This window comes from Ictalurus furcatus, chromosome 17 (genome assembly GCF_023375685.1).
Source record: "Ictalurus furcatus strain D&B chromosome 17, Billie_1.0, whole genome shotgun sequence".
NCBI classification, from domain to species: Eukaryota; Metazoa; Chordata; class Actinopteri; order Siluriformes; family Ictaluridae; genus Ictalurus; species Ictalurus furcatus.
Window position 1 is genome coordinate 3,548,405 of NC_071271.1, and position 143,419 is coordinate 3,691,823.

General features: G+C 41.2%; 11 protein-coding genes and 1 pseudogene across 14 annotated transcripts; 4 read left to right on the plus strand and 8 right to left on the minus strand.

The window, feature by feature from the left end:
- Positions 1-13,398: 13,398 nt before the first annotated feature.
- On the minus strand, positions 13,399-21,706 carry LOC128621772 (galactose-3-O-sulfotransferase 2-like). The gene is made up of 4 exons (XM_053647731.1): positions 21,399-21,706; positions 18,400-18,501; positions 16,066-16,351; positions 13,399-15,180 (listed from the first exon to the last, which is right to left on the minus strand). The coding sequence occupies exons 1-4, from the start codon at positions 21,470-21,472 to the stop codon at positions 14,191-14,193; spliced, it is 1,452 nt and encodes a 483-aa protein (XP_053503706.1). The 5' UTR covers positions 21,473-21,706; the 3' UTR covers positions 13,399-14,190.
- A 7,044-nt stretch (positions 21,707-28,750) lies between these two features.
- On the plus strand, positions 28,751-30,079 carry LOC128621305 (sphingosine-1-phosphate phosphatase 2-like). Its single transcript, XM_053646974.1, has 2 exons — positions 28,751-29,010; positions 29,459-30,079. Exons 1-2 carry the CDS (start codon positions 28,807-28,809, stop codon positions 29,645-29,647), a joined length of 393 nt encoding a protein of 130 aa, XP_053502949.1. The 5' UTR covers positions 28,751-28,806; the 3' UTR covers positions 29,648-30,079.
- Positions 30,080-36,578: 6,499 nt separating this feature from the next.
- Positions 36,579-46,086, minus strand: LOC128621684 (galactose-3-O-sulfotransferase 2-like). Its single transcript, XM_053647636.1, has 4 exons — positions 46,007-46,086; positions 43,277-43,378; positions 38,459-38,744; positions 36,579-37,568 (listed from the first exon to the last, which is right to left on the minus strand). Exons 1-4 carry the CDS (start codon positions 46,078-46,080, stop codon positions 36,579-36,581), a joined length of 1,452 nt encoding a protein of 483 aa, XP_053503611.1. The 5' UTR covers positions 46,081-46,086.
- Positions 46,087-51,465: 5,379 nt separating this feature from the next.
- On the plus strand, positions 51,466-53,859 carry LOC128621306 (sphingosine-1-phosphate phosphatase 2-like; annotated as a pseudogene).
- A 13,745-nt stretch (positions 53,860-67,604) lies between these two features.
- Positions 67,605-73,976, plus strand: LOC128621685 (sphingosine-1-phosphate phosphatase 2-like). Its single transcript, XM_053647638.1, has 5 exons — positions 67,605-68,110; positions 68,555-68,713; positions 70,911-71,084; positions 72,700-72,789; positions 73,563-73,976. Exons 1-5 carry the CDS (start codon positions 67,907-67,909, stop codon positions 73,974-73,976), a joined length of 1,041 nt encoding a protein of 346 aa, XP_053503613.1. The 5' UTR covers positions 67,605-67,906.
- Positions 73,977-81,787: 7,811 nt separating this feature from the next.
- Positions 81,788-95,893, minus strand: farsb (phenylalanyl-tRNA synthetase subunit beta). The gene is made up of 17 exons (XM_053646508.1): positions 95,754-95,893; positions 94,907-94,962; positions 94,577-94,731; positions 93,880-93,952; positions 93,628-93,743; positions 93,319-93,469; positions 93,071-93,179; positions 85,529-85,599; positions 85,272-85,333; positions 84,686-84,737; positions 84,533-84,594; positions 83,360-83,567; positions 83,142-83,222; positions 82,762-82,854; positions 82,483-82,600; positions 82,221-82,373; positions 81,788-82,126 (listed from the first exon to the last, which is right to left on the minus strand). Exons 1-17 carry the CDS (start codon positions 95,809-95,811, stop codon positions 81,975-81,977), a joined length of 1,770 nt encoding a protein of 589 aa, XP_053502483.1. The 5' UTR covers positions 95,812-95,893; the 3' UTR covers positions 81,788-81,974.
- Positions 95,894-96,312: 419 nt separating this feature from the next.
- Positions 96,313-104,702, minus strand: usp16 (ubiquitin specific peptidase 16). 2 transcript variants are annotated; one of them, XM_053646507.1, is made up of 17 exons: positions 104,535-104,702; positions 103,950-104,055; positions 103,687-103,862; positions 103,291-103,394; positions 102,253-102,368; positions 101,356-101,549; positions 101,172-101,267; positions 99,868-99,998; positions 99,675-99,762; positions 99,204-99,282; positions 98,943-99,088; positions 98,642-98,812; positions 97,930-98,518; positions 97,701-97,795; positions 97,457-97,543; positions 97,183-97,330; positions 96,313-97,035 (listed from the first exon to the last, which is right to left on the minus strand). In XM_053646507.1, the coding sequence occupies exons 2-17, from the start codon at positions 104,014-104,016 to the stop codon at positions 96,914-96,916; spliced, it is 2,409 nt and encodes an 802-aa protein (XP_053502482.1). In that variant the 5' UTR covers positions 104,017-104,055; positions 104,535-104,702; the 3' UTR covers positions 96,313-96,913. The 2 variants fall into 2 exon arrangements, with proteins under 2 accessions (XP_053502482.1, XP_053502481.1); XM_053646506.1 differs by having other exon boundaries at positions 101,356-101,552.
- On the plus strand, positions 99,536-108,306 carry rwdd2b (RWD domain containing 2B). Of its 3 annotated transcripts, none has more exons than XM_053646512.1 (5): positions 99,536-100,003; positions 105,835-106,073; positions 106,559-106,626; positions 106,909-107,280; positions 107,510-108,306. In XM_053646512.1, the coding sequence occupies exons 2-5, from the start codon at positions 105,882-105,884 to the stop codon at positions 107,742-107,744; spliced, it is 867 nt and encodes a 288-aa protein (XP_053502487.1). In that variant the 5' UTR covers positions 99,536-100,003; positions 105,835-105,881; the 3' UTR covers positions 107,745-108,306. The 3 variants fall into 3 exon arrangements, with proteins under 3 accessions (XP_053502487.1, XP_053502489.1, XP_053502488.1); XM_053646514.1 differs by having other exon boundaries at positions 106,924-107,280; XM_053646513.1 differs by lacking the exon at positions 99,536-100,003 and adding an exon at positions 105,284-105,720.
- A 1,561-nt stretch (positions 108,307-109,867) lies between these two features.
- On the minus strand, positions 109,868-126,546 carry grik1b (glutamate receptor, ionotropic, kainate 1b). Its single transcript, XM_053646515.1, has 16 exons — positions 126,162-126,546; positions 122,486-122,653; positions 121,946-122,203; positions 119,329-119,510; positions 119,140-119,193; positions 118,724-118,897; positions 118,360-118,503; positions 118,063-118,170; positions 116,860-116,895; positions 115,884-115,994; positions 114,083-114,286; positions 113,030-113,253; positions 112,571-112,689; positions 112,180-112,397; positions 111,863-112,088; positions 109,868-111,159 (listed from the first exon to the last, which is right to left on the minus strand). The coding sequence occupies exons 1-16, from the start codon at positions 126,250-126,252 to the stop codon at positions 110,870-110,872; spliced, it is 2,607 nt and encodes an 868-aa protein (XP_053502490.1). The 5' UTR covers positions 126,253-126,546; the 3' UTR covers positions 109,868-110,869.
- A 1,235-nt stretch (positions 126,547-127,781) lies between these two features.
- Positions 127,782-130,405, minus strand: LOC128621039 (claudin-8-like). Its single transcript, XM_053646509.1, has one exon. It carries the CDS (start codon positions 129,164-129,166, stop codon positions 128,126-128,128), a length of 1,041 nt encoding a protein of 346 aa, XP_053502484.1. The 5' UTR covers positions 129,167-130,405; the 3' UTR covers positions 127,782-128,125.
- On the minus strand, positions 130,405-133,862 carry LOC128621040 (claudin-8-like). The gene has a single exon (XM_053646511.1). The coding sequence runs from the start codon at positions 133,279-133,281 to the stop codon at positions 132,385-132,387; it is 897 nt and encodes a 298-aa protein (XP_053502486.1). The 5' UTR covers positions 133,282-133,862; the 3' UTR covers positions 130,405-132,384.
- Positions 133,863-136,138: 2,276 nt separating this feature from the next.
- On the minus strand, positions 136,139-137,642 carry cldn8.2 (claudin 8.2). Its single transcript, XM_053647788.1, has one exon. The coding sequence runs from the start codon at positions 137,416-137,418 to the stop codon at positions 136,525-136,527; it is 894 nt and encodes a 297-aa protein (XP_053503763.1). The 5' UTR covers positions 137,419-137,642; the 3' UTR covers positions 136,139-136,524.
- Positions 137,643-143,419: the final 5,777 nt, after the last annotated feature.

Consider the following 143,419-nt stretch of genomic DNA (forward strand, 5'->3'; position numbering starts at 1 on the left):
CTATGGCAGGAAACACTCGTTTAACTATGGCATAAACACTTGTTTAACTCTAGCATGAAGCACTCGTTTAACTAAGGCATGAAACACTCATTTAACTATGGCATAAACACTCGTTTAACAAAGGCATGAAACACTCGTTTAACTCTGGCAAGAAACACTCGTTTAACTATGGCATGAAACACTCGTTTAACTATGGCATGAAACACTCGTTTAATTAAATAACCAGTCACAAAATAACCAGTCACAATTACCTTAATTGCTGACAGCTGGTTACACTTCAAAGCACGCCCTCGCACCTCCGCCAATAACTGAACAGGGCAGGGACAGAAAAGAAACCAAAATAAGTGCACATGTCCAATGTAAACAAAGTCTTGGCGTCCATGCGCACTTCAAGCACGTGCACGCGCTCTCCAGCTGACTGTGCACGTCTTCTCTGCAGTGCCATCTGCCGGTGAGATCGTGACAATTAGCACAAATATAATATATAATATATATAAATAAAATTGGTTTCACTCTGCCCACGTTTTACATTCTTTTGAATGTCCATGGAATTAAATGAAATATCAGATACCGTGAGTGAACCTTCTGCAATCATTTACACATTTGAATGGCCGTGTAATACGAAGCAATGTGATAACATGAAATAAAAAATGACCTTATATAGTCACGGGCGTTGTCTTGACTCAGGACAGCTGGCATTTGCTGCTGTTGTCATGCAACTGTTTGATGCTTCACCTTCGAGCATTCGCTGAGAGTAGGGTAACGGTCAAGAGGCAGGAATTTGGCCAAAAGTTACTGCAAGACTTTTATAATCGACCAATCGGTGTGTGAGAAGGCGGGAATTACAGTGAGAGGTTAAAGCAATGCAAACATGTGCACACATAATGCAGTATTACACCATAAGCACATCATAATGAAACTAAAGCAGAATCCCAGACATTTTCTCAAATTTAGAAATCCTGCTTTTTTTAAGGTCTGAAAAAGAAGACATAAAAGTTTTATGTCGACAGATTTATCCTTCATTATATTTAAATAAAGCATTGGTACAATCACCTGTACAGCACATTTTCCTTCTTGGCTGTTAAATGTGAGTGACATCACTTCCAAATACAAACACACCCCATGGTATACTCCCACCACCAACAGTGAGTGTGTGCAGTGGTAATACTACTAACCTATTCTTCTTCTTCTTATTATTATTATTATTATTATTACCTCAGTAACAGGGAGAGGTACAGTGAAGGCAATCAGATATAAACGCTTCAAGTCGCCACCTACAGGCGGGAAAAGGAAACTACTGTATCATTTAACGTGGGGAAAAGGTCCATGTAACAGATCGGTGTGTAAGAATCCAGAATCAGCAGAGGGAAATACATCAGCGATATCACTCACACACCCAGCGTCATCTGTACTGTAATTAATGTCACGTGACCCGCTGATGACGTGCGCGTAGTTTATTTACAGCCGGAAAGCTGTTAATATTAGATGAGAAGAGCGGAGAGCTACATGCAGGTCTTCGCTAATGATACACAGCAAATTGAGTAGAGTTAAATTTTTGGTGTTGATGAACAGAGAGTCAATCTATCTCTACTTGTAATTGATCTAACTCTGTATGTTGTCTAATCTGTTAGATTTCACACTGTACCATGAAAGAGTTCGTGTCAAAATGGAGTGTTATAACTGTTTCTAGAAATCAAATCTGATAGTGTCACCGCTATGGTGGAACGCACCATTAAGAGTGACTGACCTAGATCAGACTGGTCGCTGATTCATCCATCCTTTTGGCGGGAGATAGGTTAACGGACCCCTCCCTTAACTCTAGTGGACACCACAGCAGATGGAAGGAAGGATATTTTGTGGAAGAAGACTTTACATATTGTGTTGTGTAATGATCGGCTATGAGGATGTCATGTGGGGTCAAGGGGCGTGGTTGCCGCCCTTCTCGCTCTCTCTCTCTCTCTGTGACCTTGACATTGTGCTGCTGACACGCGGTCTCATGTAAGGTACCATTTTTGGGATGTTTTACTCAGTTAAATCCTCTTCTAATGACTGACCTGTAACCATGCGTAAACCTATGGTATCCTTTGTGTAATAAACGAAGAACAGCACTTTCACTCTGTGTCCGGCTGAGTTATATTAACTTTCCTGAGCAACCCGTGAGGATCTAGCGGGATCCTTACAGTTGGTAAGTAACAGTTTATTAGATGACTGTTGGATTTCCATGTATCTCAGGAATCTAAGATTATGCCTGTCAGATCGTCTGTCATGCCTTCCAGCCTGTTTTACCATTAACTTCTATTAACTTTTAGTTCTGTGCTTAGAAAGTGTGGTTTACCGCAGAGTTCAGGTGCCTGGAGAGTCCGAATGAACACACACACTGACACATATGAATGTTCACAGAAACTTCCGGTTTATTCATTCAAAACAGAAGTATTTATACACATTGTACACATTGATAACAGCAGTGCGTGGACGGTTTCTACTGGTCCAGGTGTCAGACAGATTTAAACAAAACACACAGCACATAGTCATAATACAAAATAAGTCCTGTGTCATGTTGACACGGAAATACATAATAATATAATCAAGGATAGCAGTTGATCAGCTTATTTAAAGAGGTAATTAAATGATTACATTCATCATAGGTATTTGATAGCAGTTCATAATATAAGAGGGTACATGATATAAGAGAATTTCCTTTCAATGACCAAATGCATGCTATTGTTATGTACAGATGAAAATACATATTTAGACTTTGGTATGATGTTTATAGACACTGCAAGAAAGAGCAACAGTAAAGCTAGAGCCGACAAACTAACGTTACCTAATGTTAACGTTACGTAACGTTATCATTAGCTCCTAATTAAGTGTCTGGCAAGCTAACGTTAGCTAGAGTTTGTTTCTTCTACTTTCATACGGTTTCTGATTACTGGCGTGAACTAAATGGAAATCTCGTTGAGTTTGCAAAGTTTGCCCATGTCAATTATGTGATGTTACATCAGTTATCTTAACAGTCTTTTGAATAAGAGAACAGCTAAAATTAGCTAGCTAATTAGCTAAAGTTAGACAAGAACCTGCCCCCATGTGTTAGCTGCATGGAAGCAAAGATCCTGATATGTGAACTGGGCATAAACTTAAATTCAGATGATCAGACATGTGTGGGTAGTTAATTTGAAGTTAGGAAAGTAAATTTGAAGGACTCATTCACAAAGAGGTTTTTCATGCATACTAAAGGCATTTTCACACGGGAAGCCACACCACTAGTATTCAGTTCATTTTCAGTCTGAAGCGGGCAGGTCGGTGGCGGTAACGTTACGGCAGTCTCGAGAGAGTTGGCGCTAGTGCACAAAGAGCACGTCTCCGAAATGAACAATGTTAAACTATAGAGGTGCAGGAATTACAGCCAAACCAACTGACAAATGAATGCAATTGTCCTCAAATGATCAATTTTCGTCTCACTTTTCATAAGCAAGCAATAATCTACCCAACAGACAGAAAATGTGCTAAATTTGCTGACGTGTTTATTGCATGTTTTGACATGAATTTTCATCACGCAATGCACTTTTGTGTAACAATGTCTTGTTTTAGAGAGGTGTTATAACTTTGGCTCCTATTTGGACTGTGTTGGCCTGGCTTGATTAACAAATAGTTATTCTATATCCTTTTACAGGAAATGTTGGTGAAAGTGGAGATAGGAGGAGCGCAGAAATATATTAAAGTTCCACAGACTGATGAAGTCTTTCAATTTGAGAAGTTCCTTCAAGAAGGTTTGTAGTTTATTTATGGGAATATTTTTGCATTTAATGCTGTTATCACTGTAGTTGAACATGCAATATTACAGATTCTCTAAATAAAGAATTTGCAAGTGCTATAGTGTTAGCATATGAATTACAAAAATGGTTCTGTCAGCAAACAAAAATCGTCTCCATGCCTATTTAATATTGTATTATCGCAATGTACTGTACTTTTTATTCTCCTAGTAACAGATAAGTTTAGTCTGCAGCCAGACAGTTTCAGTGAGGGCCAGCTCTCAGTCACTGATGTGTCAGGAACAGAGGTGGATGGAGATGTCTTTGATGAACTTGTCAAATCAGGTGTCTTGACCTTCAAGCTCCCTTTACCAGTAATGGATAAGGATTTGAAGGCATGGGAAAAGGCAGGGGTTTGATGAGGTATCACAGGCAGTGTAAACTAAGAGGCATATAGTGTGTTGTCTAAAATATCTTTTTGAGGGACCTCAAACTATTATCACTTGCTATACTATTGATCATTATGTTAAGTACATCTTATTCGTATATGGAAAGTACTTAATGAAGATAATATACTTTATATTTTTTTATGTAACCATTCAAGTATTTGTTGAAATGCTTTTGTTACTGATAAATACATGTACCTTTAACTTGATTTTGTAGATCTGGATGTTCAGCTAGTCTCAGATCAAGCATCCTCCTCTGTACTGACTCCACTATCCCCAGCTTCATCCCATTCATCAGATTCCACAATTGTCCTTGAGTCCACAAGAAAGAGGAGGAACCCAACAGGGTTAATGGACCGGAATGAAGCAAGACAGGTAAGCTTTGAATAAATACATTTAAAATCCTCAATTACATAATTGTTTATTATTGATACTTATCTGTAGAAGTGTTTTGTAAATGTATTCTCGGCATAAAGGAAAGGCATTAAAAATCCTCTTAAATTTCCATGAGCATGTCATAACAATGCAAGATGTTTTGGCAGAAAGTTGATTGTGTTCTAAGGGCCAATCCAAAGGGTGAGGAAATCTTCAAGGAGTATGAAAAGACCAAAACACTAACAGATGCCACACGTAAACAGATGGTGAACGTCCTGGTTGCAGACATGTTAGAGCTACATGGGTAAGAATTGGAGGTCACTTCCCTTCCTTTGTCATCAGAACAGATTCATGTGGCGCAGCTAAAGAATGCTATTCTGTGTTGGTGGAAAAGGGGCATTTATCCTTTAACTTCTTGAAAAACATATACGCTTGCAAAATAAACTAATTTATTTTGAAAGGAGGATTCCATCGTCAAGTGTGAGGACCAATTATGCACTGGGAATTGTGACACTTTTTCCATACCTCCAAGATCCTTTCTCCAAACATGGATATGCAAGTTCTTGTATTCTGTCTGAAAACCCAAACCAGTGTGTGTTTTTATATATTTTTTTCCTTTTATAGTTTTAAAGTTAAAATGATCTTGTTTTAGATGAGTGTTTATAGGTTGCTCAGGTTTGTATTTTCCTCTTGTTTTTGTAATGTTATATAGTCATTGTGTCAACTTATTGTGTTGAGTAATTCATTCTTGAAGCCAAGCACGAGATGCCTCTGTTTGGGTTTTTTCTTAAACAGGAACACTACTATGATCCTGAGGGTAATACTGGCTTCATTGCATGGAGGATCGAGACAGTTCAACGTAACACCTGTGCTAGCTCCCGGTGTCATTCCAAGACTGTTCTTCAGGATGGTCCAAAAACCAGACGAGAATCTCTGTTAACCTGTCAACAGCTATTTGGTGAGGAGTGCAGAGAGGCGATATCTACAATACGATATTCCACTGATGAATCTGTGGTCAAAGAGAAGATGAGAGCGACTTTCCAGTATCGACAGAAGATGGTCGGTGAGGATGCATCATCTCCAGTCCTGGATTTGTTCCCTCGTTTCCTTGATGTATCTGGATTGGCAAGAAAATCTTTAGCTTTGGAAGTAGTTTTGAAAAGGAAATGACCTTCTCTGTAGTTATTAAATGAGTTCACTGGTACAGTAGAGAAAGGAGTTGTTCAATGATCACCAAAACAACAACAGGCCAGTCCAAACTGAGAAATTCAACGTTCTAATCTTTTATATCCCAAATGTATGCATAAATAACACAGCAGATCTTAATTTTTAGTATTTGACCTTTCACCCATTTATGTCCGTTATGTTTAAACCAGTATAAACCTTGTTTATAGATCGACCAGGATTTCTCCATGATGTTTGGTGACGAAGTGTTTCAGAAGTTCCTGGTAAAGTGGTCAACATTCTTCAAGCCAAAAATCATTGCAGACTGCAAGACTCTTAAGAATATGGGCGAGCTGCTGTCGGGAACTGAACCTAAATCTGAAGACTACAATGGTCAGTATATACTGTTTTGTATTTTAAAAATATTTCAGTCTTTAAAAAAATTATTAAAGAGAGATCATTTAAGTCTTTTGTGATGTCTTTAGGATGAGACAGTGATATGTCCTCAATCCTTTTGCTGCTGCATCTGCTCCCTCTAACCTCAAGAGGCCAGAAAAAAACATCCAAGATCAGTTCAGCTCAAGCAACCAGCCATCTTGTGAGATATCTTAAGGTATGCAAAAGTTAATATTTAAACATCAGATCTTAATTTTAGGAACTCTTGAGGTGTAGATTTTTTGGGATTCTGAGACCTGCATCTAATTTTGCTTACTGCACCTGCAAACAAGATGTGACGGTGCTAGTGATAATGTAAAAAAACATGCAAAGAGTTTTATTTTCATATTTATTTTATGTCCCTTTGCTGACCTACCGGGAGGAGCCAGTGTGACTACCTTCATTGAGCATGCTGACAAAAGACAACCATTCCTCCTCTGCATTGGTGAGTGAAAGAAGGATATCCAAAAGTTCCACGTATTTATCAACCAAAAACCGATCCCATGTAAGGCGCACACATCAGTGGCAGCTTTTGATGTACTGTTGAAAGCTCACTATGTCTTCAGTTTCTCATATGATGAAGCTCTTTGTGATTTCTACACATTTATCCAAACCACTATCTATAACATCGATGTCGGAAGAGCAAAGGAGAGCCCGCGTGTTAAAGAACTTTGAGCACGATTGCTGCAGCGAGATTAACAGCTTTGAAGATGTTCACATGTTTTGTATGTAAAGCGCACCTCAGAACTTGTTTGGTTCTTTGTCTACATTTAAAATTTCAACATGGTTGATATCCTAGCAAAAAGTTACATTTAAAATGTGGAGAGCCAGGTTGCCCGTTCTCATTTTGTATTTATAGTGGCTTCCGGAAACACCTCGTCAAGGTACATAGTCACACTATGGATCAAGAGATTGATACTAATCAGGATCTTTCCACTCAGGGAGAATATGAGGCGGAATGTTCAAATGATCACCCAAATTCTGTTGCCATTTTACATACTTCAAAGTTCTGTTGTTACAAGTCAGCTTCAATGTGTGGATTGTTGCTCATTTGCAAGCATGAGGTCTTTGTGAAAGTGCTGTCCAAACAATTGTTTGTTCAATGGAAGAAGTTGTTAATGATGTTAAAATCCAAGCACGAGATGCAGTTCTTAAAACTGTTACTCCTGAAAGTACAAGTTCAGACACTTGTAGAAGAATAGAACACGGTTTTGATCAATTAGGTCATCCTTTTTCAGCATTAAACACAGAGTCAAGGAGGCATAAATATTATGATGAGAAATGGGAAATAGTTGAACCTAAAGAATGTGTTCTTGGGGTGAGAATGGATTTGCGCAGAGATAGAACTACAAGCAGGTTCCCGTAACGGACAAGTGCATGTATGTACCCATTCTGGGTACACTGAAATCCATATTCAAAAACAGTCAAGTTAGAGAGAGCTTTTTAAAGGACAAACAGAGTGGAATTGGAGTTTACAAAGACATTAATGATGGGTCGTATTTCCAAAACCATGCACTGTTCTCGCAGCAAAAGCACGCTTTACAGATTCTACTCTATTACGACAATTTTGAAACTGCTAACCCTCTAGGTTCCAAGAGGGGGATCCACAAACTTGGTTATATCTACTTTACTCTAAAAAAAATCTTCCACCCAAGTGTAACTGGGTACTGATGTACTGATTAATGTACATCTTGCAGCTCTATTCTACACAGAAGATCTTAAGACATATGGTGTTGATGTGATACTAAAGCCCCTTATTGATGACCTGAAAATCTCAGAAACCGAAGGCATACAGCTTCCTTGTTTTGAACAACCATTGTTTGGCTCAGTAATTTAAGTAACAGGAGATAATTTGGCTTTAAATAGCTTGCTGGGATTTGTGGAATCTTTCAGTACAAACAGTTTTGTTTAATTAGTAAGGAAGAAGTTCAATCTATATTTTCTGATGATCATTCTGGGTTAATTTTCCGTTCCAAAGAGATTCATACTGAACATTGTGAAGCACTAAATGAAAATCCTGAACTGTGGTCAATATATATCGTGTCAAAAAGTCATGTGTGCTCAATTCATTACAGTATTTCCATTGCACTGATAATTATGCTGTTGACATCATATATTCAATTCAATTTTTATTTGTATAGCGCTTTTTACAATAGACATTGTCTCAAAGCAGCTTTACAGAAATATCAACATGGTATACAGATATTAAAGGTGCGAATTTATCCCAACTGAGCAAGCCACTGAGTGGCGACGGTGGCAAGGAAAAACTCCCTAAGATGTTTTAAGAGGAAGAAACCTTGAGAGGAACCCGACTCAGAAGGGAACCCATCCTCATCTGGGTAACAACAGATAGTGTGAAAAAGTTCATTATGGATTTATATGAAGTCTGTATGGCCTTAGGAGCAGCCGTAGTCCCAGCAGTCTGGAATTAAAGAAGATTTGAGCTCCATCCAGAGGCAGAAAGGATCTGGATCTCTAGTATCTCCATAAATTCGTGTGGGGCTCGGCGAAAGGAGAGAGGGAGAAAAAAGATAATTATGACTGCGAAGTAGTAGAACAGAATCTAGTCAGGGTAGGCTTGAGTAAACAAATACGTTTTAAGCCTAGACTTAAACACTGAGACTGTGTCTGAGTCCCGAACACTAATAGGAAGACTGTTCCATAACTGTGGGGCTCTATAAGAGAAAGCTCTTCCCCCTGCTGTAGCCTTCACTATTCGAGGTACCGTCAAATAGCCTGCATCTTTTGATCTAAGTAGGCGTGGCGGATTATATAAAACCAAAAGGTCGCTTAGATATTGTGGCGCGAGACCATTTAGTGCTTTATAGGTTAATAAAAGTATTTTATAGTTAATGCGAGAATATGATATGATCTGAATATGATATATGATCTGCTAGAGGGTGTGGTACAGTATTAACTTAAGCTGGTTTTTGAATACCTTGATAAACAGGACTATGTCTATTTGAACACATTGTCAAACAGGATACAGAGCTTTAATTATGGTTACACAGACCACAAAAACAAACCAAGTGGGTTGAAAATCGATGACAAGATCAAACACCTGGGTTTGAATGCCATACAGTCATGGTGTCTTCTGTGCAACACTCCACTGATATTTGGTGATGTCATTGAAAGGAATAAGAATCACTGGCACTTTCTCCTGCTTTTGATACAGTTTGTCAATATAGTGTTCTCCTACACCACAACTGATGGGATGATAAGTTACTTAAAACATCCAATCTGTGATCACCATACTCTATTCAAAGAATTGTTTCCTGACAAGAGGTTGATTCCCAAGCACCACTTGATGATACACTATCCGAGATGCATAAAAAAATTGGCCCTCTTATCCATAGGTGGTGCATGCGATTTGAAGCTAAGCACCATATTTTCAAAAGATGTGGCAAAAATTTCAAAAATCTCATTAAATCATTAGTAAAGCAACATCAACGTCAACTGGCATTTAACTATGAAAATGATTGTTTTAGAAGGTTTGAATTTGGTCCTACAACATCAAAAACCATCTGTAACTTGCAAGGTGGGGAAGAACTCAGTCAGACATTATATTTAGAAGCCTGTTTGAGTGTTACAAGTACAAAGTGGGTCAGACATTATGGTACTGAGTATCAGGTTGGTTTGTTCATATGCACTGGATGTACCTATGATCTCCCTGTGTTCAAAAAGATCTGTGAGATAATAATATATGAAGAGAGTGCTTTCATAATTTCCTGTAATGTAAAAACGACGTACTATGATGACCACTTCAATGCATACTGTATAGCAGATGACCAAATGGATGAGTTTTCTGTCATCTCTGTGAACGAACTGACACATTTTAGGCCATTTGACCAGCAGTGCTCTAATGAGAATAATCAAAGAGTGTACATAGTGCCCAATTGTTATATTTAGAAAGACTTGACCTGAGGGCTCAGTAATGTTAACGCCCTTGAAAAAAATAAAACTATTATAAAGCAATCAACTTTTTTTTTTCTTCTTTGTTTGCCTTTTAGATTTGTAATCATTTAAATGTAATTTTAATTGTGAAGTAGCATATTAACACTTTATAGTGTTAGAGGCAACTCATTTTATAGTATGCAATTAACACTATGAGAGTTATTGAATTACTCCTATGAGAATTAATTTCTAACACTACACACTGATGTTGAGAAACTAACACTTGCGTAGTGTTAAATTTCAACTATACAAAGAGTTGATGTGAACTCTATTAAAGTGTTAAAATGCCAACACTTTAAAAAGGGTTAAAATGACACTGTGGAGTGTGGACCCCTCCGGACACTTTAAAAGTGTTGAAATTAACTCCAATAGAGTTGACTTGTTTCTGTGGATTTTGCCGTGTATGAAGCAAAATTAAATATGAATAGTGACGTCACACAGACCGGCACATGAGGAGGATGTAGAATACAGGTGCTCTTCTTCCTTCCCTCCTTCCTCTTATTATGATGATGATGATGATTATTATTTTGTTGTTTATTTATTTAAATTTCAGAATTTCAGTTGTGGTCTTGATTTTTAGTCTATTTTGTAAACAAAATAAAATCTAACTAATTGTTTCTATCAAACAGTCTTAACTGGGAGAAACTCATAAAGCAAAGTCACCCTAATGTGCTTATGATAATAACAGCAGCTCACAAAATCCTTTATTTCATACCAGCCACAGGCGAATCATCTTATTAAAGAGCAATGAAACAGTACAAACCTCACTTACAGTTTTCAAATGAGGCAGGCTGTTTACACATGCCAACCTAATCAGAGGATCATTCATTTATTTATCTTAATATAAAATAATCAAACACAGACGTTTGGAGAAATTTTCCAGGATGCAATTCACATTGTGGCCACCAGATGTCCACATAGTTTACATAGTTTTGTCATTATTTATTAGGTCTAAAGTAAAGCGATTAAACTTGTGACTTTTTTCTTTCTTTTGTGTTTGTTCGTTCGTTAGTTCGTTTGTGGTGGTGTGTGACTTATGGTGTGAATTCTTTCATATGAGGTACAAATAAACCAACAGAGCTCGAACATAATTTCTTGATCAAACTGTTCCTTTAGAGTCTATTATTATTATTATTATTATTATTATTATTATTATTATTATTATATCTATTAATTAATAAATTTTGATTTATTAATAATAATCCGTTCAAAATTTCTTCCAAATACATTTTTTAAAAATAGCATAATAAATATTCACAAAATTATAAGTGAGATGTACTTTCATGCACTTTCATGCACTTTCATGCAGATCATGCAGATGCACTTTCTAACTACCTTGCTAAATTATTTATTTATTTATTTTATAGGATGACATGGAACAAATAGTTGGGCCTGGCGTCCAATCAGGGTTTACCTCATTAGCAAAATAGCAAAGACATCTGGAAACTGGGAAGCTACCATGGAGTCCTTAAGCGGGAGTCTTTTATCTTTTAAAAGAGACCTGTCTGAGAGAGTGTGTTTCACTCTGTACCGCGTGTGATGGAGTGGGAGAGGGTGGAGGAGGACAGGAGGAAGGTGCAGGAGGAAGGTGGAGGAGGGCGAGTGACCAGTGATAGTGTGGGTGAGAGGTGTTTTTTTTTATACACAGTCTGTACATACCACCGCCTCCATCACACCTTCATACTGATACAGTACCACTTTTTATTCTTAAACCTCCCAAAATACAGATTAGATCCAGAAGGTTCAGTAACCACAACACTGACACTTACTCACATCTAAAATTCCCTGTATCAGCGTCAGGTCCAGGTTTCTTCTTATTGGCATTATGCACCGATTCACATTCCTTTTGTAGTGTGGTGGTTAGAGAGTGCCGATACTACAGCACCTGCTGGTCCAGGTTCTGATCCTCCCTTTGGCAGGTTTAAGAATAAATTGTGCTGTTGTATTGTGAAGTGTTTCATGAAGTGTAAAAAACACACACAGTTGTTGCTTTTGTCCTTCACTGGTGTACTGGTTAGTGTTCATCCCAGTGGTGAGGTTCCAGAAGTCATGGGTTCTCTTCTGCCTTTTGGCTGATTTAAGATTGCTGTGGGCTCATTTAAGTGGTTTATAACAACAAAAGTCTGACACACACCAGTTGTGTCTGTCTGTCTGTGGTGTAGTGGTTAGAGTTTATGTCAGTGATTGTGCTGGGGTTCCAGAAGGTGCTGCTTCTGTTCTTCGTTTTGGCTAATGTAAGACAAAAATTTGTGTCCGCATGATGTGGTTTATGGTGACAAAAGTCCAACACACACTTGTTGTGTCTGTCCTGCAGTGGTGTAGCGGTTTGATGGTGTGCTAGTGGTGGGGCTCCAGAAGGTGTGGGTTCTCTTCTGCCTTTTGGCTGGTTTCAGACTAAAAATTGCTGCAGCCTCATGAAGTGATTTATAATGATAAAAGTCCAACACGCAGTGGTTGCTTCTACCTGTCTGTGATGTAGCGGTTATAGTTCATGTTTGTTTGATGGTTGTTGTTTGTGCAAGTTCTAACCCACCTTTTGGAGGGTCTAAGTATAAAAAGTGGTGCTGAAGCAGTATGAAGGTGTGATGGAGGCAGGTGTGTGAGAGAGACTCCAAAAAGATTTCATGCGGTATTAGATGCATATTTCTGTTAGTCTGCATGCGATAGATTATTAGTGCATGAGCTAGAACATCTACACAATTAAGTTTAGTGTCAGCACAAATCTTATTAAGCTTAGCCTTAAGAGTACTATTCATCCTTTCCATCATTCTTTGTGATTGTGGGTGATAAACTCATCCCAGTCTCTGCTTTATCCTCAGCTGTTGTAACACTGTTTTCATTGTTCTCTGGACAAATGCTGATCCATTGTCAGAACTTACCTGTGATGGTAAAAAAAAAAAGACGGTGTGTGTGTGTTAGTGAAGAGCTGCAGTGGCTGAGCTGCATTACTGGAAGATTTACCTTACAACGTTTAGTCGCCATTTTATCGTTTTTCAACTCTCTGCGAGCTTTGCTTTTTTGCAAGCTTGGAGTTTTGTGGGCGTGGCTAAATGCAAATCAGCTGTGCCATGAATGTGCTTGTTCATTTATGACTGATTGGCGTTTATCAGTGTTCACACATAAGAATGAAAATAATTGTCGACAAAACTTCTGTAAATTTGGTGTGAATTTTTTTTTTGCCGTGCGAAACCATTTACACAGAACTTAACTAAAAGATGGATAAATGAAGTCCTGTATATTTTGCCCATCATTATTACGAACATAATGGATATTAAACTAAATTTTAAAGAGAACAATAGAACAGGACACTGAGTGTTAATGGGAAGAAATTTTAAAGCACTGTAGTGTTGAGTACAAATGATTTATTATTAATGCGTAAATAAATTCTACATAAGTGACACTTACCACAGCCCCGCCCCCAAAGGCTATATCAGAATTTTTTTTAGTCCAGTTTACAAACTTGAATTTCATATCAGCTATGTTTATAAACCTTACATTTCTCTTTCAAGAGAAAACTGAATCTTGTTAGAAAAATCTGCATTTAAATTGTGACATTTAGCCTGAATCATCTCATTCAGAGGATATACACCCGTATTTACCATCTCACAGTAACAATAATCTTATTTCTTATACTTGTATACCAGTTTTTAAGATTTGAAAAAAACATTAATGACATTCAGTCAGTATCTTTACAGAATTAGGGCCAGTTTACATAATAATAATAAGAAGAAGAAGCAGAAGAAGAAGAAGAAGAAGAAGAAGAAGAATAGTCGAAACTTAGCCTGGACTGCTTAGTTTTCAGAAAAACAGTGAAATATTTACAAATATTCCCCCTAGCTAACAAATTCATCATGATTTTAAGACCCGAGATGATCTAGCAAAGTGCAAAGATAATCACAAGTAAAAGAACAAACAGTTGATCGGTTTTGTGTAAATTGCATTTGACATTCATTTGTATTTTTTTCCTGACTGCTGGATATGAACAAATTGAGATCTACTCCACAGCATAGGCTAAGGCACATTTAGCTTATTTCGCTGTTTAATGTCAGGTTGAGGTTCATTTGTCTTTAGGTTTTGTGTTGCTTTGCTTCAGCTGAGTTAGCATTATCTTTAACATCCATATTGTCTTTGGCTAATATAGGCATATTAGCTTGTACAGTTGAGTTGCGATTCTCAGTGACAGGCGCACTGGTGCTGTTCCTCTGAGCATTTATAATGTGTTTGCCAGGGGTGGGGCGCTTTTTTCCTTCATCCTTTTGAGCAGCGATATCAGGGAACTGTTTAACGTACAAAGCCCCGGTGTACTGCAGTTCGGGTATGATGAGCCTCTGACAAAAACGGTGTGTGTCATTGTCCAATCCCGGGCGAATGTTATATCCCTGGATAACCGCTTGGCCGTACTGGAATGGCTTCAATGACGAATCAAGTACGTGAGCTGGATCCACAGCCCCACCCCCTGAAAGGCAGGTTTTCTCCAGTACTGCCCTTCTGGCTCTGAGAAGCTCCACTTCCTCTTGGAGCTTAGTGCGCCCTAGCGATGTATCTATCCGCCTCCAGAAGCTTGCGTTAAAGTGTTGGTAGAGTCGCCAATCCAACGAATTCCACTTCTTCACCTGCTCGGTCATTTCCACGCTCAGCGATTTGTGGGTTTTCTCGCTTCGGCTGTTCAGGCGGAATGACACGATGTCGTCCAGGGTCCAGCAGAGGGCGTGTCTGAGCAACACCATAGACTCGTCAAAGTACTCTGAGATCAGGATGAGGTGGAATTCACTCTCCACGGCGGAAATCAGAGCCACGGCTCGTTCGTCCAGTTCCACTTTGCTGGACGGTGCCGAGTTGTTGAAGCCGAAGTCGAAGGTCAGGATGTTACGAGCGTAATTGTTACCAGGCACAGTATCGCTGTAAGAACGGCTTTTGTCGAGCAGAAAGTCCTCGAGGGTCTTGAAGTTACTGAACACTGGGAGTGATTTGTAGTATGTGAAGAGAGACTCCATCATGGACACTGGATTGCGCAGGATGGAGAAATAAAACGTGTCCAAGGGCATGACCTTTCTCACCTGAGAGACAGATATTTATACGTTTAATATATTACACACTATTTGTCACTAATATTAGTCCAAAAACATGATGGATTTCTGAAGGAAATAAATCACATTTTTGATAAATGATGAAATATAAAGATTGTGGTCATGCCTGGGCCCCACTAGTGCATACAGGGGTGGAATTTGGGGCAGATTTGTGTCTCCTGTGACAAGATTAAAAAAAAAAAACACACAATCTTGTGGTCATTTGTGAAACACCGATATTTTTGGACACAAAATTGTAGTGTAGATAAACCAGGGAAAGACGATAATGTAACTTCCTGTTATTTTCAATAGATATATGATACATGTGTGACCTTGCTAGTTGTGGAGAACCCAATACATTACGTACTGCTAAATTGGCTGTAATACTAACTAGCTAACACAAAGTCCTTCTGCTTGGTGGCCAACTTGGTAATTCTCCAGGGCAGTAATTTCCAGTCAGCCTCCTTTCCACTTGAATAAGGAGAGACCAATAGACCAGAACTAGACCAGAATCTGACAGGTCTGGCGATTGGCTCTTTTTACTGAAGGGCGGGACTTGTGTAATATGCTGCCATGTTGAATGTTACGTATTGCCCCGTTCATATTTTAAGCAGTAGGCAGGATCTACTCAAAATGTCTCAGACTAACATTAGCTAGCTAGCTTGCCACTTGTATTGTGATTAGTCGCACATGTAGTCCCTCAAAACGAATGACTTCTGGTGTGTGTTTGGGTTTGTTTTTTTTCAGAAGCACTGAAAAGGCAACATAATCCCGGTTCAACCCAGTTCAGGCTTGATAATTAGCTCATGGGTTCAATCAAGTGAAAAGACCAAATAATTTTAAAACACTCCCTCGTTTTTAAAAAAACTTTCTGACCTCAAGCCCTTGGAAGCGCATGTGGTTGCACATGATGTGGAACTCTGTCACTCGGCGAGACTTCATGCCCTTGACAAAGTGCGACATGAAGAAGTGCGGGTAGGAGAACTGGTAGATGTTCTCCGGCAGCGCGAAGGTCAAGTTGTGGGTATCACCATAGCGATACAGGATGTTGAGGATGGTGCTGCTGGCCGTCTTGTGCGTTTTCAGGAAGAAAACATGGTTCTTGGGTTGACACGTGGCGTTTCTGTCACTAGTCAAAAAGCTCGATGTTTGTTTGTTGTTCCTGAGGGAAAGAAAGATTCTTTAAGAAGGAAGGATAAATAAATACTTAGGGTTTTTTTTCAAAATCCAGCCAAATTTGATCAAATCTACTAATTTACAGATCCATCTATAACTAAGAACCCAATAGATACAGTGACTTGCATAATTATTGACCCCCCACCCCCTGACCTTTTCCACAGTTTGTAGTGGAGTTGGGAATTAATCTACTTTGCAAAATAATTTTTTGTGAGAAGTCACAATGGAGTCAAGCACCACATGAGATTGGATGAAGCTAAAAAAGCAACAGGTAACACTAGCATTAGCAGTTTCTTTCAGAATGCAGAACTAATTCTCAGATAATCCCTAGACAAAACAAAAGCATTGAAGAAATGTTTGAAATTGTTGAGACAACCTAGGACACATTAGTGCACATTAAACAAATTAACTGAACTGAATCATATTGAGCTGAATCGAATCGTATGGGACCAAATTGAACCATATCGTTGCTGAATCAAATCGCATCAGTGCTGAATCAAATATTATAATATATATAATCAAACAATCATTTTGAGCCAAATCAAATGTATTGAGCCAAATCGAAGTGTATTGAGCCAAATCGAATGGTATTGGTGCTGAAAGGAATCGTATTGGTTCTTAATCGAATCGTATTGGTGCTGAAAGGAATTGTATTGGTTCTTAATCAAATCGTATTGGTTCTTAATCGAATCGTATTGGTGCTGAATGGAATCGTATTGTTTCTTAATTGAATCGTATTGGTGCTGAATGGAATCTTATTCATGCTGAAAGGAATCGTATTGTTCTTACTCGAATCGTATTGGTGCTGAATGGAATCGAATTGGTTCTAATCGAATCGTATTGGTGCTGAATGGAATTATATTGGTTCTTAATCGAATCGTATTGGTGCTGAATGGAATCGTATTGGTTCTTAATCGAATCGTATTGGTGCTGAATGGAATTGTACTGGTGCTGAAAGGAATCTTATTGGTTCTTAATCGAATTGTATTGGTTCTTAATCAAATCGTTTTAGTGCTGAATGGAATCGTATTGGTTCTTAATCGAATCATATTGGTGCTGAATGGAATTGTATTGGTGCTGAAAGGAATCGTGTTGGTTCTAAATCGAATTGTATTGGTTCTAATCGAATTGTATTGGTATTGAATGGAATCGTATTGGTTCTTAATCGAATCGTATTGGTGCTAAATGGAATCGTATTGGTTCTTAATCGAATCGTATTGGTATTGAATGGAATCGTATTGGTTCTTAATCTAATCGTATTGGTGCTGAATGGAATTGTATTGGTGCTGAATGGAATCGTATTGGTGCTGAATCCATCATTAGCTCACAAGTATTACACCTGTGTAATGACAATGAATATAGGTGTAGTAACATGTGTGTACATTTTTGGCTATATTTTTGAGGGCCAAATGTAATAACTAATATAGAGAAATGTGATGACAACCGATTTGGTACATTTCACATGTTTGTGTGTGTCTCACACTGTGTCTTGCCCCGAGTGCTCAATATCATGAGCATAATTTAAGGTGGAGAGGGGCGGGTATACCCACCACGTTTTGAAACCGATCGCGGCAGAGATGCATCTATAGTTGTTTTGTTTTTTATGCAAGGAAGAAGCGAAATTGACAAAATTGTTAGAAATACAGCTCTGTGTTCAGTTCAGTGGTGTTGTTATCACTGTGTCGAAAACAGAAATAAAACAATAAATAAATAATGGTCCTGCATATCGGTTATCGGCCGCATAAACACGCAGACAATTGGTATCGGTAATAAAAAAGATCAACATCGGTCAATCTCTAGTTGAGATGTACAGGGGGACGAATACTTATGCAAGGATTAGTGTGTGAAAGAAGCATCAGCTCATTCCCAAGCCTTTAGTGTGCTTCCTGTGGTTTCTGTCATATTTCACAAGCATTAAATATGAACAATCAAAAGTGATTCCAAGATGATAAATGACTAAAACCATCATATTAGTATTACATTAGTAATTAAATGCATTACAGATGTTTAGTGTACTATAATATTAGAACTCACCAAAACTGATGAAACGCACTCAGTAACTGCAACGCCACAAACAGGATGGTCAAAAACATCAACACATGCCATAGAAACCTGCAAAACACTGCCCTTCCACACCTATAATTAACACACACACACACAAACACCCACACACACAGTCTAATTAATAAGAATAGTTAATTAATAATTAATAATAATTTTCTATAACTAATTTCTTCAACACCAAAAAAAAATTGTGAAGTAATCATACTTGAATGTATTTGGACTTTTTCACAAAGACCACACCAGTCTCGTTGCATAGAGTCTTCAGGCCGTTGTCTCGTGTTCTTAGTTGTCTTTTAACTATGTACAAAGTGTTCCCTAATACTGTGCATTTAACCACTACACTGCAAAATCCTCAGTGTTGAATTAACACCTATTCCCACCATCTCTGTGCATCATCCTGTGGTCAAAAAAGGAGGACCCCTGCACCACAATGCACCCCTGGACCTATAAACATAGAGCATGTCGCTGCATCCAGTGATGCAAGTTATGTCTTTACTATGCAAAGCAGAAGCCATACATAAACACTGTTCATGATATGGGGGTGTGTCAGTGCCCATGGTATGGGGGTGTGTCAGTGTCCATGGCATGGGGGTGTGTCAGTGTCCATGGGATGTGGGTGTGTCAGTGTCCAAGGTATGGGGGTGTGTCAGTGTCCATGGCATGGGGGTGTGTCAGTGGATCGGGGGTGTGTCAGTGTCCATGATACGGGGGTGTGTCATCGCCCATTATATGGGGGTGTGTCAGTTTCCATGGCATGGGGGTGTGTCAGTGTCCATGGCATGGGGGTGTGTCAGTGTCCATGATATGGGGGTGTGTCAGTTTCCATGACATGGGGGTCTGTCAGTGTCCATGATATGAGGGTGTGTCAGTGCCCATGGTATGGGGGTGTGTCAGTGCCCATGGTATGGGGGTGTTTCAGTGTCCATAATATGGGGGCGTGTCAGCGCCCACGGCATGGGGGCGTGTCAGCACCCATGGTATGGGGGCGTGTCAGCGCCCATAGTATGGGGGTGTGTCGATGTCCATAATATGGGGGTGTGTCAGCGCCCATGGTATGGGGGCGTGTCAGCGCCCATGGTATGGGGGTGTGTCAGTGCCCATGGCATGGGGGTGTGTCAGTGTCCATGATATGGGGGTGTGTCAGCGCCCATGGTATGGGGGTGTGTCAGTGCCCATGGCATAGGTAAGTTGCACATCTGTGAGGGCAGCATTAATGTAGAAAGATATCTACACATTTTGGAGCAACATATACTGCCATCCAGAGCAGGACAACGCTGAACCACATTCTGCCCGGATTACAAGCGCTTGGTTGCATAAGCAGAGAGTGCGGGTGTGAGCATGGCCTTCCATGCTCGCAACCGCAAAAGCGCAAAATAAAGCACCGAAGACCACGTACATGCAGTCGCGCAGCTGAAAAATGCATAACGGATGAATGGGGAAATTTCCGCTGGCTAAACTTAACCTAGTGGTGTCTTCACTCAGCGCCAAACGCTTAATAAGTGTTATAAAAAGAAAAGCTGATGTCACACAGTGCCATAACATGTAAACACGCTTCGAGGCAGTTTGACTCCCACTCGCAAACGTCGTGCTCTTGTACGCTTCTACCTGTGCAAGAAGAGGTAGAGCTCATAACGAATATTAAAGACAGAAATATCCTGATACACCTCAGAAGTATTTGGATACGTGTTCGTCTCATAAGTATTGTGTGCTGTGATATTCAAGACAACAATATTCCGCTTCATGCCAACTGACTAACATCCGAAATTAATCGACACCTTCTGACTGATCAGAATCGTTCAGCAGCGCTGTGGAGTAAACATGTAGAAAACAGAAAGTCCAAAAGGAGAAACAGCTATTTAAAAAAACAAAAAAAACCAAAAAAAAAACAAACAAAAAAAAACAAACAAAAAAAACAAACAAACAAAAAAAAACAGCTTTAAATTCAATTTAATTTAATACTGAATTTTCAGACTTATCCTCATCATAACTAACATAATGTGCATAAATTCAGCCGTATGTCACCTACCTGATCTGAATCTATACCACAGGCACACAAGATGGAAAGTGTGTAAATATTGTCTTAATAAAATCAAACTGGAGTAAATATCCTCATGAGAGCCCTGTTTCCTCACACCACCTCTCCTCTATTCAATACTAAAGTTATAACATTATTTACAATTTATTACATAGCTACATTTATAGTTATTAGTAGCCTATACATAATTTATCAATCCGAATCAATCATAATTTGGGTCCTAAAAGGATGTAATATCCATAAAAAGCATCAATCATATTCATGGAAATTATATTTTACAACAATCCGATCAAAATCTTTCAAAAAAAATTGTCCATAATTTAACCTATAATATTAATACTAAAATAAATAACAATAATAACAACAACAACAAAATGTTTTCAATTATTCAGCCCTGGGAATTTTACTTCAACTGTATTATTATTATTATTATTAGTAGTAGTAGTAGTAGTAGTAGTAGTAGTGGTAGTAGTAAATCTTATGACAGTAAAGATTAATATGTTATACTTCTACAGTTTGGTGAGTGGAAAGTTCAGGAATAAAAAGCTCTAATGGCTTGGAGAAATTAATATTTACCTTTTTTAAAAATATTTAAAGTACTTTTACTCTGGAAGTGGTGGCAGAAAGTTTGAGAAGCCCTGCTTTGGAGGCGAAAGTTTAAGTTGATGAGCTTCAGCTGACATTAAGGAATCCGTGTTTTGGGAAGTGGAGCTGAAATTTCAGAACCCTTTAAATAAAAAGCCTTCTTATTTATTAACTGAAATATTAACACACATCCTATAGCAGTTTATGAGTGATCTAATCTCCAGCTAGAAGCTCAGGGGTAAAATAATAATAATAATAATAAAATAATGGAAAATAAAATAAAATAAAATAAAAAACGGTCAGGGAGAATAAAGTATTCCGCATTAATGAACTTGAAGCAGGGACTCACGCGCTCCACGGAGGGATGGATCCCCGGAAAAACGCGCTTCTTTCCCGGAGCGCGCGCTTCAGCTGCGTGAACATGGTGCCACACCCGGGGGTAACCTGGCCTGGGCATTAGGGGCTGTAGCCCTGAATAATTCTCCACTTGGAGCAGTTTGTCACTACGTAACTGAATTGAAAGAAGACGGTTATTTTATATCTTCAGTGGAAAGAGACGAGACCAATCAGACAGGTTTTACAGGAAAATAGGTGGAAATACTCGCGTCTTATTGGCTGACAATCTCTCAGTTCTGCCAAACGCGAGCTCACAGTCAGTGTAAATGTTTGTCTTTGGGAAAAGAAATATTTTTGATTAATATTAGATTACAATTTAAGCTTTGAAGCTTTTTTTTCCTCAAGTGAAAAGCCAGTTCATCAGCCGGGATTGTGGGATGTGCGTGCGGGAAAGTTCCCAATGTGCCTATTCATAGAAAGCTATTTATGAATAAAAGGCTATACACTGTAAAACCTAATGTTGTCTTTACTTAAACAATCAAGTAATCTTGAATAAACATTACTTAACATTTTGCATTTTGGACTCATAACTCAACAATATAAGTTAGTTTAACTTATTTACCTACAAAATACATAAACTTTAAATTTCAAGTGTTATGAACTCAAAATCATGATTCATTAAAATAGCTCACGCTGATCTTCCTTTGATGTGATTGGCCATGCAAGGAGTACCGCCTGGCAACAAGAGAACTAATGCATTGATTACAAAAGGCGGTCCTCTTTGTCTCCTCTGTTGATTGCTGCTGAGACCGGTTTCAGTGTGACGTTAAAGAAGGGAGTTCCTTTTCAAAGTGAACATCGACGTTGTCTTTGGCATAACACTATGGAAGCGCCTCTCGCACGCAACAGGCATCTGAAACTTGTGTAAAGTCCTGCCCATTTATAGGCCTACCATAAATAAGCAAGTTGGGTTTTAGAGCCTCGCGGATCTGGGCCGGACGCTGCCGAGGCAGATAGCCGTTTCAGGTCCGGAGGATCTCTTATGGATCCATAAGAGGAGCCGGAGACGAGCGCTGCTCTATCTCTTGCTCTGTCTTCCGGTCCAGCTCTCCACTGGATTTTGGAGCTTGCGTCGCGACTCCTCCTTCCGCTATAGAAAGCCAAAAAGTGGGCGGAGAAAAAGAAAGAAAAACACACACAAAAATAATAGTAATAATTCCTCTCTGACTCCGAGGAGCCAGAAGGATGTGCTAAAAACTGAGACCAGTATATAAAGAGCTGCTTGAAGTGATTACTAAGGCTGGATGAGCCTTTTTCTCCCCAGTGAAAGTAAATCGCTCACACTGCAGAAAACTCCCCTTTCTTCCAGAAGTGCGTGACAAAATATCAGGCTTCTGGGGGAAAACCATGCATAAACCGTATTTATAACCCCACGATGTTGGATTATTCGGCCATTGTGGGGAATGAACGGCATGGCTATTTAGCTATGCTGAAGGTGGAGGAGGTGCTTGCGAGCTACCTCTCTCCATCGATGGCAGGTAATTAGAGGGGCCGGCTTTGCCATCCAAGCCACCTTGTAAGGCCACCGTGGCATTGGTGGGCAAGGCCTATGTAGTAGTAGTCTTGCTTGTGGGTCACTGCAGACAATGACACTGTTGCAGGCCTACCAAGCAGACCTGCTGAGTGAGCTCGACATATGGCGGCATTCAGCCAGTTCCTTCCCCGTTGTGTCGAGGTCACCCGGGAATCCATGAGTGGGAGACACAGAAGGCGAGTATGGCAGCCCTCCAACCCCCGCAGACAGCCAGGGGAACCGGGCAGCCACAGTCGCGGCCTGCTACTAGGCCTGATCTGAAAATGATCATAAAGGCCAAGCAGGCAAAGAAGAGTGGTCCTGAGGGGCCGTGGAGGGACGTATCAGGGGACATGAGGTTGTTAGGGCAGTTAGCCCCCAGTGCTACTGTAGGGCCTCCCCTAGCCAAGGCTGTCCCAAGTTTTCAGTGTTCTCTGGTCAGCGAGCTGTCACAGGGCAACAAAAATCTGATGCATTCACTCCAACAGAATGTGGAATAGTTAACGTCACTAAAAGACCATCTGGCAGCGTGGAAACTACTGCCAAATGTGCCTCCATGGGTTCTGTCTACCGTAGAAAAGGGTTACCGGGTCCAGCTTAGAGCTCGACCCACTCAGATCAGAGGTGTGCTCACCACAGTAGTCAGCACAGACCAGAGCCCAACGTTAGCGCAGGAAGTAAGATCCCTCTTGGACAAAGGGGCCATAGAACATGTACCCTGTTCCTCGAGGGAGGGAAGTTTTTACAGCTGTTATTTCCTGGTCCGCAAAAAATAGAGGATTATTCTGCCAATTTTAGATCTGCGTCATCTGAACTGTACTCTTCGGACATACAGGTTCAAGATGCCGACGCCCAAACTTATCTTTCCACAGATTCAGTCTGAGGACTGGTCTCTGACAATAGAAATAAAAGGTGCATATTTCCACATAGAAATATCGCTAGCTTTATGCCCTCGCACCTTCACAAAGTGCATGGATGTCACTCTGTCTCCATTGTCACTCCACATCATCCATGTACTAAACTACCTGGACGACTGGTTAATTCTAGCATGATCCAGGGAACTGGCGGTTCAACATTGAGATGTTGTTCTCGCCCACATGAAGAGCTTGGGGCTCAGGTTGAACCTCAGAAAAGTATGCTTTGCCCAGTGCAGTGGACAACTTTTCTAGGGGTTATAAGGATTCTACTATGATGAGGGCGTTTCTATCCCTAACATGCGTAGGGTCAATCCTATCAACACTGAGCAAGATAAAGCTGGATCTTGGGAGACTATTGGTGCTTATGGGCCTATTGCACAGGAGACCGTTCAGTGGTGGCTGAGAAGTTGGGGGTTTTCTACAAGTACGAAACCTCTGAGAGTAATTAGTGTCACGCGGCGATGCATGCGTGCTCTGAGAATTTGAGTGTCCCCAGTTTCTAGCCTTGGGTCACACTCTCGGGGTGTCTCCTTAGCGCAAGACACCTCCCAGACACCTCCCTCATGGGCTGGAGCACGGTCTTAGACAGCTGTCCAGCTCATGGTCTCTGGAGTGGCCCTCATCTGGAGCAGCATCTAAATTGCCTAGAAATGTGGGCCTTATATCTAGCACTGAAATTCCTTCTTCCTCAATTGAGAGGTCACCATGTGTTTACAGACAACACAGCTGTGGTCTCATATATTGACCACCAGGGAGGATTATGTCTGTGCCCCCTGTTCAGGCAGGCGCAACTAATAGTCCTCTGGGCAGAGGGGAGTGCAATGTACATTCTGGGTAACCGGAATGTGGGGGCAGACATCCTGTTGAGGTGGCAGCTGAGGCCCAGGGATTGGTGGCTCCATCCACAAGTGGTGGAGTCCATATGGTGGAGGTTTGGCCAAGCAGGACTGCACGTGTTCGCCTCCGAGGAGACAGCACACTGCCCGCTGTGGTTCGCCCTCACTCCTCCTGCACAATTTGGGCTGGACGCCATGGTGCACATGTGGCCAAGGTCACATCTGTATGCTTTTCCCCCAATCGTTCTGCTCCCACAAGTTCTAGCGAGGGTTCGCCAAGACAGTCTACATCTGCTGCTAGTAGTACCTTATTGGCCAGCTCAAATATGGTTCTCAGAGATAATATCCCTGCTAGATGGCACTCCTTGGGAGATTCCCATCCACAGGGATCCACTGTAGACCCAGTGAACTGCGCAATAGCTACAGTCTTGGAGTTCTTACAAGAACGTTTCTCAGTGGGGTGGGCTCCTTCTACAATCAGAGTTTACGTGGCTGCCATTTTGGCCAACCACGCCCCTGTTGATGGAGCCTCTGTGGGGCAGCATCCTCTAACTTCGAGGTTCATGCGTGGTGTCAGGCGGCTGAGGCCCATCTGCAGGCCACGCACACCTTCCTGGGACCTTTCTGTGGTCCTGGAAGGTCTGTCAGGGGCCCCACTTGAGCCCTTAGAGTCAGCCTCTGAGAAGCTTCTGACTCTAAAGGTAGCTCTTCTGCTGGCCCTGATATCTCTCAAGCGAGTAGGAGATCTACAAGCTCTCTCTGTTGCCCCTTCCAGCCTTGACTTTGACCCTGGATTAGCCAAGGCCTTCCTGTATCTTATGCCAAATTATATTCTGAAAGTGCCTACAGTGCATCCGGAAAGTATTCACAGCGCTTCACTTTTTCCACATTTTGTTATGTTACAGCCTTATTCCAAAACTGATTAAATTCATTATTTTCCTCAAAATTCTACAAACAATACCCCATAATGACAATGTAAAAGAAGTGTGTTTGAAATCTTTGCAAATTTATTAAAAATAAAAAACAAAGAAAGCACATGTACATAAGTATTCACAGCCTTTGCTCAATGCTTTGTTGAAGCACCTTTGGCACCAATTACAGCCTCAAGTCTTTGAGTCTTTGAGTATGATGCTACAAGCTTGGCACACCTATTTTTGGGCAGTTTCTCCCATTCTTCTTTACAGGACCTCTCAAGCTCCATCAGGTTGGATGGGGAGCGTCGGTGCACAGCCATTTTCAGATCTCTCCAGAGATGTTCAATCGGGTTCAAGTCTGGGCTCTGGCTGGGCCACTCAAGGACATTCACAGAGTTGTCCTGTATCCACTCCTTTGTTATCTTGGCTGTGTGCTTAGGGTCGTTGTCCTGTTGGAAGATGAACCTTTGCCCCAGTCTGAGGTCCAGAGCGCTCTGGAGCAGGTTTTCATCAAGGATGTCTCTGTACATTGCTGCATTCATCTTTCCCTCAATCCTGACTAGTCTCCCAGTTCCTGCTGCTGAGGAACATGCCCACAGCATGATGCTGCAACCACCATGCTTCACTGTAGGGATGGTATTTGCCAGGTGATGACTGGTGCATGGTTTCCTCCAGACATGATGCTTGCCATTCAGGCCAAAGAGTTCAATCTTGGTCTTGGACTTGGTCTGAGAGTCCTTAAGGTGCCTTTTGGCAAACTCCAGGCGGGCTGTCATGTGCCTTTTACTGAGGAGTGTCTTCACTCTGGCCACTCTACCATACAGGCCTCATTAGTGGAGTGCTGCAGAGATAGATGTTCTTCTGGAAGGTTCTCCTCTCTCCACAGAGACACGCTGGAGCTCTGTGAGAGTGACCATCGGGTTTTTGGTCACCTCCCTGTCTAAGGCCCTTCTTCCCCGATCGCGCAGTTTGTGCCCCATTTTAAGAAAGTAAACTTATTATGTTGATATAAAATTATTTTGTGTGATTTTTTTGTGAAATGTTTGTTGAATTCCTAATGGTGCATTTTATAATAAAGGACAATACAGCCATAATTACAAATGTTTCCCGTCGAACTTTGCTAACGTAGCCATTAATTAACAATATTTTTAACAATGGTTTTGTGATAGTATGATAACTGAGATATCAAATGATTATTTATGTGATTTGAAATATCTAATCATATAAGTTAATAAACTTAATCGTAGTTTAATCGTGTATTTCTGTGAGAAACAACATGGCAGCTAATGCTGAGACCTATAAGCCTAGTATTTTTCCCGGTCAAACTTTGCCAATGTCGCCATTAATTAACGACATTTTCATGATTTTGTGAAGGTATGATTGAGAAATAAACTTATTTCATATTTTGACTTGTGAGCCACAAACATTTCGTAAAGTATTAATCATAGGTTAATCACGTGTTTTGAGAAAGAACATGGCAGCTATAGCTGAGAACAATTAGTGATGTTTTATAGCCGATGAAATCAGTCTATCTTCACACTCGTCACCAGTAATTAGCTATCTAGCTATTTAATAGCTAAATTTAGTTGATCTACCTTGCAGCATGTTTGTCACTTTTTAAAGCCAGATACCTTTATTTGCTGGTTTAGGCATATTTTAAATAAAGTTGTTTAATTATAATTAATTATAATGTAATTTTCTTTATTATTTTTTAGCTCTGATTTTGTTAACATTTTAATATTTTCAATTGTTTTTATATTACAGGTGATATGAGACAAGAACATGTGGAAATGTAAACATTGCATTTTTAACTCTGAGGAAAGAGGGGAACTTCTCGAACATTATCGTTTGAAACATGGTGGTGTCAACATTTAATGTATTTCTTTTTTTCATATCAGTAATCTACTATGGATAATTTGATAATCTTAATTTAAATCAGCATTTACATATATTCTCATAGAAATGCTGCAAACATATTGATAGTGAGTGGTTGTGGCATTAATGGAATTAATGGAACAGTAGTCTGAGCATTTGTCAGAGAATCATGTTGATTTTATAGCAATAGTTCACCCAACAATGAAAATTTGCTGAGCATGTACTCCGCCTCAGGCCAGCCAAATTATAGAGGAGTTTGTTTCTTCACAGGAACAGATTTGGAGAAATTTAGCATTACATCACTAAAATGAGAGTTCAACCAGCTGATAAAAAAATCGCAACAATCCACAAGTAATCCACACGAATCCATCAAGGCATTTTAACTTTAAACCACTGCCATTATAATGCTATAACGATTATAATGCTTTCTCCAGCAGAAAAAGTCCATCCCCTGTTGTTCTCTCGCATCAAAATCCATATGCAAATCTCACATTTTAGCTGGATGCAACAGTTTGAAGTTAAAATGTCACAAGACGTTAATTGATGGACTGGAGTCATGTGGATTACTTGTGGATTGTTGTGATGTTTTTATAAGCTGTTTGGACTGATGTCACCCATTTATTGCAGGGGATCCATTGGTAAGCAAGTAAAATTTTTCCAAATCTGTTCACATGAAGAAACAAACTTATCTATACTTTGAATGGCCTGAGAGTCAGTGTATTTTCATTTTGGGTGAACTATTCTTTTAATTATAGAAACATGGCCATTTTTTTTGTACAAGTCTTCAAATTAATAAACTTTATTTATACTGCATCCTTTTAAAAGTGTATACCAAGTGCTTTGCAGGGCGGATATATATTTTCATAAATTCACGTGCATACTTGTCAATATAATTTTGATTTGTACTAAATTTGGTAGTATGTACTTTAAGAGGAAGAAACCTTGAGAGGAACCAGACTCAGAAGGGAACCCATACTCATCTGGGTAACAACAGATAATGTGAAAAAGTTCATTATTGACTTATATGAAGTCTGTATGGCCTTAGGAGCGGCCTTAGGAGCAGCCGTAGTCCCAGCAGTCTGGAATTGGAGAAGATATGAGCTCCATCCAGAGGCAGAAAGGATCTGGATCTCTAGTATCTCCATAAAATAGTGTGTGGCTCGGCAGAAGGAGAGAGGGAGAGAAAAGATTATTAGGACTGGGAATTAGTATAATAGAAAGTCTAGTCAGGGTAGGCTTGAGTAAACAAATACACGAATCTGTGCAGAGCAGAAGGTCGTAGTGGCATGCGGAGACGCTGGTGTTTATGATGATGATGTGGTCGGTGGTCTCGTACCTGAGCGGCTCGGAATTGGTGGCCGGTTACCAGCGCGCCTGCGGGTTATTTCCAGCCCCACGCACCACTCACGAGCGGCTCTGTCCTGACAGCACGCGGACCCACAGCCGCGCGAACGGCACGTCACCGCCATGCCAGAACAGTGAGCACGCGGCGAAAGGATGCAAAAGCGACGTAAGTAGACTATAGACTACTAAAAAAATATTTAATGCTCTTAGAGGGGCAAAATGAAATACAAATAAAATAAACCTATCCAGGTGAGCTGAATTGAGAAATAACTGTGGTAGTATTGGATTTTCCCGCTTTACGAGTTGGGTCAGGTGTGAGCTCACATTAGGCAACTGACAGGTGTACAGGTTAGCTATGCAGACATCAAGACAAGACACGTGAGTGAAATGTGATGACATGTGGAACAAGTAAAACCACCTCCACTACACGAATGAGAAATGAACAAATGCATGCTTGACCTTTAAGCCTTTACACGAAACTCATTTATATACCTTGAATGATTTTTTTTAAAGATACACTAGATCCACATTTCCAGGTGTAAGATATAAGAGTGCAGCCTTGAGCCTTGAGTCCAAGTCAATTCATTAACTATTATGTGATTCTCTCTCTCCAGGTCTGGAGTTCTCAGTACGAGGTGAGAAACTGGCCACTGTACTACCTCTTTGTGGCATCTGCCACTCTGGGAAATGAAGTGTTCTACATCTCCTTTCTGCCCTTTATCCACTGGAACCTGGATCCCTTCCTGTGCCGCCGCCTCGTCAACATGTGGGCTGTGAGAGACAGAAACACAGATTTAATATAAAAATACAAAGCAAATAAACACAATAAATTTATACTAATACACACACAATATAGGACAGGTGATTGTTACTCTCTCTCTATACATATACAGGTGGTGATGTATAATAGGACTGGTGATTGTTACTCTCTCTCTCTCTATATATATATATATACAGTATCTCACAAAAGTGAGTACACCCCTCACATTTTTGTAAATATTTGATTATATCTTTTCATGTGACAACACTGAAGAAATGACACTTTGCTACAATGTAAAGTAGTGAGTGTACAGCTTGTGTAACAGTGTAAATTTGCTGTCCCAAAAGACAAAAACTCAAACGAAGAAAAGAAACTGGATAGGGCAGTTGCTGAATTCATATGCATGGATCAAGTTCCTGTCTACACTGTAGAAAAGCATGGATTCCAGCAAATGCTTCAGCAGTTCAACCCCAGATACCAGCTACCAAGCAGAAATTACTTCATGTATACAGAGATCCCCAAACTATACACCGAATCCAGAGACCTCATTTCAGAACATCTCAAAGAAAAAACATTTTCTGCCTACATATTTATTATATATCTGTTTTGTAACTGCTTTTATTATTATTATGTGACTGTTGCCACTATTGTTTTTTATAATGCTCAAATGTTTAAATAAAGGAATTAATGTTTAAGTTTTATTTATTTATTTATTTTTACACACAGTGGTATCGACTTTGGTATCAAGTATCGTGTATTTTTGCTGGTATCGGTACCGACTACTAGATTTTTGGTATCGTGACATCCCTAACACACACACACACACACACACACACACACACACACACACACACACACACACACACACACACACACACACACACACACACACACACACGTGTATGTATGTGTGTGTGTGTGTGTGTGGAGACAAAGAGGCTATAGAAAAGCTGGTCTGTGAATTATTTTAGTCAGACAGTTCACACTTCCTCTGTTATAATCCTGTTTTTAATGTGCACTTGTCCACTTCCCCTTGGTTGAGCTCCCTTGACTGCCATCTTAAGTGCTGTTCTGTCGAGTAGAGTATAAAGATGAAGGATGAAGTCAACTTCACTGTGTCAGAAACACAACTTACCTAGAAGGCACTGCTGCGATATGACCCAGTTGCCATGCTACCTGTCTACTCTAGGCAATTTCTAGAATTTCAGTTGTGGTCTTGATTTTTAGTCTATTTTGTAAACAACTTCTCTGTATAAAATATAACTAATTGTTTCTATTAAACGGTCTTAACTGGGAGAAACTCATAAAGCAAAGTCAACCTAATGTGCTTATGATAATAACAGCAGCTCACAAAAACCTTTATTTCATACCAGCCACCGGTGAATCATCTTATAAAAGAGCAATGAAACAGTACAAACCTCTCTTACAGTTTTCAAATGAGGCAGGCTGTTTACACATGCCAACCTCATCAGAGGATCATTCATTTATTTATCTTAATATAAAATAATCAAACACAGACATTTGGAGAAATTTTCTAGGATGCAATTCACATTGTGGCCACCAGATAGTTTACATAGTTTTTCATTATTTACTAGGTCTAAAGTTTGTAAAGCATCCTCAGGTTTCAGAAAGGCAGACTATTTATTATTATTATTATTATTATTATTATTATTATTATTATTATTATTATTGTCAAGTTCTTTGGATGCATTCTTCACTTTGTTCAACAGAAGGCACACTGCACCAATCAATGGCTTATCATTTCTATAGGAATGATTTAAATGTATAAGATATATATAATAATATATGTATATGAAATGTAAAGAGTTTACTTGTAATCTTAGTTTAAAAAAATTTTTTTTTACAATAATCTTGAAGGGTGACAATAATTTTAGAGTTGTCTGTTTATTATATAAATTTCATTAGAATTTGCATCATTTAGTTATTCAGCATCTCACACACATTTGTTTTTTCGTCTCTCTCTCTCTGTGTTCAAGGACCTGGATCCTGTTGGGACATCAATGGCTCCGCCTCCTGCCCCTCCTCCTGCCTCTACTCAAGTGTTAATGCTTAGCACTGTATGCCTTCACCACAACGCTCCTTATCCCGCTCTTCTTCATTCCTCCTCTCACTCTAACTCCTGCCTTCTCCTCTCCTCACTTCCAATTACAAAAGTTGAGCAAAACGGGCTAGTCGTGTGCTTTAGTGTTGAAATTTTCAAAATGAGAATGGATTACCAGACCTGAAAGGAAGCAGCAAGATGCTCTTTATATGATAAATTATTATTTACTCATTTGTTTTTTTAAACTTTGACTTGTTGTGTCACATTCGCAAAATCTAGCGAGAGCTATATAACGCTAACGGCAATGAAATCAACCAATTTGTTGAAAAAGTAACACAGATTTGAATAAATTTATCCACAAATTCCCTTCAGTATGTGTGGAATGTGTACCATGAATGTCTAGCATTAGACTTAGCAGCTAAAACAGCATCATTGTCTGGAAAGTAGCCAGTCAGTAACTTTTTGAACCTTTTGGGATTTTTTGCGAAATACTATAAGAAGTACTTGGAATGTCTCCTGGACTTTATTAGCACCTCATTCAGTTTGGGCTAACCAGCTAGCAGATATGTATACGTAATGCCTGACTCTAAAAGCGCTAAAAGGTAAACTGTAAGCTAACGGTGAAACTTGCGACAAAAATCTTACAAACTAGTCAGGAATCTTTGCATACAGCAGGCCTGTGAAAAAGCTTTGAAATACAAAAACGTAGTGAGACCTCACTTCCTGTTAGCAAATGCAAAGCTAGTGAGGGAGCGCAGCTAGCTGCTGTGTAATTGAAGCGGTTGAATTTGAAATGAATGAACGGATTTGGTTTGTGAGAACAACAGGTCCTCCACGCTATGACCTCACAATTCACAAATTTCTGTGAGGCGACTGTGAAAAATGAAATGTTATAAATGAAACGGTCAATATTAGCGCTCAGCAAGCCAGGGGTCTGAGGTATGTTTTCATATGAAATGGCTCTTGCAAGAATTCCCACAGGTGAGAGTTTTAATTAAAAGGGAATCTCTTGTTGCACTACTTGAACAACAGAATCAAAAACTGAGGGCGTGTGCTGAGAGATGATGATTGTTGCTATTTAAATAAAATCTTCGCAAAGTTACGAAGGATGCTCGATTTTTCTCCTTGACTTACAATGTGCTTACACTGCCAGCCCTGCCCACAATTGTGATTGACGCGCCATCAGCCAATGAGCTGGGTCAATGCCTTATAAAATCTACAAACATGTCTCTGTCCTAAATGACTAGTTCAAGACTAGTTAGCAAAATTCCCCAAAATCTAAAACAACTCTTGTTACAAATGGTGCCACGTTAACTAAATGTAGCTACACCGCTATGTTATCTGTATTTAGAGGTCATATGTTTTAAGTTTCCCATTGTTTTTTTGCAAGCGTTTAGATGGTAGAGCGCTAACTCATGGGTTACTAAGCTAACAGGCGATTAGCTAGCTACTACTAATAATAACTATGTTGGAACAGTTCTAGCATTTGAGATACAGCCATAGAACTGTGTGTGATTGAAGTTCTTCACAGTTTAGAGTAGGTGAAGCTAATCATAAAGGGCTAGTGATTCCCTTTAGACTACATTTTTTCCCCTCCCTCAAAATATTCAAACGATTGCTTTACCCAAATAATTCCACAGTATATGTCCTCCTACTCTAAAATGTGACTCTTTTGCATCCCAAATGTTGAATGCTGATGTGCAAATGTGTATGTTTGTGTGTATATGTTTGAGTTTTATGTGAATGCACAGACTTACACAAGCTACCAGGTTTTCCTGTACATTTGTTGGTTGTTGTTGTTTTTTTCCATGCGTATGTCATTTGAATTCGACATGTGCGATTAAACTTGTGACTTTTTTCTTTCTTTTGTGTTTGTTCGTTCGTTAGTTCGTTTGTGGTGGTGTGAGACTTATGGTGTGAATTCTTTCATATGAGGTACAAATAAACCAACAGAGCTCGAACATAATTTCTTGATCAAACTGTTCCTTTAGAGTCTATTTTTATTATTATTATTATCTCTATTAATTAATTAATTTTGATTTATTAGTAAATAATCCATTCAAAATTTCTAATAATAAATATTCACAAAATTATAAGTGAGGTCATGCAGATGCACGTTCTAACTACCTTGCTAAATAATTTATTGAATTTTTTTTATAGGATGAGATGGAACAAATAATTGGGCCTGGTGTCCACAACACTGACACTTACTCACATCTAACATTCCCTGTATCAGTGTCAGGTCCAGGTTTCTTCTTATTGGCATTGTGCACCTGCTCATGTTCCTTCTGTAGTGTGGTGGTTAGAGAGTGCTGATATTGCGGCTCCTGATGGTCCAGGTTCTGATCCTCCTTTTGGCAGGTTTAAGAATAAACTGTGCTGTTGTACTGTGAAGTGTTTCATGTTAGTGCAAAAAACACACATTCACACACACTTGTTGTTTTCGTTCTTCTCTGGTGTACTGGTTAGTGTTCATCCAAGTGGTGAGGTTCCAGAAGGTGTGGGTTCTCTTCTGCCTTTTGGCTGGTTTCAGACTAAAAATTGCTGCGTCCTCATGAAGTGATTTATAATGATAAAAGTCCAACATGCACTAGTTGCTTCTACCTGTCTGTGGTGTGGTGGTTGTTGTTGGTGCAGGTTCTAACCCACCTTTTGGAGGGTCTAAGTATAAAAAGTGGTGCTGAAGCAGTATGAAGGTGTGATGGAGGCAGGTGTGTGAGAGAGACTCCAAAAAGATTTCATGCGGTATTAGATGCATATTTCAGTGAGTCAGTCAGACTGAGACACTCCAGCTGAATGAAACTCGCACTGGTTAGCATGAGAGTCTGTCTGATTAGCTTCCTTCACATTCACGCTCAATTCCACTCACTGCGATTGCAGTTTATTCGCCCCGTAATCTTTACTATGTGCTAATAATTCAGGTCATTTCTTTACCTTCAGTTAGAGTGACATTGGCCTGCGTACCGCTCACTTCTGCAGCACGCATAAAAAAGCGGTCAACAAATAAAAGGTGTTAGCGAAAATAGTTCCTTACAAGTGAACAGAAAGTAGAGAACAAAAGGAACAAGATCTAGCTAAGCGAATTTAGAAAGTCTTGAGATTTTTGTTTCCTTTTCAGTTCCTTTTAAGTTTGAATTAATTAATACTTCTGTTACAAATCCAATCCCTTATCCCACAAGTATTCAGCATTCCGAGGTTAGCCAAAGAGTTTGCCAAATTTGGAAACCCAATTAGCCCTTATGTGTCATTGCTTTTAGAATGACCCATTTTAAACTTTTACAAAAAGTAGAATACAAAAAAAAAATACTTGTCATCACCTTCATTCCTTACATCGACATTGGACCTCATTTATCAATCCAAACAAATTTATTCGTAAATGGAACGTAGGAGTGTTTACGCAAGAAATGTGGTGTCCGTGAAAATCCTCTTAGTTTAGGAAAAGCGTTCGTATTCAACAAGGGCTCTTGAGTTTGTATAAATTTACTCGCTACTAACGTGAACCTCGAATGATTGGCTTCGAATCATACAATTGTTGACGAGTCACTGCGATTTTTTAAATATGGATTACGCTGTCGAGTTTAAATCACTTCTTTATTTCAAATACACACCATTTTTTTAATACGTTCCATGAAACTGTTTCATTTCATGTTAACGACTTGAAAGACATGGATCCGAAGCGAATCCGTAAATCAAGAGAACAAAAGTAATGGCACCCTATAAAAGATGGAAGAGAGTGTGTGTGTTAGTGAAGAGCTGCAGTGGCTGAGCTGCATTAGTGGAAGATTTACCTTACAACGTTTAGTCGCTGTTTTGTCATTTTTCAACTCTCTGCGAGCTTTGCTTTTTTGCAAGCTTGGAGTTTTGTGGGCGTGGCTAAATGCAAATCAGCTGTGCCATGAACGTGCTTGGTCATTTACGACTGATTGGCGTTTATCAGCGTTCACACGTAAGAATGAAAACAATTGTCTACAAAACTTCTGTAAATTTGGAGTGATTTTTTTTTTGCTGTGCGAAACCATTTACACAGAACTTAACTAAAAGATGGATAAATGAAGTCCTGGTGTATATTTTGCTCATCATTATTACGAACATAATGGATATCAAACTAAATTTTAAAGAGAACAATAGAACAGGACATTGAGTGTTAATGGGAAGAAATTTTAAAGCACTGTAGTGTTGAGTACAAATGATTTATTATTCATGCGTAAATAAATTCTACATAAGTGACACTTACCACAGCCCCGCCCCCAAAGGCTATATCAGAATTTTTTTTAGTTCAGTTTACAAACTTGAATTTCATATCAGCTATGTTTATAAACCTTACATTTATCTTTCAAGAGAAAACTGAATCTTGTTAGAAAAATCTGCATTTAAATTGTGACATTTAGCCTGAATCATCTCATTCAGAGGATATACACCCGTATTTACCATCTCACAGTAACAATAATCTTATTTCTTATACTTGTATATCAGCTTTTAAGATCTGAAAAAACATTAATGACATTCAGTCAGTATCTTTACAGAATTAGGGCCAGTTCACATAATAATAATAATAATAATAATAATAAGAAGAAGAAGAAGAAGAAGAAGAAGAAGTGGAAGAAGAAGAAAGAGAAGAAGAAGAATAGTCGAAACTATTAGTTTTCAGAAAAACAGTGAAATATTTACAAATATTCCCCCAGCTTACAAATTCATCATGATTTTAAGATCCGAGATGATCTAGCAAAGTGCAAAGATAATCACAAGTAAAAGAACTAACAGTTGATTGGTTTTGTGTAAATTGCATTTGACATTCATTTGTATTTTTTTCCTGACTGCTGGATATGAACAAATTGAGATCTACTCCACAGCATAGGCTAAGGCACATTTAGCATATTTCGCTGTTTAATGTCAGGTTGAGGTTCATTTGTCTTTAGGTTTTGTGTTGCTTTGCTTCAGCTGAGTTAGCATTATCTTTAACATCCATATTGTCTTTGGCTAATATAGGCATATTAGCTTGTACAGTTGAGTTGCGATTCTCAGTGACAGGCGCACTGGTGCTGTTCCTCTGAGCATTTATAATGTGTTTGCCAGGGGTGGGGCGCTTTTTTCCTTCATCTCTTTGAGCAGCGATATTAGGGAACTGTTTAACGTACAAAGCCCTGGTGTACTGCAGTTCAGGCATGATGAGCCTGTGACAAAAACGGTGTGTGTCGTTGTCCAATCCCGGGCGAATGTTATATCCCTGGATAACCGCTTGGCCGTACTGGAATGGCTTCAATGACGAATCAAGTACGTGAGCTGGATCCACAGCCCCGCCCCCTGAAAGGCAGGTTTTCTCCAGTACTGCCCTTCTGGCTCTGAGAAGCTCCACTTCCTCTTGGAGCTTAGTGCGCCCTAGCGATGTATCTATCCGCCTCCAGAAGCTTGCGTTAAAGTGTTGGTAGAGTCGCCAATCCAACGAGTTCCACTTCTTCACCTGCTCGGTCATTTCCACACTCAGCGATTTGCGGGTTTTCTCGCTTCGGCTGTTCAGGCGGAATGACACGATGTCGTCCAGGGTCCAGCAGAGGGCGTGTCTGAGCAACACCATAGACTCATCGAAGTACTCCAAGATCAGGATGAGGTGGAATTCACTCTCCACGGTGGAAATCAGAGCCTCAGCTCGTTCGTCCAGTTCCGCTTTGCTGGACGGTGCCGAGTTGTTGAAGCCGAAGTCGAAGGTCAGGATGTTACGAGCGTAATTGTTACCAGGCACAGTATGGCTGTAAGAACGGCCTTCGTCAAGCAGAAAGTCCTCAACGGTCTTGAAATTGCGGAATGCTGGGATTGATTTGTAGTACGTGAAGAGAGACTCCATCATGGACACCGGATTGCGCAGGATGGAGAAATAAAACGTGTCCAAAGGCATGACCTTTCTCACCTGAGAGACAGATATTTATACGTTTAATATATTACACAATATTCATCACTAATATTAGTCCAAAAACATGATGGATTTCTGAAGGAAATAAATCACATTTTTGATAAATGATGAAATATAAAGATTGTGGTCATGCCTGGGCCCCACTAGTGCATACAGGGGTGGAATTTGGGGCAGATTTGTGTCTCCTGTGGCAAAATTTTTTTAAAAAAACCACACAATCTTGTGGTCATTTGTGAAACACCGATATTTTTGGACACAAAATTGTAGTGTAGATAAACCAAGGAAAAATGTTGATAATGTAACTTCCTGTAATTTTCAATAGATATGATACATGTGTGACCTTGCTAGTTGTGGAGAACCCAATACATTACGTACTGCTAAATTGGCTGTAATACTAACTAGCTAACACAAAGTCCTTCTGCTTGGTGGCCAACTCGGTAATTCTCCCGGGCAGTAATTTCCAGTCAGCCTCCTTTCCACTTGAATAAGGAGAGACCAATAGACCAGAACTAGACCAGAATCTGACAGGTCTGGCGATTGGCTCTTTTTACTGAGGGGTGGGACTTGTGTAATATGCTGCCATGTTGAATGTTACTTATTGCACCGTTCATATTTTAAGCAGTAGGCAGGATCTACTCAAAATGTCTCAGACTAACATTAGCTAGCTAACTTGCCACTTGTATTGTGATTAATCGCACACGTAGTCCCTCAAAACGAATGACTTCTGTCGTATGTTTGGTTTTTCTTTTCTTTTCCAGAAGCACTGAAAAGGTAACATAATCCCGGTTCAACCCAGTTCAGGCTTGATAATTAGCCCATGGGTTCAATCAAGTGAAAAGACCAAATAATTTTAAAACACTCCCTCGTTTTTTAAAAAACTTTCTGACCTCAGGCCCTCGGAAGCGCATGTGGTTGCACATGATGTGGAACTCTGTCACTCGGCGAGACTTCATGCCCTTGACAAAGTGCGACATGAAGAAGTGCGGGTAGGAGAACTGGTAGATGTACTTCGGCAGCGCGAAGGTCAAGTTGTGAGTATCGCCATAGCGATACAGGATGTTGAGGATGGTGCTGCTGGCCGTCTTGTGCGTTTTCAGGAAGAAAACATGGTTCTTGGGTTGACACATGGTGTTTCTGTCGCTGGTGAAAAAGCTCGATGTTTGTTTGTTGTTCCTGAGGGAAAGAAAGATTCTTTAAGAAGGAAGGATAAATAAATGCAGAGGGTTTTTTTTTTCAAAATCCAGCCAAATTTGATAAAATCTACCAATTTACAGATCCATCTATAACTAAGAACCCAATAGATACAGTGACTTGCATAATTATTGACCCCGCCCCCCCAAGCCCTGACCTTTTCCACAGTTTGTAGTGGAGTTGGGAATTAATCTACTTTGCAAAATTATTTTTTGTGAGAAGTCATGAAGTCTGCAGTTTTCAGCAGTTTCTTTCAGAATGCAGAACTAATTCTCAGATAATCCCTAGACAAAATAAAAGCATTGAAGAAATGTTTGAAATTGGTGAGACAACCTAGGACACATCAGTGCACATTAAACGAATTACCTGAACTGAATCATATTGGTGCTGAATCGAATTGTATTGGTGCTGAACTGAATTGTATTGGTGCAGAATCGAATAGTAATGATGATGAATCTAATCATATTGAGCCGAATCGAGTCGTATGGAACCAAATTGAACCATATCGTTGCTGAATCAAATCGCATCGGTGGCGAATCAAATCATTTTGATTCAAATGATTTGATTCAAATCAAATGTATTGAGCCAAATCGAATTGTATTCAGCCAAATTGAATCGTATTGGTGCTGAAAGGAATCGTGTTGGTTCCTAATCGAATCGTGTTGGTTCTTAATCGAATCGTATTGGTGCTGAAAGGAATCGTAGTGGTTCTTAATCGAATCGTATTGGTGCTGAAAGGAAACGTGTTGGTTCTTAATCGAATCGTACTGTTTTTTAATCGAATTGTATTGGTGCTGAATGGAATCGTATTGGTGCTGAATGTAATCGTGTTGGTTCTTAATCGAATAGTGTTGGTTCTTAATTGAATCGTATTGGTTCTTAATCGGATCGTCTTGGTGCTGAAAGGAATCGTGTTGGTTCTTAATCAAATCGTATTGGTTTTTAATCGAATCGTATTGGTGCTGAATGGAATCATATTGGTGGTGAAAGGAATCGTAGTGGTTCTTAATCGAATCGTATTGGTTCTTAATCGAATTGTATTGGCGCTGAAAGGAATCGTATTGATTCTTAATTGAATCGTATTGGTTCTTAATCGAATCGTGTTGGTGCTGAATGGAATCGTATTGGTTCTTAATCGAATTGTGTTGGTGCTGAATGGAATCGTATTGGTTCTTAATCAAATCGTATTGGTGCTGAAAGGAATCGTGTTGTTCTTAATCGAATCGTATTGGTGCTAAATGGAATCGTATTCGTTCTTACTCGAATCATATTGGTGCTGAAAGGAATCGTGTTGGTTCTTAATTGAATCATATTGGTTCTTAATCGAATCGTATTGGTGCTGAATGGAATCGTATTCGTTCTTACATTTACATTTACATTACATTTATTCACTTAGCAGACGCTTTTATCCAAAGCGACTTACAAATGAGAAAAGATACAAGCAAAGCGATATATCAAGCAGAGAACAATACAAGAAGTGCTACCATACAAGATCTATTAATTGAATTCCAGAAGAAGCAAAGTGCAGAGTAGGTGTAAGTGCATTTTTTTTTTTTTTTTTTTTTTAATTATGAGTTGGTTAGGTGTTCATGGAAGAGGTGGGTCTTTAGCTGTTTTTTGAAGATGGTGAGAGATTCTGCGGTCTGGATCGAGATTGGAAGTGCATTCCACCACTGAGGAACAGTTAGTGTGAAGGTTCTGGAAAGGGACCTTGCGCCACGCTGAGTTGGAACTGCTAAACATCGGTCGCTAATCGATCGCAGATTGCGAGAGGGAATGTAGGCCTTCAGGAGAGAGTTGAGGTAGGAGGGTGCTGTTCCTGACAAGGTCTTGTAGGTGAGCATCAAGGCCTTGAACTTGATGCGGGCAGCTACAGGAAGCCAGTGGAGGGAGATGAAGAGGGGTGTGACATGGGTTCTCTTGGACTGGTTGAAGACGAGGCGCGCTGCAGCATTCTGAATCATCTGAAGGGGTTTGATGGAGCTGGCTGGGAGGCCTGAAAGCAGTGAGTTGCAGTAGTCCAGTTTAGAGATAACAAGAGCCTGGACTAGTATCTGTGTAGCCTGTTTGGTGATGTAGGGTCGGATTTTCTTGATGTTGTAAAGGATGAACCTACAGGACCTTGCAGTTGCTGAGATATGGTCTGTAAAGGTCAAGCTGTCATCAAGAATCACCCCAAGGTTCCTGGCCGTCCTGGTTGGCATGAGTGTGAGTGAGCCGAGCTGTACAGTGAGGTTGTGGTTGATTGAGGGACAGGCCGGGATCACGAGAAGCTCAGATTTTGCCAGGTTAAGCTTAAAATGGTTTTCCTTCATCCAGACCGAGATGTCCGAAAGGCAAGCAGAGATGCGTGCAGAGACGGATGGATCGTCAGGCTGGAAGGACAAATGGAGCTGGGTGTCATCAGCATAGCAATGATATGAGAAGCCATGAGACTCAATCACCTGCCCTAGAGATGTAGTGTAGATAGAAAAGAGGAGTGGACCCAGAACTGACCCCTGTGGAACGCCAGTTGTGAGTTGCTGAGTTTCAGAAATACCTCCCCTCCATGATACCTTGAAGGATCTGTCAGAGAGATAGGATTCCACCCAGCGCAGAACCGTTCCAGTGATGCCCAGGCTGGAGAGAGTTGACAGGAGGATCTGATGGTTCACAGTGTCGAAAGCAGCAGAGAGGTCAAGTAGGATGAGGACAGATGATCTAGAGGTTGCTCTTGCTAGTCGTAAGGCTTCAGTGACGGAAAGCAGAGCAGTCTCCGTGGAGTGGTTGCTCTTGAAGCCAAACTGCTTGGTGTCCAGGAGGTTGTTCGGCTTTGTGGGTTGCTGGTGTGGTGAACTGCTTGAGGTCGAATGTGGGAAGGAGAGCAAGAAAGTCAGCTGCATGTGGCTTGTCTAGATGAATGTTGAAATCACCAAGGACCAGAAGAGGAGTTCCATCATCTGGGATGGTGGACAGTAGCGTGTCAAATTCATCGATGAACTTCCCCAGTTGACCTGTACCACCCCCTCGTCTGTTGGGGCGTGAGGTATGGGAGAAGTTGAAGTTGGAGGCCAGGGCAGCGGGTGTGGCAGTGTTCTCAGCATGGATCCAGGTCTCAGTCAGAGCCAGCACGCTGAGATTGGAGTGGATTGCAAATGCAGAAATGAAATCTGCCTTGTTGACAGCAGATTGGCAGTTCCAAAGTCCGACTGAGAATGAGATGGAACCTGCAGAGGTCGCATTCAGAGAGTGTAGGTTGTCCAAGTTACGTACGTTTCTGGGAGAATGCCACGGTCTGCGTCTGTGGCAAATAACAGGGATGAACTGATGACACATGTTAGTGTGTGGAAACAGGTAACAGCAAGAGGAATAAAGGGAGAAAAAGTATACTTAGCAGCACGTGTGGTGTCTTGTCGGTGTCCTTGCTCGGTGGACTCGCACAGGTAGACTCGCAGGTCTTTACACGAGCTCGGTCTTCATATGACAAGGGCTGACGCTTCCGCCTCAGCGTTTCTTAATTAATAAATACTGATGTGTTTCAGCTGAGCACGCCTCTTTAATGAGCAAAACAAAGAGTAGTCGCGTGAACGAGCGACTCCTGACCGAAACCGAAACTGAATACCGGAATTTGCTTTAATCTAGCAACAAATGTACAGCTCGTAGCAACAAGGAAGCACAGTTACAGCTTCTATCTGACAATCAGTGCTAAAACTAGTTTCAACTAAAAAATCCAGAAAGAAACACTTACCAGTTACTGTTCGCCTGGGTCAATAATCGTTCTTAATCGAATCGTATTGGTGCTGAAAGGAATCGTGTTGGTTCTTAATCAAATCGTATTGGTGCTGAATGGAATCGTATTGGTGGTGAAAGGAATCGTATTGGTGCTGAATGGAATCGTATTGGTGCTGAAAAGAATTGTATTGGTTCTTAATCGAATCGTATTGGTGCTGAATGGAATCGTATTGGTTCTTAATTGAATCGTATTGGTGCTGAATGGAATCGTATTGGTGGTTAAAGGAATCATAGTGGTTCTTAATCGAATCGTATTGGTTCTTTATCGAATTGTATTGGTGCTGAAAGGAATCGTATTGATTCTTAATTGAATCGTATTGGTTCTTAATCAAATCGTGTTGGTGCTGAATGGAATCGTATTGGTTCTTAATCGAATCGTATTGGTGCTAAATGGAAAACAGAAATAAAACAATAAATAAATAATGGTCCTGCATATCGGTTATCGGCCGCATAAACACGCAGACAATTGGTATCGGTAATAAAAAAGATCAACATCGGTCAATCTCTAGTTGAGATGTACAGGGGGACGAATACTTATGCAAGGATTAGTGTGTGAAAGAAGCATCAGCTCATTCCCAAGCCTTTAGTGTGCTTCCTGTGGTTTCTGTCATATTTCACAAGCATTACATATGAACAATCAAAAGTGATTCCAAGATGATAAATGACTAAAACCATTGTATTAGTATTACATTAGTAATTAAATGCATTATAGATGTTTAGTGTACTATAATATTAGAACTCACCAAAACTGATGAAACGAACTCAGTAACTGCAACGCCACAAACAGGATGGTCAAAAACATCAACACACGCCATAGAAACCTGCAAAACACTGCCCTTCCACACCTATAATTAACACACACACACAAACACCCACACACACAGTCTAATTAATAAGAATAGTTAATTAATAATTAATAATAATTTTCTATAACTAATTTCTTCAACACCAAAAAAAAATTGTGAAGTAATCATACTTGAATGTATTTGGACTTTTTCACAAAGACCACACCAGTCTCATTGCATAGAGTCTTCAGGCCGTTGTCTCGTGTTCTTAGTTGTCTTTTAACTATGTACAAAGTGTTCCCTAATAGTGTGCATTTAACCACTACACTGCAAAATCCTCAGTGTTGAATTAACACCTATTCCCACCATCTCTGTGCATCGTCCTGTGGTCAAAAAAAGGAGGACCCCTGCACCACAATGCACCCCTGGACCTATAAACATAGAGCATGTCGCTGCATCCAGTGATGCAAGTTAGGTCTTTACTATGCAAAGCAGAAGCCATACATAAACACTGTTCAGAAGCGCCACAGACTTCTCTGGGCTCGGTCTCATCTGAGATGGACAGTAGCACAGCGGATTCGTGTTTTGTGGTCTGACGAGTCAACATTTTAAATAGTTTTTGGACAAAACAGCAGTCGTTGAAGGAAAAGGACCATTCAAGCGTCAGGTCCAAAATCCAGTATCTGTCATGGCATGGGGGTGTGTCAGCGCCCATGGTATGGGGGTGTGTCAGTGCCCATGATATGGGGGTGTGTCAGTGCCCATGGTATGGGGGTGTGTCAGTGCCCATGGTATGCGGGTGTGTCAGCGCCCATGGTATGGGGGTGTGTCAGTGCCCATGGTATGGGGGTGTGTCAGTGCCCATGGTATGGGGGTGTGTCAGTGCCCATGGCATGGGTAAGTTGCACATTTGTGAGGGCAGCATTAATGCAGAAAGATATGTACACATTTTGGAGCAACATATGCTGCCATCCAGAGCAGGACAACACCAGACCACATTCTGCCCGGATTACAAGCGCGTGGTTGCATAAGCAGAGAATGTGGGTGCGAGCATGGCGTGCCTGCAGTCCTGACCTGTCTCCCGTTGAGAACGTGTGACACTTTATGAAGCGCAAAATAAAGCACCGAAGACCACGTACATGCAGTCGCGCAGCTGAAAAATGCATAACGGATGAATGGGGAAATTTCCGCTGGCTAAACTTAACCTAGTGGTGTCTTCACTCAGCGCCAAACGCTTAATAAGTGTTATAAAAAGAAAAGCTGATGTCACACAGTGCCATAACATGTAAACACGCTTCGAGGCAGTTTGACTCCCACTCGCAAACGTCGTGCTCTTGTACGCTTCTACCTGTGCAAGAAGAGGTAGAGCTCATAACGAATATTAAAGACAGAAATATCCTGATACACCTCAGAAGTATTTGGATACGTGTTCGTCTCATAAGTATTGTGTGCTGTGATATTCAAGACAACAATATTCCACTTCATGCCAACTGACTAACATCCGAAATTAATCGACACCTTCTGACTGATCAGAATCGTTCAGCAGCGCTGTGGAGTAAACATGCAGAAAACAGAAAGTCCAAAAGGAGAAACAGCTATTTAAAAAAACAAAAAAAAAACAAAACAAAAAAACAAAAAATAAACAAACAAACAAACAAACAAAAAAAAACAGCTTTAAATTCAATATAATTTAATACTGAATTTTCAGACTTATCCTCATCATAACTAACATAATGTGCATAAATTCAGCCGTATGTCACCTGACCTGATCTGAATCTATACCACAGGCACACAAGATGGAAAGTGTGTAAATATTGTCTTAATAAAATCAAACTGGAGTAAATATCCTCATGAGAGCCCTGTTTCCTCACACCACCTCTTCTTTATTCAATACTAAAGTTATAACATTATTTATAATTTATTACATAGCTACATTTATAGTTATTAGTAGCCTATACATATTTATCAATCCGAATCAATCATAATTTGGGTCCTAAAAGGATGTAATATCCATAAAAAGCATCAATCATATTCATGGAAATTATATTTTACAACAATCCGATCAAAATCTTTCAAAAAAAAATTGTCCATAATTTAACCTATAATATTAATACTAAAATAAATAACAATAATAATAATAACAACAACAAAATGTTTTCAATTATTCAGCCCTGGGAATTTTACTTCAACTGTATTATTATTAGTAGTAGTAGTAGTAGTAGTAGTATTAAATCTTATGACAGTAAAGATTAATATGTTATACTTCTACAATTTGGTGAGTGGAAAGTTCAGGAATAAAAAGCTCTAATGGCTTAGAGAAATTAATATTTACCTTTTTTAAAAATATTTAAAGTACTTTTACTCTGGAAGTGGTGGCAGAAAGTTTGAGAAGCCCTGCTTTGGAGGTGAAAGTATAAGTTGATGAGCTTCAGCTGACATTAAGGAATCCGTGTTTTGGGAAGTGGAGCTGAAATTTCAGAACCCTTTAAATAAAAAGCCTTCTTATTTATTAACTGAAATATTAACACACATCCTATAGCAGTTTATGAGTGATCTAATCTGCAGCTAGAAGCTCAGGGGTAAAAAAAATAATAGTAATAATTAATTAATTAATTAATTAATTAATAATAAAAAACGGTCAGGGATAATAAAGTATTCCGCATTAATGAACTTGAAGCAGGGACTCACGCGCTCCACGGCGGGATGGATCCCCGGAAAAACGCGCTTCTTTCAAGGAGTTCGCGCTTCACCTGCGTGAACATGGTGCCACACCCGGGGGTAACCTGGCCTGGGCATTAGGGGCTGTAGCCCTGAATAATTCTCCACTTGGAGCAGTTTGTCACTGCATAACTGAGCTGAAAGAAGATGATAATTTTATATCTTCAATGGAAAGAGACGAGACCAATCAGACAGGTTTTACAGGAAAATAGGTGGAAATACTCGCGTCTTATTGGCTGACAATCTCTCAGTTCTGCCAAACGCGAGCTCACAGTCAGTGTAAATGTTTGTCTTTGGGAAAAGAAATATTTTTGATTAATATTAGATCACAATTTAAGCTTTGAAGCAGATTTTCTTGGAAAAACTAATAAATTTGGGTGTAACAAATCAGAGTAATCTTTTAAAGTTTGTCCAAAGTATCTTTTTTTTCCTCAAGTGAAAAGCCAGCTCATCAGCCGGGGTTGTGGGATATGCGTGCGGGAAAGTGGGCGTTCCCAATGTGCCTATTCATAGAAGGCTATTTATGAACAAAAGGCTATACACTGTACACCCTAATGTTGTCTTTGTCTTTAATAAATTGGCAAAGATTTCAAACAAACTTCTTTCATGTTGTCATTATGTTGTCTCAGTGGCTTGCTCAGTTGGGATAAATTCGCACCTTTAATATCTGTATACCATGTTGATATTTCTGTAAAGCTGCTTTGAGACAATATCTATTGTAAAAAGCGCTATACAAATAAAATTGAATTGAATTGAAAATTGAATTATGGGGTGTAGTTTGTAGAATTTTGAGGAAAATAATGAATTTAATCCATTTTGGAATAAGGCTGTAACATAACAAAATGTGGAAAAAGTGAAGCGCTGTGAATACTTTCCGGATGCACTGTACATCGGCTGCCCACACTGTGGTGTCGCAGGCTTTCTGCCCTCCTCCATTCCCCACACCGGAACAAGAGATAATGCACCTGCTGTGTCCAGTAAGGGCTCTATGTACTTACGTCCACCGCTCCGGCCAGTGGCGTAAGTCGGAGCAGCTGCTGGTCTGCTTTGGCGGCGACAGTAGAGGTGATGCTGTGTCAAAGCAGCACATCTCTAATTGGATAGTGGAAGCAATCTCTATTGCTTATGAGGCGCGCGATCTCGCTATGCTTCTGGGCATGAGGGCTCATTCCACTAGAGGGGTCACCTCTGCGAAGGCTTTGTCCAAAGGGGTATCCTTACAGGATGTGTGTGCTGCTGCAGGGTGGTCTATGCCACACACATTCATTCGTTATTACAGCCTGGATATTCATTCCACCCCGGGCTCGAGTGTCTTGCAGTGACTCTCGGGCTTGGGTCTTTTTGAACAGGCCGTACCCTCGGTATGACGGAGTGGGTATTCTCATTCCCATAGTGTTATGCTAAACGCAATGTGAAGTTCCCTTTGAAAGGGAACGTCTGGGTTACGCATGTAACCCTGTTCCCTGAGAAGGGAACGAGACGTTGCGTAGCTTTGTCATACCAGGGAGGGCGGGCCTGTGAATTGTGTCTTCGCTTCAGATAATAGAGACTGATGGAGCGGTTCACAGGTGCCATATTTATATCACGCGAGGCGCTTAATTGCCACGTCACCTGATCATGGCAGGCCTATAAATAGTCATGATTTTACACAAGCTTCAGATGCCGGTTGCACGCGAGAGGTGTTCCCATAGTGTTATGCTAAACGCAACGTCTCGTTCCCTTCTCAGGGAACAGGGCTACATGCGTAACCCAGAAGTTTTTCATCATGCGCCATTTTAAGAAAGTAAACTTATGTTGATATAAAATTATTTTGTGCGATTTTTAATAGTGAAATGTTTGTTAAATTCCTAATGGTACATTTTATAATAAAGGACAACACAGCCATAATTACAAATGTTTCCCGGTCGAACTTTGCTAACATAGCCATTAATTAACAATATTTTTAACGATGGTTTTGTGATAGTATGATAACTGAGATATCAAATGATTATTTATGTGATTTGAAATATCTAATCATATAAGTTAATAAACCTAATCGTAGTTTAATCGTGTATTTCTGTGAGAAAGAACATGGCAGCTAATGCTGAGACCTATAAGCCTAGTATTTTTCCCGGTCAAACTTTGCTAATGTTGCCATTAATTAAGGACATTTTCATGATTTTGTGAAGGTATGATTGAGAAATGAACTTATTTCATATTTTGACTTGTGAGCCGCAAACATTTCGTAAAGTATTAATCATAGGTTAATCACGTGTTCTGAGAAAGAACATGGCAGCTATAGCTGAGAACAGTTAGTGAAGTTTTATAGTCGGTGAAATCAGTCCATCAAAATAACAAATAAAACAAACCTATCCAGGTGAGCTGAATTGAGAAATAGCTGTGGTAGTACTGGATTTTCCCGCTTTACGAGTTGGGTCACGTTTGAGCTCACATTGGGCGACTGACAAGTGTACAGGTTAGCTATACAGACATCAAGACAAGACACGTGAGTGAAATGTGATGACATGTGGAACAAGTAAAACCACCTCCACTACACGAACGAAAAATAGACAAATACATGCTTGACCTTTAAGCCTTTACACGAAACTCATTTATATACCCTGAATGATTTTTTTTTAAAGATACACTAGATCCACATTTCCAGGTGTAAGATATAAGAGTGCACCCTTGAGCCTTGAGTTCAAGTCAATTCATTAACTATGTGATTCTCTCTCTCCAGGTCTGGAGTTCTCAGTACGAGGTGAGAAACTGGCCACTGTACTACCTCTTTGTGGCATCTGCCACTCTGGGAAATGAAGTGTTCTACATCTCCTTTCTGCCCTTCATCCACTGGAACCTGGATCCCTTCCTGTGCCGCCGCCTCATCAACATGTGGGCTGTGAGAGACAGAAACACAGATTTAATATAAAAATACAAAGCAAATAAACACAATAAATTTATACTAATATACACACAATATAGGACAGGTGATTATTACTCTCTCTCTATATACACACAGGTGGTGATGTATAATAGGACAGGTGATTATTACTCTCTTTCTCTCTCTCTCTCATATATATATATATATCAATCACACACACAGTATCTCACAAAAGTGAGTACACCCTCACATTTTTCTAAATATTTGATGATATCTTTTCATGTGACAACACTGAAGAAATGACACTTTGCTACAATGTAAAGTAGTGAGTGTACAGCTTGTATAACAGTGTAAATTTGCTGTCCCCTCAAAATAACTCAACACACAGCCATTAATGTCTAAACCGCTGGCAACAAAAGTGAGTACACCCCTAAGTGAAAATGTCCAAATTGGGCCCAAAGTGTCAATATTTTGTGTGGCCACCATTATTTTCCAGCACTGCCTTAACCTTCTTGGGCATTGAGTTCACCAGAGCTTCACAGGTTGCCACTGGAGTCCTCTTCCACTCCTCCATGACGACATCACGGAGCTGGTGGATGTTAGAGACCTTGTGCTCCTCCATCTTCCGTTTGAGGATGCCCCACAGATGCTCAATAGGGTTTAGGTCTGGAGACATGCTTGGCCAGTCCATCACCTTCACCCTCAGCTTCTTTAGCAAGGCAGTGGTCGTCTTGGAGGTGTGTTTGGGGTCGTTATCATGCTGGAATACTGCATACTGATCATGCTCTGTTTCAGTATGTCACAGTACATGTTGGCATTCATGGTTCCCTCAATGAACTGTAGCTCCCCAGTGCCGGCAGCACTCATGCAGCCCCAGACAATGACACTCCCACCACCATGCTTGACTGTAGGCAAGACACACTTGTCTTTGTACTCCTCACCTGGTTGCCACCACACGCTTGACACCATCTGAACCAAATAAGTTTATCTTGGTCTCATCAGACCACAGGACATGGTTCCAGTAATCCATGTCCTTAGTCTGCTTGTCTTCAGCAAACTGTTTGTGGGCTTTCTTGTGCATCATCTTTAGAAGAGGCTTCCTTCTGGGACGACAGCTATGCAGACCAATTTGACGCAGTATGCAGCGTATGGTCTGAGCACTGACAGGCTGACCCCCCACCCCTTCAACCTCTGCAGCAATGCTGGAAGCACTCATACGTCTATTTCCCAAAGACAACCTCTGGATATGATGCTGAGCATGTGCACTCAACTTCTTTGGTCGACCGTGGCAAGGCCTGTTCTGAGTGGAACCTGTCCTGTTAAACCGCTGTATGGTCTTGACCACCGTGCTGCAGCTCAGTGTCAGGCTCTTGGCAATCTTCTTATAGCCTAGGCCATCTTTTTGTAGAGCAACAATTCTTTTTTCAGCTCCTTAGAGAGTTCTTTGCCATGAGGTGCCATGTTGAACTTCCAGTGACTAGTATGAGGGAGTGTGAGAGCAATGACACCAAATTTAACACACCTGATCCCCATTCACACCTGAGACCTTGTAACACTAGCAAGTCACATGACACCGGGGAGGGAAAATGGCTAATTGGGCCCAATTTGGATATTTTCACTTAGGGGTGTACTCACTTTTGTTGCCAGCAGTTTAGACATTAATGGCTGTGTGTTGAGTTATTTTGAGGGGACAGCACATTTACACAGTTACACAAGCTGTACACTCACTACTTTACATTGTAGCAAAGTGTCCTTTCTTCAGTGTTGTCACATGAAAAGATATAATCAAATATTTACAAAAATGTGAGGGGTGTACTCACTTTTGTGATATTACTGTATATGTACAGGTGGTGATGTCTAATAGGACAGGTGATTATTACTATTTCTATATATTTATGCACAGGTGATGTATAATAGAACAGGTGATTACTATAATCTCTATATATACAGGTGGTGATGTATAATAGGACAGGTGATTATTACTATCTAAATACAGGTGGTGATGTATAATAGGACAGGTGACTATTACTCTCTCTATATACAGGTGGTGATGTATAATAGGACAGGTGATTATTACTCTCTCTATATATACTGGTGGTGATGTATAATATTTCAGGTGATTATTACTCTCTATATATACCGGTGGTGTATATAGGACAGGTGATTATTACTCTATACATACAGGTGTTGATGTATAATAGGACAGGTGATTATTACTATATCGATATACAGGTGGTGATGTATATAGGACAGGTAATTATTACTCTGTATATACAGGTGGTGATGTATAAGAAGACAGGCGATTATTACTCTCCATATTTACAGGTGGTGATGTATAATAGGACAGGTGATTATTACTCTCTCTATGTATATATAGGTGGTGATGTATAATAGGACAGGTGATTATTACTATATCTATATACAGGTGGTGATGTACATAGGACAGGTGATTATTACTATATCTATATACAGGTGGTGATGTATAATAGGACAGGTGATTATTACTCTCTCTATATATACAGGTGGTGATGTATATAGGACAGGTGATTACTACTCTCTATGTATACAGGTGGTGATGTATATAGGAGAGGTGATGAAGGATATGCTGAAGCTCCCTCATCCCTCGTCCCCCCCTGTGGTGAAACTGGAACATCGTATCGAGTTTGACATGCCTTCAACTCACGCCATGGCTGCCACAGCCATCACCTTCACATTGTTGCTGAGTGCACCGGAGAGGGTGAAGGTTTACACACACACACACACACACACACATATGTATGTATGTGTGTGTGTGTGTGAGAGAGAGAGAGAGAGAAAATCTGTGTAAAGAAATGTTTTGACAGTCTGTGTATGGTAATGCTAATGTGTTTGGTGTGTGTGTGTTTGCTTTAGTTTCAGTTTGAGGTCGGTTTGGTCACAGCCGTGGTTCTTTCAGCCCTCGTGAGTCTCACTCGCCTTTATACTGGCATGCACTCAGCCCTGGTGAGTGTGTGTATGTGTGTGTGTGTGTGTGGAGACAGAGAGGCTATAAAAAGCTGGTCTGTCAATTATTTGAATCAGACAGTTCACACTGCCTCTGTTATAATCCTGTTTTTAATGTGCACTTGTCCACTTCCCCTTGGTTGAGCTCCCTTGACTGCCATCTTAAGTGCTGTTCTGTCGAGTAGAGTATAAAGATGAAGGATGAAATCAACTTCACTGTGTCAGAAACACAACTTACCTAGAAGGCACTGCTGCGATATGACCCAGTTGCCATGCTACCTGTCTACTCTAGGTAGTTAAGCTAATATGACATTTAAAGATCAACAATTTAGCTAGTCAGTACGCTACATAATTGGATGCTACATCTTTGTACGGGTGGATAGTTAGCAAAACATCTAGTTACCATGCTAGATGACTTATTTATTTATTTATTTTACATAGCTTAAAGCTTAGCATGTTAGCAAACGAGCTAGTTGCGTTGCTAGCTGATTAGCAAGGCAATATAATTTAATATAATATAATTTTTTTAACCTAGATAGGTAGCACGTTAGTAACCCAACTAGTTATCAAGCTAATTGTTCATGTCTCTAGCTAGTTAGTAAATTTATATGACTCTAAATAATTAAAAGTTTAGCAACACTCTAGCTAGTTAGCAAACTGATATGACTGTAGATAATTTAAAAGATTAGAAACACTCTAGCTAGTTAGCAAGCCATTAGAACACTGGACAGAGAGTGTAGAAACCGAGTGTGCACTACAGAGTGGTCTTAAAATGACAGAGTTCCATTTTAATCAACTTATCACTCTTTTCCTCCTCTCAGGATGTGATCTGTGGGACTCTCATATCCGCCCTTGTTCTGATTGCGTCCTACCCACAATGGGACAGTTTGGACTTCTTCCAGCTCAACAGCCCGCTGTCCCCTGCCATCTCACTGGTTCTGCCAGTGAGATGGCACTGACTACAGTGCCATCCTGTGCACTCATACTGTGCTACAAATACCCGAGCTGAAGCACTACAGCGCTACGCGGGGGGACACCACTAAAATTTTGGGCTGTAGTGCTGGATGTTCTGTCAGTTACTGGCTCAATCAGTGGCTCGGTGTGACTTTCGAACCCTCAGGGCCGTTCCCGGTGACCCTACCTCCTATGACCCCATTGATCTTTATCCTTGGAGTTGTGCGGTTCTGCTTGGGGCTTTCGATTCTGGTGCTGACCCAGCAGGTAATGAAGTGGATCGCACTGAGGCTGCTGTGCTGGCACTACGGTGTAGCACTTAATGACATTAGTGCTTGCAGGAGGAAAGAGATCGAAGTGCCGTCGAAGTTCAGCATGTATATGGCGATCGGATTGGTCAACAGCGTGGTGGTGTGTCGGGTTTTCACGCTGGTAGGGCTGCTGTGACTTTGCTAACGCTAATGTTATCACAATATGGCAGCATTGAAACAAGTGCCCCCCACCCAACCAAAATAAAAAGCATGACATTTCCCCAGCGTACAAAGCTAGCAAAATAGCGGCATGCAAGATGAAATTTAAATCAACCCATCCTACTAAAGCCTGACACAGAGGGACAAAAGGATGTTTCCTCTGGATATGTTACAGACCTAGCCGACTTTAAATTCCAAGGTTAGAACTGATGTATCACAGTGCATTATGGGTAATACACACATTCTCTTGGTCAATGCTACTCTAAATGAAAAGCTCTATGCTCATTGGAACAGAGAGACAAAATGGCTGAAATTCTAGCAAGAACACTGTCTAGGCTTGATTTCTAGCATCTCTAACACTGTGTTCCAAATACAGCACACTGTTACCGCTAACAAACTGGCCGAATCACAGAACAATTTGTCACAATTGCATCACCGTCGTCGGTCCGCTGTATACATGTCCCAAATCACATGCACTGTTCACTGTGTAGTTCTGTTTGAGACACAGTCACAGAATTAGTGCGTTTACATTTACGGTGTGTTTAGTTGTGTAGTTTAATTCAGATTGATGCGATCACAATCAATGTTATTTTTTTACACAGTTTATACTCTGAGATTTAGGCTATAAAAGCAGGTTTATGACTTTGTTAGAGAATGAATAAACGAGCGATTGAAGAACATCTCCTTCCTTTTATTACATTATTTTTTGTAATTTGTCTGTTTGTTTTGGTTTACTTTATGGCCGATAATCTTTAACCCTTAAACACATGATGACTCATCAAAGTCTACAAAACACACCCAAGTACACCATGTGACATGGTTACTAAGCATCTACCCACACACACACACACACACACACACACACAATGTCGCTTATAAATGCTTGTGATTGATGTGGAAAAAACACACCTACAGATGTATGATCTTATTTAGCAGCACTCAGACCTTTGCAGCCTACAGCTTACTACACATGCACACACACATATACACACACACACACACATTCTTGTAATTATAACATTCTGGGGTCAGTAGTCCCACCCATGTGTTATGGGGACACCACTTTCCTGAGGTCCTACAGATGTGAAAAAAAATCAGGCATGTATAATTCAAGCCTGAGAACACAAACATCATCTCAAATTCTGGATTTAAATCACACAATTTCTGTGCTTGGTTTTTTCACACCTAATGGGGACATAACAAGAACTCATCATTAATGGGGACCTAATTTGCATACACAGCAAATTAGCTGGTTTTCATGTTGTATTGGGGACATCACTAGATAGTTAATTTGCATACACACAGATCAGGTAGTTTATATAACAAGGGGACATGGTTTTAAAAAACAAAAGTTGTCAATTTAACTCTATAATAATTTATACAAAATTACAAACTAAGTACGTCTAATTTAGAAGGCTGTCTGTAAAGCAGCTATGATGAGTATTTTCTCTATTTGAAGGTTTAAGCTTCTCATGAAATAATATTGAAGAATTGTTCTTAATTGTTTATACCAAGGACTCTTAGACTTATTTGTGAAATATGCAATCAGTGAAAGTTTGGTTATCAAAAAGCTCTCTTACAGAAATTTCAATTTCTGTACATAATAGATAACAGACTATATTTTTTGGAGCTTTCTATTTCCAACAGAGGAACCCTTTGAGAAACCTAGGAACTTGTTAAGGAAGGTGGTACCAGTGCTATTATTAGTTTTGAGGATATAATTCTAAGAAGCTTTTCATTTCCTGCTCCAAAGTATACAATTTTTTTTGAGGAATAGAAAGTAGAGGTGCTTGCTGTACTGAACCTCACTTATTTATCACAGGCATGCATCACAAATTAACATTATCCCCAGTCATTTTGGCAAGTCAAAATGACAAAGAAACGCATCCTTTTGATATTTTAGCTACATGAAGGATTTGTTTATTGGTCTGGATCTCTAATCAAGTGAAAAATTGTCAGTCAGATGAAAAAACCCTGTCTATTCAACATTATAAAGACACTTGAGTCTTGAGCTTCTTTACTGTAAAAGTCAACAAATATTTGCCCATTAAAGCGCACAACCACTAAGCTCACATGTGCCATGAATGAACTTGGACTCATTTAAGTTTGACATAACACTTCTGCTTACTACATATAGCCAGCTCAAAGTTAAACATATTGAGAAAAATAAAGATACTAGCCAAACACAGTGATGCAAAAGACAGAATCCCAAATGTCATAAACACATTTGTTTTCTTTATTCTATATCCACTTAACTGACTAAGCTAAAAAGTGACAGTAACAACTTAATAATATATGTTGAGGTAGCTAATTTTGATTCCAGGCAGTCTAAAGATGTAAATGGGTAGCACACTGAAGCTTTTATTGCCCAATAGGCTTACTCATGAACTTGTCAGCCAACTGCATAAGGACCCACTGGAAGAAGGCGGCCCAAACAAATTTGATCTAATTCAATATAACGGTGTAGGTAAAGACTCTAATGGATATTTTAAATGCCTGATTTGTTCCTGATTAGTTTATTATGAAGTAAATGCTGAGTGGTTCGTTACAAAGTAAAAGGCTAGAGATGTAATGTAACTTCTTATTAAAGCATTACTACAGATGTTATGATGTATAGTATCTGTAATATAGATGTAAAGTGTTACTATCAAAGTGTTATTTAATCTTTGTTCATATCTCTCTTGTAAGCTACAATGTAGTTGTAGACATAGAATTTGACATTTTGCCGGTCTCAATCTTTAAGATATAAAGACTCAGATCTAATGCAGTTTTCATATGCCAACTTCCCTGGGACACGGCATGACATGATGAAGGTCTTCATATGTCTCTCCACTGCATGGACCTCATTTACTTCCCAAGCCTTCCTCTTTTTCAGAGTAGATGTTTTACCTAAATGTAAGAATAAACATTAGTTACATAGCAAACACACATCCTTACACCCAGCAGCAGTTATTGTCTGGCAACTTACAGACTGGAACTTACATTTCAAGTCTCAATAATGAAAACTCTGACTGCTGTTTGTGCATATGTACCAAATAGTAACTAAGAGTACTCAGTCTTCTTGGAGAAGATGCAGTAGGGAACCTACTAAGTCCCAGGGGATGCTTATGTTGGAAATTATGGAGGGGTGTGATTGAAGGGCAGGATTAAAAGTGCCAGCAAACTACACAATTCTGATATTTATGATCCAGAAAAGGTATAGACTGAGATGGCTCCTGTTTCTCCTGGCCATTGGTTAGATATGGGATACTTTGGAAGACTTCGGGATAATTACGATGCATTCAGAACGACACATTGTTTTGTAGTTAAAGCTAATTTACTGCCATATTTAAGCATTACACATCTCAGTCAAAACGTACTTTCAGGGGACCTTTAACACAGTTCAGGTTTAAATGACCTGTAGGGACACTGTTCTAAATTCACATATCTACTCAGCTATCACAAGACTCTCTCACACACACCTGAGTAAAACATGCTTTGTGGGGACTGCGTATAGTAACTATTAACAGACAAGATTTGAAATAAAGGACAGTGTCTTGACACGTGAAATGTCACTCAAGTAATACCTTTCTACTCTACTTTTGTTGTCATGTACACTGGAGATGTATTTAAATCACAATTAGAGATCTTTGACCCAGTCAGCATGTGGTAAAGTAGATCAAATGAAGACAATGCTCTAACAAACACCACTACTATGATTGAGGAGATGTACCTGTTCAGTCGCTGATGAACCGCTAGCAGTGTTATGATCCAGAAAAGGTGTAGACTGTGATGGCTGCTGTTTCTCCTGGCCATTGCTCTCAGCAGTGTCCTCCTCCATAATCTGCATATTTAATAGACATTTGGAAAACTTAGTGCAATCTAAAAGAGGAATATGCAACAGAAAGCAAATATGCTGTTCAATACGACAAAAACAATAATTATTTCACTATAGGAATTAAGTTTATGATTTCAGGCTTAGAAATGAGATACTTTGGAAGACTTTGGGATAATTACAATGCACTCAGAATGACACATTGTTTTGTAGTTAATGCTTAAACGTGGCAGTAAAATACCTGAAGCAGACTAGATGAACAATAATGACTAATTTTATTGTTAATACACAAGCACAACATTTGTTGTGCAACAACACTGCCAGATAAGACAATGTTTATTTTTGAATAATTTTTAAATTGTGAAAACAGAGAGGGAGATACCCTGCATACCTTGCTACGCCAAGGCCAGTCTGTTACTCCGTAATTGTAGGTAATTTCATCTCCTTCTTTAAAGTCTGTTAAAGCAAACCGACAAAGATGTGGGCTTCCATCCACTTCAATCTTCTTCATTCTGCAATTTGGCTTGTGCTTGTGGTCATCATTAACCAGCCTATCAAAAGATCCGTCTTCTTTTGAAGCATCAATACTTAATACACAACGAGAGTAAGAGAAAAGTATTCAGTGACCGATCGTTCGACATCAAATTCTACGAATATGATAGCTCCGCACAGAATTTTTCTTGTTAACGGTCAGATGTAAATGTTTAAGTGCACAAATACTTTACAATTGCAATTTTCAAGTACAATGAAATTACACTTTGAAGAAAAACTATGCAGACATTGTCATTTTTTATGCAGGTTAATTCTATGGATCATTTAATTCTACATGTAATCTGGATGGTACAATCTTTGAATGAAATGATCAGCTTACCCCGTTACGATTCCTCTGCGGAAACAAACGCAGAAGGACAGTCCAGAGTGCGTGAAGTTGATGGAAAACGGAGTACGACGGAAATCAAGGTCAGTAGATCGGGCAAACAGGTGTAACTGGGATTAGGCAGAATCGTAGTCGATAAACATGCAAAAGGTGAAACCAGAATGGCGGATCAGGAAATACAGCTTGGTACATGACAGAGACGAGGCTGCTGAGCGTTTACTTTGCAATCCCTTTTATAACCTTTGATCTGGTACAGGTGTTTGTAATCAAAACTCCGGCGAACTTGAGTGCGGACATGGCTGGGAAGTGTAGTTCTCGTCTGCCCCCTCCGTGGGCGGCACTACACGCTGTGAACTGCAGCCACGAGTTCGCTGTGGCGTAACAGAGCCCCCCCTCAAAGGGCTCACTCCGGGAGCCGAATCCTCCGAGGCCTCCCTCTCCTCCGGGGGCCTGGTCTGTCTGGGTGTGCCGCGTGGAAGTCTCTACGCAGATTTGCGTCCAGAATGCCCTGGGCTAGGACCCAGCACTGCTCCTCTGGTCCATACCCCTCCCAGTCTACCAGATATTCGAGCCTTCCCCTTCTACGTCTGGAGTTCATGATGTCGCGGATGCGGTAGGCCGGGCGGCCTTCAATTTCTAGCGGGGCTGGTGGGGAGTCTTCCGGCACCGCCGTGGCCAAGGGGCCCGGTATCACTGGTTTGAGGAGGGAGACATGAAACAACGGGGCAATGCGGCTGTGCTTTGGTAGGTCCAGACAATATGTGACTTCGTTAATTTGTTTCAGGACTCGGAAGGGGCCGATATACTTTGGTTGGAGCTTCTTGCCAGGAAGGGTTGACTTTAGATCTTTTGTAGAAAGCCACACCCTATCTCCGGGTTGATACCCGGGGTGCTCCCTCCGGCGCCGGTCTGCCTTTCGTTTGGCAGTGCGGGAGGCCTGCGCGAACTGTTGGTGGGTGCTTTCCCAAACCTGTTCTCTCCAGCGAAACCATTCATCTACTGCTGGTGAGTCGGTGGGGGAGACATTCCAGGGGAACAATGGTGGTTGGTAGCCCAAAACGCATTGAAATGGGGTGAGCTGGGTGGCGGAATGCCACAGCAAATTCTGTGCATACTCCACCTACGGTAGGAACTGGCTCCAATCTCCCGGATTGGAGGAACAGAAGGTTCGAAGGAGTCATACGACCTCTTGGTTGGCCTGTTCTGCCTGTCCGTTGGCCTGGGGATGGTACCCCGACATAAGGTTAACGGTGACTCCCATCTTCTCCATGAAGCTGGCCCATACGCGAGACGTGAACTGTGGACCCCTGTCGCTTACAATCTCCTCTGGTATGCCAAAGTATCGGAACACACGTTGGAAGAGGAGCTCAGCCGTGGTAAAGGCGGATAGGATGGCCGGTAGTGGAATGAGACGCAGGGATGTCGAAAACCGGTCAATGATCACCAGTATAACGGTGTTACCCTGCGATTCCGGCAAGTCCGTTATGAAATCTAGGGACAGGTGGGACCACAGACGGTCAGGCGTGGGTAGTGGTACCAACCTCCCGGCAGGCAGAGCGCGTCGCACCTTGGACTGCGCACACGAGGAGCACGAAGATATGATTCGCCGTACATCCCTAGGCATGTGGGGCCACCAATACTTCTCAGCCAGCAGTTGGTAGGTGTGACGGGCCCACGGATGACCGGTCGCTGGTGTCGTGTGGGCCCAGGTAATGAGTTCCAGGCGGTACCTTTTCGATACAAACTGTTTCTCAGGAGGACAGGCTGTTGGGACTCGTGACCTGGGCATGATCTAGGGTCCACTCCACGGCACCAACGATACTGGCAGGGGGTAAGATATACCCCTCCTGGTCCACTCGACCCTCTGAAGTGTGGATACGGGACAGTGCGTCAGCCTTAGTGTTCTTAGTTCCGAGCCTATAAGACAGAGTAAACTGGAACCTGGAGAAGAACAGGGACCAATGAGCTTGGCGGGGCGTGGGACGTTTGGCAGTCCTCAGATATTTGAGATTTTTGTGGTCTGTGTAGATAATAAAGGGGTGTGCGGCTCCCTCCAGCCAGTGTCTGCACTCCTCCAGGGCCAGTTTAACAGCCAGGAGTTCTCGGTTCCCCACATCGTAATTGCGTTCGGCTGGCGACAACTTCCGTGAAAAGAATGCCATGGGATGCAGCTTGGGCTTCTCCCCGTTCTGACAGAACGGCCCCCACTCCCGCCTCAGACGCATCAACCTCTACGACGAACGGTCTGGAAGAATCCGGATGTCTGAGGATGGGGGCTGTAGTGAAGGCCCTTTTAAGTTTCTCCAGAGCCTCCTGGGCGATTGGGGTCCAATGGAGTCGCCTGGGCTTACCCCTTAGGATGGATGTCAGAGGTTGTGCAATCTTACTAAAGTCCCGAATGAATCACCGATAGAAGTTTGCGAAGCCAAGGAAACGTTGCAGCTCTCTAACGGTTCTGGGAGCAGGCCATTCCACGACTGCTTGAGTTTTGCGCTGATCCATGGCGATCCCTTTCGGGCTAATGACATACCCTAGGAATGATATTGTGTGTCGGTGGAACTCGCCCTTCTCTGCCTTTACATAGAGCTGGTGTTGCAGCAGGTGACGCAATACCTGCCGAACATGCGTGATGTGTTCCTCTAGAGACGTTGAGTACACCAATATGTCGTCAATGTAAGCGACAACGTACCTCCCCAGCATGTCCCTCAGGACGTCATTGATCAGATTCTGGAACACTGAGGGAGCGTTACCGAGCCCATACGGCATAACCAAGTATTCCTAGTGTCCGGAGGTGGTGCTAAAGGCTGTTTTCCACTCGTCCCCCTCCCTAATGCGGATCAAGTTGTACACGCTGCGCAGGTCCAGCTTCGTGAAGATGGTCGCGGACCGTAACTGTTCCAGGGCTGAGGGGACGAGAGGCAGGGGATACCGGTACTTTACTGTCACTTGGTTGAGGCCCCGATAGTCGATACATGGCCGAAGGCCCCCTCCTTTCTTCTCAACAAAGAAGAAGCCAGCCGATGCGGGGGACACGGAGGGTCGAATATACCCCCGCTGGAGAGCCTCCTGAATGTATTCCTCCATGGCTCGCTGTTCGGCTTGGGAGAGCTGGTACAGACGGCCCCGAGGTGGACTGGCCCCGGATAGAAGGTCGATGGCGCAGTCGTAGGGTCTGTGAGGTGGTAAACAACTTGATCTCTCCTTACTGAACACCTCGTGAAGGTCGCGATATTCAGAAGGGACCTTGACCGGGACATAGGACAGGGGACTCTCCACAGTCGTTGTTGCCACTGGAACCGTGGGACCCCTCAGACAATTGTGTAAGCTGGGTAATTTGTTTGTCCGTCCACGAGACCTGAGGGTTGTGAAGTGCTAGCCAGGGTAGACTGAGAATAAAGGGATGTCTAGTAGAGAGCGTGATGTAAAGGACGATGGTCTTGTGGTGGAAGGCACTGATTTGGACATGGATTGCTTGCGTACTATGGGATATAATTCCCCCTCCTATGGGGGATCGGTCGATAGATTGGACCTCACGAGGGTGGAGCAAGGGGTGTATGGGGAGGCAGAGATCTCGCGCCGTACTCTCATCTATGAAATTCTCGGCCACTCCGGAGTCGACTAGTGCTGAAAGGACAAAAAAACAGCCTGAGTGCTCGAGCACAATGGGTAATACAAATACATGTGAAACGTGTGACTGGAATGGGCTCACCCGATACCGGTGCGCTTGGTTGTCCGTGCTCCTCTCAGTTGTTCGAGGTCTCCTGTGGGGGCACTGACGAATGACGTGAGTGCCCTCGCCGCAATAGAAGCACCTTGACTCACGACGTCTTCTGCCGTTCTCCTCCTCGCGGGTCCGAGCACGCCCGAGCTGCATGGGTTCGGCTGGAGGAACCATCTCTGTTGGCAATGGTCCACACAGCGTGGGGCGGTTTGTACGGTGTAGCCGGTCCAGCCGTAAGGCGAGGTCAACGAGGTCATCGAAGGTGAGCTGCTCGCCCCGACAGGCTAACTCCTTCAATAGTTCCAGATTTAGCCCCTGGCGAAATGCGGTCTTAAGTGCCGGCTCATTCCATCCGCTCCGGGCAGCGATTGGTGCGGAATTCCAGCGCATATTCCCTTGCAGTGCGGGAGCCTTGTCTGATATGCAGGAGATCTTGGCCGGTCTCCCAGCCATTGGGGTAATGGTCGAAGGCGCGCTGGAAATGGGCGAGGAGGTCCGTTAGTGAGGGTCTGACATCGCCTCCTCGCTCCCACTCCACCATAGCCCATGCCAGGGCTGGCCCGAAGAGAAGCTCCATAAAGTGGGTCAGCTTATGAACCTCCGGCATGTCCGGGTGGCTCTCAAAAAACAGCCTACACTGTAGCAGGAAGCCCTTACATCCCTCCGGCTCCCCAGCATATCTCTCTGGTGTAGGCAGAGGTGGATTGTGCGCTGCCGGCGCGGCCGGAATGTGCGCAGCCAGCGCCTGAAAGTGCGCAGCTTGCATGTACTGAACATACCCTGAGGCAGCCGGCGGCAGATGCATCGTTGGAGCAGAGGGTACCGTGAACGGAGATACGGAAGCGCTCAAACGAGAAACCTCCGCGTGCAAACTTGAAATCTCATCCCGATGCACCGCTAACGCGCGGTTCTGCTCCAGGATGTGCTGCTGCCACTCCGGAGAGTCCACTGTCTCCATATTGGGCGAAGTAATCTGTTACGATTCCTCTGCGGAGACAAACACGGAAGGACAGTCCAGAGTGCGTGAGGTTGATGGAAAACAGAGTACGATGGAAATCAAGGTCAGTAGATAGGGCAAACAGGTGTAACTGGGATTAGGCAGAATCGTAGTCGATAAACACGCAAAAGGTGAAACCAGAATGGCGGATCAGGAAATACGGCTTGGTACACGACGGAGACGAGGCTGCTGAGCGTTTACTTCGCAAGCCGCTGATGTTAACGCATCTCTTTTATAACCTTTGATCTGGTACAGGTGTTTGTAATTAAAACTCCGGCGAACTTGAGCGCGGGCATGGCTGGGAAGTGTAGTTCTCATCCGCCCCCTCCGTGGGTGGCACTACACGCTGTGAACTGCAACCGCGAGTTCGCCGTGGCGTAACAACCCCCATGTTTTTCCCTTCCACCAATCAAACATAAATACAACACATGCATTGAGGTAGAGTCTTCTTCTTCTCCGAGACTCAGTGAAATCAATCATTTCTCCCCTGCACTGAGCCACAAAATCACTTTTGGAAAATGAAGCTAAAGCGAAGACACCACGGCCTGTCAAAAAATAAAGAATTACATTGTGTTAAACTATTTATTTAGGCATCCTAAATCTACAATAGTGCATGATTATAATACGCATTGGCCTCCGTTTTATGATTAATATTTTTCCCAAGTCAAGAGATCCTTCGGGGGAAAAATCAGTGAGATGGGGATCTAACAATCAATACACACTGCTAAAACTTAACTTTCTCTGGACTGATGTATTTCACATCTAGCTTTGATGTCTTGTCACTCTTTGCAGTTATATGATGCATGGCATCTGTGAGGGAGCTGATCCTTCGTGGCATGTTACATCTAAAGAAAATGTTAATATATTGAGATTTTCAGTCCCTAATGATATTCTGAGTAAGAAAATAACAATATCCGTGCATGCTAATAACTCTGCTGAGTGAAAACCTGTTCTACAGACAGATCACAGCTCAGCTGCGGTGTTTAAAGACGCAGATTAAAAGGAGCGCGCTGTAGTTACAGCATCGAAGCGCATCACACCACCGCTAAGCGCTTTACAGATTAATAACAAACTAATAACTTTAACTAATGAGCTGGGCTTGGTCCAGACTACTGTCCACCCTGTCCTCGATTTCAGAGGCGTTAAACTCAACCCAGCGCTCAGATCGATAACTATTTAGGAAGCCTGACACTGCTATTTATAACCTAACTATCTGTTACGTGGTGAAGCTAGTTAAAGAAGTCGCTATAACACTAAACATTCACATGACATTCCAACTACTGAAGCATATTTAATATATTAGCTTCGTTTTATTAACTTACTGTGCCTACTAATGTGCTAGATTGGTTAAAGTGAGTGCTAACTCTGGCTAGTAAAGTCCGGTAACATAATTACTTTAATATTGCGATTAAATTATAAATAAGGTCTTAAAGCAGGGAAATAAAATTACAGACTTATAAACTGCAAAAAAAAAACTAATAATAATAACTTACCTTTCGTTGTATTTGGTCTTTTTGCAGATAGAATCATTCATTAGGGCAACGGAAAGCATCTGGTGCTATTAGCGTGTGACAGCCAGGGCAGATGGGAATTGTAATTCTTTTCCTACTTCCTGTGTGGTGTTTACGAACTATTAGTGCAGTCAAAAAAAACTACATTCCGCCATAGCCCGATTTAAGGATTTCGTTTTACTGTTTAGGATTTTTTTTAATTTTTTAAAAGCGTAATTTCGCTATGCGAAAATTTAAAGACTGAAAGTTTAATTACTATTAGGTCTTATAATTATTTGGAAAACATGAAAACTATCTGTTCTGACTTATTAATGTTTAGCTTATGCTAACAAGCTAACCTTCTAACAGTCTAATTAGGCTGTTAACTTATCAGTCACTTTTTGTACACTTACATTTTATGTTAATTTTAACTTATAATCAAATATCAATTTTAATGCCTAATTGAACAAAACTTTAAACATCTTACCTCTTTGTTGTAAAGCTTTTTAATACGCTAATAGGTAATAGAGCTAATGCACATGTGTAGATTACCCACAGTCCTTTACTAAGTGGGTGGTTTCCTGAACTTTATTAGCACCTCATTCAGTTTGGGCTAACAAGCTAGCAGATATGTATACGTAATGCCTGACTCTAAAAGCGCTAAAAGGTAAACTGTAAGCTAACGGTGAAACTTGCGACAAAAATCTTACAAACTAGTCAGGAATCTTTGCATACAGCAGGCCTGTGAAAAAGCTTTGAAATACAAAAACGTAGTGAGACCTCACTTCCTGTTAGCAAATGCAAAGCTAGTGAGGGAGCGCAGCTAGCTGCTGTGTAATTGAAGCGGTTGAATTTGAAATGAATGAACGGATTTGGTTTGTGAGAACAACAGGTCCTCCACGCTATGACCTCACAATTCACGAATTCCTGTGAGGCGACTGTGAAAAATGAAATGTTATAAATGAAACGGTCAATATTAGCGCTTAGAAAGCCAGGGGTCTGAGGTATGTTTTCATATGAAATGGCTCTTGCTAGAATTCCCACAGGTGAGAGTTTTAATTAAAAGGGAATCTCTTGTTGCACTACTTGAACAACAGAGTCAAAAACTGAGGGTGTGTGCCGAGAGATGATTGTTGCTATTTAAATAAAATCTTCGCAAAGTTACGAAGGATGCTCGATTTTTCTCCCTAACTTACGATGTGCTTACACTGCCAGCCCTGCCCACAATTGTGATTGACGCGCCATCAGCCAATGAGCTGGGTCAATGCCTTGTAAAATCTACAAACATGTCTCTGTCCTAAATGCTAGAATTCAAGACTAGTTAGCAAAATTCCCCAAAATCTAAAACAACTCTTGTTACAAATGGTGCCACGTTAACTAAATGTAGCTACACAGCTATGTTATCTGTATTTAGAGGTCGTATGTTTTAAGTTTCCCATTGTTTTTTTGCAAGCGTTTAGGTGGTTGAGCGCTAACTCTTGGGTTACTAAGCTAACAGGCGATTAGCTAGCTACTACTAATAATAACTATGTTGGAACAGTTCTAGCATTTGAGATATAGCCACAGAACTTGAACTTAAAGTTCTTCACAGTTTAGAGTAGGTGAAGCTAATCATAAAGGGCTTTATCATAAAAAAGCGGTCAACAAATAAAAGGTGTTAGTAAAAATAGTTCCTTACAAGTGAATAGAAAGTAGAGAAGAAAAGGAACAAGATCTAGCTAAGCGAATTTAGAAAGTCTTGAGATTTTTGTTTCCTTTTCAGTTCCTTTTAAGTTTGAATTAATTAATACTTCTGTTACAAATCCAATCCCTTATCCCACAAGTATTCAGCATTCTGAGGCTAGCCGAAGAGTTTGCCAAATTTGGAAACCCAATTAGCCCTTATGTGTCATTGCTTTTAGAATGACCCATTTTAAACTTTTACAAAAAGTAGAATATAAACAAAATATTTGCCATCACGTTCATTCCTTACATCGACATTGGACCTCATTTGTCAATCCGAACAAATTTATTCGTAAATGGAACGTAGGAGTGTTTATGCAAGAAATGTGGTGTCCGTGAAAATCCTCTTAGTTTAGGAAAAGCGTTCGTATCCAACAAGAGCTCTCGAGTTTGTATAAATTTACTTGCTACTAACGTGAACCTCGAATGATTGGCTTCGAATCGTACAATTGTTGACGAGTCACTGCGATTTTTTAAATACGGATTACGCTGTCGAGTTTAAATCACTTCTTTATTTCAAATACACACCATTTTTTTAATACGTTCCATGAAACTGTTTCATTTCATGTTAACGACTTGAAAGACATGGATCCGAAGCAAATCCGTAAATCAAGAGAACAAAAGTAATGGCACCCTATAAAAGATGGAAGTGTGTGTGTTAGTGAAGAGCTGCAGTGGCTGAGTTGCATTAGTGGAAGATTTACCTTACAACGTTTAGTCGCTGTTTTGTCGTTTTTCAACTCTCTGCGAGCTTTGCTTTTTTGCAAGCTTGGAGTTTTGTGGGCGTGGCTAAATGCAAATCAGCTGTGCCATGAACGTGCTTGGTCATTTACGACTGATTGGCGTTTATCAGCGTTCACACGTAAGAATGAAAACAATTGTCGACAAAACTTCTGTAAATTTGGAGTGATTTTTTTTTGACGTGAGAAACCATTTACACAGAACTTAACTAAAAGATGGATAAATGAAGTCCTGGTGTATATTTTGCTCATCATTATTACGAACATAATGGATATTAAACTAAATTTTAAAGAGAACAATACAGTGAGGGAAAAAAGTATTTGATCCCCTGCTGATATTGTACGTTTGCCCACTGACAAAGAAATGATCATTCTATAATTTTAATGGTAGATTTATTTGAACAGTGAGAGACAGAATAACAACAAGAAAATCCAGAAAAACGCATGTCAAAAATGTTATAAATTGATTTGCATTTTAATGAGGGAAATATTTATTTGACCCCCTCTCAATCAGAAAGATTTCTGGCTCCCAGGTGTCTTTTATACAGGTAACGATCTGAGATTAGGAGCACACTCTTAAAGGGAGTGCTCCTAATCTCAGCTTGTTACCTGTATAAAAGACACCTGTCCACAGAAGCAATCAATCAATCAGATTCCAAACGCTCCACCATGGCCAAGACCAAAGAGCTCTCCAAGGATGTCAGAGACAAGATTGTAGACCTACACAAGCCTGGAATGGGCTACAAGACCATTGCCAAGCAGCTTGGTGAGAAGATGACAACAGTTGGTGCGATTATTCGCAAATGGAAGAAACACAAAAGAACTGTCAATCTCCCTCGGCCTGGGGCTCCATGCAAGATCTCACCTCGTGGAGATGTCACCCATTTATTGCAGGGGATCCATTGGTAAGCAAGTGATGTACTGTAAAATTTTTTCCAAATCTGTTCACATGAAGAAACAAACTTATCTATACTTTGAATGGCCTGAGAGTCAGTGCATTTTCATTTTGGGGTGAACTATTCCTTTAATTATAGAAACATGGCCAAATTTGTTGTACAAGTCTTCAAATTAACTTTATTTATACTGCATCCTTTTAAAAGTGTATACCAAGTGCTTTACAGGGCGGATATATATTTTCATAAATTCACGTGTATACTTGTCAGTATAATTTTGATTTGTACTAAATTTGATAGTATGTACTGTATCTGAATCTGTATCTATATGCGCGGAGACGCTGGTGTTTATGATGATGATGTGGTCGGTGGTTTCGTACCTGAGTAGCTCGGAATCGGTGGCCGGTTTCCAGCACGCCTGCGGGTTATTTCCGGCCCCACGCGCCACTCACGAGCGGCTCTGTCCCGACAGCACGCGGACCCACAGCCGCGCGAACGGCACGTCACCGCCGTGCCAGAACAGTGAGCACGCGGCGAAAGGACGCAAAAGCGACGTAAGTAGACTATAGACTACTAAAAAAAAATTTTAATGCTCTTAGAGGTGCAAAATGAAATACAAATAAAATAAACCTATCCAGGTGAGCTGAACTGAGAAATAACTGTGGTAGTACTGGATTTTCCCGCTTTACGAGTTGGGTCAGGTGTGAGCTCACATCTGGGCGACTGACAGGTGTACAGGTTAGCTATGCAGACATCAAGACAAGACACGTGAGTGAAATGTGATGACATGTGGAACAAGTAAAACCACCTCCACTACACGAACGAAAAATGAACAAATACATGCTTGACCTTTAAGCCTTGACACGAAACTCATTTATATACCTTGAATGATTTTTTTAAAAAGATATGCTAAATCCACATTTCCAGGTGTAAGATATAAGAGTGAACCCTTGAGTTCAAGTCAATTCATTAACTATTATGTGATTCTCTCTCTCCAGGTCTGGAGTTCTCAGTACGAGGTGAGAAACTGGCCACTGTACTACCTCTTTGTGGCATCTGCCTCTCTGGGAAATGAAGTGTTCTACATCTCCTTTCTGCCCTTCATCCACTGGAACCTGGATCCCTTCCTGTGCCACCGCCTCGTCAACATGTGGGCTGTGAGAGACAGAAACACAGATTTAATATAAAAATACAAAGCAAATAAACACAATGAATTTATACTCCTATACACACAATATAGGACAGGTGATTATTACTCTCTCTCTATACATATACAGGTGGTGATGTGTAATAAGACAGGGGATTATTACTCTCTATCCATATATACAGGTGGTGATGTATAATAGAACAGGTGATTATTATAATCTCTCTATATATACAGGTGGTGATGTATAATAGGACAGGTGATTATTACTCTCTCTATATACAAGTGGTGGTGTATAACAGGACAGGTGATTATTGCTATCTCTATATACTGGTGGTGAATGTATATTGGACAGGTGATTATTACTCTCTATGTATACAGGTGGTGATGTATGTAGGACAGGTGATTATTACTATATCTATATACAGGTGGTGATGTATATAGGACAGGTAATTATTACTCTCTATGTATACAGGTGGTGATGTATAATAGGACAGGTGATTATTACTCTCTATATATGCAGGTGGTGATGTATATAGGACAGGTGATTATTACTATATCTATATACAGGTGGTGATGTATAATAGGACAGGTGATTATTACTCTCTATGTATACAGGTGGTGATGTATAATAGGACAGGTGATTATTACTCTATATATACAGGTGGTGATGTATAATAGAACAGGTGATTATTATAATCTCTCTATATATACAGGTGGTGATGTATAATAGAACAGGTGATTATTATAATCTCTCTATATATACAGGTGGTGATGTATAATAGAACAGGTGATTATTATAATCTCTCTATATATACAGGTGGTGATGTATAATAGGACAGGTGATTATTACTCTCTCTATATACAAGTGGTGGTATATAATAGGACAGGTGATTATTACTCTCTATCCATATATACAGGTGGTGATGTATAATAGAACAGGTGATTATTATAATCTCTCTATATATACAGGTGGTGATGTATAATAGGACAGGTGATTATTACTCTCTCTATATACAAGTGGTGGTGTATAATAGGACAGGTGATTATTGCTATCTCTATATACTGGTGGTGAATGTATATTGGACAGGTAATTATTACTCTCTCTGTATACAGGTGGTGATGTATAATAGGACAGGTGATTATTACTCTATATATATGCAGGTGGTGATGTATATAGGACAGGTGATTATTACTATATCTATATACAGGTGGTGATGTATAATAGGACAGGTGATTATTACTCTCTATGTATACAGGTGGTGATGTATAATAGGACAGGTGATTATTACTCTATATATACAGGTGGTGATGTATATAGGACAGGTGATTATTACTTTCTCTATGTATATACAGGTGGTGATGTATAATAGGACAGGTGATTATTACTATATCTATATACAGGTGGTGATGTATAATAGGACAGGTGATTATTACTCTCTATATATACAGGTGGTGATGTATATGGGACAGGTAATTATTACTCTATGTATACAGGTGGTGATGTATAATAGGACAGGTGATTATTACTGTATCTATATATAGGTGGTGATGTATATAGGACAGGTGATTATTACTATATCTATATACAGGTGGTGATGTACATAGGACAGGTGATTATTACTATATCTATATACAGGTGGTGATGTACATAGGACAGGTGATTATTACTATATCTATATATAGGTGGTGATGTATATAGGACAGGTGATTATTACTCTCTATGTATACAGGTGGTGATGTATGTAGGACAGGTGATTATTACTATATCTATATACAGGTGGTGATGTATATAGGACAGGTGATTATTACTGTATCTATATACAGGTGGTGATGTATAATAGGACAGGTGATTATTACTATATCTATATACAGGTGGTGATGTATAATAGGACAGGTGATTATTTCTCTCTATATATGCAGGTGGTGATGTATATAGGACAGGTGATTATTACTATATCTATATACAGGTGGTGATGTATAATAGGACAGGTGATTATTACTCTCTATGTATACAGGTGGTGATGTATAATAGGACAGGTGATTATTACTCTATATATACAGGTGGTGATGTATATAGGACAGGTGATTATTACTTTCTCTATGTATATACAGGTGGTGATGTATAATAGGACAGGTGATTATTACTATATCTATATACAGGTGGTGATGTATATAGGACAGGTGATTATTACTCTCTATGTATGCAGGTGGTGATGTATATAGGACAGGTGATGAAGGATATGCTGAAGCTCCCTCGTCCCTCGTCGCCCCCTGTGGTAAAACTGGAACATCGTATCGAGTTCGGCATGCCTTCAACTCACACCATGGCTGCCACAGCCATCGCCTTCACATTGTTGCTGAGTGCGCCGGAGAGAGTGAAGGTTTACACACACACACACACACACACACACACACACTAGGGATGTCACGAGAACCGATACTTCAGTACCAACATTCTTAAAACGTGACGGTACTTGTTTTTCTGCAGTTCCGTCGGTACCGTTTGTAACGAAAGTACCGAGGTTGCGATTCTTCCGAACCTGAAGGGGGCAGCAAATACGCGCAAGTGTTTTAGTCGGTACACAAGTGGTAAAGAAGAAGAACTACGCACGGTGGGGGGGGGGGGGAAACTACAAAAGATTGCTATGGCGACAAGTTCAGCTCCTCCCCGACTCGTTGAGAGGAAAAAAGGCAAGAGTCAAATATGGAAATACGCATTCGAGGCTGATAAAAACGGACATATAATTGATGCCATCGTACACTTCAAACAAAGGGAGGAAACACCTCGAATTTGGCGAAGCACCTGAAAGACAGGCACCCCGATCTCTTCAAAGAATTCAAGGTGTGTGAGTTTCAAGTCACATTAATTTCAACCAAACTGTAAAACTTCTAATACTTATCCTGAAAGACGGTTAATATTATCTTTTATTTGAGGCAGCTGGCATTGTTGCCGTGAAATCAGCTAACGTTAGGCTCCATGTAATGTTAGCGATAGCCTGTTATATGTTCATAATGCTAACGCATTGCAATGTTATAAACTACCTCCTAATGGGCCACCATGCATCACCATTCAGCCCGTGTCCTGTCAGCTAAATGTAACCTAATGTCACTAGATTAAATAATTATTTTAATTTTAATGGTTTTAATAAATCTTTTCGGCCTGAGACCATGTCAGTGAATTTAAACTAATGCTTGCATTCAGCGTATAAGGTGTGTGTTTAGGAGGACCTGAACACTCCACTGTTTGTCATTGTCAGACAGTGTTTGATAACAAAACATTCTCTCTCTCCATTATCAGCCAGAGGAGGACGTCCACCAGGAGAGTCAGGATTAAAGTCAGCAAACTTTAACACAGCCAACCTTAAGAGAAGCTTATAAAAGGCACAGAAAATATGACAAAAACTCAAACGAACAAAAGAAACTGGATAGGGCAGTTGCTGAATTCCTATGCATGGATCAAGTTCCTGTCTACACTGTAGAAAAGCATGGATTCCAGCAAATGCTTCAGCAGTTCAACCCCAGATACCAGCTACCAAGCAGAAATTACTTCATGTATACAGAGATCCCCAAACTATACACCGAATCCAGAGTCCTCATTTCAGAACATCTCAAAGAAAAAACATTTTCTGCCTACATATTTATTATATATCTATTTTGTAACTGCTTTTTTTTATTATGTGACTGTTGCCACTATTGTTTTTTATAATGCCCAAATGTTTAAATAAAGGAATTAATGTTTAAGTATTATTCATTTATTTATTTTTACACACAGTGGTATGGACTTTGGTATCGAGTATCGTGTATTTTTGCTGGTATCGGTACCGACTACTAGATTTTTGGTATCGTGACATCCCTAACACACAGACACACACACACACACACACACATATGTATGTATGTGTGTGTGAGAGAGAGAAAAACTGTGTAAAGAAATGTTTTGACAGTCTGTGTATGATAATGCTGATGTGTTTTGGGGTGTGTGTGTGTTTGCTTTAGTTTCAGTTTGAGGTCGGTTTGGTTGCAGCTGTGGTTCTTTCAGCCCTCGTGAGTCTCAGTCGCCTCTATACTGGCATGCACTCAGCCCTGGTGAGAGTGAGTGTGTCTGTGTCTGTGTCTGTGGAGACAAAGAGGCTATAAAAAGATTGTCTGTCAACTATTTTAGTCAGACAGTTCACACTGCCTCTGTTATAATCCTGTTTTTAATGTGCACTTGTCCACTTCCCCTTGGTTGAGCTCCCTTGACTGCGATCTTAAGTGCTGTTCTGTCGAGTAGAGTATAAAGATGAAGGATGAAGTCAAATTCACTGTGTCAGAAACACAACTTACCTAGAAGGCACTGCTGCGATATGACCCAGTTGCCATGCTACCTGTCTACTCTAGGTAGTTAAGCTAATATGATATTTAAAGATCAACAATTTAGCTAGTCAGTACGATAGGTAATTGGATGCTACATCTTTGTACGGTTGGATAGTTAGCAAAACATCTAGTTACCATGCTAGATGACTTATTTATTTATTTATTTATTTATTTTACATAGCTTAAAGCTTGGCATGTTAGCAAACGAGCTAGTTGCCTTGATAGCTGATTAGCAAGGCAATATGATTTTTTTTTTTACCTATATAGGTAAGCTTAGCACGTTAGTAACCCAACTAGTTACCAAGCTAGTTGTTCATGTCTCTAGCTACTTAGCAAATTTACATAACTCTAAATAATGAAAAGTTTAGCAACACTTTAGCTAGTTAGCAAGCCATTATAACACTGGACAGAGAGTGTAGAAACCGAGTGTGCACTACAGCATGGTCTTAAAGTGACGTTACAGTTCCGTTTTAATCAATTCATCACACTTTTCCTCCTCTCAGGATGTGATCTGTGGGACTCTCATATCCGCCCTCGTTCTGGTTGCGTCCTACCCACACTGGGACAGTTTGGACTTCTTCCAGCTCAACAGCCCGCTGTCCCCTGCCATCTCACTGGTTCTGCCCCTCATCCTGTGCTATAAATACCCCGAGTTGGACCACTACAGCGCTACGCAGGGGGACACCACTATAATTTTGGGCTGTAGTGCTGGATGTTCTGTCAGTTACTGGCTCAATCAGTGGCTCGGTGTGACTTTCGAACCCTCAGGGCTGTTCCCAGTGACCCTACCTCCCATTACCCCATTGATCTTTAGCTTAGCGGGAACTATAATACGAGAGCCACACATCAGAATCCCTTGGCACACAGACAGTTGCTCACGTCCCACTGAAAACTCTGGGAACATAACATTTCCATGAGCTGGCCAACCCTGTATGGTGATGTCATACACTTTTGACAGTGTCGGATCATTCCGCGTTTCTTTTCGTATCTCTGCGTTTGTTACCGGCAGCTGGTCCACCAGTGCTGTATGGAACACTTCCTCTGGATCCTGAGTGGAAGGCTTTACTTCCTCAGTTGTAGACAGTGGAAGGCGTGACAAAGCATCAGCATAGCAAGGTACATCTTGGTACCTTTAAACTCTATGTCGTAAGAATGGGCTCCCAAGAAAAGTGCGCAACGTTGTAACCGTGTGGCTGACATCACCGGAATTCCCTTCCTGCGGTTGAAGATGGACACAAGGGGCTGGTGGTCTGTCACTAAGATGAACTTTTGACCATAAAGGTAGTGATGGAACTTCTTTATGCCTCATACTAGACTAAGGGCCTCTCGATCGATCTGTGCATAATTGCATTCTGCACTCGTCAGTGATCTTGAAGCGAACGCAGTCGGACGCTCAGATCCATCGTCCATAGTGTGCGATAAAACGGCACCAATGCCATATGGAGACGCATCACATGCCAGTCTGATGGGTCGTGATGGGTCATAGTGGGTAAGGAGTTCATCTGAGGTTATCAGTCTTTTTGTCTCTTTGAATGCTTTCTCACATTTTTCTGACCACTCCCATTTTGTTGCTGTCTGTAACAGTGCATTAAGTGGGTGCAGCACTGTAGCAAGATTTGGGAGAAATTTGTGATATTAGTTTACAAGGCCCAAATATGATCTAAGTTGTGACATGTTTTCCGGTCTAGGTGCCTGCAGCACAGCTTTCTCCTGTGATTTGTGAAAGCCATGTTTGTCAATGACATGTCCACAATATGACATTTCGCTCTTGAAAAACTCACACTTATCTTTCTTTGCCCGTAGATCATACTCGTTTAGCCTGGTAAGCACTTTGCTGAGGTTTTGGCGATGTTCTTCAACATTCTTGTCTGTCACAATTATGTCGTCAAGATAACACTGTGTTCCTGGTATATCTTGAAGAACCTGATCCATTGCTCTTTGCTAAATGGCTGGAGCCAATGCCACACTGAACACAAGACGATTGTACTGGTACAGTCCCTTATGAGTGTTGATGGTTAGGTACTTCCTGCTTGACTCCTCAACTTCCATTTGGAGATATGCCTGTGCCAATCAACCTTTGAAAACTTTGAGAATGGCAGATGCCTCCAAGCTTTGAAGTTCAGCATCTACTTTAGGACGTAGTGCATAGGGCACTGGACGTGCTTTATGAAATCTCGCCGTCGCTGTCTCGTTTAATTAAATTTTTGCCTTCATGCCTTCAAGTTTACCAATGCCCTTTTCAAACACTACTGCATTAGCATTCAGGAGCTGTGACAATCTTTGGTTAGAGCTACAGTTTGTGCTGTTAAGACCTGTTGATATGTTGAGGGCTTTGATGGTATGCCAGTCAAGCTGGATTTTTCCCAACCACTCCCGTCCAAAAAGAGCTGGCCCTCCACTTTTCAACACATAAAGCTCCAGCTGCTGTGTTTTGCCACCATATGTGACATCTACCTTCAGTTTGCCTTTAGGAGACACCTTTTCGCCTGTGTACGTCTTTAACATGACTGAGGTCTTTTCTAACAGTAGCTTGAAAAACAGTCTGTTGTAGACAGCTTCAGAAATTACAGATAAAGCTGAGCCTGTATCCAGCTCCATTTTCAGTTTTACACCAGACACATTTGTTGTTATCCATATTATTTTCCTGTCTGTTTCAGTCATGCTATGCAGTTCACATACAGACACTTTGTGCACTTGTTTAGTTTTGTATTTGAAACCTTTGTCTTTACCTGGTTTTCCTTGTTGGCCGTGCTTTTTGTCTGTTTTGCACACTCTTTCTATGTGGCCTTATCTATGACACGTTCTACAGACTTTTTCCTTGAACCAACAATTATTTGCATCATGAGAGGATTTACCACATCTATAACATTTCTGCCTTTTTGCACCACTTAGGGACATTTTGTGCATTTCTTTTTCTACACTCTTCTTTTGGAGCTCCAATGCATCCTTGGCTGCTGTTTCTTTTGAAATGGCAAGGGCCAGTGCTTTTTCTAAATCCAGGTCTTTTTCTGACAATAGCCTCTTCCGTGTGCTTGAACAATGCATGCCATATACCAGCCTGTCTCTTAATGTATCAGAAAGTCCCTCTTTGAAGTCACAATGCTGTGAAAGTTTGCATAGTTCTGCCATGTATTCAGAAATGCTCTCCTCCATTGACTGGTTTCTTTTGTGAAATCTGAATCTTTCCGCTATCACTAGTGGTTTGGGCTCAAGTGACCTTGTAAGATGTCAACAATTTGTTTGAATGTCTTGCTTGCTGGCTTTGCAGGGGTCACTAGGTTGCGTAAAAGATTGTATGTTTTAGTCCCCATGAGACTAAGGAGTACAGAAACTTTCTTCTCTGCATCCACATCGTTCGCTTCACAATACAGTTCAACCCTTTCAATATACGCCTCCCAGTCTTCATTAGCGCTGTTGAACTCATCTATTTTCCCGACGAAGGCCATTGTCTTATTTCCACTTTAGCTTGGGTTGACACGTGCCGTTTCTGTCGCTAGTCAAAAAGCTCGATGTTTGTTTGTTGTTCCTGAGGGAAAGAAAGATTCTTTAAGAAGGAAGGATAAATAAATGCGGAAGGGTTTTTTTTTTTTCCAAAATCCAGCCAAATTTAATCAAATCTACCAATTTACAGATCCATCTACAACTAAGAACCCAATAGATACAGGTGAATGGAATCGTGTTGGTGCTGAATGATCAGCTCACAAGCATTACACCTTTGTAATGACAATGAATATAGGTGTAGTAACGTGTGTACATTTTTGGCAATATTTTTGAGGGCCAAATGTAATAACTAATATAGAGAAATGTGATGACAACCGATTTGGTACATTTCACATGTTTGTGTGTGTCTCACACTGTGTCTTTCCCCCAGTGCTCACTATCATGAGCATAATTTAAGGTGGAGAGGGGCGGGTATACCCACCACGTTTTGAAACAGATCGTGGTAGAGATGCATCTATAGTTGTTTTGTTTTGTATGTAAGGAAGAAGCGAAATTGACAAAATTGTTAGAAATACAGCTCTGTGTTCAGTTCAGTGGTGGTGTTATCACTGTGTCGAAAACAGAAATAAAACAATAAATAAATAATGGTCCTGCATATCGGTTATCGGCCGCATAAACACGCAGACAATTGGTATCGGTAATAAAAAAAATCAACATCGGTCAATCTCTAGTTGAGATGTACAGGGGGATGAATACTTATGCAAGGATTAGTGTGTGAAAGAAGCATCAGCTCATTCCCAAGCCTTTAGTGTGCTTCCTGTGGTTTCTGTCATATTTCACAAGCATTACATATGAACAATCAAAAGTGACTCCAAGATGATAAATGACTAAAACCATTGTATTAGTATTACATTAGTAATTAAATGCATTATAGATGTTTAGTGTACTATAATATTAGAACTCACCAAAACTGATGAAACGCACTCAGTAACTTCAATGCCACAAACAGGATGGTCAAAAACATCAACACACGCCATAGAAACCTGCAAAACACTGCCCTTCCACACCTATAATTAACACACACACACAAACACCCACACACACAGTCTAATTAATAAGAATAGTTAATTAATAATTAATAATAATTTTCTATAACTAATTTCTTCAACACCAAAAAAAAATTGTGAAGTAATCATACTTGAATGTATTTGGACTTTTTCACAAAGACCACACCAGTCTCATTGCATAGAGTCTTCAGGCCGTTGTCTCGTGTTCTTAGTTGTCTTTTAACTATGTACAAAGTGTTCCCTAATACTGTGCATTTAACCGCTACACTGCAAAATCCTCAGTGTTGAATTAACACCTATTCCCACCATCTCTGTGCATCGTCCTGTGGTCAAAAAAAAGGAGGACCCCTGCACCACAATGCACCCCTGGACCTATAAACATAGAGCATGTCGCTGCATCCAGTGATGCAAGTTATGTCTTTACTATGCAAAGCAGAAGCCATACATAAACACTGTTCAGAAGCGCCACAGACTTCTCTGGGCTCGGTCTCATCTGAGATGGACAGTAGCACAGCGGATTCGTGTTTTGTGGTCTGACGAGTCAACATTTTAAATAGTTTTTGGACAAAACAGCAGTCGTGGAAGGAAAAGGACCATTCAAGCGTCAGGTCCAAAATCCAGTATCTGTCATGGCATGGGGGCGTGTCAGTGCCCATGGCACTGCTCTTGCTCTTGTGGTCGTGCTCTTGTACGCTTCTACCTGTGCAAGAAGAGGTAGAGCTCATAATGAGTATTAAAGACAGAAATATCCTGATACACCTCAGAAGTATTTGGATACGTGTTCGTCTCATAAGTATTGTGTGCTGTGATATTCAAGACAACAATATTCCACTTCATGCCAACTGACTAACATCCGAAATTAATCGACACCTTCTGACTGATCAGAATCATTCAGCAGCGCTGTGGAGTAAACATGCAGAAAACAGAAAGTCCAAAAGGAGAAACAGCTATTTAAAAAAAAAAAAAAAAAAAACAGCTTTAAATTCAATATAATTTAATACTGAATTTTCAGACTTATCCTCATCATAACTAACATAATGTGCATAAATTCAGCCGTATGTCACCTGACCTGATCTGAATCTATACCACAGGCACACAAGAAGATGGAAAGTGTGTAAATATTGTCTTAATAAAATCAAACTGGAGTAAATATCCTCATGAGAGCCCTGTTTCCTCACACCACCTCTTCTTTATTCAATACTAAAGTTATAACATTATTTACAATTTATTACATAGCTAGTAGTATAGTTATTAGTAGCCTATACATATTTATCAATCCGAATCAATCATAATTTGGGTCCTAAAAGGATGTAATATCCATAAAAAGCATCAACCATTTTCATGGAAGTTATATTTTACAATAATTTGATTAAATTCTTTAAAAAAAAAAATCACCTATAATATAAACACTAAAATAAATAACAATAATAATAACAACAGCAAATCATTTAATCATTCAGCAATGGGAAATTTTACTTCAACTGTATTACTGTTTTTTGTTTTGTTTTGTTTTTTATTAATCTTATTGACCGTAAAGATTACTTTCTCTTACTGCGGTAATATTTCGAGTTACATGTGAGTTATTTAAGTTCTTGAACGAGTTTAACATGACGCCTGTCATGCTTTCATCGTGTGTTTACTGTAGAAATCGTTCATTAAGATTTAAAACAAATGTAAATTACATGATCTCAATGTCAATCTCAGTCTAATCTAACAGCTCACCTAAACAAATACCACAGAGTAAAATATCTTTAATGTGTCAAAATATGGGTTTTATTCATAAAAATGAATGTGTTGTTGTATGATAAGGCATGGCTCATGGTAGTGTTACATTACATTTTAGCAGCGTATAAAATGTAGTGATATATTGCGCAAATTGAACATGTTTTAAGTAAGAAAAGTTGGTGTTTATTCGAAAAGTTTCACGTAATTTTAGCCGAGTAAAGGTCTCAAAGGGTACTCAAAAGGTACAGTGATGTAATTTTATATCTTACAGGGTTTACAGGAAAATATGTGGAAATACTCGGGTCTTCTTGGCTGACAGATCTCAATTCTGGCAAACGAGAGCTCACAGTCAGCGTGAGGGAAAATTATAAATATGTATACGCCAATTTATTATGATTTTTAAACCAGTAAAGGGGTTGAAACTGAAACAGTAACATCCTCTGACACTGAATAGGAAAACAATGAAGTGTTTGTCTATATGAGTTCCAGTTTACATGAATATAATATGAGCAGAGCATAAGGAAAAATAATGTACTCTGCATGGCTCTGTAGCAGCTAAACCCATAGCTTAGAGAGCACCGGGTTTTGTTTCCTCAACAAGTGTTGATATGTAAAACATATACTGGATAGCTGTACTGACTGCAGAAATTATTAGGGGATTTATTTATATTTTTGGAGTTTAAAAAAATAATTGTTAGTACATAACAGAATAGGTGATGCATATTTACAAAAAAAAGACATCCCAATAAACATTAAGGTCTTTTGAAGAGAATACTCCTGTCTTTCTTTATAGTAAGTAAACTAAATTAAACACTGACTAACAAAATATTTTTAGTTTTATCTTAAGTGAAAATCCGACTTTTGTATTATAGCTAATTTAGCTTTTGTTTATGGTGAAATTTAAGTAGTTAAAAAAAAAAAAAAAAAAAAAATTGTTATATTGACCTACATTAACTTACATTATATTATATATATATATATATATATATTATATTGCTTGTTTCTAAAGAAATCTAAATATTGATTAAGGTATAATTAGAAATGATAGTTTCTATAGAAAGTTAATAAAATTGCCTGTTTTTAATTAATTAGTTTATTGAGGAAAAAAAAAAAACTGTACTTAAGCTATATGTAATATTAAATACTAGGTTATTCCAAGTTGTAACAATTTTTTTTAAATGGTGTATAGTCTTTATAATAAATAATAAATAAATGTTTGTCTTTGGGAAAATAAATATTTTTGAGTAATATTAAATCACAGTTTATGGTTTGAAGCAAATCTTAAATATAATTTGATAAAAGCTAATAAATTTGGGTGTGCCAAATTAGAGTAGGCACATTTTTTTAAGTTGGCATAATAATTTTTTTTTCTTAGTTTAGGGAATATGAAAAGCCAGTTCATCATCCGGGAATGTGGGCTGTGCGTGCTGGAAAGGGGGCATTCGCAATTTACATATTCATAGAAGGCTCTTTTTTTTGGCTGGCATGTCATATATATAATAAATATTATAAATGTATTACAGCCAAAATATACTCTGGTTTCCTCCCCCAGTCCAAAGACATGCATGGTAGGCTGATTGGCATGTCCAAAGTGTCCGTAGTGTATGAATGGGTGTGTGAGTGCATATGTGAGTGTGCCCTGTGATGGATTGGCACCCTGTCCAGGGTGTACCCCGCCTCGTGCCCCGTGCTCCCTGGGATAGGCTCCAGGTTTCCCCGTGACCCTGAAGGAAGGATAAGCGGTATAGAAGATGGATGGATGGATGGAAGTCAGAGAGGGGGCGTGTCATTTGATTAGAAACAAATTGTACGAGTACGGAATGACCCAAATTGTCCACCATTATCCGGGAAATCATAATCTTTAAATCTAAAACAAGAATATCTACAAATCAAAAATTTTCATGATTTTTACATAAATTTTTAAAATTATTATTATAATTTTTTTTTACAAATTTGATTTTACAGTGCCAAGAGCCTCGTGATGCCTCGATCGATTGCTGATTGCTTGCCGATTATTATAATTAAGTGTGTGCAGATCCATGGGGAGCAAAGGAAGTACTTTTTAAGAAAAGGGCAAGCATGGGCAGCCATGTAAATAGTATTAGTTAATTACACCTATCTAATGACCAAGCCTGGCGAGTTTGTGTCCGTGAGATCTGCATAGAGTAAAGGGTTAACTAGGATAATCAAGTGTCGAGATGCAGCAAACACACCTACTGCTTTACGATCTTGTCTAGCTGTACACTATGGTTTACCACACACACACGCACACGCACACACGCACACACGCACCCGTGGTACGTCCTCAACAGCCCAAGTTGAGCCCAAATACTCAACACATTGGGTGTTACTTGGTTGTTCATTTAAAAATATACCTTTTTCCCCCCAAGAATTTCTTCTTCTAGTCTTTTTGGAGATTCTTGGGAGAAAAGGTATAATTTAAAACATAATTGCTGTTTGTTTTGTGTATAAGTGATGACAATAATACACTCATGCAAAGTACATAGAGATATCTGTTTATTAATGATTACATGAAGAGAGAGACAGAGAGTCGTGCCCTTCACTCTAAACGCAAGACAGAGAGAAGACTCCACCTACTACATCCCGATATGGGCGGAGCTACAGGATGCGTCAGTAACAGCGTGTAATGTTCACTGTGTGGGTGTGATTTAATTAGAGACTTTATAGGAAGGGCTCGATGTCGACGTCGAGCGCGGAGCAAGGCATGGTGAGGTCGAAGGCGCTGATGACGTCGGGGTGGAGGACGCCGAGGCGCCCGATGCTTTTCCCGCCGAAAAAGATTTCAGCACAGCGGCCTGGGAAGAAGGTGGAGTCTGAGCCGGAGAGAGGGAGAGAGAGAAAATGTCTTTTATTTATTAGTCTTTATAAAAAGATGTTAAAAACATACAAAGTCCAGGAGTCACTCACCTTCTGATGCCTGGATGTGGTAGCCATGGTTACGACCCGGTTTGACGTCCAGCAACTGCATGAGCCGGTCCAGGAGGCCGTGGATGACTTCGAAGCCCGGTGTCTTGTTGTAGTAAACCGCACACAGACGTCTGTTGTTCCGTGCTCCCACGTCTGACACACACACACACACACACAAAGTGCACTGTGTGGAATTTCTCCTCACTGTATCCTGATATCAAAGTTCCCATGTTAAATAATCATTCTTTGAAAACACACACACCTTTGTCTTCGTCCTTCAGCACCACATCCGAGATCTCGAATAATTTGAGCGGTAGCGCCATCTTTCTGTTTGCAGCCACGGTCTTCAGGAGCCCCGGTAGCAGTGTAGTCCTCGCCACCTACACACACGCACACACGCACTAATGACTACGGCTGCATAATACAGCATTTGTTTATACTGAAATATTTGCCTTTGAAACATCACAGAGCTATCACGTTATATTTCTGACAAAGCATAACATAACTATTATGCTTGTGTGTGTGTGTGTGTGTGTGTTACCTGGAATTCAGCGGTTTTAGGGTTGGAGATGTGTACGGCTCTCATCTCGGTGATGTTCTTTCCCAGTTTGTCCGCGATGTCCTCTCGAGAACACTGAAACAGGGTTATGGGAAATGTACAGATCTTTTTTTTTTTTTAGGGGTCCAAGCACTTTTGGGGACCAGTCCTAGGATTGTTGGTGCATCTCGACAAAAGTGATTATGACGAGGTATTCAGCAGAATCTTAATAAAATAAAATAAAAACTATCTTCAGTAAAGTTGAGATTTATAAACAACATGGCGCCACACACTCAGTGTACTCAAATTGCTGTAACTTGTGATTACGTGGATTTGCACGGAACATGAAAGCCATGTTGGAGATACGTGGTGTGTGTGTATACCAGGGCGAAGGTGAGAGCTTCAGTGAATCCTGCTGCTGCCAGATCTGACCTCAACAGTTCAGTTAGCTTGTTCAGAGGGAGCTGTTCAAACACACACACACACACACACACACACACACGCACACACACACACACACACACAGAGATCAGGATTATTTAATTGTGCATACATTCAGCAGATCGTGTCTGACTGGCCGTTGTGATGCTGGTTCTCCTACCTGATTGGCTACTGTGTAGGTGCGCGGCGTTGTCCTGGTGATGTTGTTGAAACCGTATGCCATGGCGGCGTCTTCCATGATGTCGCAGGCGTGAATGACATCGGAGCGAGTTGGCGGGATTTCTACTTGAATCTGATCGGCTTCGCCCGTGACCTCCGACCTCAGACACATCCGGGTCAGGAGATGGGCGATGCTGCCAACTGTCTCACTGAGAGAGAGAGAGAGAGAAAGATACATAGACTCTAGGGATTTCACGAGAACCGATACTTCGGTCCCAACGTTGTTAAAACGTGACCGAACTTGTTTTTCCTGCAGTACCATTGGTACTGATTCTAATGAAGGTACCGTGGTTGCAATTCTTCCAGAACTGAAGGGGGCAGCAAATATGCGCAAGAGTTTTAGTCGGTCCACAAGTGGTGAAGAAGAATGCTTACAAGCACACGGGAAAAACTACAGAAGTTTAGCTTAGCTTAACAAGTTTAGCGGTTGCCGGTGTGCAACCGATGCTATCGCTCAATATCGATTTCAAACAAAGTGAGGAAACACCTGGAATTTGGCGAAGCACCTGAAAGACAGTCCTATATTATGTTTGTTTGAAGCAGCTGGCATTGCAGCTGTGAAACCAGAAAACGTTATGCTCCAGGTAATGTTAGCGAGAGGCAGTTATTTGTTAACGGTGCTAACACACTGCAGTGTTATAAACTACCTCCTAATGGGCCACCATGCATCGCCGTTCAGCCCGTGTCCTGTCCGCTAAATGTAGCCTAATGTCATTAATAATTATTCACATGTTCATGCTTTTAATAAATCGTTTTGGGCTGCCACCATATCGGTGAATTTAAACTAATGCTTGCATTCAGAGTATAAGGGGGGTGTGTGCGCTTACACGTGCGTTTAGGAGTGCACCTTAGCACTTGTTATTAGTCATTGTCAGACACTGTTTGATAACTAAAATATCTCTCTTTTTGCCAGTATCAGCCAGAGGAGGATGTCCTCCAGGAGTTTTTAATTTTATTTAAAATATATATATATACATTTTTTTTTTAAAACCACACCATGGTATCAACTATCGTGTACTTTTGGTGGTATCGGTAGCGTCTACTAGATTTTTGATATCATGACATCCCTAATATACACATACATATACATATATATGGTGTGTGTGAGTCTCACCTGATGCCGACTCTGCGGTTGATGAAGTCTGCTGAAAGGGTTTCCGTCCTATAGGCCAGCTCCTGCGGTTCAAAAGGTCAAAAGTCAACAATGGACGGTCAATGTAAAGCATAAAAACCAAGGATATTTATGAAAAAATATATGCATACATACAGGATAGGAGAACATCCTGCCATCAGGATACACCACCTCCGCCTCCTCAACCCTGAGAGAGAGAGAGAGAGAGAGAGAGAGAGAGAGAGAGAGAGAGAGAGAGAGCAGATTAATTATACAATGCTTACATGTCTACATATCTATGCATAATATCGTAATTGGGATTATACGTCATGAATCAGGGATCAATATAGCTAGCGAGAGCCGATAAGGAGGACATTAGTCAGAGACCCATCAGTCATTAGTCAACAACTGAATAACTCTGGAGAGATGCACAGCTCAGACGGGAGAAGCTGTTCACAGGAAAATACACATAATCCACAAAGCTGGGCTTTAAAAGGTAGCAAAAGAAATAAAACCCTGTTTGGAAAACGATATGTCGAGCCTTTTCTCACTGAGAACACTACATCCACAGCGAAGCAAGGTGGTGGCAGCATCGAGTTCACAGTTGCACTTTCGCCTCCTGATTCATGACACATAATCGATTCGGTTTCACTCGAGTTCCACGTTATAACTCTACAAAATGTAGAAGCGGGGATCAGTGCTCGTGTATGCCGCTGTACTGTTACTGACGCAGCAGACTTACGTGAACGGCTCGTCGCAGTATTCGCTGAACATGGTCACGATCGTGTCCAGTACTATCTTTGCCTGTAAGCGCACACACAAACACACACACACACACACACTATTGTACACGCCTTTAGAGGACATGTGAGCTTTTACGTTTTAGATTAAATCACCTTACAAACAACATGAACAACTTGACATGCTACAGTACGTTCGATAACATTTACTCAAAAAACTGCGTCACGTGATACGATTATGATATTTATGAAATCACACCTTAGTGACGTCCGTGGCTGTGCACTCGATAAAAACGTTCCTCGTGTTGACCGAAATTTTGCTGTGATCACCTGCAAGAGAGACACAGCATCCAAACACCACTTTATACACATTATACACATGACATGTATTAGAGAGAGAGAGGCACAGAGACCGAGAGAGAGAGAGAGAGAGAGAAGGACAGATAGAAACAGAGAGACACAGAGACAGAGGGAGAGAGACACAGAGAGAGGGGGGGGACTGGTGAAGGAGAGAAAGAGTGAGATAGACAAATGAATTTAGACCAAGTAATTTTCAGAGAAGAGAAGGTGAAGCAGGTGAGAGATTGGCAAAGGAGAGAAATAGCGTGATAGGCAGGCAAAGGAAAGACAGAACGCAGGAGAGGAGAGAAGGAAGAAGCAGGAGAGAGGGAGAGAGACTGGTGAAGAGAAAAAAGAGTGGGGCGGCAGTTAAGTTCTTATCCACTCTTCATCATAAATGAAACACAAATCACATCTAATCTAAACTAATCTAATCCTAACACTGTCTATTATAATAGTTCATATGTGTGTATGTTTATAATGCCATTTATATAAATTAATCAAATACTGCATATCTTCCTGTACTACTTCTGTTAATTCAATGAATGTTTATCCATGTCTTATGTTTATTTGATTCATTACTGTCTTTGCATTCCTGAATTTGTTGTTACTGTTTGTATATAGAACTTCTGTATTACTTTGCTTTGCCGACATCGTTAAAAGTCACGCCAATATAGCAAACTGTGACAGACAGAGAGAGAGAGAGACAGAGAGTGAGAGAGAGTGTGGGAAAGACAGAGAGTGAGAGAATGTGAGACAGACAGAGTGAGAGAGTGTAAGACAGACAGTGTGAGAGAGAGACAGAGTGAGAGAAACAGAGTGAGAGAGTGTGAGACAGACAGAGAGTGAGAGAGAGTGAGACAGACAGAGTGAGAGTGTGAGAGAGACAGAGAGTGAGAGTGTGAGAGAGAGACAGAGTGAGGGAGACAGAGAGTGAGCGAGTGTGAGGGAGACAGAGTGAGAGTGAGTGTGAGACAGACAGAGTGAGAGTGTGTGAGAGAGACAGAGTGAGAGATAGAGAGAGTGAGAGAGTAAGAGACAGAGTGAGAGAGAGAGACAGAGTGAGAGAAACAGAGAGTGAGAGAGAGACAGAGAGTGAGAGAGAGTGTGAGAGAAAGACAGTGAGAGTGTGTGAGACAGAGTGAGAGTGTGAGAGAGAGACAGACAGAGAGAGAGTGTGAGAGAGAAAGAGACAGAGTGAGAGAGAGACATAGTGAGGCAGAGAGTGAGAGAGAGATACAGAGAGAGAGACAGAGAGTGCATGAGAGACAGAGTGAGTGAGTGTGAGAGAGACAGAGTGAGAGAGAGACAGAGAGTGTGAGACAGAGAGTGAGTGAGAGTGTGAGAGAGAGTGTGTGAGAGACAGAGTGAGAGAAACAAAGAGTGAGAGCGAGTGAGAGAGACAGATAGTGAGACAGGGAGAGTGTGAGAGACAGAGTGAGAGTGTGAGAGAGACAGAGTGAGAGAGAGACAGAATGAGAGAGAGTGTGAGACAGAGTGTGAGAGAGAGAGTGAGAGTGTGAGAGAGAGAGACACAGAGAGTGATAGAAACAGAGTGAAAGAGTGAGAGAGACAGAGTGAGAGAGTGAGAGAGTGTGAGTGAGAGTGAGACAGAGAGTGGGTGAGAGTGTGAGAGACAGTAAGAGAGAGAGTGAGAGAGACACAGAGAGAGTGTGAGTGAGAGAGAGAGTGCGTGAGAGACAGAGAAACAAAGAGTGAGAGAGAGAGACGGAGAGTGAGAGAGACAGAGAGCAAGTGAGAGACAGAGTGAGAGACAGAGTGAGAGAGACAGAGCGAGTGAGAGACAGAGTGAGAGAGACAGAGAGTGAGAGAGTGTGAGAGAGACAGAGAGCGAGTGAGAGAGACAGACAGCGAGAGAAACAAAGAGTGAGAGAAACAGAGTGAGAGAGTGAGAGAGAGAAAGTGAGAGTCAGACAGAGAGAGTATGAGAGAGACAGAGAGTGAGAGACTTTTTTTTTTACTTTAAAAATATAATTTATTCCACAATTAAAAAACTTTAACGTACAAAAGACATTGTTTTAACGACCCATTAACAGTTGAAAAAGAGATCTTCGCCTCCTATAAAAGTCACCCCTTTGTTACACACCATTTCTTCTCGAATATCGGAGGATTACTATTCATTTGATAAAATTCATCCTCTAATCCTAGACTCACCCAAGGCCTTAAATAATTTAACCAGGTTGACTTCTTGTCCTTCCAATCCCACTTTATAAGCCTTCCAAATGCCTAATTTTGCTTGACCAGCCAAAAAATTCTAATAGGTGCAGATTTCCTGCCTGTCGCGAGAATATCTACACCCATAAATAAACACTATTTTCGAAAAAATTATCCTAAACTACAAAACATTTTATCCAAAAGAATAAAGAGCGGAGATAATTGACAACATCACAAAAGACATGAAACACGGTATCGAGTTCACTGCACAAAGTGCACAGTGGGGAGGATGAATATTTACATTTAAACAAAAACACTTTTGTTGGTAATGCACAATGTAAAATCCGCCACTGTAAATCACCAGACCTACATACAATATCCGCCGTGAAGGTTCTTTATTTTCCGACTCTAAGAGACGAGTCCTCCATTTTGTATCCCTCCTCCCTCTTAGTTGTCCGACAAAGTAAGGACTTTACACAGGAAATATATACATTTTGTTTGTTCACCGTAGAAATCGGAAGACTTTGCAAGCCTTTAAAAGAACAACATGTTTACATTGTCTCCATTACTATTTCCATATTGATCTACCTGTGGAGTTAGGTACACTTCTGGAAAAGGAACCTTTGTGTTATTACCAGACATAAAATCGGTTATATATTCCCGCAAAGATTTGTTTTCAAAATCTTTAATATGATCCCGACTCTTCTCTCTGATCTACCTGCAATCTTTCTAGTTAGATTCTGTACTGAAAAACACTCTATTTGTCAAATCAAACAGGTTCCCAACTTTAGTTACCCCAGCTAAAACAACGTTAGAAATATCGGTTTTAGACATAGTGCATTTTTAGGAGAACCAAGGATTGTACAGAAGTGGTTCATCAAAACCAAAATGTTCTTTTCGCTCTCACCCCCAAGCTTCAAGGACAGATCCATAAAACTTTATCTTAAACATGTCTTTTACCACATTTCCTGAAATCACACACATTTGTTTATCAAAATCCATCTTGTTTTTTCCCCTCAGAATGGCAAGGCCAAAGCTGATCTACGGTACAGAGTCCGGCAAGTAAAGCAATTTTTGGGCGGTTTGTAACCTCATGGCTTTCACCTTAGAAATTAAATGAATTAATCCTTGACCGCCCTCGATGACAGGGAGACACAGTACCCCCGGGGGAAGCCAATAATGACCACCCCAAAAGAAGTCTACAAAGGCTTTTTGAAGTTGTGACAAAAGCTCTTCTGGAGGGTCCAACACTGTTAGACGACGCCACAGCATTGAGGCGGCTAGATTATTCACTACTAACACCCTGCCTCTGTCGGAAAGCTGGGCTTGAATCCACTTCCATCTCTGGAGCTTGCCTGTCACTTTTTCTACAAGTCCTTCCCAATTGTGGAAGCTGAGGTGGATTTTGGTTTGACCAATGGCCTAATAACAAAGTATCAGTTTTTTCCCCAGTTGATCCGTGCGGAAAAAGCACTCTGAAGGACGTTGAGACGTGAGGTTAGATGTTTAACATCATCTTCCGATCTAATGATCACCGTCATGTCATCTGCATATGCTGTTAGTTTCACCATTGGTGTGTTTAAAAGGTGAGATGCTGGAACTGTAAATCCTTGCAGCTCTTCTACAACTGAGGGGTAGGATTTTTGATTCAAAGCTTTCAAGAAACACAGCATACAAATCCTGTCCAATGAGGGACCAGAAGGCTTTGTAAAAATTCAGAAGTCAAACCATCCAATCCTGGTGATTTTCCTTAAGATTGCTGCTGGACAGCTTCGGTTAACTCTTGAAAAGACAAAGGTTACTCCAATACAGCTTTATGTTCTTTTCCCAGATGCGGCAGTCCATCTGAAAGCTGATTAATTGCTCCAAGGTCACAGGGTTGTGCAGTAAATAATTCTTCATAAAAACAGAGAGTTTGCGAAAAAACTTCTTTCTTTTCCATTATTTCTTTCCCAGTTGACAATTTAAGATGATTTATATTCTTTTTTCTCTGATGTTCGTCTCCAATGGCTTTACCCTTCCACTCACTTAGCCATTGCACCTGATTATTCCTATCTGTGTGTGTTTCTTGCAGAAGAACTACACTTGCTTTTTTCCAACTCAAAAAATCGAACAAAGCGAATCGTTTTTCAGCACCACGACATCCGTTAACGTTCAAAGATCCAAAGTTTAAGGATGCCATGATGCTGACTATTAAATAAACGATGAATGACATCGCGACACAGGTTCCATTATCTTTTCTCTTCATTACAACAAAATATTCAAACCTTCTTCACCTTACGGTTAATCATACCTTTTACCTTTCTTATTATTTCCCGGAGGCGATAACGCTTCTGCATGCTAAGTTCTTCGTCGGTTGCTTTATTCATTGCAGTTTTACACGACACTAAGAAGCGTTTTAAATCAGGGGAAAAAGGTCTCAATTTGTGGTTTCCGAGCTCCTTTAGTTTCATCTAGAAAGTCATTAATTTGCTTTATTGTGTACAGTCTAGCGCAGAGAGACTCTGTTCTTTCATGTGCTTTTTTTTTGTTTTTAATAAATTTGCAAAGATTTCAAACAAACATCTTTCACGTTGTCATTATGGGGTATTGTTTGTAGAATTTTGAGGAAAATAATGAATTGAATCCATTTTGGAATAAGGCTGTAACATAACAAAATGTGGGAAAAGTGAAGCGCTGTGAATACTTTCCAGATGCACTGTAGAGAGAGAGACAGAGAGTGATAAAGACAGAGAGAGAGAGAGACAGAGAGAGAGTGAGAGAAAGCGCCAGAGAGTGAGAAAGACAAAGAGAGACAGAGACAGACAGAGAGAGAGAGAGAGAGAGAGAGAGAAAGCGCCAGAGAGTGAGAAAGACAGAGAGAGACAGAGACAGACAGAGAGAGAGAGAGAGAGAGAGAGAGAGACAGAGAGTGAGCGAGAGAAAGACAGAGTCAGAAAAACAGAGAGAGAGACAGACACAGAGAGAGAGACAGACAGAAAGAGAGAGTGAGAGAGAAAGACAGAGAGAGACAGAGAGAGAAAAAGAGAGACAGAGAGACAGACAGAGAAAGAGAGACACAGACAGAGAGAGACACATCTCTCACATCTCCCATTTCACACCCTTGACAAAGCTAGAAACTTGTACAAGGGAATGATCTGAAATACCGACTGGGTGTATTTTAAGTTTTTAAGTACGTTACTTTGATGTGTGAAGCAGTAAAGCCTATCAAGCCTCGCCAAAGACACAGAATGATATTTTACATAAGCCCAAGTATATTGACTCTGAGTGGTATGAAAGAGCCTCCAAACATCACATAGACAATTCGCCGTGTTTAATTTAACAACACACCCTTGCTAGCTCCATGTGGTTCTGGGAGGTTTCTTCCTAACGGTGTATTTGCAGTACAATTAAAATCACCACCATTATTAATTACAGTGTTTAGTGTGTTTAAAAAAAAACAAACCCCACCCTTTCAGTTGGCACAGATACATTGATAAAAATCTATTTGACATTTTCAAACACGGCTTGTATTTTTAACAAATGACCCTCAGTGATTACCAGTTACACAAGAGATGGGTGAAAAGTCTCTCGAAAACAAGATACCAACTCCACCAGCTCTCATGACTGAGAAAAACTTCCCCATCCCGTTCCTTCTTCCATGCAGTTTCATCATCAGCTGTACTGTGCATTTCTTGTAAGAAGATGACGTTTAGTTTCTTAACCTTAAACAAACTGAAAAGGGACGCTCTCGTCACATCCTCTCTGGCACCGTTAATGTTTAAAGATCCCAGCTTTATGTCGCACATTAATGTAAAGCTGCATTTAAACAAAACAGAGAAGTTAACACACAATAAGGAAAAGCAAAACATGGGACACTTAACCATCATTCACTATTTGCTCTGTAACTTTTGTCATCAGTTTTTTGAGATGAAACACTTCTTGGTCGGTGAAGGTTGGTTGGCATTCTGTGTTTTTCATAAACGGTCTAACAGAGTTAAGGAACAATTTTAAATCTGGTGAAAAACTTATCAATTTAACTGATCTCATGCCTTTTGTCCTATGTAAAAACGACTGTATTCTGGTGAAAGAGTAAGCACCCTCCACCTCCATCTGTGTGTCTCCACTTACATCATCTTGCATGTTTACAAAACCACACGAACAGCTCATTGGATTCGTCTTTGACACTTTTGGAACTTGTTCAATGTTTGGTTTGTTTTTGCTCTTGGTGGATAATTTGGAAAGATCAACAGCCATTAAAACATCTTCCTCGACAGCCAACACTGACTCCGCTACTCTAGTCGCGGTGTGACCAATGTTTACGTAGGCTTCTAAACCATCTTATTCTTTTTGTTCACGTGCCAAATTTCCTGTCAGCTCATTCTCCTGATCGCTATCGTCTCGGGATTCCTCCTGCGAGGCCTGCATGATTCCCTGCGGTTCGTCCGGTACCGAGGCTCCGCTTTTTGGCTCTGACGGCCGGCTCTCACCTACTCTCTCCGGGCATGACCGAATCATATGTCCTACAGCGCCACACCCAAAACATTTCATTGTTTCTGACGTTACATGCACGGTATAGTCAAAATCATCGATTTTAAACTTAAACACCAAGTTCAATTCTTCATCATTCTTTTTAATGATCATATGAACCTGTCTGCTAAAAGGCACGACGTGTTTATGGTGAGGAGATTTACAGCTGATGGGAATCATCTTTATCGGAGACACTAGTTCACCGTATCGCTCCTGCTCTTTTTCCAGAGCTCTTTTTTTTTATAGAAACAAGAGTACAGTCGAAATAATGATTTTTTTTAGCTTGCTTACTAGAGACAAAACTGATACGTAGGAACCTTTAATCACTATTCCGTTCACAAGTAGCTGATTTACTTTGTCCATATTGTCTAGGAAAATCACAACGGCGCTGTTCATTCTGGACGCAGATTTAATACTTTCATAACCAACAATCCTGACGCCATGATGACCGGCCACGCCGGCAGCCGCCGCCTCCACCAAACAAACAAAAATAAACCCCCCACCTTAAGAAAAAAGAGGATCCGAAAACTCACAAACACGCTCACTCCCAACACTCACTCAGAAAAAGAGAAATAATAGAGAAAAAAAGATTAAAGCGTCTAAGGAAAGACAAACGCTCTCACACGCAGCTCTCATGCTAACCACACCCACTCCCAGCATACACCAGAGAGAGAGTGAGAGACAGAGACAGAGACAGAGAGAGAGAGAGAGAGAGAGAGACAGAGAGCAGACAAAGACAGAGAGAGACAGACAGAGAGAGAGCGGGGTGAAGTCTTACCGTTGATGATGGGAGGCATGGACAGGACGACTCCGTTGCTGTCGTAGATGATGGGGTAAAGTGGCTCGTCCTCAATGATGTGCAGATAATGTCTCAGGTGGTTGTCCGTCTATAGAACATATACACACACACACATTAGGATATACACATTCTGATATAAGAAAACAAATGACACCTGACAGCCAATCAGAAATGAGGGCTTTGCTTGGATATATAGCTCAAGGCAGCGACAGCCAATCAGATCTCACCTTGTAGAGGCTCATGAGCTGAGTGGCCGTGTACTCCTGACTCTGATTCAGCGGTCTGAAGCGGATTTCCTCCGGTGCTTTAGCCGTGTATGTGAACGGCCCCGAGATGGTGTCCAGGTCATGGGTTCCTATGGCGACCAGCGTCCTTTTCCTGCAATTCCACAAGTTCTCGTTGGCTAACAGCAGTAGGGAGGACCAGCGTACTAACTGAGGTGAAATAAATGAAACTGATCCCCGGCGTGTGCCTGATGTTAGGTGTTAGTTTGTACTCTCTTCGCTGTAGCGCGTTCGGGCCATGTCCTGCCTCACCTGCAGACGTTCTGGTGCAGTTTTTCCTGCAGCTCGATGAAGCTGTCATAGCGCTCCGGCGTGAATGTGATGTTCCGCAGCACGGCAGCCACTGCGTGAGGCCTCACGCTCGCCGTCTGCACGGGGAAATACAAGGACGATCAATAACCACGAGCACTTACTCCTAATTATGGGTGCAGACCGAGTAAGCGTTAAGATACTGCAGTGCATTATGGGATGTCGGGTATGCACTAGGCTTCCGATAAAACTCACCTCTTCAGTGATGATGAGTCGCTGTGGGTCTCCGTTCACTGGACTCACACGCTGGTAACGTGGGGCTTCCATTCTACACACACACACACACACACATACACACACACACATACACACACACACGAGATCTTTATACAGAGTGCCTTTAGAAATTACATTATACTGTAAACAACACTACACATTTTATAGCATTTTTCCACAAGAAAGACATTTCTAAATGAGCCACATCGTTAAAAAAGTGCTAGTGCTGGATTTGGAACGGGAACGTATGGGCGGAGCTACAAGTAGTGGAGGGCACCGATTGGTCAAACAAACAAACAAACAAACAAAAAAACCCACCAGCTGACCAGAATCATTTTTCTTTGATACATTACAGCACAGCCAGCTTCAGTAATGCAGTCTGACTCTTTATTTTGAGGTCAAACAAAAGTATTGGCACCCTCGGTTGTATCTCCTGCCACTCTCACAAACCCGCTGGGTATGAATATATAAATATGGTTGTTTTTGTTTTTTTACATTTTTAAAAAGTTTTGTATCAAAGATAAACCACTTTGCAAATTTCAAACACTGAAATCATACTACGTGTATAACAACTCCTTTAACAACATCAAGAGTAGCGTTGTGTAATGAAGGAAACAAACACAGGTGCGACAGGGAAAAGAACTACAGTGAATGACAATGTACATGCGTGTCGTACTTGTCCTTGAAGACCTGCAGCCCTCGGACGAGTCCCTCCAGACACAGCAGGTCATATCGGTTGGCCGGTACGTCGATCTTATACAGCACCACGTCTGAGGCTCCCTCGGCTTTCTGATCACCCTGCTCGCGGCTGATTATGTCCTTCTCCGACGTCTAAAAAGCACACACACAGAGAGAAAAATTCAATAAACAAGTGACCTCAGGTTCCCACTAAATTACTTAACGCCAAACCCTTCCCACCCCTTCATAGTTAAAAACGTGGCTGAACATCCATGAAGACATTAAGTCGAGTAATGTACGGTATATCCAGGAAGCGATGATCACTCACAATCTCGTCCAGCTCCAGGCCGAACTCGAAGCAGAGCTCGTCGAATTCTTCATCGGCTGGAAAAGACAAGAAAGGCCAATTTAAAACCTACTCAACCGAAGACTTACTGAGAACGTGTTAAAGCAAGACACTACACTTAGAATAATTTCTCAGATTTGTTTTTGTGGATAAATTCCAGGTATAATTTTGGCTTTATTAGAAAAGAGAAAGATTTAGTAGGACAGACCAAACAGACCTGTCTTGCTATTAATAATAATAATTTTAAGAAACAAAAAACCTCAATAACAATAATAGGAAGAGAAATCATTGACAGTGCTCTGAGCCCCTGGCTGTACTTGGCGCTTTTTGATGACGGCACTAGCCACCATCCTAGCTACCGTTCAAACTTATTCCCAAAATGACGGTTAAATGATCAATTTACAACATTGTACAAGATCTATATATTATTTTCACACGTATTTCTATCTAATAATTCACCGCGTGACAAATGTCTACCTTCAATATCTAGAGCTTTAATTCAGCGTCCAATCCCAGAGGGGACACACAATCTGATGCAATCTCCGCAACATACCTCTCAAAAAGGCTTTTAATTTCACATTTCATGTTCTAAATCCACACTCAAAGTAACCAGAAATGTACAGAATGTCATTATGCGCGTTAACACGTACTTTTAACTCCACCACAAGAGTTTATTTTTTAAATGACAGATATTGGCTAGTTAGCTTAGCTAGCCTAGCTCTATCCCATTCAACGCTACCTAGCTAACGGCTGACTTGATTTAATGTCTGTAACATAATGTAATATTTTATTGGCGAGGCGAATAACTATGAAGATTAAACAAACTTACTGTATGTCCTCCCTAAAGCTTGGAACAGAAGGTCCCGTTTAACGCTGACAGTCGGCATCGTTCCTGCTGACGGCTAACAGTGCCGGTGCGCCGCTGGATTGACGCGCATGCGCAGTGAAGCGGATGACCCGCACAGCGCCCGGCTCAGACGCTGAAGAAACGAGCATGCGCACTAGAGCGATTCATTTGAGTGACTCGTTAGTAGTGATTCGGATCTTGCGATTTCAATTGACTCGTCTGTTGTGAAAGGCTTGTACAGGTGAAACATCTACTACCAGTGTTTATGTTTTAATTCATTCATTTATGAATTAACAAATGAATGTTTTAGTTATTGTTTTTTTACTAGGTCACTATTAATTAAAAAAAGTAGTCGACTAGTCACTTAATCATTTTGTTTCCATATTTAATGCAAAAATCGTTTTGGACATCACTATTTTTTGGCTATTATATTATATTATATAAATGATAATCTCACATAAAAACTAGCTCAATTTGAGTGCTGAAATATATTTCAAATATATCATATTTTAACAGTATTCTTAAAGACAAAATAATGATGCAGTGTGTTGAATCTTTTTTTATTAATCAATTATTACCATCATGATCATCATATAAAATTGAAGGAAATTAAATATTCTGAATTTTTTAAAAAAAAATCATAGTATTTAGGCAAGTCAGGTGTTCCTCCTTAACATTAGCGCACTGTTGCCCCTCCACCCTTCCCTTCCCCTCATTGCACACTATTGCTGCATGATACTGTCCGATACGGAAAAACCCGGAGTTATACGGAATTCTCCGTCAAAAGGAATTGGATGGAACACAATAACACTATCATAATAAGTTGTAACTTTCAGCAAAGCGTACTTAATTACAGGTTTTGGTACAAAACCAATTGTGCATTTGTGATTTCTGCGTTGCGTTCACGTAAAAATTCCCTTTGACAGGAAACACTCCACAGAAAGCCCCCTTTTTTTCCTTAAAAATCTAATCTAAATACTCCTTTATTCATCAGGATTCATCAGTCCAGCTAGGTGAAGTCCAGTTCGTCGTTGTCAGCTACGATTTGACGGAAAATCCTTTGACCTGTTACGAAGTGGTGGTTCTGTAAGAACGGTCTCCTCGCCGAGGTAGTGCTTCATGAGAGCGTGGACGTGTTGGACTTAAGAGATCCTCTCGTAAAAGAGCAGGTAAGCTTGGGAAGTCTGCACTCGGGCCTCAGTGACCGACTGCACACTGCTGTCGCTGATGTGGAACCAGGAGCCTTTAGGGGGCACCTCGTCACCTGCGAAACAAGATTCGGGTACGGTTTGTGCTCAAGAACTGCTTGAACATTTTATTAAAAGGGACATAACAAGCATGGTAATTATCACACGTCTTCCTTAATTCCTACATACGTTACGTTACACCCCGTTTTTCTGTGAAGGCTCACCTGATGCTCCGTTTAGCGAATCGATTCTAGCGGGTGTGTGGGGTCGGGCTTTAACGAACGCTGTGTAATGACCCGAGCGCATGGTGCCGCTGTGTTCCACAATACCGTACAGAGAGTAGAGGAGCTGCGTCTGTCCTTCCTCCACCCCCTAAACACACACACGTTAGAAAGTCAGAGACCGCTTGTAAGAACGTAACGACTCGAGACATAACCAGAGAGAGAAATATGAAACATATACACACACACACACACACACACACACACACACACACACCTTGCACTTGGCAGAGCAGAACGGGCCGAGATCCAGCACCTGAGGAAACTGTACGTGCCTATTGACTTTACACACACTGTAGCCCACCTAGACAAACACACACACACACACACAGTTTACATCGTGAGATAATGATGCACCATTTCTACAAACCCTGGCTGTATGGATTAGTGATTTATGTCTGTGTAAATCTGTCTTATTTTGTGTGTATGTGTGTGTGTGTGTGTGTGTGTGTGTGTGTTACCTGCTGGAACCTCTTCAGGTGCAGAGTGAGTACAGGAGGAGGGGACGAGATCAGCATCTGCTTCAATGCCTCGGTGTACACCTTCTTTTTACCGCCTGTGAAAACATGCAGAGAGAGAAACAGTGACACAGAGAGACTTAAGTAAAATCAGTCTCGATTTGGATTCGCTGTCTGTCTGTGTGTGTGTGTGTGTGTGTGTGTGTGTGTGTGTGTGTGTGTGTGTGTGTACCGTGTGCGGCTCTCCGGCTGCACGTTAAACACAGCAGGCTGTTGGTGTGCGTCAGCTGCTCCACCTGTGTGAACTGAAGGAGGCTCGACTCCACGGAGCTCTCCGAGGCGCTCGGTGCCGCCCTGCTGGACAGAGTTGAGAACGCGGCCTTCGGGTCCGCGTTCACCACCACCACAAACTCTGGCTCCGCCCCCAACTCCTCCAGCTCTGACTCCGCCCCTGATCCCACCTCTTTGCTCCGCTGGTCCTCAGAGATCGACAGCGCTCTCACGCTCTTACTTAGCTCTGCCTCGTCGTTCCCGTCTTCCTCGTCCGCTTCCTGTTTCTCCGTCCCCTCTTCTGATAGGCTGATGAATCTATTCGAGGTGGAGTTCTGCGCTTCGCTCCCTTCTTCATCTCCTTCGGGCGTCTCCCGATTCTGATCCTGATCCTCCGCCTCCAATTGGCTCACGAGCTCGTCGGCTCCACCTTCAGCTTCCGGCTGCTCGTCCGTGCTCGGAGGCGAGGCTTCCAGAGAAGCGTCTTCGCTCTGATTGGTCAGCAAATCCAACGTGAGCTTTGTGCCTTGCTTTTGCTGACGCCGTTGGGTCTGTAAATACCAGAATGTTAATGTGCGGAAATCGGAGGGCGTGCCTTAACATATCGAGAAATGACAAGGGGGCTTGTTAGGTTAAAAGAGGCGTGTCTTACAGCGCAGTAGGCATCTTAGTACCTTAGCCTGTTTCTTCGCCTGCTTCTTGGCTTTCTTTTGCTGGTACTTGCTTCCCGTGCCCATCGGCATATCTTCAATCCCATTAGTCAGTGGAGCCTCGACGCTCCGCCCACTTTCCATGCTTTCGCTCTTCTTCTGCTGACCGCCGCCACCTTTCTTTTTCCTGTAAGCCTAAAAAGGACAAACTTTAGACTTGGGATGAAGCCGTTAGCTACTACGACAAAAGTTTTCAATAAAGCAGCTAAGCGCTAGGTAAAATACGACGAACATAACCTAACAGTTAGTGGTTTCAGTTCTTTACCTCATCAGCCACAGGTAGAGAGAGGTCGAGAAACACTTCGGTAACCACGGAAACCGTCTTACACTCCATACACATCACAGTGCTGGTCAACTCTCCGCCAAACACGCGTTCCACAAAACTCTTCGTCCCGCCATTGCTCTCGTACTCTATCAAAAAAAAAAAAAAAAAACCCTCACAACAACTCGCTACAGAGGTACATACAAAGGTTCCGCTTTATAGCATTTTTAGCTTTAGCATACACAGCGTCATAACGTAGCTCACCTTTGACTAATTTCTTTTGCTCCGGCTCGGAGGTTTTCCCCGAACTTTTCAGCGCGTTCAAGATTCCAGCAGTTACTCTCTGCGGATAACACGATAGCGTTAGTGTACGCAGCGAAGTGTAGTAAGTGTATTAGCGTTGCTAGCAAAACTGTAATGGAGAAGCGCTAATAAATAAATGCTAGGTGTACATTAAATAAAAAAAACACACTCATTATATATATATATATATATATATATATATATATATATATATATATATATATATATATATATATATATATATATACACATATATATATATATATATATATATATATATATACACACACACACACAGTTTTAACGAATTGCTCTAGCTAGTTTCTCATGGTTTGCTTGATCGCGTCAAAGAGGCTACTGTATGCTAACTTGCTGTTTATGAGAATTCGATCTCGATCAGGAATATCGCTTAAAGCTAATTAGCACACGTACGATGCTCTCCTCAGCTCTCATTCCATCCAGCAGGTAACGCAGGAGCTCCTGACTGTCCTGCTGCTGGAAGCCTTTGAATCTTGCTGCCCTGCACACACACACACACACACACACACACAGAAAATCAAGCTAGTTTCACAAACTAGACTTATCTAACTGCGCTGAAACAGGTGCTAGTTTCTCCGAGCCATACTTTTTACACACTTGTGTGAAGAGCTCACGCGGTGTCACCACGCCTTTTTTGGTCTCCTGGATTTCATTGAGCAGCTGGCACATGGTCAGGGTGAGAGAGCCGGGTCTCGGCAACCGCACCTGCAAAGGATCCTGAGGTAAAAAAAAAAACAACAACAAAAAAAACTATTAGACTTGGCACACTAATGTTTTTCCTGTTCAGCTAATTCAGCTATTAGCAAGACGTTCGTGACAACTGTTAGCGCGTTGCTTACAAAGAGTAAACAGACAGAGTAGAAATGAATTATTTTGGCGACATTTCAACAAAGCTCAAAAATTTATTTATTTGTCACGTTATGGTGGTGTTTCTCCTCAGAAATTCAGTTAGTGGTTAATTCTAGTCATATGGAGTCTTTCCTGATAATTTATCAACATATCTGAGGGAAAACAGCGACGTTTCCTGACAGTTTTGTCGGGTTTGCGCCATCGTTGTACCTTTACGTGGTCTGTATAAAAGATTCGGAAGGGCGTTCCTATGTTCGCAGGGTCCTATGTTCCCTAGATTTATATGGCACAGAATGTAACAACATAAATCTGAGGAACATCAAGACACTAACATTCGGGAGCTACGAGTTTATTAGCCTTTGCTCTGTGTCTTATGTTTCGCAGTTGCGTAGCAACAATTATCTCAATGGTTTCCTGCGTGGAAAAAAAATTAAATCAAACTTGACTTCTGTAATTTTATATATTCCCTAATTTTTTTCACAGCCTTGTTTTTCCAATCCTACGTTTCAAGGACGCTACATTTCTAGGGTACGAAGATTCTCAATGCCCTTTGTAGATTTTCCAGAGCCCTGCTTTTAAAAGCCCAAAGTTTCAAGGGCTTGATGTTCCCAGGTCCCAATTCTGACATTTGAGAATACTATTGCTAAGCAACCGGGAAACATGGGCAGGGAGCAAAAGCTAACTGAACTAGCATCTGGCAAAATCTTTTATACATACAATGTACAGGTACAGCGACTCCGGAAACCAGGCAAACCTGTCAGGAACGTCGACATTTAACTCGGATATGTCGATAAACTTCTACGAAAAGACTCACTGTGACTAAAAATCACACCGTAATTACACTTAGCATCAACTGCTACGTGCATTTCTGAGGCGGTAAACGACACCACAGCACCAAAGTAGAACCTTCATGTAAACATGGTGGATATTTAACCCTGCTTGGATGGAGCAGTAAATACATAAAAGACCTTTCTGAATTTTGGTGAATATTAGCAAACTGAAAGCGTACGGTTCTGTTTATAACAAAAACGTGGGACGTACTAGTTCGGAGGATGGCGATGGTGTGATCAACACACTCTTTTCTTCGTCCCTGAAGTCACTGAGGAGTTGACGCAGCAGCCAAGTCTGCGATAGATTCTGAAACACACAAAACAACTGTTCTGAAACAACATATTCTTACAAAATAATAAAACGATATGAAATATAGTGTTAAAAAACTGCAGACCTGCAGCACAGCGTTGAAGAAGCACGTGTTGCCGAGGTTGCTGAGGCCTCGCACGGGCACGCCGCTGGATTGCGTTTCCTGGCCATTTCGCTTCACACACTTCTTGTTTTCTTTCGGCTCCTCTTTCTTTTCCTGCTCTTTTTCAACCTCGTGTTCCTGCATGGTGTCAGCTGAAGTGTTCTTCTCTTCCTTCGCTTCTTATTTGAGAGAAGTGCACTTAGAAAAAACTTGCTGGAATCTTAGCTAGCGAAACATTCATGCTGATATGTATCCTTGCGCTAAATTCTACAGGATGTTTTATAGGCATGTGATTTACTAAGAAATATAGCTGCAAGCTGCGAGTTGTGGGGTCCAAGCACTGGCGTCTACTTGCGAAGGGTGCTTGGACCCCGCAACTCGCGGATATATTTCTATATATTTAAGCTATATATCCAAGCTGTGAGTTGTGGTGTCCAAGCACTCTTCACAAGTAGAGGTCAGTGCTTGGACCCTGCAGCTCGCAACTTGGATACATAGCTTGAATATATAGAAATATATCCGCGAGTTGAGGGGTCCAAGCACTGGCCTCTACTTGCCAAAGGAGCTTGGATCCCGCAACTCGTGGCTATATTTCTATATATTCAAGCTATATATCCAAGCTGCGGGGTCCAAGCACCCTTTGCAAGTAGAGACCAGTTCTTCCCAAGTTGCATACAACACTAACGAAACCACAGATGATCATAATACCTCAACGCTAACCCCTGTAAAATGCCTGCTGATAGCTGATTGGCTGATGGCAGCCATGTTGCATCGGAGCTTGAAGGCACGAACGTTACAAGGGTCAACCCTATGCTCCCAAAGCCCATAATACCTATTCCGGGTTACCAAGTAGCTATGGTCAGTAAGTAAGGCACTTACTCCTAGTGGCAGTTTTGTGTCGGGATTCGGCCAGTATTTGTTTCTTGATGTTGGAGACAAGCTGAGCCAGTTGTCCCGTGCTGGAGTAGTAGATAGTGTCATCGCAGATGTAACACCTTAACAATAAAAACAAACAAACAAACAAAAAAATTCACAGATTTGGTTTTAGCTTTCGTACATAAAATTCGGGCAATTTTCCAGAAGTTTCTAGCTGAAAAGATGTGAATGATGTCAAATGCTAATTCTGGATCATCTGAAGAAGAAAAAAAAGAAAAGAAACTAGCTCGTTTAGCTATCAATAAGCTAACTGTCGATTTGTAATTTGTACCATTTAATTGCTTAAAAGTGTTATGACGGGTGCAGTTAAAAATTTAAATACAAACCAATTATTGTTTTGTCCACTTAAAAAAAAAAAAAACATTTTCCAAACATTTATTAAACGTTTGCACATTTTAAACACTAAAATTTATCTATGCCTGTTCATTAAAAAAACAGTTCTAAATTCATGCCAGCTACCTCACTTTGAAACTGTTCCGGCTAGTAACTCGCTGGAGAAAGACGACTAATCATGAACTACTAGCTAACTAACAAATAATAATTGTTTTTAAAAATATGAATAAAATACTTAGAATAATGTATATAAAGAATTTTAAAAAAGATAATAGAAGTATAAAAATATATCTCGCTAGTGTTAGCTAAATAACGTTAAACGCCTTGCTAGCTAGCGAACACGTCTTAAGATTCGACTCCCTACACCTTAAGAGTAGAAACCTTAAAAATAACGACGATTTCTTGTGGAAATTCGGACGGTCCATCGAGCACACCCTTTCAAGTGTGAAATATTTTCCGCTCACTTTCTAACAAGAAACTTAATGCTAAGTATGCTACCTGCTAGTTACGCAGCCGTTTATGCTAGCAAGTGTTTAGCTAGATTTAACTGCTCAATCTTAAGAAATAATATTGTGTATTGAATATTGTAGTATGAAAGATTGTGTGTGTGTGTGTGTGTGTGTGTGTGTGTGACTTCATTGTTCTCACCACACACTCCAGTTGTCCAGGCTGAGCACCAGGCAGTGCGGATCCGAGCGCGGCGTCTCGTAGTGTTTAATGGCGTGTTGGTTCTCCGAGAACCTCCCACAACCCTGGACACGTAAAAAATGACTAGTATAATAATAATAAATTAATTTAACGCTCCCTAGTCATTACGTGAGGGAGAAAGTTTGCTCGCCAGGGCCTAATCCGAAACGTTTTAGGATCTAGTGCACTACGACGTAATAGTAACGAGTGCCTTATGCATCAAAGAATGATGGCTCCTTGCACTTTATAGGGCTAATAATGGCTCCAGCATGCTATGTAGAGAACTAGATATGGAATACGGAGTGATGCTGGATCCTGCACACTATAATACAATAGGGCGAGTGCGTCCTCACTCACTCTGTGTCCGCATTTGAGACACATCCATATCCCCGCCGTGTCTTGCTCGTCTTCGTCTTCGTTCTCGGTCTCTTTCTCCTGCTCGCACGTCTCGCAAGCGTCCCAGCTCTTGTCCAGGCTCGTCTTCCTCAGCCAGCTCGGGTCCGTTCCTTTACGGATGTGCGTACACGTCACACCTGAACGCCAACACACACGTACGGGTCACATGACCTGATTCAGGAAGTACGAGTATATTGTGTACGTGTGCGGCCGGTGTCACTCACCTGCCAGGTCGACAGAGCTGTCCTCTTTAGGACTCCTGCCTCTCTCTTTGGCTCGCTTCTTCCCCATCGATAGACGTCCGAAACGTTACGACGTGACACACACTTCCTGTGCAAACGTGCGACGCACAGCACGCACACCCATATACAAAAATAATAATAAGTAGGTAAAAGTGGTGATGACAGCATTGTAGTCATTTAGTACCCTGCTCCCTTCTCCTTCTGCACAAATATGACGTCATTTATTATTTATTCAAATTGATGCATGCTTAATTAATCCTTTGCGTGAATAAATAAATACAAAAACTCTATAAAAAAATTGTAATTATATGAATTTTTATTTATGAAAATGTTTGTATATATATTTTAAATAATACTAATAAAAATAAAAAAGCGAAAATGACCTTTAGTTCAATATTTCTTTATTTAACAAAAATAAATAAATAAATAAAATGTTTTTAAAATCCCAAATATGCATATATTAATATAATATAATTATAATATAATTAATTTTATCCGTATTTAAGTTTCATTTTAGATTTCTTCATCATCATTTTTTTTTTAAGCCAATGCTAACGTCATGCTTACCTCGCGAGCTAACAGCAGTGAAGTTTACACCGTTTGCAGTCTTTGCTGTTTTTTTTCATAGGATCTATATTCTCAAACTGCTGCACATGATCCTGTAACAGATAGAAATCCGTGGAACAAAACCGTTTTATTAACGAAATTCGTTTTAAATCAAAGGTATTGCGACAGCCACTAAACTACACGCTTACTACGGTTCAAGCCCAAATGCATCATCATTCCCTACCTAGGCGCAATCCGTAGCATATAAACTGACCACTTGTACGCCCCATGTAGTGCTCTGTATCTGTCATACAAATGTATTTGGTACGCAACCGAATTACATATTGCTTCCGGTAAACATAAAATTTGCGTTTTTGTGTGGTTTTATTTATTTTTATTTTGCAGTTGTAGCCACGTACATTTAAAATGTTTTCATTCATAATTACATAATTTTATAATTCTTATAATTTCATTACATAATTTTATAATTGCGGACTATCTATATTTAATTATATTTTAACGTGGCTTTTTTTGTTACCGTTGCTAACAATAACTCGCTTCACACTAGGTAACGGGCTATAATGATATTTTTTCTAAAAATAATCCTAAAAATAAACATAGCTTTAAATAAAAAAAAACCGTGTTTTATATAACTACGAAATATATATTTTTTCTATTAACTTATATTTCTTTGACACGTAACGTTACTTTTTTTTGACCGGAAGTAGTGACAGTTGCTATAGCTAAATCACCTAGGGCCCACTAAAAAAAAAAAAAAAAAACTCATCCTATAGCTCAAAATTCTGAAAATATTATTTGTGATATTTTATGTTTTTTTGATAACTGAATAATTGATATATTACTATCTGGTGTTAGTTCGAAACATATTTTTCCTCTTTGTGACCGGAAGTACTGTCGGAAACAGTCGCTATATTCACACATGGGTAGTTAGCGCATTGTAATGATTAATTACCCATCAAACAGCTCTAAATTATGAATCGCAGACTATACTTGGTGTTATTTAAACGTTTAATTGACGTAAGAGCTCAATAATTTGTCGGTAATCTAGTGTTAGTTTGATATTTAAAGTACGTTTTGTGACCGGAAGTAGTGACCTTAGTTGTAGTTAGCGTAATAGATAACTGACTGCGCATGCGCAAGACAATATTTTCGTACAAGCGTGATTATTTACAGAACACCCGTTTAGGTTTGTGTTGTTTGGACATATTAAACGATTTAAAGATGCTGGTGTTGTGTTTATGAGAGTTCTATGACACAACATGGTGGTGGTGTTTGATTCTTCTGTCTGTCCCACATTTAGCAGTGAGAGATCAGATTAGATCAGACTGCAGTTGAGTGTCAGGATAAATGGATCAGACTGAGCACGCAGAGGCTCAGCTGGCTGAAGTTGAGCTGCTGTTGAGTATGTTCCCCAGCCAGGAGGAGCTGGAGGTGGAGCAGATTGCGTATGCAGAGCTCAGGGCTTATGTGGAGGGAGCAGCGGACTGTCCACCAAACACCAGACCTGAACTTTGTGTCAAGATCCGGACACACACCGGGGTGAATGAAACACACTTTAGTATACGAATAAATCAAGGATTAAAGGAAAACTCCACCCTGAAACACATTATTACATATACCTAGATTGAGATATTTGTCATGTGTTCGGTGATCACTAAAGCACCGCTGCATCGCATCACTGCACCACTCACTATGGGCAGGTAAAATGGGTCATGTCGTGGGTCATGCACGGAACCGTTAACCAATGCAGATTAAACCTAAAAAATTAATTCCGTGTGCCAGTGATAAGGATTAATATACAAGTTATTCAGGGTGGATTTTTCCTTTAAGGGCTGGGCGATATATATCGAAAATAATATCTATATTGTGATAACTGATTACGCAATACACTTTTCTGATATATTGTTGGTATGGTTATTGTATTGTTTGCATTTTTAATAGCGTGTGTGCTGCATATAAAGCTGGCACGTGTATTGAGTCTGTCGTTTATTTGTCTCTTACGATAACGTTGATCTCGCATGCAGGTGGACGTTTCGCTCTCGTGCACGTACCCGTCCGACTATCCAGCAGTGCCGCCTGAGATCGTAGTCAGGTACAAAACTGTCCATATCCTTTCATTTGCGATTGATGTATAAAAAAAGAAAGTTTTATATATATATATATATATATATATATATATATATATATATATATATATATACATATTTGTTTGTTACACCACAGCAATGTTGGATTCTGGATTCTGATTGGTCAGGAAGGTGCGAATCACAGGTTGATATTGTAGAAATGTATGTTTTGGTTTCTATAGTAACAGCTCGTTCAGAGGGACTTCATGTGAACGGATAGCTGCTGATATGTCGTTAACGTAATCAAGTGCAATGTGTCGCAGATGCGGCGCGTTGAGCCGGGCGCAGCACGCCCGCATCGTCTCCGATCTGCGCTCGTACCTGCGCGAGAGCTGCACAGGCGACGTGTGCGTGCTGTCCGCCGTCGACTGGGTCAGAGATCACACGCACGAATACCTCGAGGAGGAGGACGACAACACGAAGGGGGCGGCAGAAACGCAGTGCACCGAGACCTTCACCAGACTGTGGATCTACAGCCATCACATCTACAACAAGAGCAAGAGGAAGAACATCCTGGAGTGGGCCAAAGAGCTGCAGCTGAGCGGCTTCAGCATGCCGGGGAAGCCCGGGGTCGTCTGTGTGGAGGGTCTCCAGGCCGCCTGTGAGGAATTCTGGGCAAGGTTTGTGTGTTAGACGTCATTTAATCACCCAGACTCATGTCTGCGGTTTCCCCACACGCTGTTGGCTAGTGAGTGGTGCAGTGGGATGTAGCCCTCACTCCATCTCCATGTAAAGAGAGTGATGCAGCAGCGCTTTAAAGTTCCGAAGTCTGTCCAGCAGTCATTTCGGCTGGTTATCGATCGATTCACTGTTTGACCTCGTTTGTTCCGTATGTACGATTCTGCGCAGGGTGAAGGTCCTGACCTGGAAGCGCATCATGATCCGTCACAGAGAGGACATCCCACTGGGTCCCGCCGGTCAGAGCGCAGAGTCGCTGCGCCGGTTCGACGGCTTCGAGGAGACCGCGTTCGATCCTCACGGGAACAGAGGGAACCACATGGACCTCGGGCAGCTCTTCCAGTTCCTCAGCGAGCGAGGCTGCGGCCAAATCTTCCAGCTCTACTTCGGAGTCGAAGGGAGATGAGTGAGGACTCTCCATAACACGCAGGTTTTACAAGAGTATGTGTGTGATGAATGATGAAGCACTTCGGTTTTTAAGCACGACGCCATTTCCATGTCATACAGAATAAACGGTTATATATATGTCTGTCTATCGTTTTTTTTTTTTTTTTTTTAAAGGAAAGGTCCGGACCGGAACCCGACACGCTCTTCAACTGTTACAGCCTCATTAGAATTGACAGAGACGTGTCGGCCATATTGTTTAAATGGTAAATGGCGCACTTATATAGCGCTTTTATCCAAAGCGCTTTACACTGGTTCTCATTCACCCATTCACACACACACCACACACACACACACACACACTCACACACCAATGGTAGCAGAGCTGCCTTGCAAGGCGTTAACTTGCCATCGGGAGCAACTCGGGGTTCAGTGTCTTGCCCAAGGACACTTCGGCATGTGGAGTCACGTGGGCTGGGAATCGAACCGCCAACCCTACATTTAGTGAACAACCTGCTCTACCACCTGATCCACAGCTGGCCAAATTTCCACGTTTATTTGATCATTATCGCAGTTCAAACTTTCCCGAGTAGGCTGATATCAATTTCATAAAAGTTTCGCTAGACGTCCTAGGACTAGTTCGCAAAAAAAAAAAAGAGTAGGTTTCGCATATTATACAAAGCATCACACGCTTCAGTGGGCGGAGCTATGTGGTCTAAAAGGTCTTTTTTTTTTCGATTTTGAACAACAGCCTAAAATAATTTTCACTCTGCGCATCATTTTTGAGATGCTTTTCTGTTCAACACGGCTACAAAGAGTCCGTAAAGCACGTTTTTTTTATCACCTCCGCAAGTTATGAAGTAAGCAAGCCAGAAAAGTACGTACGTGTAGCCCCGAGGGATGAACTTTCTAAAGAATAAAACACTCGCGGGCGTACTGTTGTAGGAAAATAAGCAACAGCGCGCGTTGTGACGAAGCGGAGATGCCGATACCACTCCGAAGGTTATTAGTTTACAATAACCGCACGTAACCCCGAAGTGTTTTATTCCTCGGAATGAATTGAATCGAACGAACCGTCACTACGAAAACTGTCCGAGCTGCCGTGATAGAAAATCTATCACCGCCCTCTGACCAATCAGAACTGAGAATGCAACTGCGGTATAAACATCAGTAAAAGATGGTTCCGGTGCCAGACATCAGGTCTATAGAGGGTCATTCCAAAAATAATAAATGAACGATGAGCTAAAGGTCGAGGTTTAAGACACACCGTACACTATGTGTGTCATTTTTTTAATAAACTCCCAATCTCACACACACACACACACGCACAATCTCAGTACAGTGATTACTCAGCTCTGTGAAGCTCATTGGAGGAGGAGGAGGCTGATTCCAGGTCACTTTCTATAATCCCCCCTGGCTTCAGATTCTAATCCTGCTTTGTGATGAAAGACTTGATTAAGGCTTCAGGAGATTAAAGAACAAGGGTTCAGTCCTGAATTCATCAAAACCCGAATGTTTAAGGTCTCACTACGCAGCCAGATGTCCTCTCTCCTTTCTCTGTGTCGTCCCCCCCCCCCATACTGTATTTATACTCGTACTGTATATTTCATACACATCTTTTTGTTTGTTCCTCTCTCACTCTCTCCCTCTGTCTGTTTTCATGAGAAAATTAGCAGTAAGAAACAATAATCAAAGGAAAAAGTCAGTCAAGGTTTGCGTTAACGTCAGACAATATAAAATCAGGCATTAATAAAAGGGAAAAAAAGAGAACATACAAGATGCTTTCATATTTAAATCATGTAATGAAGCAGTAATAAAGCGCAACGATGGATCAGAAATCGATCATTCAATTCAAATGACATAATGGTTGCTATTTAAAGTTCATATTTGTTTTAAAATAATATAAAGCATTTTGAAAGTGACTCAGTTCAGCTCGCAGGCTTGAAAGAGGGAAAACTGTAACAAACACAATTGGAAAATAATAATAATAATAATAATAATAATAGCAATAATAAACTACACAGCTTAGGGAAAAGCTTCTCCGTGGCTTATAGTATCAGTTTACTCTTAAAAAAAAATGTCTTACTCTTTTTTATAAAACTGGATGCTGAGTGACACATGATTCCCAATTGAGAAAGGGTGTACTATATAAGGTATAATTAAAAAATAATTATTATTTCTCACTATGTACTGCATTTAAATTTCAACCAGTGATTCAATCCCCCAACCACTAACCGTTGAGTTGGAACCTTTATTTCATAGGAAGCTGGAACCAAATGTCTGGTTGTCTTGTATACACTATATACATAAAAGCTTTTATTTTATTGTGTAGTTAGTGTACTTAAATAGTACTAGTGATTTAGTCCCAAACAGCTTCTCATTAGACACATTGGACAGTATTCAGAGTGAAAAAGGGACTTTCACTGGGAAAGTTCCTCGTCTTCAGAGTCGGGTTACGCACGTCCCTGTGCTCCCGGTAAAAGTGTCCACGCCAGGGTTTTTCAAAAGCGTCTACGCCAACACCTTTAAACAAACAAAATGAATAGACTCATAATTATGTGTTTAACATTGAATCCGAATGACATGCCGTAATCTTTTTGAATGTGTTTACAGACCAAAACGTGAATTTCAGTGAATTTCAGGGCATACTGTGATCATCAAACTGTCCAAAATGTGCCTCTGGATTCTTTGCTCGAGAGAATATCACACAAGAAAAAGTCTGTCATTGCGTCCGAGACCAGAAGACCAGAATGTGTGCGTGTTCCTGTATTAAATCCTTCCTATATACGTGGAACTCAACGCTAGGCATAAAAGCCATTATTTGTAACGTACTTCCAGTATACAGGACTAGTGATTGAAACCCAAAATTGCTCCCAGTTTCAGACCCTGTGTCGTCCACATATAAAAGTGAAGAGTTTAACATTTTGTGCTACATAGAGTGTAGAAGAAGAAAAGGAAAATACAGGAACGTGACAATTACGAAAAGAATACTTTCTGTGATTGTCGCACCGAAGTACGTTACCAATAATTCCCTTTGAGTGAGGGTCTTTTTTTTTCCATCCAAAGTTGGTGAAGATTCCTAACGTACCATTGTGAGTAGGGCTGTGATATTACTTATCCATATTCCATATCAGTCGTCCGTCATGGTCAGTACTTGTTGTGCCACTCGCACTGCCCAACACTCGCCTCCTCCACATCGAGATTTCTGCGTGATCTGTAAACAAACTCGGCAATGGCCACGAACACGGAGAGCACCAGCCCAGCGGCGAGGACGATGAAGATGCCGCCGATGTTCTCGACGCCGAGAGCGCTTGCCTCCTTACTGTCCTCCTCCGGACAGCCGTTTCCTCGCCACCACTTTTCCTTCATCATGTGCAACTTTCCTTCCTCCTGCAGTTGCAGAATTGCTATCGTCACTTTATCGCGGTATGGGGAACCTCCGGGAGGGGAAAGAACACATTAATATTCAACAGCGGTTTTTGTTTTACAGGTGTTACCTTATTTATTTACTTGATTTTATAGTTATTGTGCTAACGTTGGACAATATTCAGAGCGAAAAAGGGAATTTCACAGGGAAAGTTCCTCATCTTCAGAGTCGGGTTACGCACGTCCCTGGGCTCCCGTATATGATGAGCCCCATTCCTAATCATAGACACTACAACATTTGAAAGGAAATTTTCCTTGTTTTGATAAACTACTGAAGACTATACTATACTAAAACTATACTGAAAAGACATGCTTTCGGGGAAGTGGTGGCTCAGTTGGTTGAGGTTTTGAGCTACTGTTTGGAAGATCGTTTATGAGTTCAAATCCCATCACCAAGCTGGTACTGCTGGCTCCTTGATCAAGACCCTTAACCCCCAACTGCACAACTGCCTCCTGACTAAGTTGTTTTGGATAAAAGAAAGCATCAAGCCAAATAAGCTGACGTGGCATCTTTAAGATGTCCCTCAAAACCCATTTACTACACTAAGTAATTTACGGGCCACGTGACCTGGTTAGCGGTTTCTGGTGGCAAATACGTGAGGAAACACAAATCAGATGGCTCTATATTGAATTACAAAGTTACCATTAACCAGACACCTTTGAGAAACTCAAGGCAAAATGAAACAATTTGTTAACGCTGGCTCCTCTTCTCACCAATTGGGGTTCCCACTCCATAGCCCTTGGAGTCAATGAGGCCTCCGATCTGTGTGAGGTTGCAGTTGCGCTGGCTGATGTACTCGATGCTGGTGGACTCCATCAGGAGCGCATAGTCGGTGGTCAGCACACGTTGGATTCCCTCGCGGTTGTTTTTCACCAGAGCCGTGTTCTTACGGCTGCTCATGAAGGCCCACATCTTCTCATATGTCGAGATCTTCGACTTCTGGAGGAACAAGAGTTGTTAGAAATTGTTAGCGTGTCATACAAAATACGGAGCTTTAAGAGGAGAACAGACACCTACTCTGTGTTCTCACCTTGAAGAAGGTCATGGTGGAACCGTCCCTCACAGCTCCGTACTCAATCTTGGTTTGTTTGGCGAGATCGTCGGCCGAGTCAATAGGCGAGTCCATGCGCTCCACGGTGAGAAACGCGGCGAGATTTGCCGTGTAGGATGAGATGATGATGAGTGTGAAAAACCACCAGATGCCCCCAACAATCCTAGTAGACAAAGCTTTAGGCATCAGCTCTGAACCTGGGGAGGCAAAAAATGATCACACGCACTAGAGAGATATAATATGTTGATTCTATACAGTGGTAGCATAATGTTCGAATTCCCTCGTGTTCAGAGGATCGATGGAGTGGAATCGATGTGATGGAGAGAATCCATGATGGACTTGCATGTCGGATGCTCCAAATAGGTCCTACCTTGCTGCATTAGTGCTCCAACGCCAAACCACACGCTGTTGATTAGTGTAAAGTTGTTCTCCACCACATCAGAGTCAGGGTTGCAGGGGTGAGGATTGTACCATTCATAAGGTGTGAACCTACACACATACACAAACACCTTTGTCTTACTATCTTTCTGAGGACCTCCCACTGATATAATTATTAATATAACTAATTAATGCTATGCTACACCTAAACCTAGTCTTAGCCATAGTAATCAGCTCTTTTTAAATACAAGCTACAAAAACCAAATATCCCCACAAGGATAGGAATATCTGACAGTTTTGACATTTACTGGAAGGGCAGGACTTTAATGTTATAAACCGTCTCTGTCTCAAGTCCACTTTCAGCAGTGTCAAGGTGTGATGAGCATTCAGATCTCAGCTAAAGGTTAGGGAGTGCCTGGATTCCCTTAAAGGTTTTGAAAGCTGTCTTCACCTGGCGATGACGAAAAGGACGCAGCTGACACCTAGGCAAGCGAGTAGGACGTACATCCAGATATCAGGGGAGAGCGGGTTCAGGAAGGAGAAGACACCCGGGTTTGTGCCGTTGGGTTTGTGGTACAGGATGGAGATTCCGAGGGTCATGAAGGGTTTGGAGAAATCGATCACCTTCTCTCTGACGTAGGTAATGGTGAGTGGAGCTACAGCTAAATCCGCCACCTGCAGGGGGAAAAAAGTGAGCAGATTTTTGGAAACGTTATGATTTTTCCTTCATCAACTGTCATTTTGGTAAATATCCTGAAGAGAGGAGCAACAAGATGACATCATCAAACAAGTTACCAAACTGTATGACCAAACAGTATGCAAACCTGATACATACAATTAGCCAGCAGTTGTTAGCTAGCTAACCAGATGATTGGTTAGCATCTAGAACAGGGGTGGGCAATCTTATCCGGAAAGGGCCGGTGTGGGTGCAGGTTTTCATTCCAACCAAGCAGGAGGCACACCTGATTCCACCTGTTTAATCAGTTGATCTTGGCTTTCAATAGATTCAGGTGTGGCTTCTGCTTAGTTGTAATGAAAACCTGCACCCACACCGGCCCTTTCCGGATAAGATTGCCCACCCCTGATCTAGAATGAATATTTTCCGGCCATGATCAAGTGGCAAACTAGGTTTCAACTGGCATGGACATAGCCCATGATTGGCACATGCTATTTTCCATGTGGTGTTTAGCCATCCAGGTCCACAAATAAATACCAAACCAAAGAGCATGTAGTATCCCACGATTTATTACCACGCTATAGGTTACCACAGATGGCAAATTGTTTTCAGCATGGTGGTTTAGGGCGTAGCTCATGTATGTTTGGTTCAGGCTCATTTCATGATGTCATCTTCTCCCCTTCAGAACATTTACCATAACAGTACCTGTCATTATATGTCATTGGTACAGTCTTATTTCCTTTATAAACTATACACCTCATCTTTTTTGTTTTAGCTCTGTATAGTCATAAACATATATGATATAAATGTTCCACATGCAAAACATACGTGATCTATGAGCTCTCGAACCATGCCATTCCACTCCCCCTTATCGTTCTGGGCACCATATTTGCCATCCGAGACTAGTTTGACCTCGTAGGAAAATCCCAGGATGTTGGAGAGCTCCTTCAGCAGGTCTAAGCAGTAACCCTCGAATCGGTCGTTCCCGTACAGTGGCTTGTCTGATTTCTTATACATCACGTATGGGTTTTCCTGCCAGAAAAATGTATTTGGTAAACAATTTGAACCAGAACAATGATGTTATTGGCTTTTCCATCCTTTCCATCCTGCATTTAAACTCAAAACATGTGCCAAGATTTGGGGCGCCATTTCAATAATCGACTTCGACTTCGAGTCCCCCGAAGATTGTTGGTGCTGTAATTGATAGCTATATTTCAAGTTTCCCTTACATCTTTTTTCTATTTTCATGTCTTTAGCTTCAGAGAGGGTACTGTTCTCTGGAGTAGGTATGTTTAGGCTTCCCATTAGGTGCACTTCTGGTGTGTTAAAAAACCAAGAACATTTTCAGGAGATCAGGAACTTTAGGCTAGTTTCCACTGGAGGACCATGGGCCAATTTTACTTTCTTAGCCATAGTTCTTGCTCCAGAGTAGGTACTGTTATCTGGAACAGGTACAACTGGGGTGCTTATAAGGTGCATTGCTACTGCTTTAAAAACAACACAAAAAAAAAACAAGGAACATTTTCAGGAAGTAAAGTACATTAAGCTACTTTCCAACAGATGATCCACAGCCAAACAAGAAACATTATCAGGAAGTCAGAAACTTCTGGCTATTTTTCACCAGAGGGGCAACCAGCACCAATTTTAGTTCCTTAGCAATAGTTCTAGGTTAAGACCAGGTGCAGTTCTCTGGTAAATGATAGACTGCACGAATCATACCATTCTATGTATTCTTACTTATTACCTTTGGTAGTCCTGTTGTTGTTTGTTTCACAAAAGTACAAAATAATCCATTTTTAAACAAGACAATGTGGATGCCAAAATTTGAGCCTGATTTTCATGTATATTTCTCCTTGAAAGAGAGGGAGGCTTAGTCCTACTTGCCAGTTTAGGCCACGATATGTCCAGAACCTTGGTGGAAAGGCACCCATAGTTGTCATGTTTCTCTGCCAAGTCTTGTGGTTGGCACCTCAGTCTGTCAAATCTATACGCATTACAACTATTATTCTCCTTCAGTAGTGCAGTGGTCCTTAAAGTCTAGTTATGTGTACTGTACACAGTAAAATCCCTAGTGTTGACTTAACACCCAGAGTGTTTATATGAGTCCAGTGGACTTATATTAACACTGTAGGGTGTGAATTCAACACTGTGGGTGTTAAATCAACACTGGTGATTTTGCTGCATATCCACCAGAAAAACACCCAGTAGTACCAGTTTGTGCTTTAAAAGCTAAAGATTAATACCTTGTTCGTAAGTGAGTATGGAAACCGCCTGAACAAACAAGCTTAACACATTCATCCTACACTGATACAGCTTCTGTTGATCTCGTAAAAATTGTCACTGTGACAAAGATATATTCAGGTTTTTAAACTAAATGTTTTGTTATAAAACCTTAAGGGATTAATGGAGCTATCTCTGGGGGTCATCAGGAATGTATTCCAACAGACTGAACCGAACACTTGAAAAAATACATTTGAAAGGATTAACACGAAGTAACTAATAATAGCAATGAACTTATCATTAATAGTTAAAAGGTAAATGTTGTCATCATTCAGTAATGTAAGTTTATCTGGACCTCTATAAGTTATAGCTAAGACATCTCTTCAGTCAATTTCCTGATCATCTTTACCAGAATTGTCGTGACGATCAGAGTCCGGTTGGCCATGGAGTCCGTAACGTTACCCGACTTGTCTTTGCTGTCTGTCAGGTTAAGTCCTGTGTTAGAGTTCCACACCCCAATCTGATAAAAAAAAAATAAAGTCGACCATAAGGTATTACATTTTCATCAAATGATCAGGAATACACACGTTGAAGGCTGTCGATCTATATATAAAAATGTAAATAAAAATTGATCAATTTTAAACTATCTATAAGTAAATCTTACAACCTGTAATATGTCGAAGCTAATTTCAAGCAAGAGTCGATATTAAGGAAGCAAATCATGAAACATATTAGGAAAGACGCCACTTTAGTGGGGTTACAGTGGAAAGAAACAAGGGAAATAGAAATAAAATTAAAAATATTTAAGATCGAAATGTTCCAATAAGGCGTTTATTTAAGCTAGCCTTCCTAAATCAGTGATCTAATCAAGTAAATGATCTGTGTATACTAGGCAATTATCGCAAGTGAGACTGATGTTAAACTTTCATATAAATGAAGTTGTAACTAAAGCTACAAGTGCACATTTTGACTCTCATCCAAATTTATGTCAAGGCACTATACCACCAATCATACAAACTATGTACTTAGCATATGTAGCTAGCTAGCGAACCTGGCTAGCTAGCTAGCTAACCTTTCAATTTAGTCATCTGTATCTTTTTTGTACAAATTGGACCGTGCAAATTCCGACTTCGAGTTGTGACGCCGTGTTACAGATAAAATATCTGCGGCAAGTTTTTAAAAAGATATACAGACTTACATGCATACATAATTTGTCAAGTGGTTTTAGCTAGCTAATATAGCTAAGTGCTTAAATGCCACTGTAACAGCAGTACAGTTCAGTAGTATTTTTGTTTAATTCCGAGTGGCCAGCTTCGGGGAATAAAAGCAGAAGGAAGGTTGAAGGGCTGGAGAGGAAAAAGGAACGCCATCCCGTAAAAACAAACCTTCTTCCACACTTTATGAAAGCGCCCAGCATCCAACTTGTGAAAAGTCAGAGAAAGAGGGTGGAGGAAAAAAAATTAGATTAATAACTGACAACCTAATAAACAGTCCATTAATGTAATAACGTTAAAGGAAATACGACCACACTGCAATTGGAACAAACACTTATTATTATTATTATCATTATTCTTCCATTATTACAACACAAAGTCAAATGAAGGTATTTTGTTCATAGAATTCAAATATAATGAGGTTGTCATTGTAAAATTAGCGCCGTACCGAGGCGTAATTATCTGTCTATTACTGTTTTTAAATTCATGTAATTGCTATAATAATAACAACCTAAATATTAGTACTAATCAGTTTACCATTGCACGAATGAGGTCACTGCTGTAATAATATTGCCACTGAGGTTCTAATGAAGTCGTTACTGTAATATGGATGTCAGTGTACCGATATGGTTGTGAAAGTAATAATATCTGTATTATATAATAATCAGGTCATTGCTTTAATACAACGTCATTGTAATAATGAAACCAGTGTTCCAGTAAGGTTAACGATGCAGTAATGAGTTCATCCCTGTAGTACTGTAAATCAGTTACAGTAGTTATGACCTAATCATTACAATGATGACTGCACTATTATTATAGTGATGACCTCATTATTACAGTATTAATCCAATTACGGTGATGACTTCATTATTATTAATAGTAAGATGACTCTTACTACAACCCCATTATTACATTAACGGCCTAATTACTGCAATGACGACTGTTAATAGCCATGACATCATTATTTCAGTGTTATTTGTTACAGCAGTGATGACCTCATTATTACAGTGGTTATTTCATTACCACTCTAATAATGAGATCATCATTACTTCGAAGCAATCATCACTTCAATAATGAGGCCATCACTATAATAACAAAGTCATTACTGTAACAATGAGGTCATCGCTGTATTAATGAGGTAATGAGGTCTTCACTATAATAACAAAGTCATTACTGTAACAATGAGGTCATCGCTGTATTAATGAGGTAATGAGGTCTTCACTATAATAAGTCATTACTGTAATTATGAGACCATCATTTAAAAAAAAACATTGTCTCTGTGATCATGAGGTCATTATTGTAATTACGAAGTTATCATACTTTGATTACTAATTACTTTGATAATCCCAATCTATGTGTCTGTGTTGTGCGAACCTTTTCCATGCCGTCTTCTTTCAGGCTGATGATATCAAGGTCAAAATCTTTCCTCAGTCCATCTGTCTTGTTCAGGACAATCTTTCCAGTTAATCCGTTCCACTGAGACTGACGATGAAAGCAGGACACAATGAAAAGACAGTTACAGTTACAGTTCCTCTATAAGTACACGCAAACGCAACCTACATGCCGCAAAGAAACTTTACCTTTCAGTCATTTTAACAATAGCTACAGCGCTGAACACGTGATTATTGATCATTAATTAATAACGAGTTCCTTTGACTTGCTACCACCCACCTCTTTAAATGTGCCCATGAAGCGCGAGCCGAAGCGCCAGGGTTTGTGTCGGTGGCATTGCAGTGAGCTGACGGTGATCTGCGATGCTCGCTGCGCTGCTGCTGCCACCATGAACACGGCATCATACATCAAGGCCGCTTCAGTCTGCCAGAGACAAAGTACACACTTTTACACACCCTTCATACCAACGTTATCATCGTGCATCATGAAAGGTTAGGTAAGGGGCCAAGTGGAATCAGGAACCGCTGATGAACCACACACACTTAAACACACCCACTGTATCTTATGGAAGGGTGTGTTAGGTATAAAAAGTGATGTGTGATGAAATATATGAAAGGGTGGTCATTTTGGGATGATTTCTAACCGTCATTATGCCTTCCATTAAGCCAGTGTCGAGTTTCGGTGGACCCTGAACTCTCTCCGTGGACCATTTCCCCAGCACCGATGCCACCTGCGGGTCGTCTACATTCAGAAGGCGGAAACCTGTCATGTTCACGCCGCTGTAGCGGTACGGCTCCAGATCCAGCGCATACATATCCTACAACACAACACAGCACACCTCAACAGAGTCACATTCTCTAACCCAAACAGAAACACTCAAAATTGGAAGCATTTCATACCTCTTGTATGAGGCATGAAATATGAGTCAGTTTTTTTTTTTAAAGGCAGGGATTCGAACCCCCAACCCCAGAGGTGCAAGGCAAGCACGCTAACCACTAAGACCCTGCCCCCTTGATGGAAGATATTCTGTAATCAACCTTAGGCAATGGAAAGACTTACCAGCGTAGTGAAGAAGAAATGATAGTACTCAGTCATCATGCCCATAGAGAGTAACTGTGGAGAAAAAGAAAGAAATTTCATTCATATAAATTCATTTTTATATATGCTGCATGCCAGTGTACACAGAAGCCTGGTATTTTCTGATTGTGTTACCTGTGCTGAGCTCAGGAGAGTGTTAGCATGTATTACCTGTTTTAACACCTCGGCTGTGGTTTGGTATGAGCAGTCGAAGATGACGCAGAACTCTTTACCCCTCTTCATTTCTTTGAGAAGCGGCCGAGCGTCTCTGTTCCCCATAGGCAGCTGGCGGATCTTGATCTTAATGCTGTAACGGGATGGAGCTTTGATCAGCTCCTGCAGACGAATCAGACCTTCAAAACAAACAAGCAAACACAGTAAGGTGTTTACCTTACACAAGCTTCTGCTACGCCTTTGCTTTCGTAATTCCTTCAGCTCAGTACTAACCACACCCCCTAATTCAGTGTGTATATACTGTATTTTCATATTCCAACTTTGAAGGCAGTTCCCTAGATAGGCAGTATTTGCACACTTCTTCTCAGTTCCTTATTTTGGTCAAATATTAGGTAAGCATTGGATGTGTCCTTCTCAGCATAGATAATCTTGTAATTTTGTTAGGTGGACAGATCTAACACTTCACAACCACCAACCAGCTCTATCACACAACAGCTATCAACCGGTAAGGGTAAAGGCTAGCACATGCTTTCTCCAAGGCATGTGGAACCACTACATCTACTCAAATGGCTGTTTATGCCACAAAAGTTTTGACCAATCCCACCCGCTCTCACAGAAACTTCGACCAATCCCACCCACTCTCACAGAAACTTTAACTAGTCCCACCCGCTCTCACAGAAAGTTCGACCAATCCCACCTGCTTCTAAAGAAAGTTTGACCAGTCCCACCCGCTCTCACAGAAAGTTTAACCAGTCCCACCTGCTCCCACAGGAAGTCTGTCCAATCCCAGTCACTAATTCAGAAATTTTTACCAGTCACCCCACCGAACGTTTAACCAGTCCCACCCTCTCGCACAGAATGTTTGACCAATCCCACACGCTGCCACAGACAGTTTGACCAATCCCACCCCCTGCCACAGACAGTTTGACCAATCCCACCTGCTTCCACAGAAAGTTTGACCAATCTCATCCTCTCTCACAAAAAGTTTGTCCAATCCCACCCTCTCTCACAAACAGTTTGACCAATCCCACCCTCTCTCACAGACAGTTTGACCAATCCCACCTGCTTCTACAGAAAGTTTGACCAATCCCACCCGCTCTCACAGAAAGTTTAACCAGTCCCACCTGCTTCCACAGGAAGTCTGTCCAATCCCATTCACTAATTCAGAATTTTTTACCAATCACTCCCCTCCTCCCCACAGAATGTTTAACCAGTCCCACCCTCTCCCACAGAATGTTTGACCAATCCCACCTGCTGCCACAGACAGTTTGACCAATCCCACCCGCTGCCATAGACAGTTTGACCAATCCCACCTGCTTCCACAGAAAGTTTGACCAATCCCATCCTCTCTCACAGAATGTTTGACCAATCCCACCCGCTGCCACAGACAGCTCTGACCAATCCCATCCTCTCTCACACAAAGTTTGACCAATCCCATCCTCTCTCAAAGAGAGTTTTACCAATCCCACCCTCTCTCACAGAAAGTTTGACCAGTCCCACCCTCTCTCACAGAAAGTTTGACCAATCTCATCCTCTCTCACAGAAAGTTTGTCCAATCCCACCCTCTCTCACAAACAGTTTGACCAACCCCACCCTCTCTCACAGACAGTTTGACCAATCCCACCTGCTTCTACTGAAAGTTTGACCAATCCCACCTGCTTCCACAGAAAGTTTGACCAATCCCACCTGCTTCCACAGAAAGTTTGACCAATCCCATCCTCTCTCACACAAAGTTTGACCAATCCCAACCTCTCTCAAAGAGAGTTTTACCAGTCCCACCTGCTTCCACAGGAAGTCTGTCCAATCCCATTCACTAATTCAGAATTTTTTACCAATCACTCCCCTCCTCCCCACAGAATGTTTAACCAGTCCCACCCTCTCCCACAGAATGTTTGACCAATCCCACCTGCTGCCACAGACAGTTTGACCAATCCCACCCGCTGCCACAGACAGTCTGACCAATCCCACCCTCTCTCACTGACAGTTTGACCAATCCCACCTGCTTCCACAGAAAGTTTGACCAATCCCACCTGCTTCCACAGAAAGTTTGACCAATCCCATCCTCTCTCACAGAAAGTTTGACCAATCCCATCCTCTCTCAAAGAGAGTTTGACCAGTCCCACCCTCTCTCACAGAAAGTTTGACCAATCCCATCCTCTCTCACAGAAAGTTTGACCAATCCCATCCTCTCTCAAAGAGAGTTTTACTAGTCCCATCCTCTCTCACAGAAAGTTTGACCAGTCCCACCCTCTCTCACAGAAAGTTTGACCAATCCTATCCTCTCTCAAAGAGAGTTTGACCAGTCCCACCCTCTCTCACAGAAAGTTTGACCAATCCCATCCTCTCTCACAGAAAGTTTGACCAATCCCATCCTCTCTCAAAGAGAGTTTTACTAGTCCCATCCTCTCTCACAGAAAGTTTGACCAGTCCCACCCTCTCTCACAGAAAGTTTGACCAGTCCCACCTGCTCCCACAGGAAGTCTGTCCATTCCCAGTCAGTAATTCAGAATTTTTTACCAATCACTCCCCTCCTCCCCACAGAAAGTCTGACCAATCCCACCCACTCCTGTGAAAAGTTTATCTATAACTTCTATCACTTATTAAACCCTCCTACCTGTTGCATCCTCATACACTACGGTGACACTCTTCCACTTGTAGAAGTGCACAATGTCCAGCACGGCCTGGCTAATGGAGGCATACTCTGGGTGCAGGTTGACATAGAAGCTGTCCCTGTTGTCCATAGACGGATGTTTCCAACGTGTCTGTATGTGAGGAACCTCCAGCGCGTTACAGATGGACTGCACTGCACTGACTGAGGAGCTGTGGGAGGGGCCAAATACTGCAGCCACGCCCAGTGACAGCTGATCACATGCTGAAATTACATGAGAGAGGAGTTCGAGTGATGTGAAGGTGGCAATATGAGGTAAAGGAGAGGAACATACAGGTGAAGTCACCACAAAGTGGGATATACTTTTAATGCAAATGTACTAGCCAGAAAAGATGCGAGTCCTGTAACATTCAGGCTAGAAAGACCACTGTAAGTTTATGAGCTAGAGTTATGTGCTGTAAAAGATTCCTGAATACGATTTCAGGCAAGAATGTCAGAATGGATAAGCGTTATAATAAATATTGTTGTTTCAAAGCTCTGGTTTACCTCTCCTTGAGGCTTCAAAGCTGTCGAACATGTTGATGCGCTGGATGTCGTAGGTGAGTGTTGTGTTGGGCATTAATGTCCTGTTTCGGTTGATGCTGGTCACTGCGAATTTAAAGGCTAGCTCTTCAACGCTGACTGGCTCATTCTCCAGTGTCTCAAAAATACCGCCTGCACATACAAATGCAGCATTAGAGCAACAGATATTCCTCATTTATACATTACATTTAGATCATTTGAATGTGCAAATCTCTCTCTCTCTCTCTCTCTCTCTCTCGCTCCCACTGATGCGTACTTCTAAGATTCTTAGTTTAATTATTATGGCTTGTCCAATGGCATATTACTTCCTTTAGCTAATTCCTGATACACCAATTCAGAATTAAGCAAAGTAAGTAATATCAAAACGAAAGGAAGTTCTATTCTTATTCAAACGCAAATATCCTTCTCATTATGAAGTTACTCAGCATTCAGTATTTAATGTCCTTTGCACATCCCTGGTATCTCTTTCCAAAAACATATAGCTGTGTCACCAGCATAGCAGTGGAAGCTAATGCCATGTATACCATAATTGCACCCAGAGGTAGCATATACAGGAAGAAAAAAACAAAAAACCGCAGTGGCCCTGGAACAGAGCCTTGTGGAACACCAATGGATAGACAAGTAGCAATGGGCAGTTTTTTTTGAGGCTGAACTTTTATTGCGCGTCACCACAGTCATCAGAATTTCACTTTCGCTTTTATATAGATGTGGTGACGGATTTGAGAGAATGCAGAAACGAAACACTTCAAATTCCTAGAAAGCTACACACTTCCTCTTACAAGTTACAGAGCAATTTCTTTTTTTTCCCACTGATATTCCTAAACGAAGTGCTAAACTAAGCTACTAATCACATCAGCTTTTTACATGATAGGCTGGTCGTTGCTGTGTAATATAAATTATAAAAAATAATGTAAGATCGTAAATCAGAGCAGATATTTGGAATCCGTGTGTGTGTGTGTGTGTGTGTGTGGTCCATTTGCAAAACAGTATTCATTGCCATGCGGAGGTGCATGTAAAGGACTAGAGGACAATCATTGCACTGTTTAGTCTCTGCATTCACCCAGGACTCTAAAAGCCTGCCCAGAGTCTCTTTCTCACACACACACACACACACACACACACACCTCCATACACAGTCCTGCAGTCAGACTCAGAAAGAATGACATATTTACATTCATATCTGACAGGATGAGGCAGTGCTGTTTAGGTTACTGCCTTTAATATTTGTCTCTATGAGTATTTATGTCCATGCATTATCGTTCGTTGTTATTATTATTTGTGAAATGTGCCCCGCTTTATGGAAAAGCACTATACTAGATTAGATTAGATTCGATTAGATTTTTATTGAACTTCGTAGGTGTAATGCCTTTATATTGCAGTATGTAATGTATAACACACACATAAAAAGCAGAAACATGCTGCATTAGCACTAATACAGGGCCATTCCATGATGGCTGCCTGCCAGCTGATCCTTCTGGGAAATCATCTGAAAGCGGTTCATACTATGTCTGATAATGCCTCTTCGTGTCGTCTTTCATTACAGACCCACATTCATGGCCACATATGGCAAACATTAACGCATACACTCACCATCCATTTATAAAAATAACACCTGTACACTCGTGCAATTATCCAATTAGGCAATCATGTGGCACCATTGCAGAGTATATACAGTATATACAGTACTGGATGGACCGTGGCGTGGATGCTGGTGCCATACAGGCTGGTCTGAGTACACAACAGTCTCTAGAGTCTCTAAACGAAAAACATCCAGTAAGCTGGGAGGTCTGCAGGATGAAATGCCTTGTTGATGTGAGACATAACAACTCTTTGCAACCGTGGTGAGCAGAAAAGCATGTCAGAATGCACAACACATCAAATCTTATGCAGATGGCCTACAACATTAGAATACTACACTGGGTTCCAGTCCTGTCAGCAAAGAACAGGAATCTGAAGTTACAGTAGGCACAGATTCTCCAGTTTCGGTGAACCCCATCACTGATTACTTTCCTAGAACAGCATGCATCCAAGTGTTTTCTTTCTCCCTTACTCGTTATTATGTTAATAGGCTGCAGTCTGACGGGCTTTTTAAAACATCGTACAGGGCCGAATTCATCTGGAGCAGCTAGTGCGACCTCATAATACGATACTGGAGCATATGGGCCAGATTATATTTTGTCCACTGATGAATAAAACGATGGAGATTAGTCGAACACGGAGACAGAGAGAGCGAGATAAAGAGAGGATTTGGTCGGATTAAAACACGGTTAGATTACAACGTGTTTCTTAAATCTCACTCTTCTGGTTTTCGGTCTTAATAAACTATGTTCGATAAATCACACGGTTAGAGAAATTCAGGATCAGACCTCATGTTTAGATATCTTCATTATCCAGATGCTTTTATCTAAAGCGATTTTAACAGGTGCGCCTGAATCCAATCCAAGCGCTGAAATGGGAAATACGAATTTCATAGAATAGATCAAACATACATGAGTCTACCTTTCAAATGTACTTGAGCTACGAGGCTCATTTCAAACTGTACCCGAGCTGCATGCGAGAAAAATGTGATTTCATTTATCCAAGAACCCTCCTATAAGTATGAGTGTTCAGCTATGCTGCGGAGTTTTCTTCATGTTTAGCCCTAAACGGCGTTAGCAATTCAGTGTGATGTCACTGGAGAACTGGATGCAGTTTAAGACATTTACAGAAAACATTTCTGGGTGAGACTTGGCTCAAACTCAGAGCATCTTTTGTACACTTTCCTGCCACATCGCATAGAAGTGGAGAACATGTGAAATACCCCAAGCTCAGGATGAAGCCGGTGACGCTGGAGTTGTGAGGCGGCAACGCAACCCTCACAGTGCAAATATGCTTAATAGTACTATTAATTTAATAGTTAATAATACTTAATAGTAAAAAAAAAAGCCTATTCTCCCAGGACATTTCGGTTTTTTTTTTTTTTTTTTTTAAATATACTTTGAGGCAAGGACAGTTAATTTGGTCATACACAGAAGACATCAAACAAGCAGACCAAGCAGACCAGGACAAAACACTCATATTGTTTTTGTTCGTTTGTTTGGATTCATTTAAATCACGTCACGCCGACCAAACGTGGACGTCCGTAGATGTTTTCAGGGTCAGTCTACTGGAACGCACAGCATTGTAATGGGATCGTGTGTGTATTGAGTGTGTATTTAACTGGAAATTTCCAGGAGGTCTATTTTCTAAACTCGAGTTCCTTTATTGTTAATAGCATAATTCCAATCTCATTCATTCATTCATTCATCTTGAGCAAGTGCGTTATCCCGGTTGATGGGTCGAGAGTCTATCACGGGAACGCTCGGTGCGAGGTAGGAATACACCCCTGGATGTGACGCAGGGCACCATGTCCTGACAATTTTACACACCCCACTCCAAGGAGGCGATTTAGTATTAACGGTCTTACAATTACTACTGGGATGTTTTTGGGAGGTAGGAGGAAACCAGAGAACCCAGAGTGAACCCAGAGTGACACTGGGTTAAGCATGCACAAGGACTCCAACCCAACAGCGGAATGAAATCAAGCATCCGTTTAATATCACGAACAAAGTTTGCGTTTGCATTAAAAGCTGTAGTAAAGTTCATTGAGGATGGTACGTACCGATGCGCAGGACGTTCTGCTGCGCGCACGCGAGGACGCACAGCATCAGCAGCAGCGGCAACGACGAAAGAAGTCGTTTCTTTTTCGCCATGGCGCGCGCGCACGGAGCTTTCCTCGAGCATGGATATTTCTCCTCCTCCTCCTCCTTCTTCTTCTTCTTCTTCTATCTGCGTTCAGTTCGTTTAGTTATTTATTTATTTTTGCCGTGCTGTCACGCGCCTGAGCCTGACTGTTTCCCGGTGCGCACGCGTCAGGCGATCTGTGCACGAGACAAAAAAAAAGTTCAACCTCGGAGAGGCAGTGGAGAAACTAATTGTGTGTGTGTGTGTGTGTGTGTGTGTGTGTGTGTGTGTGTGTGTGTGTGTGTGTGTGTGTGTGTGTGTGTGTGTGTGTGTTGACCAATCAGATGCAAGTAAAGGTTGGGCTTCAGTAAAAGAGGAATGTTTTCAAATAAGTGACATTGATGTTAAATCTGGATTGTAAGTGGGGCAGCCCAGTGTACTTTCATGAGTATCAACAATTTGATCATCATCATCATCATCATCATCATCAGTGGATCCAGAGAACACTGGGTGTGAGGTGGGAGTACACCTTGGATGGGTCTCCAGGCCTTCGAAGAGCATCATGGACACACTCTTTGACACCAAGGGTCGATTTAGAGTAGCCAGTCCACATACTAGCATGTTCTTGGGAGGTCGGAGGTAACCGGAGAACCTGGAGGAAACTCAAACAGACACGGGAAGAACACGCTAAGGTGGTAACCCGAGCTCAGGATCGAAGGAGTTATGAAGGTGGCAATGTGCCACCCATTGTAGGAACAGTTTTGTTTGATTTACAGTACGTAGGGCCTCACTTAATAAACTATAATTAACATTTTCACTATTCAGGTCCTTCCTTGTATGAGCGATGTAAAAATGAACGTGTTTGTTCAACAATGAATCCAGGAACATGTATTTACCCTTCAAACAATGCGTTAACAACGACTCATCAACAACTCATCTCTTTTTTTTTTTTATAGTGTTTTTAATTGCAAATACACAAAATACTGTATGTTTAAGTAGCACCCATGTCCAGTAAATGACATGAGTCATTAAGGACGTTCAAATGATTTCCTTAAGCGTTGTACTTTCAAGGTGATCTCATCAGCCGATATCACAGTGTGACTGAAAATAAAGCCGAAACAAAAGAGAAGAGAGGACTTCCTGTTGCACGTATGACGCAACCAACTCCTCTGTCCTGAAAACGTTCCTGTCAATGAAAGCATCTCGGTAATTTAGCTCTTATATAACATACACACAGCATTCGAATTCTTTGAAAGAAAAGAAGAATCATTTTAACGACATATTACAGTAAAATTCCCCCACACACCCCCAGCCCGGTATGAGACATTGTCCAATTGTCCTGCGTTCATCTACACAATGTCCTTCAATTGTCCTACAAAAAAAATTAAGACCAGCAAAAAGGATTATTTGAAGAATGAAGTAAAGAAAAAAATAACGAACATATTGTAGATCGAAAACATGGTGTTCTTTTTCGACTGGAATTAGAGACAATAACACGAATAAGACACTAAGAAGCATAGTTAATAGTTGTACTATTTCCTTTTTCAGTCCATATTTTCTATCCCTGAATTTTTTTTAAGGCGGCGGGAGGAATCTGTACTTCCTTTAGGTCTTGTGTTTAAAGGCAGCGGTCTAGACGCTATCGAAAACCCGATCTCGGACACTGGTAACCTCTGGGATGCGGATCATTTCCCAGAAAGAGCCCAGAAAATTGACTTGAGCAGCTGTGTAACCCGACTCTGAATACGAGAAACTTTACCCCGCATAAATATTGATGCAACTCTGAATACCCCCAACAGATTACAGATTCATCTAGTGTTTGATAGCTAATGAAGTTCTTACTGGTAAGTATTACATAAATATTTCTGGAGGATATGTATATTTACACTGCTTTAAAGATGTTCATATATATATTCCTGAACTTGAGTGTGTACTGGAGAGCTGGTGTGATCCGGTTCTTTTCCATATGTTTCTGACCACAGGTGGAAGAGGTACAGTGGGCTGTTCGCCGGTCCCGAAGTTCCCATCAGCAGGAGGTGTGGAATGGACACTCTGGTGGGCAGAGTGTGTGCGTGAATGGAAGGGTTTTATTGGTATGGAGATCATCCCTGAGTCGTGCGAGCTGTGCAGAGATGGGTGGTGCTGAACAGGTATCATATTAGCAGGATAAACTACAGGAACGTTGTAGAGTGGAGCTTGGCCACCAGAGGGTGCTGCAGGGAAATTGTATGCCAAATGAGAAGGCTGCTGAGAAGAAAAGCTGTGGTTCAGAAACAGAGGTTGGTGGGAGCTCATCGAGCTTGGGGTTGGTATGAGGGGTTGGAAATGTGGCATCATCAATCTATTGGGGGCGTAAACTGGGTAGGGTTGATTTGATTGATAATTCCGGCATACAAGGAAGACGACACCAGAGGAAAAGAGGATGAATGCAGCGACCCAGCCAATGTAAAGAGCTTCACCAAGTTCCCTGCGTTGGGCATCAAGTAATAGCGGGTTATAAAAGTCCTGAATGATGGAATGGGCCGTCCAGGACACAGGAACAAGGACACAAATGGCAGCCATGATCTCCATTGCGCCAGCGATTGCGATAATGAGAGATTTAAGTCGTGGTTGATCAGAAAAACAGGAACCGCTACGTAAGCCTGGCATGGATACCACCAATCCCACAAAGCTCAGTGCCACTGAGCAGCACATCAGACCTCGGGCAGCCTGGAGCTCAGGAGGCAGATAGAGCAACGAGTCGTACACCTTGCACTGCATGCGTATGTTGGCCTGGCGGTAGCAGTTCATCCATAAACCCTCCCAGCGCGTCTCCATGACGATGATGTTCTCCTGGATGAATGCCGTCACCCTCCACATGGGGAGACCCGTTACAGCTGAAACACCGATCAGACCAACGACGCCCAGGCAAACACCGATGAGCTCACACACACCCTCAACCATTGTTTTTACACACGTTCAGCTGAGAACTTTCAAAGGAGCACAGTGTCCAGAAACACAGCATCCAGTAGTCACTAAAGGTCCCGTAACTAGGAAGTTCTTGACTAGCAGGCTGTCAACTCCAGGTGCTGACCACCACTGCTCATACACATATAATATATGTGGGCTAAAGGTAGAGGGTCACTCCCTAAGCTTGGGAAAGTTTTAGAGTGTCCAAACAGTCGAATAATCCATTACCTGAGTAGTTAAAAATCCAGTAAGTTCCAGTTCTTGCTTTTGAAACTCCTTCAAGAGTAACACATGTCCCTCCTGAGGAGAAACCAGAAGTCGTCACCTCCAGAAATGATTTAGAGGCACCTTCCCGTTGGTACCGAACAAAAAATAAGTTGGTGGGCTTTTAGTTTTGTTCTCTTATGTGTTCTTGCAACATTAAACAGTGATCCTCATACCCAGTCCACTGGGGCGTTAGAGTGAAAGAGCCAGACTGATGAATGCAGAGTTGACTCTTTCTCTGTTTTGGGAAACATTTGCCTCCTCGTGATTGGTTTAGGATGATGAGGGTTAACGCTGACTGCATGTTTGTTGTGTTCTTACTCATGTGGGTTATGGACATAATAAATGTCACGTTTACAGATACACACATGCGATCTTGAACGCACCCTGGCTCTGGGACTTATTTCAAATGAATTTACTTAAAGTTGTTTTCTATTGTTTTATACTGTACTTATACAGGATAAAACACTGTGTACCAGATGTACTCATTTTCACCTCTAGTGGGAAGATGCATGTGTATGACAAGTGGGTGCACTACATTCTTTAACTGTATGAGACCTCAGAGGAAGAAATAATTCCACTCTTTTAGAATTAAACTCTTTTCAAACATATCATTTAGTGTAAGTCAAACGTAACCATGGCGATATCTTTTTACAGTAAGACAAACGTAACCATGGCGATATCTTTTTACAGTAAGTCAAACGTAACCATGGCGATATCATTTTAATGTAAGTCACATGTAACTATGGCAATATCATTTTAATGTAAGTCACATGTAACCATGACGATATCTTTTTACTGTAAGTCAAACGTAACCATGGCAATCTAATTTTTAATGTAAGTCAGATGTAACCATGGCAATATAATTTTAGTATAATTCAAACGTAACCATGGCAATATAATTTTTATATAATTCAAATGTAACCATGGCAATATAATTTTAGTATAATTCAAACGTAACCATGGCAACACCAGTTTAATGTAAGCCTAAGGTAACCCTGGTGACATCATTTTAGTGCAGTACAAAGCTTTGCAATATCACCTTAGTCTACATCAAACGTAACCATGGCAATATCAATATGTTACAGTTACAAATTAATTTGAATTACAGTTGGATACTTATACTGATTATATCAGTATTTATGTTCTATGGGACTATATTATTTAGTGGTTAGCACATTCACCTCACACCTCCAGGGTTGAGGGTTCGATTCCTACCACGGTCCTGTGTGCACGGAGCTTGCAGGTGCTTCAGGGGTTTTCTCCGGGTACTCCGGTTTCCTCCCCCAGTCCAAGGACATGCATTGTAGGCTGATTGGCATGTCCATAGTGTATGAATGGGTGTCCCCAGGGTGTCCCCAGCCCTGCGCCCCATGCTCCCCACGACCCATCCAGATGATGGATGGATGGGACTATATCAGGATATTTATATTACAAGTGCTCCTTAAACAAATATGAACTGACATTACATTACTTGTTTTTGTATATTGATAATGTTCTGGAGATTGATATTGTTTAAAACAAAAAAAAAAACCTACAAAGTGACCCATATGGTAGATGCACCTAATAAACTGCAGCTCTTTGAGCATAAATCTCTGAGCCATTGGACAGGTCCACCTCTTCCTCATTTGCCATCGCCTCAGAAATATGCAAACTCATGCAAATCTTGAATTTCCCTTGAATTTCGAATGTTTACAGTCTTTGTCTGCTTTGTCTGCCTTTACTTCCTTACAGGGATTAATAAATATAATAAATTAACCATTTCTCTCAATTTTATATTCCTTTGATTGAATCAGTAACTCAGTAGTAAGCAAACAACCTTAGCATTAACACCATCACCCCCACCCCCACCCGCCCTTGAGCCACAAAATCAAGCAAGGTTACGAAATCCATAATCTAATGACTTTAAAACTTTACTGCACCAAATACTTACATGGGTCCTATAAGATCTATGTATTTATGAAGAGATATTTACACATATCACTGGTCTACAATATATTTATACACAGTTTTCATCTGATAACATTTTTTTTGAATGATTTAGGAAAAACAATACGAAGGTTAAGTATGATGGCTTGAGCTGGCGATCGTCCTAAAATGGTCCGTTTCCTTGAATAGTTGGTGAATATATCATCAGAAGACATAAGGTGGAAATACATAAGTAATAAGTACATAATTACATGTACCAAAGACAGTTTTGGCCATCAGAGATATTCATGAATAAATGGTTATATATAAACCTTTGTTATAAACATCTCTGTAAAAAAAAGAGATTTGTATGTGATAGTTCTTCTTATATTATTTAATTGGAATTGTCAAGCCTGTACTCTTGCCATTAAAAAAAATGTCTTTGTACAGTACAATACCAGTGAAGGTTTATTATATCCTTGTTCTCCTTTTTCTGCTTCAGTTGTACGGTTGCTGTGGATGTAGAGGGTGTGTCTGGTTAAAGAATTTGAGACAATGTATGCTCATTGGCTTAAATTTCACAAAGGAGCCTCCGGGCACACGGATCACCGAGACGCTGGAGTACACAAAGCGACAAATGATTTGGTAAACATAATTGCATGCGAGCAACTTGCCTCAGTCACCTTCTAAACACATCCCTCGTAAATACAAAAAAAAAGTGCTAACAACGTTAATTCGGGGGCCGGGGGGGGGGGTGCATGATGTAGTCACATGCATCAAAAACATAGAATCTATAATTCAAACAGGTTTTTATGAGAATATCTCGACATTGATTTGTGATGATTTTTCAAATATGAGCTACGTACAATAAGATGATTTCACATGAAACATCAGAACAGTATTGTCAAGTGAGGTTAGTCCAAGTAAGCTGCAGTAAACAAGGATATACATACATTTATACACACACATTGGCTGGATCGGGTTACCATATCTCTGTTCTGTCCTCATTTAACCACTGGTTCGTGCTTATCCAGTCATATTCACAGATAGGCAACACCACTACGAACCGACAGCTGTCTGGACGGCTGGATGAAGCTCTGCTGTCTGGACGGCTGGATGAAGCTCTGCTGCCTGGACGGCTGGATGAAGCTCTGCTGCCTGGATGGCTGGATGAAGCTCTGCTGCCTGGATGTCTGAACAATAGATGGTTGAGTGGACGTCTGGATAAAGGACGGCTCTCTAGACGCGAAACTGTAGGCGGCTGCAGGTCTGGGCTGATACGCCATTTGTTGTGGTTGAGGTTGGTACGCCACGTACGACATATCCCTTTTGTAATCGTAGCGAGGGGTCTGGTCGGCTCGTTTCTCTTTTCCAGACCCGCCGCAACACGCAAAAATGCATCCGCCAGCAAAAAGCAACGCCGAGGAAACCCATCCGATGTAGAGCGCCTCGCCAAGCTCCCTTCGCTGGGCGTCGATCAGGAGGGGGTTGTAGAAATCACGTATAATCACATTGCCGGTCCAGGATACGGGAATAAGGGAGCAGATGCAGGCAAGGATAATGAGGGAGCCAGCCACAATGAGAACCATACGTTTGGCTCGCTCATTTCCTTGTATGCATGCAGTACATTTCATCCCTGTGATGGCGATGAACAGGCCAATGGCAGCCAGTGCCACCGAGCAGCACATGAGGCCTCGGGCCGCCTGGAGATCAGGCGTGAGTGCCAGCAGCGAATCGTAAACCTTACACTGCATGCGAATGTTGGCCTGTCGATAACAGTTCATCCACAGGCCCTCGTAGCGCGTCTCCATCACAATGATGTTCTCGCCAATAAATGCCGTCACGCGCCACATAGGCATCCCTGTGCTGGCCGAGACACCTATTAGGCCCAAAAGAGACAGGATTAGTGCTGCTAGTTCCATCGGCTGGCCTGCCATCTCAGCTCACTCTGCTCGTGCTCCAGTGGATGACTACTTGGCACAACTTTTTCAATCTGAATGGTGCAAACGGTAGATCATTCATGGAACTGGAAAAGAAATAAAAAACGTCTCTCTCTCGCTCTCTCTCGCTGGTATCGGTTTTCAAGTGGAGAAGCAGTCCCAGTGGATGAGTTGTGTGCATTTGTTCTCTGCCCCCTCACCTCCCTAATGAAGTAAAGAATGGGCGGGATCTCCAGGTTGTTGCTGTGAAATCGTATCCTTCTTTGCTGAGCTTATTTGCACCTGCCGGAGAAGGAGGGGCAGGAAGCAGCTCGCCAACACCACCACTGGTGCCTGGGGATCCAGAAAACAAACACATACAGACTCAGAGAGTCACACAGAGGTCCTTGTTTCTGTTACGCCTTGTACTCCGAAACTGTCGTCAAATATTAACACACAGGTTACATGCCTCGATAATATTTTATACAAATTAACCAGAAGGGAGGTTGATTTTATCTACAGCTCATGTCTCATACAGGTTTGATTCTAGAGATCTACAGATATTTATTGTTATTAAAATTAAACATTATTACATACTAAAACAAGGTGTTTTTAGGCATGGGAGAAATCCTCTTATGACGTTGAAATCTACCCGAACATCCCATTCTTACGCCATTGGCCTAAATTTTTCTAATTCCTTATGTTTCTGTCAAACACTATTACCTGCCCCTAACTCACAGTGTTGTTTGCCTCTTAACAACTGTTATTTAATCAGTTAGTATATTGTCATTCCAACTGTTATATAACAGCATTATACTGTATCCTGGACAAATATTGGCAGGTGACAACCAAGACAACCATTGTCAGGTGACTTGTAGCTGACTGCATCTGTAAACACTGAAATTCTGGTTACTTGTTAAACCTGACTTCACTGAAAGTCCCCAGGGAAGGGCTTGAGAGACGTGATGCGATTCCGTTTGTTGATGTATTTCCTTTAACAAGACGTCAGAGTTGACTGTTGACTTGCTTGACTGATTTACACGACAGCCAATAGCTTTCAAGATGTGCCACTCTCCGCATCACAAAACCTAGTTTTAGGAGTTTGTGCCAACTCGCACAAACTCCACCCTCTTGCATATGTATAAACTTCAAACATTTTATTTGTTGACCAAGGGATGGTTTGAAAAGGCAATGGTGTGGGAGAAGAGAAACAGTCAAAAATGCACCAACGAACAATGTTTACTGCTGAAGAGTTGCTACTAGAGAACACGACCTGCCCCTGGGGGTGGGACTATGGCTGTAGGACTCGAGTCCGTTCCTTTTGATGGTTTTCAATCTCGATCTTGACTCGGGCTCACTTACGATTGGCCTCGACCAACACAAAACTCATTCTTGACCCGATCTTGTCTAGTCCTGGTTTTGAACTTGATAATGATGGTCTCGATGACTACAGCCCTAAGCGAGAACTATATTGTACGTTCTAGAGAGAATTGAACTTGATTAAAACAAACCTAGTATAGGATGACTCATTGAAAAAAAAGCTTCAATTTTCCAGAAGTGACTAAGTATACAATTAAAAACAAGACTATCTCTGTACTTTTAGTATATAATTTTGGTGACAGAGTTAGGGTTATTGCTTTTTCAAATGATCTTGTTAGTCAATATATTGAAATCCAACAGAACGAGAGAATTTATTTTTCTTCTTGCTGTGATCCTCAGAAAATTCAGAGGAGGTAGTTTATTGGTAAACATTTGACTCATGCCTTGTGGAATATTCCAAATATTTCACCGTGGTGAATACGTTCAGGTAACATGCTTGAGTAAACATTGTGGAAATAAAATGGACATGTTTCATAACTTATGGCACCCCGATCGTGGACTCACCCACTTACTAAGACACTTGATGTTGTTTCCTTTAATTTGTCACATGTATGTGTTTGTATTGTTTTATTTAGAGGGAAAAAAAGAATTTTATTTTTCAATCCATGGAACAGTTCAATCAAAAATCTTGAAACCTGACTCGCTCGCGACCATATTACAGTAAAAAACCTGGGATGCAAGTCCAGATGCCACATCTAGTGTCAACCAGACGCCTTGTGTACCAGTCTGGCAAGTTTTTTTTCAATTATTCATTCGAATAAAGTATTCGTATTTAGTTACATTCCTAATAGACTGGCTAGCTAGCTAATTGGATGTGTAGTTATTTTGCTGTAGTTTTAGTTTCTCTTGTTTAACCCCCAACCTAGGGTTAGGGTTAGGGTTAGAGTTAGCCCTAACCCTAAGCCTCATCACAACTTCCTGAGTTTGAATCTCAGCCACTAATAAAGGGAATAAAGTGATGCACTTTGGTCTGAGTTTCTCCCAGTGGACATTGTGTATATTGTTTATGGATTTCAGACTCCATCTGGTTAGATTTCCTTAGGTAAATTTGAGTTGCAGGCGTGTCTAGATGTCTGAGATGGCCACAAACTATCACATTCCTTTTCAGCCAAACCACACAAACAGGTTGAGCCAGAAATGGTGAGCATTTGCTGGAATTATTTTGGGTTTTTTTTTTTTTTTTACAGCATTGTATCAGTCTAAAGTCAACTTAAACATATGAGGACATTGTGTATGAGCCACAAAGAAAGTTGATTAATTTCGACTCTGGATTTAGTGTCTGTGATGGAAAAAAAAAAACAAAAAAAAAACCTAACAAACAACAAATAAAAAAAACCCTGCATAGTCTACATACATTTTTCTTTACGTAACTTTGTCAAATTTTATTTTCAGCAAATAGTATAAACATAAAACAAAACATACTTATTCAAAGATTAAAAATCATTACAGCATTCTGACAAGAGCTTACAAGAGATTGTTTTTTTGTAGTGTGTGCGTGTATGTGTGTGTGTGTGTGTGTGTGTGTTTTCAGTGGCCATAGTATGTCACATGACCTGTCTTCCCTTAAATTTGTACAAAAGGTCCATTTTACATGGTAAATATTCTTTACTAAAACAATCACAGAGTGCTCACTGCTACAGTCAGGTCCATAAAGCAAAGTCAAGTTCATTGCCAAAAATCTTTTCACTTAAAAAAAAAAATTATATATAACAACAATTACGATTAAAACTTTCAATTTTGATTTAAAATAAAGTTGTTGTTTTTTTAAAAGCGGCTCCGTGTAACAATCATTTATAACGTAAATCTATGATCCACGGTCATTATATACATTGAGGAGTCCAGGACAAGAAATTTCAGGCCTACTTGTTGACTTAGAGTTCTTTAGTATGCGGATGGTACGTAGCTAACAGATGGGGGTTGGTAGCCATACGCCGGTTGGTAATTGTAGGCCGGCTGATAGGAATATCCAGGTTGATAAGCAGTATTGTATGGAGTGTACTGGGCTCGGTACAGCACAGAGTTAACGTCGTCTTTCTCCTCTACTCTTGGTGCATGGCGGCACAGAAGTATAACCCCGGCTATGAAACATATCGCTCCGCTGACCCAGCCGATGTAGAGCGCCTCGCCGAGCTCCCTGCGCTGCGCGTCAAGCAGCAGGGGGTTGTAAAAATCCCGGATGATGACATTAGCTGTCCAGGATACAGGAATGAGGGTGGCTATACATCCTCCCAGGAACAGACATCCACCACACACCAGGACGATGTGTTTGACACGTGGCCGTGAGTCCACAAGCCGAGTGCACCTCATCCCGATGGTCGAGACGAGACAGGCGATCGCCGTCAAAGCCACGGCGGTGCACATGAGGCCTCGGGCAGCCTGGAGCTCGGCAGGCAGGTAGAGCAGCGAGTCGTACACTTTGCACTGCATGCGGATGTTGGCCTGACGGTAGCAGTTCATCCACAGACCCTCCCAGCGTGTCTCCATGACGATGATGTTCTCCTGGATGAACGCCGTGACCTTCCACATGGGGAGACCGCAGACAGTCGAGACACCGATCAGACCGATGAATCCGATCACGAGAGCGACGACTTCGCAGTGCATCGCCTCTTTACGCTTCTTCTTTTCCTTCAGAAGCTGCTGTTCATATGCCGATTTGGCTGCTTCATCGTATCCCGTGTAAGGGCTCTCCCTGTACGTCTTGTCGGCATAGGATTTGTCGGCGTAGGATTTGCCAGCGTACGACTTGGCCCCGTACGACCCGGCCGTGTACGACATGGTGGCTGATACCTGGGACAGAAGAGAAGTCTCCTTCTTTTTCTCTGTCTGCGTCTCAAATGATAGCCAAACAAGTCAAACAGGAGACTTTACATCCTACCCATGCTATGTGCTCAAACAGGTTTATCTGCACCAAAGAGAAGCGACCTGGCAAATTCTTGATGTATGTGCGAACAGAAATTCAGGAGATAATTTAGGAAGATGCAATATTTTTTTTTTCATAATGTTGTGATTTATCACATTAAATACCTTTTATTCTTTATTCTCTGTATACATATGGAATAATTTCTATATATACACATATTTAATTTTCATATCGTGTTGAGATTTCTGTCAGTTTCCTCACTGTATGTGCTCTCAAAATGTAAGTATGGAAATAAAAAAAAGTTTAATGTGAACCTTTTTGTCCTTCTGCTTGATTCGTTTTCTTTCTTTTGCAATAATAATAACCAGGTAGGCAAAAAGGCTGGGCACCTTTACCCTCCCTTTAACCAAGAAGGAAGTGTTTGTTTGCCTATAAAGGTATGTCCTGAAGTGTTTTCTTCCTCTCATAGCACAGCAATTTGCCGACAATTACAATTCAGAAAACTTACTGACTGTTACGAAGCATTGACACTGGAGACTCCTTCCATGAATGTTAAATAAACATTTCTCCGTTCTTAAATAACATGTTTCTTTTCAATCTGCTTATTAATAGGTTTCGATTCTGTGGCGTTTCCACCATATTCCGCAGGCGTTAATATAATGAGTCGTTATTGATCACATATACATTACAGCACAGTGAAATTCTTTTTTCTTCGTATACCCCAGCATGTCAGGAAGTTGGGGTCAGAGTGCAGGGTCAGCCATGATACAGCGCCCCCTGGAGCAGAGAGGGCCTTGCTCAAGGGCCCAACAGTGGCACCACGGCAGTGCTGGGGCTTCAACCCCCGACTTTCCGATCAGTAACCCAGAGCCTTAACCGCCAAGCCACCACTGCCCCAGATTAATATAAACCCGCGGTGGAAATATTGTCCGAACTGCTGTTCTAGAAAATGAATCGGCACCTTCCGACCAATCAGACTGCAGAATTCAACAACGCTGTGGTATAAACAGCATTAACCAGTGAACAACAACATCAACATGCTGATGAATACAATAAACGGAAAAATGTGCTTTCCATGCCTGGAGATAATCAGTGCGTTTAGTTTACTGATTGATTTCAATATACTAGTTATGCATGTATACTTAACAGAGATAGAACACAATGCCGCTATCTGTATCAGTATTAGGATTTAATTGGGGCCATATTGGTTTGAGGTCACTTGCTGAACTCAGAGTTGAGGAGACCTGAGTTTAGGGGGTGCTGTGTTTGGTTTGTCCTAGTCGGAGGTCAGAAATGAGGACTTCCAAATGCATAAGACGTTGCTGTTTCTATAGTAACAACTTACAGAGTATGTGTAATAATATGGCGGTAATAGACTTATTAAAAATGCGTTGTTATTTAACAAAGAAATAAGCGTACTCGTTGTTTTGGTGACGTTTTGGTGTGAGGAGACGTTTGTTTGACGCTTGTGGAAGGAGTCTCCAGTGTCAGGACTTTGCAGGAGTCAGAGGTAAAGGTGTACAGTAAATTTGTAGGTTTTCCATTAAGTGTAAGTGTAAATGGATTTTTAAAAACTGTGTAATGTGTTGCTCTTTAATGAAATACACGAATGGTAAGCGTTGGAAAATCGCTGTTGTGGAAGAGGATGAACACACTTCAGGAGGCGCTGGTGCGGGACACATTTGGGGTGCAGTGCCATGGGGATGATTTTGGGGATAAATTGCGGATTATAAAATCAGTGTATGGGTTGCGTTGCTGTCAGATCCTAGGAGATGAAGTGAGAGATGTCAGCCAGCGCGTGTGGACAGAAACTCACAAACCTGTCCAACCTGTCTGACTACAAGCTGTACAGCAACGTAACTGGGCGCCTGGGTTTCATATGTAAACACACACACACATACACGTATACACACAAAGCTATCTTCCTCATCTGCTGCAAAACAGTTCCCTACTTCCTGCATTCATAAAACAAAATGTTTTCAATCATGTAGATAGTGTTAATGTGTGTTAGTGTTTGATATTAGTAGATTTGTATACAGTGTGTGTGTGTGTGTGTGTGTGTGTGTGTGTGCGCTCTACCATGTCTAATTGTGTGTATCTGAAAGTGTGTGTTAAGTGTTTTCTTTACAGTTCTGGTCTATGTGTGTGTGTGTCTGTGTGTGTTAGTGTGTATTGCTATGTATATGTTAGTGTGTTATTGTGCATTTTAGTGTGTGTGTGTGTCTTAGTATGTTACTTATAGTGTGTGTGTGTGTGTATGTGTGTGTGTGTGTGTGTGTGTGTGTGTGTGTATGTGTGTGTGTGTCCTACCACCCCAGAAATTATTTTCCTATAACAGCATGCCAAACAGAGTTTTATTTTTATGTATTTTTTATGTCAGAAAACTTTACAGCTTTAGCACTGGAGACTCCTTCCATACATGTTCAATAAACACAAACAGAAAACTTACAGTGATTACACATGTTTGTTGCTATAGAAACAAAGTATTAGAATGATTAGAATATAAACCTGCTTAATGCTTTTAAAGACACACACACACACACACACACACACAGACACACACACACACAGACACACAGATACACACACACACAGACACAGAAACACACAGACACACACATACACACACACATCAAGTGAAATTTCCCAAGGAGGCATGTGGCATATCTCTGAACATCAAGTAGCTCTCTTTCTGTCTCTTTCTGTCTCTCCCTCTCTCCCTGTTTCTCTCTCTGTCTTTTTCTCTCTCTCACTCTCTCTCTGTCTCTCCATCTCTCTCTCTCTCACACTCACTCTGTTTCTCTCTCTCTCACACACACTCACTCTGTTTCTCTCTCCCCCTTTCTCTCTCTCCCTCTCTCTCTCTCTCCTTCTCCCTCTCCATCTCTCTCTCTCCCTCTCTCTCTTACTCTCTCCCTCTCTCTCTCTCCTTCTCCCTCTCCATCTCTCTCCATTTCTCCCTCTCTCCCTCTCTCATTCTCTCACTCCCCCCCCCCCCCCTCACACACACACACACACATTTTGTTGTATAGAAATGGTTTAAATGTCAAACGTCACACACCACCACCTACTGGATCACTCCACCCCTGCATGTTATGTTAACGACAGAGGAACAAAATAAAACAAAGAGCTTTAGGTCGTTAGAACTGTGAGTCACTTTGCAGTATCAGGGGATAAGGATCTGTACAGAGTGAACTAAACAAGGAAGTAAAATTAGAAGTCGTTGTATTTCAAAAGAATAAGAACAAGAGCTAAAATGACACGTAAGATTTTGTAAAACGTGTGTGTGTGTGTGTGTGTGTGTGTGTGTGTGTGTGTGTGTGTGTGTGTGTGTATGTGTGTATGTGTGTTGGGGGGAGGGGGGTTGAGGGTTTGAAGTACTCTACTGGCCACGTTTGACTTTAATAATTCTTAATTAGTCAAAAACACATCACCTTTTGTAAGGATTAAGGAATTGGCTCAGCGGCATTTACTGTGACGTCAACGGTGCTTTTCCTGTTTGGACCGGATCTGTTGATGATCTGAGACATCTTTTCACGTCTCTGTCCTTTGGTTAAATCACTGGAGGGTCTTCCCGCTGACGGAGCACTAGTTCTTCAATCTTCACTTGAGTTTCAGACGGCGCAGAAGGTTTGGATCTGGGCGCAGATGCAGATCCAGCTGCGTAAGGAGGAAAAAGATGATGAGGCACCTGTGAAGACAAAGGCAGACTCAGAGTACATTCCAGCAGTTTTCTCTTCATGTTGTCTCTTTTTTCTTCTCTCACTAATATCCTGCATATGTTTAGCCTCTTCTCCCCAATCTTCTTCTAAAACTCTTCTACACTCCTCTAACCCAGTAACACTCAGTGTGCCTTTTTCTGGGAACTTCCCTTTAGTTAGCTTGTACCATAATTTATCTTGTCTGTGGTCAATATCACTGCAATGTTTTTCCATCTCTTTTAGTGGAGCACCAGGTCTTTTAATACTACAAGACCCTTTTCTAAGATTTTGAACTTGAAACGTATTCTTAGAAAACAAAGCAGAAAAGGAAGTAAGAAAGGAAATAAGGAACTAAGGATTGTTTTTTAGAAAGAAGGAATAGGAATAGAGATTCTTGTGCACTTTCACTTCACTCTTTACAACTTAGGACGTCTACTAAGAGGGTTGCAGTTAAATACTCAGTATTTATTTTTGAAGGTTAAACTCGGTACACATCCTTGACACTCCATCCCAAATCAGACAGTCACTTCCACTGAGATTTTGGAGCCACACATTGAGCAAGAAATGTGGTGAAAATTCACATCTTCAAGAAGTTACTACCAACACTTGATTGTCCATCCATCCATCCATCTTCTACCACTTACTCCTTTTCAGGGTCACGGGGAACCTGGAGCCTATCCCAGGGAGCATCGGGCACAAGGCATGGTACACCCTGGACAGGGTGCCAATCCATCGCAGGGCAAACACTTGATTGTGCTTAAGCATATTTATTTAATCAAAGTAATTATTCACGAGCTTGGGTAGCCACTTCTGTTTTACCCAAGTTTACCTCAGAGTGCTATAATGCTACAGTGCCGTAACAGTAAAACCACTGACACGTGAAGTGAATAACGTTGATAATCTCGTTACAGTGGCAACTGTTGAGAGGTGAACAGTCAGGTCTCGAAGTTGAGGTGTTGGAAGCAGAAAAAATGGGCAAGTGTAAGGATCTGAGTGACTTTGATAAGGGCCAGATTGTGATGGCTGGACCACTGGGTCAGAGCATCTCCAAAACAGCAGGTCTTCTGGGATGTTCCCAGTATACAGTGGGTAGTACCTACCAAAAGTGGTCCAAGGAAGGACAAACAGTGAACCGGCGACAGGGTCGTGGACGCCCAGGACTCGTTGATACACGTGGGGAGAGAGGCTAGAGCGTCCAATCTCACAGAAGAGCTACTGTAGCACAAACTGCTGAAAAAGAACATGCTGACTTTGTTAGACTCAGAACACACAGAGCATCACAGCTAGCTGCGTATGGAGCTGTGTATCTGTAGACCGGTCAGAGCGCCCATGCTGACCCCTGTACACTTCCAAAAGCTCTTACAATGGGCACGTGAGCATCAGAACTGGACCATGGAGCAATGGAAGAAGGTGGCCTGGTCTGACGAATCACGGGTTCTTTTACATCATGTGGAGGCCGGCGGTGTGTGTGTGTTGCTTACCTACTGAAGAGATGGCACCAGGATAAACTATGGGAAGAAGGTGAGCCGGTGGAGGCAGTGTGATGCTCTGGGCAATGTTCTAATGTTCTGCTGGGAAACCTTGTGTCCTGGTATTCATGTGGATGTTACTTTGACACGTACCACCTACTGTCGGTACCCACTGTTGCAGACCAAGTACACCCCTTCATGACAACGGTGTTCCCTAATGTCAGTGGTCTCTTTCAGCAGGATAATGCACCATTCCAAGCTACAAAAGTATTCAGGAACGGTTTGAGGAACATGACCAAGAGTTCAAGGTGTTGACTTGACCTCCGAATTCCTCAAATCTCAATCCGATCAAGCGTCTGTGGGATATTCCAGACAATCAAGTCCGATCCACGAAGGCCCCACTTCACAACTTACAGGACATAAAGGATCTTCTGATAACCTCTTGGTGCCAGATACCACAGCACACCTTCAGAGTTCTTGTGGAGTCCATGCCTCGACGGGTCAGAGCTGTTTTGGAGGCACAAGGAGAGGGGGACCTGTACTGTATTAGGCAAGTGGTTTTAATGTTATGGCATATATGAATTATTTAACATACAGAGAACAAAGAGTAGAGTATATGACGTCACTAAAATATATCCTCCTTCTTGTTTGTCATATGAAACCGGTTATTCTTCATCATCATAGTCTTCTTTCCACATCCCATAATAGTTGTTCCTACCCACCTACCAGAGAAAAGGGAATTCAAA

Coding starts and splice junctions, on each gene's coding strand:
- LOC128621685 (XM_053647638.1), top strand. CDS start 67,907: ATGATGATGATGTGGTCGGTGGTTTCGTACCTGAGTAGCTCGGAATCG. Junction 68,714..70,910: donor GCCTCGTCAACATGTGGGCT/GTGAGAGACAGA, acceptor CTATGTATGCAG/GTGGTGATGTATATAGGACA. Junction 72,790..73,562: donor CTGGCATGCACTCAGCCCTG/GTGAGAGTGAGT, acceptor TCCTCCTCTCAG/GATGTGATCTGTGGGACTCT.
- usp16 (XM_053646506.1), bottom strand. CDS start 104,016: ATGGGGAAGAAGCGAGCCAAAGAGAGAGGCAGGAGTCCTAAAGAGGAC. Junction 101,268..101,355: donor TCTTCAACGCTGTGCTGCAG/GTCTGCAGTTTT, acceptor TGTGTGTTTCAG/AATCTATCGCAGACTTGGCT. Junction 97,544..97,700: donor ACCTGAAGAGGTTCCAGCAG/GTAACACACACA, acceptor GTGTTTGTCTAG/GTGGGCTACAGTGTGTGTAA.
- LOC128621039 (XM_053646509.1), bottom strand. CDS start 129,166: ATGGTTGAGGGTGTGTGTGAGCTCATCGGTGTTTGCCTGGGCGTCGTT.
- LOC128621684 (XM_053647636.1), bottom strand. CDS start 46,080: ATGTTCACGCAGGTGAAGCGCGAACTCCTTGAAAGAAGCGCGTTTTTC. Junction 43,379..46,006: donor TCCATCCCGCCGTGGAGCGC/GTGAGTCCCTGC, acceptor TGTTAATTATAG/GTGTGGAAGGGCAGTGTTTT. Junction 37,569..38,458: donor TGCGCTTCCGAGGGCCTGAG/GTCAGAAAGTTT, acceptor TCTGTCTCTCAG/GTGAGAAAGGTCATGCCTTT.
- rwdd2b (XM_053646512.1), top strand. CDS start 105,882: ATGGATCAGACTGAGCACGCAGAGGCTCAGCTGGCTGAAGTTGAGCTG. Junction 106,627..106,908: donor CCGCCTGAGATCGTAGTCAG/GTACAAAACTGT, acceptor AACGTAATCAAG/TGCAATGTGTCGCAGATGCG. Junction 107,281..107,509: donor TGTGAGGAATTCTGGGCAAG/GTTTGTGTGTTA, acceptor GATTCTGCGCAG/GGTGAAGGTCCTGACCTGGA.
- grik1b (XM_053646515.1), bottom strand. CDS start 126,252: ATGGCGAAAAAGAAACGACTTCTTTCGTCGTTGCCGCTGCTGCTGATG. Junction 122,654..126,161: donor GCAGAACGTCCTGCGCATCG/GTACGTACCATC, acceptor TTGTATGTGCAG/GCGGTATTTTTGAGACACTG. Junction 112,398..112,570: donor TGGAGCACTAATGCAGCAAG/GTAGGACCTATT, acceptor TTGCCTCCCCAG/GTTCAGAGCTGATGCCTAAA.
- LOC128621040 (XM_053646511.1), bottom strand. CDS start 133,281: ATGGCAGGCCAGCCGATGGAACTAGCAGCACTAATCCTGTCTCTTTTG.
- LOC128621772 (XM_053647731.1), bottom strand. CDS start 21,472: ATGTTCACGCAGCTGAAGCGCGCGCTCCGGGAAAGAAGCGCGTTTTTC. Junction 18,502..21,398: donor TCCATCCCTCCGTGGAGCGC/GTGAGTCCCTGC, acceptor TGTTAATTATAG/GTGTGGAAGGGCAGTGTTTT. Junction 15,181..16,065: donor TGCGCTTCCAAGGGCTTGAG/GTCAGAAAGTTT, acceptor TCTGTCTCTCAG/GTGAGAAAGGTCATGCCCTT.
- farsb (XM_053646508.1), bottom strand. CDS start 95,811: ATGCCGACTGTCAGCGTTAAACGGGACCTTCTGTTCCAAGCTTTAGGG. Junction 94,732..94,906: donor GCCTGGAGCTGGACGAGATT/GTGAGTGATCAT, acceptor TGTGCTTTTTAG/ACGTCGGAGAAGGACATAAT. Junction 85,600..93,070: donor CATGCCTCCCATCATCAACG/GTAAGACTTCAC, acceptor TCTCTCTTGCAG/GTGATCACAGCAAAATTTCG.
- cldn8.2 (XM_053647788.1), bottom strand. CDS start 137,418: ATGTCGTACACGGCCGGGTCGTACGGGGCCAAGTCGTACGCTGGCAAA.
- LOC128621305 (XM_053646974.1), top strand. CDS start 28,807: ATGATGATGATGTGGTCGGTGGTCTCGTACCTGAGCGGCTCGGAATTG. Junction 29,011..29,458: donor CGAAAGGATGCAAAAGCGAC/GTAAGTAGACTA, acceptor CTCTCTCTCCAG/GTCTGGAGTTCTCAGTACGA.